Source organism: Meriones unguiculatus, chromosome 1, assembly GCF_030254825.1.
Source record: "Meriones unguiculatus strain TT.TT164.6M chromosome 1, Bangor_MerUng_6.1, whole genome shotgun sequence".
In the NCBI taxonomy this organism is placed as follows: Eukaryota; Metazoa; Chordata; class Mammalia; order Rodentia; family Muridae; genus Meriones; species Meriones unguiculatus.
The window spans coordinates 149,400,953-149,529,681 of NC_083349.1; the positions used below are offsets into that span (position 1 = coordinate 149,400,953).

A 128,729-nucleotide genomic window follows, 5' to 3' on the forward strand; every position below is an offset into this window, starting at 1 on the left:
AAGAGGTTTCAGCCTCTGGCCACCCGCCTCCCAGGATCCAAGCCTCCAGTCCATGGCTCTACCTGTCTCCTTGAGGAGTCCAGCCAGCTGGAGCTCAATGACTGTGAACGAGCAAGTGGCAGGGCTGCTGACTCCAGAAGTTCTCCAGAGAGAGGAGGGCTCCTGGGTTCCTGAGGAGACCTGTCTGTCCTCAGGATCATACAGGCTAGATACCCCAACTCCAATCCCTTTCCTGTGGGTCTACCTGGGACATACACCTGAGGAGAACTGCATTCTATTCCCTGAGATCCAGCAGCCAGTTCATAACCATACCTACCATCCCAAGGAGGGCTGCTCCAGGAACATCCAGCCTCCTACCAAGGTTCTTCCCGCACCCTTGAGAAATCCAGCAGGCACTAGGAACAATCACTCAATGCCAGAGACAACCAGAGGGCTAAAGGCCAGTATAAGAATGTGCTCAACAAAAGCCAGGGTAATATGGTACCACATGAATCCAGTCATCCCACTGTAAGCAGCCCTGGATACCCTAACACAACTGAAACACAAGAAAATGACCTTAAATCTATGTGTATGAAGATGATAGAGGCCTTTAAAAAGAAAACAAACAAATATTTTAAAGAAATACAGGAAAGTACAATCAAACACACAGAAGCTTTTAAAGGGGTAATGAATAAATCACTTAAAGAAATGGAGGAAAATACAATAAAACAGATGAAGGAAATGAATAAAATTGCAAAAGGCATGAAAATGGAAATAGAATCAGTAAAGAAAACACAAACTAAGGAAATACTGGAGAGGGAAAACAGGGAAGAAAACAGGAACTACAGAGGTAAGGATCAGCAACAGAACACATGAGATGGAAGAATGAATTCAGGTGAAGATGTATTTGTCAAAGAAAATGTTAAATCTAAAGAGTTCCTGACACAAAATATCCAAGAAATCAAGAACACCATGAAAAGACAAAACCTAAGAATAGTAGGAATAGGAGAAAGAAAAGATTCCGGGCTCCAAAGACCAGAAATATTCCCAACAAAATCATAGAAGAAAATTTCCCCAACCTAAAGAAAGACATGCCTATAAACATACAAGAGGCCTACAGAACACCAAATAGATTAGACCAGAAGAGAAAATCCACCTGCCACATAATAATCAAAATACTAAATGTACAGAGCAAAAAGAAAATATTAAAAGATTCAAGGGAAAAAGGCCAAGTAACATGTAAGGGCAAATCTATCAGAGTCACACCTGAGTTTTCAACAGAAACTCTAAAATCCAGAAGGGCTTGGACAGATATCTTAAAAACTCTAAGCGACTATAGATAACAGCCAGACTACTATAGCCAGCAAAACCTTTAATCATCATTGATGGAGAAAACAGGATATTCTGCGCTAAAACCAAATTTTAAAAATATCTATGTACAAATCCAGCCCTACAGAAGATACTAGAAAGAAAATTACAACTGGAAGAAGTTAACTACACCCAAGAAAACACAGGAAATAACTCCATTGCAGCAAAGCCAAAAGAAGAAAATGACACACACACACACACACACACACACACACACACACCCCACATGCAGAAACAGTACAGCACCAACATCAAAATAACAGGAACTAGCAATCATTGTTCATTAATATCTCTCAACAGACTTAATTCCTCTAATTCATCAATACAAAGACACAGGCTAACAGAACAGGTGTGAAAATAGTACCCATCATTCAGTTGCATACAGGAAACACACCTAAGCAACAAAGATAGATGCTACCTCAGAATAAAGGGCTGAAAAAAGGATTTCCAAGGAAACAGACCCAAGAAACAAGCTTCAGTAGCCATTCTAATATCTAATAAAATAGAATTTCAATCTAAATTAATCAAAAGAGATGAGGAAGGACACTTCATAATCATCAAAGGAAAAATCCACCAGGATGACATCTCAATTCTGACCATCTATGCCCCCAATACAAGAGCACCAACATTTGTAAAAGAAACATTAATAAAGCTTAAAAGACACATCAGTCCCCAGACATTAACAGAGGAAGACTTCAGCACCCTACTCTGACCATATGACAGGTCACCAAGACAGAAACTAAAGGAAGAAAAGGAAACTAACAGATGTCATGAATTAAATGAACCTAATAGATATCTACAGAACTTTTCACCCAAACACAAAAGAATATGCCGTTTTCTCAGCACCTCACACAATCTTCTCCAAAATTGACCTTAGAGTTGGTCACAAAGCAAGCCTCAACTGATAAAAGAAGACTGAAATAAACTCTTGTATTTTATCAGATCACTCCAGATTAAAGCTGGGCTTCAACAACAAAAGAATCAACGGAAAGCCTACACACTCGTGGAAACTGAACAGTTCTCTACTTAATGACCACTGAGTCAGGGAATTAATAAAGAAAGAAATTAAAGACTTTCTAGAATTCAATGAAAAGGAAGGGACAGCACACTCAAACTTACAGGACGCAGGGAAAGCAGTGCTAAGAGGAAAGTTCACAGCACTAAGTGCCTTCATAAAGAAACTGGAGAGGTCTCACACCAGCAACTTAAAGCATACCTGCAAGTCCTAGGGGGGAAAAAAGAAGCAAACACACCCAAGAAGAGCAGACAGCCAGAAATAATCAAACTCGGGTGAAATGAGCAAAACCGAATCAGGACTTTATGTGTATATTTGACACCTTTGCAACACTGCAAATTACATCTGCTACCACTTAAAAGAGGCGAGATCTATTTTGGTGATAATTTTGGAGGTTGTTGTGCGTGGTTTCTTGGTCTCATGTGCTTGGGCAGAGCATTACCGAAGCGGAAGCATGTGGCGGAGCCCAGCTGTGGGTATCACCACGGGCGAGAACTGGTGGGAAATAACCAAGCCCCCAGCCAGGCTCTACCTTCATTTCCACAGTGCTCCCAAATGATGCCACCATCTGCAGAATAAGCCTGCAGGACAAGAGACTGAGTGATTTGTCACATAAACCACAGTCGATGTTTTCAAATTGGATTAAGCAACGGTATTTAAAGAGAGCCCATGTACTGGTGCCAGATCTATCTGGCCATAGGTCAGATATTAATATTTCATTTTACTTATGTCATAATTTTGGAATCCATATATCCATTCTTCCTTAGCAACTTCTAAGGGTTTTTCCTCCACGTCTGCCCTCATCTTACATTCTTACCATAAAAAAAGCTTGAGGTTATAAGTAAAGAGATCATGGAAAATAAATGGAGCCATAAATATCACTCTTATCTAAGCACATTAAAGCCATAAATAGAATGCCACATTATTCTAAAATAATGTTTTATATTACACATGAAGACATTTACCAAGTGTTGTTAGGTTAAAAGTGAGATGCAGATCAGTGTATAGTATATAAGTTCACTACTTTCTCAAAATGTTATTTTTTAAAATTTGACACACATTCTCATATATCTCATTCTGACCTTAAACTCACTATTTGGCTAAGTGTGACTTTGAACTTCTGATATTCCTGCCTCCATCTTCTAAGTCCTGGAACTACAGGTGTGCACTGTAGCAGCTAGTTTATGTGGTTCTGGAGATCAAACCTCCCCAGTAAACACTACATAACATTTTTTAAAAAGAAGAATATATGTCAACTGCTACCCATTTTGGAATGGCATGATTGCGATTTCTCCTCCTTTTTTTTTAAAATTTAGTGTTGTTTTTTACCTGTATTAGTGTAAAAGCATAACCAGAAACATAAATTGGGAACTACCATGACCCTCATCAGAATTAGAAAACGTTGTGGGGGTTTCGACAGACTAGCTCAGATTTCCAGGTGTGTTTCTTTCAGATTTGATGACGTTAGCCTGTGCTGTATGCACGCTTACACATCAGAACGTTTCTCCCTTTGTAGAGCTTTGTATGTTCTGTCACTCTGTGTCCCCATGAAAAGAAGGCAGATGAGTATCTACTGATCTGACATTACACTGACCACTGGGAGATGAAGAGATGGATGGATGTATTTTCTATATTTTGTGGGGAAAAAAAAACTTATTTTTTTTTCTGATTTCTGAAATCTACTGAGATTTTTGGGATAAAAATAATGAATGCAAACCCGTGAATAAAGAAGTTAGTAAGAAGGCTTTGAGTCTAGACGCTATTCAAAGAGGGATAAAAATTTGAGGGCTACGTCTCAGACAGGGAAAATTGACTTCTACCCGGAAAGAGGCAGCCTCCTCTCTCCATGTCTTTCTCCAAGTTTTTGTTCCAGTTGTGTGGAGTTCCTTGTACTGGAATCAACACAACTCTAACTCCTAGGAGGGCGGATGTTGTGGTATCAGCTCCAGTACCAGAGCTGAGTGGCCCCTGAGCCGTCCAACTCCACGCTGTTTTGTACTTGTTGTCATCATAGGTGTGCACTGGTGCAGTCACCCTTCTTCCAGGGCAGGAGGCAGAACAGGCTCCTTGGAACTGATGCCATAAAAATGACACCTCACCATCCTCACTCTCTCCCAGCAATGCCAAAGAGTAAGCAAAAATACAAATGTTTTTTTAAAAGAAGCTATTGGCTAAGCAGAGCTGGAATAAAAACAACAAAGTATTTGGTCAGACAGAATGTCCAAGCATTTACCCCAAGTGGGTCCAACCAGGTGTGTGGGTGTGTGTAACTTACCTGTTTGATTTACTCACAGAGCTGATGCCCTGGCGTGTCTCCCTAGCATGGCCTGCAGGAAGAACCAGCAGGCACCCTGGAGAAAATGCCATGTCATACGAGTAAACCTTCCACTTTCCTAGTTTCTTTTTGATTGACAGAAACAACGTTATCTTTAGAGTAAGACTATTCTAAATGTATTTCAAGACTATCCCAGTATCATTAAGCTGGGAAAAGAGCAGATTTTTTTTCTATCCACATTTCCCTCTAATTCTCAAGGGCCTACTAGGACAGAATCACAGACTAAAAATAGCTTAGACTAACTTAAGCTCAGTTAGGCAGGCCATTTCTCCTGTTATACATAGCTTGTTTTCCTTTTCAAAAATCTAGTTATTCCATTAATGCCATGAAAGCATCTCTGTGGTATGAACAAAGCCAACAAGGCTACTGGATGCATTGAGTCTCCTCTCTGCAGGCCATTCTCTGAATTCAGCATTTGTCAGGCACATAATCTTTTTCTCTCTAATCACATGGTCATACATGCAGTTACCATTAAGTCCTTTGTCGTCTGCCTGGCTATTGATGATGTAGTCACCTTTACAAATAACTGCTTCTTCAACATCTAAATATTTTGGCCATAATAAAGATTTGGGCTGTAAAATGTTTTCTTTTGCTTGGTTTCTAGTTTTCATATCTCACTTTACGTTGAACATTTCCATGCTCGTTTAATGGTACACATTTGAATCTTGTGGTTTTATTTTCAGATACATGTTTTTCACACTAGTCGTGAGATTTTCTTCATTATCACCACCACACATGGCCATTAGTCCTTTATCTGTGGCCAGGCTTCTTATTCACTGAACCTTTGAAGTCCTTTCTTCAAAGTTCCTTCAGTTTCTCCCAAATACGTATCCACCTTTAATATTTGCTGTCACTTTTTCTAAAACAAATGGAGACTCGGTGTGTGCATCTCAGAGTGTGCAAGGCAGAGAGCTGTCACCTTTAATATATGCTACTGAGCTAACCATTCAGCAAGTTTCAACTTCCCCTTCATTGCTTACGCCTCTCCCTCTTTCCCATGTGCCTTGGGTTCTGTGCGTGTTAGTCACTAAATGAAAAAAGTGCAGAGTAATTGAACCAGCAAGGTCCAAGGAATGAGTTTGAAATGGCAAAGAACCATTGAATATTATTTAGGTATTAGATAATACTCCAGGCACTGAACATTCAGTGACGGACTGGAAAAGGCCCGTCATTCATGGATCTCATAGCCAATCAGGAGAGACAGCCAGTGAACAAGTTCTGTCTCTAACTTCTTTTTTAAGCGAACATAATTTATCTTGGATACTTAGGAAAGCCATCTGTGATGGTTAGTCCAAAGCACTGACTCGCTTCAACCTGGTATCAGTTGAGAAGAGATCTTCAGTTGAGTAATTGCCAAAATTAAGTTGGCCTATGAGCAGGTCTGTGGGGGTTGTTTTGATTATTAACTGATGTAGAAAGACTCAGACCGCTCTGGGTGTTTTGTGAGCTGGATGAGCTCTCTAGGGCATGAAAAAAGTAGATGTAGCATAAGCAGCAGCAGACAGCAGACAGCACGGGTGTATTCACTTCTCTCTGCTCGTGACGAAGGATGTGATGCAACCAGCAGCTTGAATTCCTGCCTGCACATCCCATCAATAACGGCCAGTAACCTGGAACTCTAAGCTGAATCAGGCTCCCCTTTCCCCAACATTCCTTTTGGTCAAGGCATTTTTTATCACAGCAACAGAGATTAAACAAAAACAGTAAAGTGGTGGGTTACCACATACACAGGGACACATTCTAGGACAAAGAGCACAACGGATGTCAGCCAGAGAATCTCTCCAGACTGAAGATCAGGAAAAATAAAGGTCCTGGAGCAGAACTCCCCTGTAGCGTTTGAGAAGCAGTAAGAGGGGTCATGGGGATTTATGGTCACAGCTTTCTCCAACTCACTTAAAGAGCGTGTTGAAACAGTTCTGAAATCAGCAAAAAGAGAGGCTTCTTGCATTTGTATATGGTTACTCGACATTGTTACAATGTCAGTTTTCAATTGTGATCACTGTAAAAATGATAACAAAAGTTTGTACGAAAAAAATAAACACATAAGAATAACTGGAAAATGAGAAAGAAATACTATGCATGAAACTTGTGTCATGAATATATTAAAAGAATATTGCTCAATAACCAAAAGTACAGGACTCACAGAAGAATAATCACATCATTTAAGTAAAACAGCATATTTAGATATAGACTTGTGAATGTTTTGAATTTAACAAATGATAACGTTGGTACCTAAAATCATTGAGATATGAGTGTAGTTTTTATGAAAATTTCTAGATAAATGAACAGCTACTTAAAAAACAGAAAATTAAATCCACAATTCGCACCAAACCATTACTTAACTCCCAAAAGAACCACATATGTAGATATAAAAATTGAAGTCATAGCTGGGCATGGTGGTGCATTCCTGTTATCCCAGCACATGAAGAGGCAGAGGAAGTCAGATCTCTGTGAGTTCAAGCCAGCCTGGCCTTAAAGTGAGACCAGGACAGCCAAGGCAACACAGAGAAACCCTGTCTTGAAAAATCAAAAAACAAAACAACAACCACAATAAAAGATGTCATGTCCATACTAGGAAGTGTAACTTCACCTGACCCAGGAAGAAAAAAGTAATGATTCAATACTGGGGCATGGTAAGATTTAATTACGTTATGCCATTGTCTCTTGGCCATCCAAGGAGCAATCATTGGGTAATTCACTAGTGTGATTTAAATAAGTTACACACTGTCTCTTGGCCTTGTTGGGTAATTGACTAGAAAGATTTAAATAATTTATACCATTGTCTCTTGGCAAACCGCAGGGTAATTGCCCAGGGTTTCCATCCATGTGCATTATATGTCTGGTTTCATGAGCTCTTCGAGATCATGTACTTCTTGTCTTTGCTTTCCACAGTTAACTAAGACGTGTCTGCAGCTACAAGGCAAACAGATTTGCATACAACTTGTCCTATATAACAGCTCTGAACTCTGGGAAATTTTCACAGTGGTTATTTGAGCATGAATGAAAATAGGCTCAGCCTTGAGCACATGGAGTAAGCTTATCTTTTTATATAAATCTCACCAGGGGACAGTGGAGGGTGTAAGTCTCTAGCAGAAATCCATCATCTTTATGGATTGTTGGTGACTAGGCAGAATTCAGGGAAGTCCGAGAGGAGATTATTAGAGCGAGATGACTCCCAAATTCCGTGAACAACCTCTGACAAGTCTCTGGTATGTACTATGCCTGAATGGGGTAGACCCAAGTAGCAGTGCCAAATATTGAAAGATAGAACTGAATTTTGAGTTGCCATTCAAGGGAAAAAAATGGTTTGCGACTTAAGTTCAACCAAATTCATTGCATTGTAAACAAAAGTGCTGGAATTTTCTCTAAGACAGTAAAAGATAATTAATGAATAAAGAGCAAGGAAGTTATGATTTACTTTTAAGGGGAAAAAGTCCAGTGCTGGTGGGGTGGAGACAGGCATGCGATTTGGGGCTGCTGACAGTTGGGGTAAATTGAAGGACCCTGCTTCCAAAACGAAAATAGAGGGTGATTGAGGGAGACAGCTGATGTCAGCCTATGGCACACACGTCTGCAAACTCACGTACATTCTTACACTCAGATGCATACAACACACACACTCACACACGTAGACACCAAGATTAAGCAGTGTTTTTTCTTTTATTTTCTTTATTGTAAAAAGTGTCCCATACTTATCTCCACTTCTTCCACACAGTTCTCTCCTTTGTGTCTTCCCCCACACAGAAACTCCCTTTGTGTCTTTTAAATGTTCATGTCATATGTGACCTTTTGCCCACGCCCCAGTTCTTAATAACTGGTCTCCTAGCTAACTCACAACCCCTTACTTACACAGAAACATTTGGAGCTGCATATGAGAGAGAAGATAAGATCAATGTGTTTCTGAGAGTGGATCACTTCACTTACTGTATCATTTTCCTGTTCTATCCATTTTATTGCGCTTATCAGCATTTTATTTTCTTAGCACTAAATAAAATTACATTGCTTATTTTGCCATATTTCCATTGCCTATTGGTTTGCATCTTATCTCAGATGAATCTCTTTCCTGGCTGTTGTGATTTAAAAACAAAACAAGACAAAACATGGATGTGCAACCATCTCTCCGTAGTATAGAGACCCCATTGGGTGTATGCCTAAGAGAGTCATAGCTGGGTCTTATGGTAGGTTCTATTTTTCACTTTCTGAGCAACATCTGAGAGTGATTTCTATAGCAGTTACACTACTTGACGATCCTCACCATTAGTGGGGGAAGAGGACAAACAAATGACAACAGATTTTGCTTGAAAAACGTCATAATGAAGCCTAACCCTTTGAAAATAAAATTTAAAAATTAACAGGTATTCAGAGGAAACTATAGATGTAGTAGAACAGTGACAAAGTTGACAATGCTATTGAGAAGTCACTACAGTGACACTGGGCTGTCAGATCAAGGCACAGAACTTATGCATAGGCCAAAGAGAAAATGTTCACTCTGAAAAGCAGAAATGGTTTAAAGTAATTATAGTATCAAGACACTTCTTGGTAGAATAATAGGTATGTGTTTGGATTTGAACAAGTGATAAGAGGATGGGTTGAAAAAAGGTTTAGACACGCAACTGGCAAATTTTGTCCAAATTTAAAAAGGCATAGGAGTTTCAGACTTAAGAAACTGTACCTGCACCAAATCTGTCAGTCTTACTCCTAGGAATTCACTCCAAAGATGTGAAACTATCTGCCCACAAGGCTATTGGTCCACTATTAATTAATTACTGGCATTATTAATAAGTCAAATCTAATGTATATACCTTTAATATCAATACACTGGATATTGTTTTACAAATGTAACTAATATTTTACCCAGAGACAGCAAACTTCTCTTAAAGGACCATGGGCATTCTGGCCCACAGAGCTGCTATTGCAACTATTTAACTTCGTGGTTGTACCCACAAAATCATGCAGAAGAGACATGAAAACAAATGTGCATGGCCATGTGGCAGTAAAATTTTATCTTAAAAAATGGATGATGGGTCAAAATTGCAGGTTATAGTTTGCTAACTCCCTCATTTACTGAGTGGAAAACTATATATTAGAAAATTGGAGTAGGATCTCAATTAACATAGAGTGTTTTTGTGAAGCAGATCAAAAGTGTCAAATCTAGTACCATTTGAGCATCAAAGTGGATAATTATGATAGTGGATATTTTCCTGAAAAAGATACATATATTCATGAAGTCATAGATGACTGAATAAATGAATAAATGGTAAGAAAAGGTGAGCTTCTATGACAATAGGTTACCAACAAGTGAACAGAGAAAAAAAGTAATGATTTTAGAAACATCACTTTTTTCCATGTCTTAGCTGTTATGAGCAGGACATATGCCAAATCAGAAAAGATTCAGACAGTGTTCCATGTTAATCAAGTGACCAATACTAATGCTATTTAAAAACAGACCAACTGATATCCTGTACTTCCTGACACGAGTTCTGTGTTATCTCTATCTGGAATGCAAAACCTCTACCTACTGATAAAATTCAAACATACTCCACTGAAGGGATCTATAAAACAGTTGACCTGAACCCTTCAAAAGGCGAATGTTGTTATGAAGTAAAATGGGAAACTTCCAGGTCAAAGAGACGTAGAAGTAAATTATACGCCTGGGTTAGTAGTACTGGATCAAAGATTAAGGTAGTTGAGAAGGACATTACTAGAACAGTTTGCAATTGGACAGATGCCTGCAAATGAGAAAATATAGTGTCTTAGCTTTGGTAGTTATACCTAATTATTATTTGTAAAATTTTTAATTGTTTATTTTATTTAATTGTTCTGTCTGCATGTGTGTATGTGTACTATATGAACATCTGGTACCCAAGAGTTTGGGAAAGGGTGGAGGATCTCCTGAACTGGAGTTACAGACAGCTGTGAGCCTACACGTGGGTGCTGGGAACCAAACCCAGGTCCTCTGCAAGAGTAGCAAGTGTGCTTAATGCCAAGCCATCTCCCTGGCTCCATTCTTATTCTTAGGCAATTAACATTTAAGTTTTTCAGGGATAAAGACTGAAAACTTTCAGTTTATTATAAAATGATTTGGAAAATATCTAATGCAATTTTTGTAGAGAGGCGATGCTTTATTGTTTATGGAATACGACATAAACAATAGAGAAATTTAGATGAACAGTATGAGGTTTTCCTTTTTTTAGATACTTCGGTATATTTGTCTTTGAAATTGCTTCAGAATAGAAATTGGAAAAGAACTAACATATCAAACACCTCCTACCCCTGTCACAGCAGGAGGTGCTTTGAGAACCTGCCCACTCCTCAAAGACAAATCTGCTTGTGATTCTTGATGCCCTTATGCCAGTTGTATTTGAAACTGGAACATAGCAGTCAGTCTTAGACATTTCAGAGTGAAAAGGTCACTGCTAATTTTACTTATGATGATGATCTCTGGTTCTACTCATTGCCCTGCAGACAACATGGCTTTTTCTTCTTAAAAGCTAATGCCTTAGTCACTGTTCTGCTGTTGGGAAGAGAAACCGTGACCAAGGCAAATTATAAAAGAAAGCGTTTAGTTTGGGGATCGTGGTTCTAAAGAGTGGTAGAGCGCATGACCATCATGGTGGGGATCAAGGCAGCAGGGCAGCAGGTATGCTGCTAGAGCGGTAGCTGAGAAGCTCACGGGTTGAGGCAATAACCACAAGGCAGAGCCAGAGCCAGCTGGAGTGGTGTGGGCACCTCCTCCTAGAAGAGCACACATCCTACTTTCCACCTACTGGGGAACAAGCATTAAGACATATGGGGGCCGCTGTCATTCAAACTAACGCAGCTAGGTGTATACAACTACTTACTAATACCACATTTCAAAAGTTCATGTACTTCATGACTTGGCTGGTGTGATAGTGCCACAATGAACAGGGTACGTGAATCTCTATAGTATATGGCCTTCAGTGCACCCAAAAGTGGTATGGGTGGATGGTGTAATAACTTGTCTCTTAGTCTCTCAGAGACTTTCATGCTGATTTCCGTGGACGACCTTAAATTGCTGTCAACGGCATACCAGGGTTCCCCTTCTCTGTTCTTCAGCAGCAGCAGCTGCCTGTTTTCTTGATGACAGTCTTTACCGCAGAGATGAAACAGAATGTCAGTGCAATTCTGATCCATGATTCCCTGATGTTGCTAAGGATGCTACATATTTTCTTTATGTACCTATTGGCCATTTGTATTTCTGCATCACAAAATTGTTCAGTTCAATTGCCTGGATTATTTGTTTTTATATGTTTATCTTTTTGAGATCTTTATATAGTTTGGATATTAATCTCCTGATAGATAAATAGTTGGAAAAGATATTTTCTTATTCTGTAGACTGTCTCTTCACTGTTGGTTGTTTCTTTTGCTGTGCAGAAATGTTTTAATATGATACAACACTCTTTGCCAACTATTTATTATTTTCTGTGCTATTGGAGACTATACAGAAAGACTTACACCTATGTCATGAAAATTTTCTCTTACATTTTTCTTTAGTAGTTTCAAAGTTTCAGGTCTTATAGTAAAATCTTTGTGTAGTAATTTTTTTCTTAGTTTCTGAGAGATAGTGTATGTAAATGACCTCAAAAATTCCACCAGAGAACTCCAACAGCTGATGAACAACTTCAGCAAAGTGGCTGGATACAAGATTAATTAAAAAAAAATCAGTAGCCCTCCTGTACACAAAGGACAAATGGGCTGAGATAGAAATTAAGGAAACTACACCCTTCACAATAGCCACAAATAATATAAAGTGTCTTGGTGTGACTCTAACAAAGCAGGTGAATGACCTGTATGACAAGAACTTCAAGTCTCTGATGAAAGAAATGGAAGAAAATATCAGAAGATGGAAAGATGTTCCATGCTTGTGGACCAGTAAGATTAACGTAGTAAATATGGCCATTTACCAAAGGCAATCTACAAATTCAGTGCAATCCCCATCAAAATACCAACACAGTTCTTTACAGACCTTGAAAGAACAATTCTCAACTTCATGTGAAAATAAAAAAAAAAAAACCCAGAATAGCTGAAACAATCTTATACAGTAAAAGAACTTCTGAAGGTGTCTCCATCCCTCACTTCAAGCTATACTACAGAGCAATAGTCATAAAAACTGCATGGGACTGGCATAGAAATAGACCAGTTAATGAATGGAATCTAATCTAAGAGTCAGAAATAAACCCACATACCTATGGTTACTTGATTTTTGACAAAGGAAGCAAAACCATACAACTTAGTCAACAAATGGTGCTCTTCTAACTGGAAGTCTATATGTAGAAAAATGCAAATAAATCCATATTTATCTTCCTGCATAACACTCAAGTGTATCAATGACCTCAATATAACACCAGATATACAAAATCTATTAGAAAAGAAAGTGGGGAAGAGGCTTGAAGTCATTGGCATAGGAGATAACTTCCTGAACAGAATAGCTCAGGCTCTAAGATCAACAATTAGTAAATGGGACCTCTTGAAACTGAAAAACTATTGTAAGGCAAAGGGCACTGTCAGTGGAACAAAAAGACAATTTACAGATTGGGGAAAGATCTTCACCAATCCTACATCCAACAAAGGGCTAATATCCAAAATATATAATGAACTCTAAAATTCAAACACCAATAAACAAAATAACCCAATTTAAAAATGAGGCACAGAACTAAAAAGAATTCTCAACAGAGGAATCTTTAATGACCAAGAAGCACTTAAAGAAATGCTCGATTTCCTTAGTCATCAGGGAAATGCAAATCAAAATGACTCTGAGATTCCATCTCACACCAGTCAGAATGGCTATGATCAAAATCCCAAGTGACAGAGCATGCTGGCAAGGGTGTGGATAAAGGGGAACATTCTTCCATTGCTGGTAGGAGTGCAAACTTGTACAACCACTTTAGAAATCAATCTGGCCCTTTCTTCAAAAGTTGGGAATAACTTTACCTCAAGACGCAGCTATACTTTTCCTGGGTATATACCTGAAAGATACTTTGCCATACCACAGGGACGCTTGCTCAACTGTGTTCATAGCAGCTTTATTCGTAATAGCCAGAATCTGGAAACAACGCGGATGTCCCTCAGTTGAGAAATGGATACAGAAATTGTGGTACATTTACACAATGGAACACTACTCAGCTGTCAAAAACAAAGGAATCATGAAATTTGCAGGCAAATGGATGGAACTAGAAAAGATCATTCTGAGTGAGGTAACCCAAACCCAGAAAAATGCACATGGTATATACTCACTTATAAGTGGATTTTAGCCATATAGCACAAGACAAGCATACTACAAGACATAGACCCAAAGGAGATAAGTAATAAGGAAGACCCAAGTGAGGATGCATAAATCTCACTCAGAAGGTGTCATAGAATAGACAGAGGTAATGGCTAAAGAGAGGGAACAAGGTAGTAGAAGGGGTACAGAGAGTTAAGAGGGTGGATGGAGATCAGACCTGAAGAGAGTACAGGTGAGAGGACAGAGGCTTGTAGAAAAAAGAGAAACTGAGGGTGGGGGCATCTCTGTGACAAGCTGGAGACCTAAGTCAGGGTAGGCTCCGGGAAGGATATGAGGGGGATTCTACTGCTAGTAGCGGAGACCATAGAGAGTGAAGAGGACATCCACTAACTAGACCAGTCTCCTTGTAAAGGGTGGGGAACACTAACCCACCCACAAAAACTTTGACCTAAAATTTACCCTAAGAGATGTGCAGAGATAAAGGTAGAGTAAATAGAGCAGAGATTGAGGGAATGCCCAACCAATGCCTGACCCAACCAAAGACCCACCCTTTGGGAGAGTGCCAGCCCCTGACATTATGAATGATACTCTGCTAAGCTTACAGACAGGAGCCTGTTAGAGTTGTCCTCTGAGAGGCTCTATCCAGCAGCACCTCAGAACAGATGCAGAGACTCACAGCCAAACATTGGTCGATGCATAGGGAGTCTTGGGGAATAGTGGGAGGAAAGAGAAAAGGACTTGGAAGTGACAGGAGCTCTACAAGAAAAAACAACAGGACCAACTAACCAGAAGGGTTTGCTGAGACTGAAGCATCAACCAAGGACTGTTCATGAACTGGACCCAGGCCCCCTACAAAGATGTAGCAGATGGGCATCTCAGGCTTCAAGTGGGTCCTCTAGTAAGGAAGTGGGGACTGCATTGGACATGGGCTCACTTGCTGGTTTTTAGATAGCTTCCCCCTGGCAGGACTGCCTTGACAGGCCACCAGGAAAGAGAGCATGTTCAGTCCTGAGCAGGGATGGATGGCAAAGGGAGATCCCCTTTTCTGAGGAAAACACATGGGGAGTGAGGGAAGGGAGAAAGGGTGGGACTTGGAGGGGAGGAGGCAAGGGGCTACAAGGATGTAAAATGAACAAAATAAATAAATGAGAAAAATTTAAAATTAAAATGTCTTTTTGAGAACTGTATGCTTGTTCTTCTCTTGTCTGGCAACTTTTAATCTTGACTGCTGTTTCTGTTCCCAACTTTCCCCTTCTTCCAGATCTGCTCAGTTTTCCACACCTGATTCAGGAGCATTTCGTGGGGAAGATATCCTCTCTTGTTCTTTACTGACGTAACTAGGAAAGCGCTACTACATTCATGACTACAGAATGTAGGACATTAGCAACAGAGTTCCCCTCAGAAATCACAAGTCCTTGCAGACTAACAACCCTTGAGATGGAGACATCAAACGGTGTCTGATACCACCCAGTTCAGTGAGCCTTCAGAATGTCCACGGTGTTCAGTATTCCCAGCACTAATGTCACTGTGGCAGGAGAATTGTGACTCTGAGCGCACATCCCTCATCTCCCTGCCCCCACGCCCCACACAAATAAATTTGAGCTCTGTACTTTTTATCTGCTTGTCTGTGTCAGTCACACTTTGTGTTGCTGGTATGAAACACTCAAACAACTAGTGGGGAAGAAGGCTTTATTTCCGTCCACATCTCTGTTGGTTTTGATCTGTCTGTCAGGGCTGTCTCTGTTTCCATGCCCGTGATGAGGCAGAGTGTCACAGCCATGATAGTTCTTGGCAAAGAAAAAGAGCAGGCAGTCAGGAACATGGTTGGAGAATACACAGATCCCCAAAGACTCGCAGTGACCTGCTTCCCCCCAACCAGGCTCCTTCTCTGACAGTTCAGTTTTCCCAATAATGCCATACAGTTTGAGTCCACTGAGGAATTGATATACTGAGTAGAGCAGGGATGCAAGGGTGCAGTCACGTCCCCCACCCCCCACCCCCAGCACATCAGCTCGAACCCAAGATCCCAATATATAAGCCTCCTGGGACATCTCATACTCAAACACTATGGTCTTTTATTTCATCATAGAAACCTCTCAGAATCCTGGATTCCTTTGTATACCCATGTCCTCCTACCACAGAACTGCCCTTATATTGGTTTAATGATGACTATATTTCAAATGATATCTTGTTCTACCAAATGAAAAATTAATGTCACAGTATAAATGTAATAACTTTGTTCAGTGTGAAGGTTGTTATGTGTGAATGAAAAACAGTGTTGAGAAAAGGTACAAACAGCTCAGCCAACTGAAACAAAACAAATCACAAATTCCCTGGACATTCTTTTAAAGCAGAAACCTAACACTTCCACTACCAACATGGATTTTTCTAACTTTACTTCAGCTTACAGAGTTTGAGTTTGACTTGAATGCTACATTACCAATTCCACTGTTTCCTGTATTTGGTCTTTCCAAAAACCTTACCTGACCTGGGTTGGTGGTAGAGTGGTAAGCATAGCTGCCTTCCAAAAACATTACCTGGGCATTGTTTAAATTAATTAATTGAAGTATCAAAGCTGCTGAGCACATAGAGATAACATGACCACTGCGTTGCTTAGTTTTTGTCAACTTGACATAAGCTAGAGTCACTTGGGCAGAGGAAACCTGGGGTGAAGAGTTGGCTCCAGCTCCTGCCTCCAGGTCCCTACCTGAGCTCCTTGCCTGACTTACCTCGTTGGAGGTCTGATGTAGAACTGACCCCAAACTGACAGACTTCAAGCAGAATATTTTTGTTGGGTATAATCACCACGAAGAAGTAAGAATTTTAAATCATGATTTCACATATTCAGAGCTTAAAAGAAAGCTATTAGAAGCAACCAGCTTCCACCCTTAGTTTCTCAGGGTAAACACGATTTTTGTGGGGGCAGAATCTTTTATGTCTCTTTACTCCACCCACAAGCCTGCTTGCTACATCTCTGAGGCGTTAGTCACACTAACAAAATGCTGGAGAGCAACAACTCAATGGCGCACAGACTTACTTTAGCTCCTATCTCAGAGGGGTCCCCTGCTCCTTTGGCTCCATGTTGCTCAGCCTAAAGTGAGGAGAAACAGGTAGGGGAGAGGGAGGAGTGAGCCAAGCGATGTACTCTCAGTGGCATGCCTCCCATGCATCACTTCTTTAACTCCACTCTACCCACAATGCACACACACACACACACACACACACACACACACACACACCAGTTTAGGGCCTCATGATCCAATCACATCCCAAAGGCCAACCTGTGAAAATTGTGTTATCAAGCCTTGAAAAAAAAACCATTTGTGTGTGTTGTGCATTTATGCTTGTACATCACCCATAGAAGCCAGAAGAAGGCATTGAAGCCCCTGGGGCTAGAGTTAGAGGCAGTTGTGAGCAGCCTAATGTGGTGCTGGGAACTGAACTCTGGTCCTCCTGAAGAAGAGCAAGTGCTCTTAACCACTGAGTCATCTCTCCAACTCCAGGTACCATGAGCCTCCTAGGGACGATGTTTACATCCAAAGGGCGTTTGCCAAACACAAAGCTAGGTCCTCGGGATCTGTTCCTTTTCTCCACCTCCCCTCAGTGTTTGGCAAAGTCAGTGCCTATTGATTCTTAATCCCTTCCGGCCCCCTCTGCCTTTCAAGGTGGTTGACATTGCTGTCATTCTCAACACCCGTTTTATTGTCTACATGTTCTGGGAAGCAGAATTTGTTCTTCAATTCAGGCCCAATTCACATCTGCTGTTTTCATGACAGGCTCCTTGCCATTTGTGTCTTAGACCAATTAGCAGCTTCTTGGAGAACCATTTTGTTGGGACCACCACATCAGCCTGACTTATTTCTGTGAATTTTATTTGCTTTTTAATATACATATTATATATATATATATATATATATATATATATATATATATATATATATGGGAGGCAGAGTGTAACTCTGTAGTCCAGGCTGGATTGGAACTCATATACAGTCAAGGTTAGATTTGAACTCTTTCCAATCTTCTGCCTCAGGCTTCTAAGTGCAGGCTTTAGAGGTGAAAGCTATGTACATTCTTCTTGTTTAACCACCATTTCTCTTTCCCAAGGGCACTGTGAGGGTAGAAAATTCTTTCACTGTTTGTTTGCCCCTGAATCCTAAAATAGTGGTTGGTAATATACCCTTGGCATTCATTAAATATTGCTGAATGAATGAATGGGTTCTTAATTAACTTCCTTTAAATGAACTACTATAAATATTGAATAAATATTGATTCACCGTGTGTGTGTGTGTGTGTGTGTGTGTGTAAGCGTGCGCACTCACGGAACCACAGGATGGGGGATTTGAATGTCCATGTGGAGTCAGCTATCAATTTAAGTTGTGTTTCTCCGTCGACTCTCTGAGACAGGGCTCACTGCGAGTGGAGCTAGAATAGCTGTCCAGTCTACCTCAGAGAGCCTGTTACTGCTGTGCTGGAGTTAGACATGCCCTTCGCTATCTATGGAGGACTCTTACAGGAACGCAGGAGACCCCAGTTCATGCGCCCATACTTTTGTGGTAAACGCTTTAACCACGGAGAGGATTTCCACACGATCGTATTGAGAAGGGTTTAATTTGGTTAGGTGTATGCCAATTAATAAAAAAAAAAAAAACACGTTTCAAAAACAGGACGTTGGAGAAAACACACCAGGCAGAGCAACAGTTCCGGCGGCATCGGAATGAATTAGGGAGGATTTTCCCTAAAGCAAGCAGGCATCGTCGGAAAATGCCCGTTTTCTTTTTGGTTTTCTCGGGAACAAGTAGCATTCCGTGGTGAGAACGCAGCAGACAGTTCTTCATTTTAAAGCGGAGCCCAAGGAGTTTGAGAACGGGAGAGAAAACATCCCAAGAAAACGCAGGCGGTGTGGAAGAAGGAGAGGATCCTGACTTCTGAGTGTTACTTAAAAGAAACTTCCTAGAAAGCCCTCCCCTGACGCTCCTTCACAGACCTGCTTTGGAAGCAGTCAGCCCTCCCAATCCCAAATAAAGGGCGTGCCTGGCTCCCCTGCTTCAGGTTTGTTCTTGCTCTGCAAGTTGTGCGTCCAGACAGGGGTCGGCGGATTTCTGGACGGTCCCTTCGATCCCTTTAAAGGTGGGGATCGTGACGGAGGATGTGGGGGAAGAAGGCGGGAGGCGAGGGCTGGAGAGTCGCGGTTGACATAGTAACTCTTCGGCTGCTCTCCCTGGCGGCTGCCACCGAGGCCCCGCCTGTGCCCTCTGCCTGGGAGCGCGGGGCCGCCTGTCTGCGAGGTCCAGATGTGCTCAGGTCAAGGTTCCCTCGGCGGTTGTCTCCCACCCCCTTAAGTAGTGACTTCCACCCTGGCGGGCAGAAAAGCCACTGGCATACCCCGGCCAGCCAGGCGTCTGCCTCTCTTCCCTCATCTTCCTCTCCCGGGCATCGCTCTGCTCTGGGCCAGTTCGGTAGGTGACGCGGCCCCTTCTTCCCAGGTCCCCATCCACCGGAGCTGGGGTGCAGGCCTGCCGGAGGCTGTACCATGAGCCAGAGCCCTGGCTTCGGGACCCGGAGGGGCGGCTCTCCGCTGGCTGCCCCTGGAGCCGGCGCGCGGCGCAACGAGAGCCAGGACTATCTGCTGATGGACGAGCTGGGAGACGACGGCTGCCCGCAGCTCCCGCTGCCGCCATACGGCTACTACCCCAGCTTGTAAGTACGGGCGCGGGCAGCACGGGTTAGAGGAGTGGGCGCCGCGCGCGTCCCACCGGCGGTGTCTCTCCAGGCACCCAGGCAAGCCGGGGGTGCGAGCGCGCTTGGGAGCGGGCTGCGTGCTGGTGGACACGCGAGGGGTGCGCTCGCCCTCGGAGCGAGCCCGCGTAGTTCTCTTTCCACCACAGGGGGTGGGCTGGCACGTCACCACAGGGGACCCTGTGCGGGGTCAGTTTTTACAGCCGCTGCCGCCCCGTGGCACTGCTCAACAGGCACGACCTGAAGTCGGAGCGGGGTCCAGTTTTCGCTCCGGTGTGAGTCAGTCCCCGTGGGGGAGCCAGCAGAACTCTCGGGGTCTTGGAAGGCACTTTGGAGCAGGGACCCACCACAGTGCCCTCTCCAGCTCGGCCATGGTCCTGTCGTCTTGCGAAAAGATTGCTTGGGGAGAGAAGGGACAACCTCCTTCTCACCCCGGAGCTGAGGTTAGGACGGGAAAACAGACCCATTCAGGTTTTTGTAGCAGGACAGAAAAAAAGGGAGCCGGCTCCTTACTAACGGCCTCGGAATCACGAGGAGCCCTTGTTTATAACAACAACCCCGAATACGAGGTTGGTGACAGTGGTGGTGAGGAGGGACAGACACAAGGTAATAGAACGGAGAAACAGAGTCTCCCGTCCTCCCGTGCCCCACCCCCACCCCCCTCAGGTGGTGACCACTTGTGCAGCAGGCAGATAGTATTTCCGGCTCTTTACACCTTTGGTTAATCTTTGCTTGACTGAGTGCCCAGGTTTCCTGGCCTGTCACAGCCATCTGAAAGCTGTTCCCTAGGAAAAACCTTTCTCGGTTCTGTTAGCTCTTCCAGAAAGGAGGGAGGCCCCGGGGGATGGGGCGCACCTGGCAGGCCCTCATGACTTAGGTCAGCTTTGGGGGCAGTCATCAAGGCTGAGAGAGTCAAAGCCTGCTGTGGTTTATTTTCCTGGTGAGAACTGAGCCCCCAGGAAATGGGGCATCTACATTTTTCTTCTCGATGAAAAACAAACAAACAAAAAAAGTTGGAAGTGGTTCCATTCATCTGAGCTGGGCAGGCCTGAGCAAATCTACTATAATCTATCTTTTCAAATCTGGAAAATTAAAATACAATTCAGACAACATAAAATTCAGCTCTTAAGTTGTATAGTACAGCATTGCACATGCAATAGTCATTACATTTTGTAACCACCATCAATAGCTAATTTCTGGACATTTTTGTCAATGTTATGTTTGCTGTCCGGTTAGAAGTCTCCCTGTCCTTCTGCCCCGCTCCCTCTGCTGTGCAGGGTGGCATGCGCTGTGTCGATATGTTTGCCCAAGCATTGCGGGGTAGAAGCCAGAGATGGGAACAAGATAACTTCCTCTACAGCTCTCCACATTACTTCTTTGAGGGACAGGATCTCACTGATGGGGAGTTCAATATTTTACTTGGACTGGCAGGTGTAAGTCCTTGAAGCAGGTTTTACCTGGGTGCTGGGGTCTGAACTTGGGTCCTCATGCTTGTCCAATAAGCGTTTTTACCTACTGAGCCATCTCCCTGCCCTAAAAAGTTCTGTCTCGTAGGGGCAAACCCACGCTTCTCAAGCTTTGATGAGCATGAGCATAGGACCACCTGGAGGTTTTGCTAAGACTCCAGTTCCTTAAGCATTAGCTGTATTTGGGGAGTCTGCATTTTTAACAGTCTCTAGTGAAGTATTATTTGCTTGTTGACAGAGTACACACTAAAGACAAGAAGATGCATGGCAAGAAAAAATAATTATAGACAAATGAATTGATTCTGCCATCCTGAACATAGCTATTCCCAACTTTGCTGAGAAACCAGGCCAGGTGGTGGACTTCTGTGGTCTTAGCTTTGTGGGAGCTTCCTGGGCATGGTAGGGAAACCTGCCTTTGCACCGAGATTCACCAAGCCTCTCATGCTGTTTGCTAACACTACCTATTGGCTAAATTAAGCGACTTAATAACTACATGCCTTCACAAAAAATTAGACATTAACAGAACATTTTTAATCCTACAGTCTCCTCTATTCATTTCTTTGTCCTTAGGAAAATGATTTGCTTTTAATACTTGCTTTAAATATTATCAGCAGTGAGATTAAATATAGTAAAAATTCCAAGTTGTCTGAACACATTTCATCATGAATTTCTTTAAATTACTATTACACATAATAGTAATTATGTATAATATATTTAATAATTATATACTAAAAGAAGCTCTCTATATATACTACTTAGAGAAAAAAGTACTCTTCTCCTTCAGTTCAGGAACCTCAGACCACTCTTTGTGAGGGCAGATAAGAAGCAGGAAGATATTGTAATGGGCTTCAGTTCATGATGGGCGCTGCTCATGAAGTCATGTTGAGAGTAGATCCCACACTGGAATTAAAGCCTTTCTCCTCCAAATTGATTATTTCTCAAACAGGTCAAGGTTATGTTTTCATCCACTGTGTTCTCTGACAAGGATTAGACTTTACAGTAGAATGAAAATATACCTGGAGAAGTTTAAGCAGTAGACACTAGAGTTAAGATGCAGGGGCACGTGCTAAGAAAAATGACCTTCCTTGGGTAGAGAGTACAAATGAACACTTCCTAGGCTTTGAAGGTTTTGAAGGTGTGTGTGTGTGTTTTCAGAGTGGGATGTGTGTACTGGTAGAATTGTGGCAATCACTGGTGCCCCTCAGGTACAGCGTAGCTGTCTCAAATCATTGAGACATTCCTGTGATATGAATTCACCCACTCTCACTAAAAAAATTTCCTTTCACATTCTCTTCTTAAAAAGAATGTTTTATGTGTAATTTTGGAGCTTTACTACTGAGGCTTGTAGGAAGTTATCTTGTGGAAGAACAATTGTTGCGCTCTCTCAGGCCTTGGTAAGTGAAGTGTTAATGTTTTAAAGATGGTGCTTTTGAGAGAAAGAGTCTCAGTTGTTTTTTTTTTTTTTTTTTTTTCTGTAACTTCCAATTAGAAAGAAGATGCTACATTCTATTCAATCAGCCTTGAATCATGAATAACAATGAAGTCTCACATCTTGCCAAGACCCCAGGAGTTTCTTTATGTACATATGTACCTCTGGTCTATGACTCTGAACATGAGAGTCTCAGACACACACACACACACACATACACACACACAGTTGTTAAGAGTTTCCAAAGCAGCAGAGATTAGTTGATTTAGTCCAGTCGGTCACTGAGCATAAACTATTGAGTTGTCCCTTATCACTGTTCGGATTGTGACTGATGACCGGGTAGGAAAACCTTGCCAAAGCACAGGCGTGCAGTGGCTCAGTGGTAAGGGTGCTTGTCACCTGCTCGGCTTGATCCCTGGGATCTGCATTGTGGAAGCGGAGAGTTGGCTCTGGAGAAACACCCTCCGGCTTCTGCACGTGTGCTGTGCAGTATGTGCACCACCAATAAATAAATGTAAAAACATTTTAAAAATCTTTTAAAACATTCCTAATTTGGCAGGCTTGGGGATAGATATAGCTCCATGATAAGACACTTGTTAACATAGGCAAGGTCCTAGATTTGATCAAAAGTACCACAAAATGGAACAAGAACATTACTTGAATTGTTAAAAAAATTATAAGGGACTGCTTATGTGTAAGGAACAAAGATGCTAGAGAGAATATGAAATGGGAAAGGTCTGAGCTGCAGATGAAGCAGAGGGCTAGAACTGATGTGTCTGGAGTGACACCAGAACTCTCATAATACTGAGATGTCAGGCTAGGAATGATGGCCACCAGCACAACGTCAGGACGGATACAAGGAAGAAGTACTCCAGCCCTGGGGATGTCAGCTTAGGGACCTACATGCCACGTGAGGCTTGATTCTTTTATACTGAGTGAGAGACCCTCAAGCTTTAGGCTTAGTGTAGCAACCCTAACCCTAAACAATGAAGAAGGAATAGTTCCGTCCATGTTAACTGCTCACAAGATTCATCCAAGAGCAAGCTAAAAATAGGCTCACTACGGCCAGTGATCAACCACATGAGGAGACAGTTCTCGAGAAGAGAGTGAGCTAACAGCAAGCAGATAACAACAGTGTGAGAGCCTTAGGAGCTTAGGATAACAGTATAACCAGAGGAAAGGCGAACAGTTCACACATATAAAATGTCACAATAAAAAACATAAAACCTTAAGGGAAGAATGAGACTCAGAAAAGCAACAGATGGAACATCTACAAAAGAAAAGAATGCAGTTCTGTATTTAAAAGAGTTTGTTTTTTTAATCAAAATTATTGATCTACTATGTGTATGCATATGTGTTTGAGGATGCAGCCATAAAAGATAATGCAATTCTCCTTTAAAAGTTGATTATAAGTGTGAGTGAGTGTGTGTGTGTGTGTGTGTGTGTGTGTGTGTGTATGCATGGTGACTGCACATGATTGCAGATTTGTGCCCTGTTGGTACATGTGGAGGACAGGGCAAGATTTTGAGGTCTTTTTCTATGGTTCTTTGTCTTACTGTCTCTTACAGTGAGACAGGCCCTCTCACTGACCTACATGTTTATCTTTCAGCTAGCCTGGTTGGCTAGGGAGTGTCTGGGATCAGACTGTCTCTACCTCCTGATGCTGGGCTTACAGGTTCACACACCAATACCTACTTTTTTCCACATGGGCTCTGAGGATTTGAACTTACAGCCTCATGTCTGCAGAACAAGCATTCTCGTCTCACAATCCCCAAAGAGATTTTAAATTCCATTTTCTATTTCCTGTTACAGAAACAAAAATATATAGACAGTGGTTTGAATTCAGTGAGAATCATAATCTGTTGTGTCCTTTGAGATACTATCAGTAACACTAATGACAGTTCCTGAACTTTAGTTAAAGCAGGAAAATAGACCATCTACTCGAGAAAATGTAAATTTTATTTTTATTTTTGAGACAGAGTTTCACTAGGTTGTCCAGGCTAACACTGAAATCACAATGTAGTGTAGGTTGAACCCCTCCTTGCTTCAACCTGCCGGAGTACTGAAAATATGGGTGTATACCACCATACCTGGCTGGAAATACAATTCTTGGAGAAAAAACTCAGTGGAACAATTAAAAATACAATTTGGATATGGAATAACTGATGACATTCCAAATGCAGAGATATAAAGAATTACTTATGAATATCAACCATTATTTAATGGTGAAAAATACACATTCTGAAGCTGTATTTCAGGGGGAAAGCAGGTGTGAAAATCGCTGTTGGTTTCGGTTTGGTTTCCCAGCATCATTTAGGATTCATTACCTCCTTCAGCCATTTACAGTACAGGAGGATCTCACCCTTGGCCTCATGATAGTGCTTTTCGGAACAGACACACCTGTTTAATTCAAAATTATCCATGACTTAACGTAATCAGTAAACACCATGCATGTCTTTATCTATCTATCTATCTATCTATCTATCTATCTATCTATCTATCTATCTATCTATTTTTTTACAATATATTCATTTCCTCCTGGTCCCACCCTTCCATCCTCTTCCCCCCCATCCCCTTCCCCTAGTCCACTGAAAGGGGGAGTTCTCCTTCCCTGCAATCTGACTCCAGCCTATCAATTCTCATCAGGACTGTCTGCATCCTCTTCCTCTGTGGCCTGGCAAGGCTGCATCTCTAGGGTGAAATGATCAAAGAGCAGGCAACTGAGATGAGATCACGTAAGAGACAGACCCTGCTCCCCTTACTTGGAAACTCACATGGAAACTGAGTTGCCTATGGGCTACGTCTGAGCAGGGGGGTCTAAGTCCTCCTCTCCATACATGGATCTTGGTTTGTGCATCAGTCTCTGCAGACCCTCGTGGGCCCAGAGTTTTTGGCTTTGTTGGTGTCCTTGTGGAGCTCCTGTCCCTTCTGGGTCCTTCAATCTCCTGCTTCTTCCATAAAGGCTCCTTGAGCTCTGCTCAATGGTTGTGAGTCTCTGCTTCAATCATCTGTTGGGTGGAGCCTTTCCGAGGAATTCTATGGTAGGCTCAGGTCCTGTTTCCTCTCTTCCACTACTTTTTGTGTCTATCCTGTTTGCCATTCTGAATGAGATTTAAGCATCTTCCTTAGGATCTTCCTTGTTTCTTCTTTAGGTTGTAGTTTTTTTGTTTGTTTGTTTGTTTGTTTGTTTTGCTAGACTGAGGTCACTTTATTTCCTTCTTTTTCTTTTTCTTTTTTTAATTTTATTTTTCTTATTAGTTACATTTTGTTAACTCTGTGTCCCAGCTGTATCCCACTCCCACATTTCCTCCCCAACCCCACACTTCCTCCCTGGTCTCCTCCCTGCCCCTTTCCAAGTCCACTGATAGGGGAGGACCTCCTCCCCTTTCATTTGACCCTGTTTTATCAGGTATCTTCAGGGCTGGCTGCAAAGTCCTCCTCTATGGCCTAACAGGACTGCTCCTCCCCTGGGGGGGGGGTTGGGGAGGTCAAAGAGCCTGCCCTTGAGATCCTGTTAGAAATGGTCCTTGTTCCCCTTACTTTGGGAAACTACTTGGTTACTGAGCTACCACGGGCCACATCTGAGCAGAAGTTCTAGGTTATATCTAAAGATGGTCCTTGGTTGAGTGTCAGTCTCAGAAAAGACCCTGTGCCCGGATATATTTGGTCCTTGTAGAGTTCCTATCCTTTCCATATCATACTAACTCCCCTTCTTTCATATGATTCCCTGCACTCTGCCTAGGGTTTGGTTATGAGTCTCAGTGTCTGCTTTGAAACACTGCTAGGTAAAGTCTTTCAGATGCCTTCTGTGGTAGACTCCTGTCATACGTTCAACGCACATCCCATTTGTCTTTCTAAATGAGGATTGTTCATCTTCGCCTGTGTCCGCTTTCTTGATTATCTTCTTTAGGTGTGTAGATTTCGTTATGTTTATCATATCTTGTAGGTCTATATAAGCGAGTAAATGCCATGTTTGTCTTTCTCCTTCTGGGATACTTCACTCAGAATGATCTTTTCCACCATTTGCCTGCAAATTTCATGATTTCCTCCTTTTCGATTGCTGAGTAGTATTCCATTGTGTAAAAATACCACAATTTCTGTATCCATTCCTCCGCTGATGGACATCTGGGTTATTTCCAGGTTCTGGCTATTACAAATAAAGCTGCTACAAACATGGTTGAACAAATGCCCTTGTTGTGTACTTGAGCAAATTTTGGGTATATACCTAGGAGTGGTATAGCTGGGTCTTGAGGTAGCACTACTCCTAATTGTCTGAGAAAGTGCCAGATTGACTTCCAATAGGTCGTAGATTTTTAGTATGATTATCCTATATTATTATAAGATTATCATATAGTGGGTATATGGCTAATACCCGCTTATAAGTAAGTAGATACCATGCATGTTTTTCTGGCTCTGGGATATCTCACTCAGGATGACCTTTTCTAGTTCCATCCAAATTTCACGATTTCCTTGTTTTTAATAGCTGAGTAGTATTATTCCATTGTGTAAATGTGCCACAATTTTTGTATCCATTCTTTCATTGAGGGACATCTAAGGTGTTTCCAGATTCTGGCTATTACTAATAAAGCTGCTATAAACATAGTGAGCAAATGTCCTTGTTGAATGGTGGAGCATCTTTCTTCACAGACCTTGAAAGAAAAACTCTCAACTTTATATAGAAAAACAAACAAACAAAAAACAGAATAGGTAAAATAATCAAGTACAGTAAAAGTTCTTCTGGAGGTATCTCAATTCCTGATCTCAAGCTGTATTATAGACCAACAGTAATAAAACTGCATAGTACTGGTACAGACACAGACTGGTAGATCAATGGAATTGAACTGAAGATCCAGAAATGAATGCCCATGCGTACAGACACTGGATTTTTGACAAAGATACCAAAACCATTCAATGGAAAAAAGACAGCATCTTCAACAAGTGGTGCTGGTCTAACTGGATGTCTACATATAGAAAAATGCCAATAGATCCATATCTATCACCCTGCACAAGATTAAAGTCCAAGTGAATCAAAGACTTCCATATAAAAACCAGACACATTAAATCTGTTGGAAGAAAAAGGTGAGGAAGAGCCTTGAACTCATTGGTACAGTAGACAACTTGCTGAACAGAACACCAACAGTTCAGTCTCTAACACTCAACAATCAATAAATGACACCTCATAAAACTGAAAAGCTTCTGTAAAGGAAAGGACACTGTCATCAGAACAAGATGACAGCATACAGACTGGGAAAGGATCTTCACCAACCCTATATGTGACAAAGAGCTAATATCCAAAATACATAAAGAACTCAAGAAGTTAAAAAGCAACAAATCAAGTAATCCAATTTAAAAATGAAGTACAGAGCTAAACAGAGAATTCTCAGCACAGGAATATTGAATGGCAAAGAAACACTTAAAGAAATGCTCACCGTACTTAGTAATCAGGGAAATGCAAATCAAAATGATTCTAAGATTCCATCTTACAACCCATCAGAATGGGTAAGAATCAAAAACTCAAGTGACAATACATGCTGGAGAGGATGTGGAGAAAGAGGAACGCTCTTCCATTGCTGGTGGGAATGTAAACTTATACAACCACTTTGGAAATCAATCTGGTGCTTTCTCAGGAAATTGGGAATAATGCTACCCCAGGAGCCAACTATACCACTCCTGGGCATATAACAGAAAGATGACGCATGTGTTTAGGGTGCTAGCATGGTGAGACAAATGCTCCTCAGATGTACTCAAACATCCATATCCATTCTTTTTTCAGTGCCGTTTGCTTCTAAGGAGCAGGGCATCATTTTTCTCCACACAACTATGTTCTCTAGGTTGTTAAAAGTAACTTTCTTTGGCCATGTATGTATTAGGGAGTAAAAATCATAAAAGAACATTTTGTTGAGTCCACTCTTTTTCCCCCTTCTGTTTCATTAAAACACTGGATGTAATTGGAGACAGTGAATAAAATTACCACTTGTGATTGCTCTTTGTTTAGGTGTGTTCTGCTGGCTTTAATGTAAGGGGACATCTTCACTTATACACCATGTTTCAATTAAGCTACGGCACTTAAAATTTGGTATGCTTCTCAAGACTCCAAGCCACTGGAGTTGACTGAAACACAGTTTTTACACAAACAAGTATTAGAGCTATCCTATGGCACATGGCTGTGATAGAAATGGCCTCCAGTTCAGCTAACTGAGGCTTCAGGAAGAGAAGAAAAAAATACTAAGAAAAATTATATACAACGCAATGTAAGTTTCTGTTTCTACAGACAACTTATCCAAAATATTTACATATATCTGGGGGATCTAACATTTTTGGGATACCTGCTCTGTAGTATGTCTTTTTCTAGTTGTACAAATGTGCTTGAGTCTTGAAAGCAGCCACTTGGCTATTTTAATGTTTGTTTTACAAATAATGCTGCAGAAATTTACAGATGTTAAGGCACGAGCAGGAAGTTGCAAAGCTGGTAAGTTTTCACGAAAGCCTATCCCAGTACATCTCATGGATGTGTAACGCATGCTGCTCTCTCAGCATCCCACATAGTCATGCTTGTACCCACACAGAGGGCTTGGCACATTATCTCTCCCTTCTGCTTCCTTCCTCTTGCCATAGATAATTTGGAGAGTCACATGCTAGCTCTGATATAGTAAGTTAAGATCTTTGTGCCATGCTAATTATACACAAAAGACAGACAAAACATATCAATAAACTGCATGGCACTGGGTGTCTTTGACTATGGCTTTTTCTTTCTATTAAAGTGTTCTCTGTCTTTGAAGGTCAGGGTCAACCTGGATATTTCAGTCCTTTGATTGACTTCTGAATCTATTTACTCATCTCTGTTAGCCTGACATGATTACATCTAGTAAGGAGAATTTACAAGTTTATTTTGGACTTTTCTATGCGTAATAGATATTAAGCCATTTGAACTGAATAAAAGCTGTGAGGTGTGAGCATTCAAAATTCTTATTTTACTGATAAGGAAAAAAGTGCACATACAAGAGGTTGATGGATGTGTCTAATGTTGTTACACAGCTTGCAGGCTGCAGGAATGGGGATAAAGGAAGGAACCAAAGACTCTTTCATCAATTCCATCTATAGTGATGAAGGTTTGAAAGATTCCCAGCCTTTTTCATCAAAGAAGAATGTACCAAAACAAGTGTTTTTTTTTTTTTTAGACAGCTTGTAGATTTAACCAAAGATCTACAAACTGATGATGATTTTTTTTTTAAAGATTATAGGTACTGTGCACAAACACACATATATATTATAAAGAAAATTATCCCGTCTGGGCTCACAACATTCCCTCCAAGAGCCAAAGGCCTCCTAACAATTACGTCTCAAAACCAGGCCTGACAAGTCCTCTTTTGAGTCAGGGTTGTTGAAGAAATTCCCAAATCACATAGGATATGTGTGTTACCATTGCCCTTATCTGCCACTCCCGCCCCAGGTAGAAGGTAAGTTCCTATTGCTGAAGACACAAGTACTACAGACACAGGGCCCAGAGGCTCCTGAGATGAAACTGACCCAAATGCCTCCTCCCCGAGGGCTAGCTCTCATAGTACCAGAAGTTGCCATGCAAGCTTCCAAAGGAAAGATGCAAGCAACCATCCTACCTGGCTATGATGCCAAGAACCTCTACATTGAAGAGCATGACATGATAACCCTAACTGTGCAATAGTGCCTTTCTGACCTTGGAGGTGATCAACAGCCTTCTAATTGAACTTGAGACGTATTCAATAAGGGCATTGTGCCTGGTACTGGAAAAGCCAATTACCCATTTTCGAAGTCATGGATCTTGGATGAGAACCTACTACAACCACTTTAGTAAGCCAGCATAATCCCTAACTATTCTCTAATTATTTCTCCTTATACTCACAGATAAATGTAGTCCTCATCCTCTTCAAGAAAATTTCTCTTTGCAGCAGATGGAGACCATTACAAACAAAACAAAACAAACAAATGATGATTTTTTTTAAAGATTATAGATACTGTGCACAAACACACATATATATTATAACCCCCCCCCCCACCTATAAAATTGCAGAGTTGTGAAGTCTAAGTCCAATGGATAAATCTACAAAACACTGCTATATAAGGTTCAGGAAACTTTGCATAAAAAAAAAATCAAGGAGTTCTCTGAGAGACCGTGTCTCTAGTAATCTCAGAAACTACAGCCATCAAGTCTCACCAAACATGAACTGAAAAAGGACAACAACGATAGACATGCCAAAGCAGACTGGGAAAGGCCACAAGACCTCAACCCTGCATAAAGAACTGCAGGCACATGGAGACGGACCAAGATTGGAGAAATAGTCTTCCTCAGGGAAGAGCACACCGATTAGTCATCCAACACCAAATGCATATATGTGCATATGCATGCACACAATGACAATGAATGAAAAAAGAGGCTATAAATTTGAAAGAGAGCAAAGTTGTGTCTATGGGAGGGTTTGTGAGGAAGAAATGGGAAGGGAGCAATCAAGTATTTATAGTATAACGTTAGAAATAAAAGAAAAAATAAAAAAGAGATGATGGGCATAAAGTGCTCTTTTTCTAAAATAAAATGCATGCAATTGCTCCCATGGCACCACACAGTTTGTATTAGAGAAACTGGCTTGAATGACAGGGTGAGGTGCTGGGGAGATGTTGAGAGCTCACACCACTCTTGAGAGGACCAGAGTTTGGTTCCAGCCTCTACAAGCTCAAGCTTCGGGGGATCTGTTGCCTTCTTTGACCTTCATGGGCTCCTACACCACATGGCTACATACCTGACCCCTGAAAATTAATAGCAAAATGAATATTAAAAAGAAAAAAAACAAAATAAAACAAACAAATGAAAACCCAAACCAGCATGAGACTAGAGTTCATGGTAGTATTTGCATACTTAATTTTTAAACTTTTATTTAAGTTTTTCATACAATACATTTTGGTCATATATATATATATATATATATATATATATATAGTCCCAACTCCTACCAGTTTCTCTCTCCCCCAACTTCATTTCTTTTCTCTTGCTCACAAAACAAAACAAAACAAAACAAAACAAAACAGGACAAACAACAAAAATAAACTAAAAAAAATCAGGAGACAAAAACAAAACAAACATACAAACAAGAAAACAAGCAAACAACTTAAACTGGATTTGCTTGCTCTAAAAAGCATTTGTGTAGTGTTTACCCTGCAGTATGTGCTGCAGAACATCAATTGAGCTGATGGTCATGTTGAGATTGATTGCCTATTCAGGGCAGGCTTCACGTTTCCATTATAGAAGCTCTGATTTGAGCGCAAGGAGCATCTCGTCCTGACATGATCAGTACAAACAAACCCCTCATGCTAAACTAGGAGAGGCTCTTCTTGGGACTTGCTAACAAGATGAACTGTTAAATCACCAAAATTACCATAAAATTTGGAAATGAGGTGATTACAAAGAGGGGTTTAAAATTCTCTCGGGGGAGTGAAACTGCTACTGTTATTGCCATGTTAGCATTCTTAAAGCAGAAATTGGCAGGAAGATTGAAGAGCAGCAGGGCAGCTGTGCAGGCCTAGTCTCTGGTGGTGTGAAAACTGTCACACTTCACAGTGCTGCGACATCTCCCCCAGGAACCGCCCACCCCCTGGCATGCGTTCAGAGCTGGCCACTACTCCAAGAGGAAATCTTCGCTAATTCATTTTAATAGCGGTTTACGTTTTTAGATTCATCAGGCACTGCCTTTGAAAATTACAAACACCACATCTCATTAAGTCTAAGTAGTTGTAATTTGTAGCCTCAAGAAACCAGTTTAGGTTTTATTTCATATTTGTTGAAATGGTTTTCGTGCCAAAATTTATATAGACATGGCTTATGTATAACTTAGAAATGCATAAAAAGAGTAGATACAAAAAGTAAACTTTTTTTTAAACCAGATTATGAACATTCCACATTCAAGAAGTAAATCCCCTGAGTCTATTTTAACTAAGAATCTTCAATACAGCACAGTGCTTGCTGTCCTACCTGGCACACACAATACTAGTATAGCAGTTTAAGATTTATTTATTTACTTATTGTTATTAGTATTTGAGTGCGTGCATGTGTGCATGCATGTGTGTGTGTGCAAATGCCCCCGAAGACCGTGAGGTCCCAGATTCCCTGGAGCTGGAGTTGCAGGCTGTTGTGAGTCACCCTAAGTGGGCCCTGGGAACCAAACTCATGTCCTCTACAAGAGCAGCAAGTACTCTCACCCCTGAGCCATCTCTCCAGTTCCTAGAATACTTTTTTAAAAGAATTAAAATAATGCAATCGATTGGTGCTATGCAATTAAACTGACTTCATAATTACATGTTTCCAGAATACTGCTTAATGAACCTGATTCACTGCTGTTCCTTATAAACTCCCTACAGCCCCTGACATACACACAGACACATATTTGTATATTTCTTATGCTTGAAGAGAACATCTCACACTGTTTCTAGGATTTATTTTTGAACTACGATCCCCCATGCTGAACCCTTGGAGAACGTTGCCTTTACTGCTTCTACATTCACTGCTGATTAAAAAACCACGTCATGGCAATGACTGACACCCAGCAGAGCTATAGCACAAAGACTTACAATAGGAGACGTGCACTTTTAAGGCTGTTAAAATAGGAGAAACAAGGGACTCATTAGTGGGAGAAACCAGCTCTGCTGGCAGCCAGTAGCTTCCTAGTTCTCAGTCAGGGCACAGGACGCCATGGTGCTCCCCCTCCACATTCGCGTGTCCACAGATGTTCTTCTGGTCTTGTTTATGTAGCTCTTTCTAGGAGAGACTGTCTCACAGCACACTTCTCTGTATTTCGGCTCTTCTACTGTTTCCTCTTCCATGATGTTCCTTGAACCACAGATGTGGGAGTTGTGACACAGATGTTTCCATTGGTGATGGGCACCCCAAAATCTGTTGATCTTTGATTATGTTCAGTTGTGGTTTTCTGTAATGGCCTCCATTTGCTGTAAGGAGATACTTTTTTGATGATGGGTGACAGCTACATTTATCTGTGGGTAGTAACGGATTATGCTGGCCCTAGCTAAACAGGGATTCTTTCTAAGGTCCATGACCTCGCTTACTCTGTGAAGCTGGGAGGGAAGGACTTCCCTCCTGTTGAATGGATCTTATGACGAATTAGAGAGCTGCTGGTTGCCACTGACACATGGCTGCCACTTAGTGCACCTCTGTGCATATCTTGCCACGCTCGTTGTAGTTGTGATTCACAGGTGTCTGCCTCCTTTAGCAGCTAGCATGGTATTTTCTAGTGCTACGAAATCTAAACGGCAGGAAGAAGGCTTTCAGCTTAGATCTTGCCTGAATCAGGCAGGTCCTGTATCCTAAGCATGGGATGTCTTCAGCGCTAGGGGTTTAGCCTCAACATCTAGGCGTCAACCACAGGCTACAGCAATGGTCTATACTGTTGTGAGTCACTTGTTGGGCTCCCCATTTGGACCAACCATTTGAAAGGAGATTTCTCAGACCTGTTACTGGGCTGTTGCTGTTGTGGTGATGGTTGTTAGTCTGTGGTTCTTTGGGGAAGCAATGCCATATGCGTGTGTGTGCGTGTGTGTGCGCGTGTGTGTGTGTGTGTGTGTGTGTGTGTACCTATATATATGTATTGTGTATAATCTCTACTAAATACAAAATAATATGGTTCCTTGTGGCTTTGTCAAACATTGCTGTTATTTACCCCATTTCCTCCCTTCTTCTGTTTTGATCTCTCTCCTCTCTAGTTGGAGCCTTCCCCTACTTTTCCATTTCTCATTTTATATCACCTATATCTTGTTGTTTTCCTTCCAAGAGAGCCCTCTCCACCTGACTGTGGTCCTTTTATACTTTACTGATTTCCACGGTTAGGCCATGCTGTATATTCATATTTGAAGACTTGGAGTAGAAACCAATGTGAGAGAGAACATGTGCCATTTGATCTGGGTCTGGGTTACCTTACCCAATGTGATCTTTTCTAGGTCTGTCCATTTACCTGCAAATTTCATGATTTCAATTTTTTTTACAGCTAAATAGTATTCAATTATGTATATGTACCACATTACCGTTATCCATTCTTCACTTGTTGTTCAGGGTAGTGGAATCATATGTAACAAAACAGGCTCAGTGTGTTGGACTCATGTTTGTGCCTCTATGTGTCTGTGTGCATGTCACAGTGATGATCAAAGAGAAAGAGGCTATCTTTAAGAGTTGTGGGGCATAGGAAAGGATGGGAGGAAGCAAACATGGAAAGGGTTAGATGGAGGAAAGAGAAGGGGAAAATGATGTAATTTTATTGTAATTAAAATGTATTTTAAAATAGGAGAAAACAAATATCTTGGATTAATGAACTATGATGCCCAGTGTGCTAGAGCTTTAAGAAGACATGATAAATTATAGGGCAACACCATTTTTTACAGTCTGTGCCAAATTTTAGGAGCTTACACTTACACTTTATATTTTCTAGCTGATTTAAAAACATTATTGGTTCTTTTGCCTTATTTACATTAACTTGTTTTGTCCTTGCAGAAAACTCAACAGTGAGAAATATTATTTTTCCACTTGTAAGTGAGGAAAGGGACATTCCAAATGGTCCAAAGATCTTCTTTAGCACATCTTACTGCTTTTTACACAGTTTATTATCACACATCTTTTCTTTAAATTTTCACAAAAAAGCTTACATAAAATTTAAAAATTAGAATTATTTTTAAACATTAGATTTATTTGTTTTACTTTATGCATATGGATGTTTGATTGCATGTACCACATGCATTCCTGCTGCCTGTAAAGGTCCAAAGATGGTGTTGGATTCTTTGGAACTGATGGGTTGTTGTGAGCCACCATGTGGGTCCTGAGACTTGAACCCAGGTCCTCGGTAATAGCAACATGTGCTCTGCTCTTAGCCAGTTATTTTGACGTGATTTCTTATAATTAATAATGGCAACAGAAGGGGGATGGAGAGATGGCTCAGTGGTTAAGAGCACTGACTGTTCTTCCAGAGGACCTGGGTTCAATTCCCAGCACCCAAATAGCAGCTCATAACTGTCTGTAACTCCAAGATCTGACACACACATGTAAGCAGGCAAAACACCAATGCACATAAAATAAAAATAAATAAATTAAAAAAATAATGGCAACAGAAATAACAGCAGCTAACACTTAGCGTTTCTTCTGTGCCTCGTATGGTTCTAAGCAGTTTACATATAGGAGTTTATTCAGTGCTCCCAGCATTTCTTCAAGAAATTTTATTACCACCTGCATTTTGAAATGAAGATCTGATGTGTATGGAAATTAAAGAACTTGCTAAAGATTTTAAGTAGCTGGTAATGCTGATCTTGTGTAGGATAACCTCATCACTAATATGACCCAATATATTTGATCAATAATAGTTTATTTCATTGTTTAATGATTGTTGGAAATGTGTCTTATGAAAAGATGGATGGGAAACTTTTGCTGCCTTGGTTAAACTTTTTAGTCTTAGTTTGAGCTGTGAGACGTTTAATGTTTGAGAGACTTCTGCACTTTAGACCAATGCTAGAGATAGGGAACAAGTTTCATTGGTAAAGTGACAGCAGTGAGATTGTGAAATGGAAAGTGGGAATGGAGAGTCAGTGTGGCAGTTTGACTGAAATAACATTAGGGAAGAAATTTTAGGAGAAAATGTAGTTATTGTATCTTTTGCACAAACTTCACATACCCCACAAGAGCCTACACCACAAGTAAAGACCTTTTGTCCTGGGTGGGGTCTCTTAAGGCATGATCTAATCTTCCCTTAGGAACTGCCTGGAAATCTTGATCACCAGATCCTGCCCTACCTCTCCTAAGTCAGAACCTTCGAGGGATTCATGTGTCAACTGCCCCAGAGTGAATTACACACAGCCTCTGAACAGCTGCTTCTCATCACAGCCCTGTCCTCACTCCTATCTTGTGGGTCTTTGCTGTCACATCTATGGTTTTTGGCCATTGCTAACACAACACTGTTAAGAGTGCCCTCTGCTGCCTTGGTTTGGAATTCCCTAGTAAGGGGAACAAGGGCTGTCTCCGATATGAACTCAATGGCTGGCTCATTGATCACTTTTCCCTGGGGGTGGGGGGAGTACCCTTACCATACCACAGAAGAAGACAATACAACCAATCCTGATGAGACCTGCTAGAATAGGATCAGATGGAAGGGGAGGAGGACCTCCCCTATCAGTAGGCTGGGGGAGGGGCATGGGAGAAGAAGAGGGAAGGAGGGCAGGATTAAGAAGGAATGAGAAAGGGGGCTACAGCTGGGATACAAAGTAAATAAATTATAATAAATAAAAAAATAAAAAAGCACAAATACCAAACAATTTAAAAAAATGAGTGCCCTCTGCAATGGTGGAGAGGTTTTGTGTCTGCTCTGTCCCAGATAGGGAGGACTTGAAATATGACAGTAAAATTTGTAGCCTTACTTAATCTTCATTAATTTACATTGTTTTATGTGGTTGAGATTATCATATAGGACAGCCCACTGGTTAGTTTCTTGAAGCCCTGGAGGAGGAAACATGACTAAAGGATGCATTGTGTCCCAGGCATTAGCTTCAGCATATTGTACATACAAACTCTTTAATAGGCCACAGCAACCCTGTGAAGTTGGCTTATTGTTTCTCTCCATGTTACTGATTCTCCAAAAGTCAGGAATTTAATTAGCAGAGCTGGGAATAAAACAAGTACTTTGATGCCATATCCACAATGCCTCTCTCCACTCTTGGGTAAAGAAGGTGATTTTTACACTACCGTTCAAATTCATATTCCAAAAGGGGACAGGGACAAGGACAAAGGTCATTTTCCCTTTATGTTTTAATTTATGATGAATTTCTAAAATTGTAAGTTTTTTTTTTTTATTACAGAAACAGGCACTTTATATGGTACAATAATTTAAAAAATCAAGAGAAAAAGTTGCATGGTTTGCAAAGGTATTTGCTCTGGGAAAAATTTTGGAATTTAGGATGAGGTCATAGCTAGCTCTTTTGACGGAGGGAACTTCCCCGATGAACACTAAGCACATAATGCTCATTCTGCTTCCTACAAGTCCGGCTAACCTCAGTCACTTCCTGTACTACTACTTCTTCTTCTTCTCTTCTTCCTCCTCCTCCTCCTTCGTCTTCTTCTTCTAAATCCCATCCTTTACATCTCTCTCTCTCTTTAGTTGTATATTTTATTTTTACATTTTCTGTTTCTTTTATGAGATTTTCTTAAAAATCAATTTTCAGGAGAATTAGAGGAAGAAGATACACAAGCATTAGAAATTGTCATGACCAAAGTCACCTTGAGGTTTTAGTATTTCAGGACACTCCTTACCTCAAGCTCTCTTTGTTCACCCAGGCAGTCAGTTCCATTCTTCTGTATGATATGACATGGTTCTGGCCTTTGGGAGGTATGTCCCAGGTAACAAACTAATAAGAATTACATAAACTCTTAAAATTTTACTTTAAAAAAAGTTTTCATGAATATTTCTTAACATATTTATGTGTATATAAACATTAAATGTACATAAAATGATGTAGATTTATACTTTTTATATTTTTCTATTAATATATTATCTATATTCTAAACAAGATGATAACATGCCCAACTGTTTTTCCATTTAACATTATTATTATTATTATAAATTTTAAGGTACTTAAGTTTAACCTTAGCACTTTCTGAAAATGGCAGTTTTCTTATATTAAAAGAGAGAGAAATGGGGCTATATATATAGCCCAGCTAATACCACATATATGAATGGCAGGCCCTTTTCTCCCTTTAAGCTTTGGCCATATCTTATAGTATACAAAGATTGAAAAACAAGAATCACTCCTCTTGAATGTACTTAAGTTTGCATGGACATTTAAAATAAAGGTGTTATTTATATGTGTGGTTTTTATTTAATTAAAACCCTTGCAAAGGAGCTCATGTACAGAATTTATAAGCGCCCATATCAACCTAAACCAAAGATTTATCTTATCTAGTCTCATAAACTTTGTCCTGTACCTTTAGACTGTAGTACAACAGAAACAACAAATGGGAAGGGATGACCCTTAGGACTTTGTAATTTTCATTGCTATCAATTTGTCTAACAGGCTTATGTAAAAGATGAGCTACTCAAACAGAAAGTTATACTGTAGAAGAAAATGTCCCATAATTGCCAAGCCCACTTAAAATCTTGATATTTTATTGGCAGCAAGGTATCATGATTGACATTTATAATGGTACCCTGCAGTCATCAAACTTGATCATCGTGAGCACGATTTATCGAAGGGGAGATGTACACAATGCGCTTAAAGAGATTTTGAAATCCAATTTCTTAAGTTAATAAAAATGTTCACGCATTGGCACATGATAATAGAATAGAACATTCCTTTTTGTAGACTGACTCATGGGCACAATCAAATCGATGAGATGCTCCAAGGGGAACAAGCTCAGTCTACTGGCTCCTGCCAACTGACGGCTGTCTTAATTTCCAACATTAGTTCTGTTTGCTTCTCCAGTCTTTGATTTTACCAACAAATGACAGCTGCTCCTGCTGCTGTAGCTCTTCTACTCTTCCCTGGCATGGGCTATGCTTGCCTTGTTTCTACCAGGGAATCCCTGAGAGAATCCTTTCTTCAGCTCTCTCAGAACTCCACATTGCTTCTCCTTAGAACTCCCATAATGTTCTGGGGAGACTGACTGGGAATTCTTAGACACTGCAGCACGAGGTCTCTCTGTTTGAGATGCCCGGATATTGAGGGCAGAGTGTATGACTTAGTACTTTGATGGTGAGTTTTAGAACAATGTTATATCTAAAACATGCCTGATACATGGTAGGTGGTGGAATGAATCAGTCTAGTCAACTCAAATTTGTACGCCAATAGTAAAAAATGAGTAAAAATGTTTGATGTTAAGACAGAAGGGTAGGGGACATATTTACTATGAAGCTGCCCTTTATGACAATGATGATCTCTGTTTGGCTTTGATCAGTAACTGCTACAAAGCACTAGGGCCTTGTGTTCCTAAATTTTGTCATTGTTAAAAGAGAGACCAGAAATAAGATCTCATATGGGGAATGTTTTGATTTGTCAAACACTGAATGGTCCAAAAGGACAATAGAGCAGATATATAACTCCTAGCCTATAATTTTTAAAGACCTAGAATGAGCAATAGGTCAGTTTCCATGAGACTGTAATTCAAGGTTGAGTAAATTCTGTTCTCTCAAAGGCTAACATAATGAAATCTGAGATTCTGTCGCTTTGAAGCAAAACGCACACATCATTCTCGGTGTTCTACAGGTTTCATTTTATTTCTGAAGCTGGGCAGACAGCTGTTCCTTTTTCACAAGGTGGCTAGCCATCACTTTTAAAATGAACTGTTAAGAAAAAGATACATTGAATTAAATGTAGATACTCATAAGTTTATGGAGAAATAAGTCACTTTGATAAAACTCTTGCATATCACTAAGAAATTCTCCAAGTTCCCTGGAAAAACGTCCAGGAAGTGTCCACAGCAGGCCATAATTATTAAGACTTACAGTCTATAGTCATAATTCACAGAAAACCATTCCAGAGGGATTTGCTGAGGTAGAGAATGTTGGAGTTTACAAATAAAAATTTATTTATTTAAAATTCTTAATGTTTTATGTCCCCCCACTGCAGAATAAAAATTACTTGCTCTCATAGAAATCTGGTACAGCCTGCTATAAGCACAAATATTTCTTGATGTTTGTTTTATATTAAGAGTTTACATCTGATTCCACAATGTTCCCATGTTAACTTCTCCCAGAGAGATGTGATGTGTTTGTGATAACTCTGTGTGTCATTCGCTGTACCATAAGCTCAGGGGTATTCATTCTAAAATAGGAAAAGACTGTGACTCACACTGATGACCAAAAAAATAAAAAATAAAAAAATAAAAAAAAAGAAAAAAGAAAACATTAACTTAACTGCTCTCCGATCTCAGACCACAAGCAAACATATAGCCCATGAGACCCTTCCCAGACAGGAAAAGGAAGTTATGGGAGCTAAGAGGAAGCCTTTAAAAGATAGAGGAAAGCAGAGAAGGCCAGTGCTGCCTGGTGAAAGAGTAGGAAGCCATGTCACAGCATTGAAAAGGAAGATATTTTTGAGTGGAAGGAATAATACAGAGCCACCATATGGTCCATGACCAACTGACCCCAAGAGCATCCTGCCTTTGAAGAGTAGGGGAGAAAAGCTTATTTCACCAAAAGGGGGTTAGTTACATAATCGCCTACTCATATAATAGTCACATGACAGAACGGTCTCCAAAATCTGTAGTTCCTCTGTTGCTGGCTATGTCCTCATGGCCTAGCACAGTGTGGGCTCTGAGTTCTGTGCGGCCTGTGACAGGAGAAACGCCAATCCGACCTGGAAAAACCCCAAGCTGTAGAGGTGCCACAATGGCTGTTTGCAGATTTTGAAGCAGAGAAGAAAAATGTAGGAAAGGCAGGAAAAGAAGGAGTCCAAAGGGAAGCCTGACAAGCCCTTGGTGCTTAGCAGAAGGTCAGAACACAGCCAGGTACAAGCTGAGGGGCTTCTAGCTCTGTAAGGCCAATGGCTGCTCATTTCAAGCCAGGGTTTAGAGACCATTTGTCATTACCCCTTAGTTAGGAAAGAAACCTTGCTATGCTGTTTTTCGTGTTGTTCTTTTGCTCCCTTCCCGACTCTTCATGTGAGAGTCCTGATTTGTTCCCTGTCATTGCCAACTGAAACAGGATAGGCTAGGAGGGGACTGCAGCGGTTACCACTGTGCCCCACCATTGCCAGGGAAACCCACCCACCATGTCCCAGTCCTTATGGGTGTTTTACCCGCATTCCTGCAGGTCTGGGAAATGATAAAGAGCAAGCTGCTGTTCCTTCCTTAACAGCTTCAGTTTCGGTGTTGCTCAACTTTGGGATAACCACAAGTTCCCAGTTAATGCAACAAGTATGACATCAATGCAAATGAGGGCTTTATAAAGGACTGCATGCAAATATAAAACTTTCAATTTTTGTTCCAACGTCAATGCAGTTTGCACTTAATGAAAAGGCAGCAGCGGAAAGAGATAGCTTCCCCCTCCAGCTCTTCCTGATGAAACCAAACCACACAGGATGCAGTGCGCTGTCTCACGCGTCCACTGTGCTGCGCACTTGGGTCCCTCTGCCTGGAATGCTGATTTCTGCTTATTTATAGAACCAATTGCATCGGTCCCGTGTAGTTTAGACTTCACCCTTCTCTAAATTCAGCACGGACTCCAGTGTTTCTTTATCCTTTATTCTGTTTACAGTACACATAAATATTCTCCCAACATTTCCCCACTCAGGAATACTTGCAACAGTGTCTGGAGCTAAGCAGGCACTTAGAAAACAATCCCATCCCATTGTCTCCTGACCGCAGCATGATACTTCTTAGGTGTGTTTCTGTGGCTTGAGTGATCCCTGAGTATTCTGACTCCTCTGATGCTAAGTGGAGCCAACAGGGGTGAACAGAAGGCCTTTTAGACAGGTTCAGGGTATTGGCTATTTCTTAGTAGTATGGTAACTGAGGCATCCCAGTTTAATTGGGGTTTCTTGTCTAAGCATGAAAGGAAGTTATTTACTAGAACATGGGTAACTTACCAGTGGCTACACCAGCAGAGAAAAATGACACCCCTTCCCCAGCAACTATTAATTGCTAGTGGTTCCTAAGGTAGGGGTGGGGTCTCATGGTACCCTCACCAATCCATCGTAAAATGTTGAAGGGCCTAATCTTGTTCAGACAGCCACAGGAAATTTTTAGGAGCACAGTCTAGATGGGTCCTAGAGTATTTTCCTGTAGGCTAATGTTCCAAGCATGAGATGGTATTACTATTTTAGGCTTAAATGGTGTCAAAAGAGGCTGATCTGATGTCCTGATGTCCAAGGCAACAGAATCTAGTGTGAAGTTAAAAGTTTGTACCCAGCCTATGATGGCATCTGTCTGTTTTTGTTCATTCAGCTATTGGCTATGAATAGATTCAGGAGAAGGATGAGAAGGATGAGTGTGGAGGAAACAAAATCAACATTTAAAACAAATATATTAGGGTCAGCATAAAGGGCATAAGCCAACTGCCTTGCAGGCTGGAGCAACTATGGTTACTCAGGCCAGCTCAGGTCTATCATTGTGACTAAATGGGGGTAGAAGGAGATGGACAGTGTCCCCTTCTGGCTCTGCATTATCCCACGGTCCTTACTTGACTTCCTATTAGAACCAACTTGCAGAATTTCTGCAAACCAAGACATAAAGAGAGCTTCTTTTTCATATAAATAGAGTAAAACATTTTCCAGTATCTAAAAAAAGTTCCTTGGTTCTGATATTTTTACTTTACACCTGCCATTTGAGACAGAAAAGCCACTCTGGATAAGTCCGATGAGGTTCATCATTGCCTGTCGTAAACATATTCTGTCAGGTTCACGTGTCATTCTCAGCTCTCCCCAGAACCCAGAACTAGACCGGATGCTTTTCCACTGGGGTAAAATGTCTTCTCTGTATCCATAGAAAAGAGCAATGCAGAAGTTTTAAACAAGATGCAGAGTTTGAGACATTTACTCAATCTGTTGTGGAGAATTAACTTTTTCTTTCTTTCTTTTTCCTTTCTTAAATCTGGGCAATGAATAAACAAATGTAAAAATGAGGAGGAAAAGACAAGACTTAGACACCTTAGTTGTTTGGTACAAATCTTTCCCAGAGCAATTTTTTTTTCTCTCTCTTGACATACAAACTGCTGTGACAGAAGGTGACAGACACATTGAGAGCCAAGTCATTCCATGGTTATGAAAGCCTGCCTCCTGCGGCTGTGACATGATTTTTTCAAATATAGGTCATCATGCAATTCAAACATGGGCAATGTTGCTTTTCTCACTCCATCATCTCTCTCACTTATTTCTGTCATCTAGAAGTGACCCAGACTTTGACTTTGTTAATTTTGGTTTTGTTAGGTTAAAGAAAGCAGTAGCTTTCTGGGTCCTAAAAATAAAGAATGGATATAAAGTCTGCTGTGTTGGTGGTGCCAATCATGATGAAGGGCCTAGGATTTCCAGTTGCATATTTACAAGATGGCATGTTATAGTTTCATTGGCATTGGGGAAAGACACTAATTTAAGTCTTGGTCTCAAGTAAACAGGTTTCTGTTCTAGGAATGGCAGCACCCAATGAGTTTTCAGTTTTGAATTGATTCCCCGTGCTCTGATTTCCTCAACAGAAACAAAAGGATGAGATGGTACCCATTCCTCTAGAGAGGTGTGTGATAGAAAAGTTCTGTGCTTAGTTTATTGCAAAAAGCAAGAATTTTGAGAGATCCTCTCAGAAGAGGGACATTCCTTCTTGGAAGACTGCTTGGCTATACCATTCTGGAAAACAAAGTCTGGGCAAATGGTATAACATTGCCTCCCAGCATAATGTGAGGGACTCTAGCCACAGCTGGAGGCAAATTAACCCTTAGGAATCTCTTTGAGTTGCTAATTGGTAGGGTTGTTTTATTGTGAGAAAAAGCTGGGATTACCTGCACAAGATCGAGCTGACTGAAATTCTGGAAGATTGTTTCCAGGCCATATTCTACTGAAGCAACAGAGAAGGAGGGTCCTTCCAGGGATAGAACTGGTATTCTCCAGCAACAACAAAAAAATAAATCCAGGAAATCTGGAGCACAGTAGAAGAGGGTGATCAGTGAGCCAAGGCGTAAGCTACCTCTTTGACTTTCCTCTTGATAAACCTTGTAAAAAGATTTTTATACAAACAGATTGTAGCAGAAAATGATTAGATATTCTTTATCTTTTTACTGAGGCAAGTGACAGTCTGACTTTATGTTTAAAGAAAAGCAGACTTCTGGGTAGGAGATAAGGATAGACACTGTAGACCGGTTGGGGATCCTAATGTTGAAGAACATTAGTAGTGGTGGTACTATTTCATAAGCAGATATATTGCTAAATGATTGGACTTCAGATATATGCAGGACCACTGCAAGCTTGTTGTATAGATGTTAGCTCTAAGGAAAAGAAAAAGAGATTGAGACTGATCCAAAGCAGACGTGGTGATCATCTGCTGAGTGAAAGCCAACCGAGGAACCGGAGAAAATGGAATCTGAGTGCCACACTGGACATTTAAATTGCAAATGCTTTTTAGATTTCCATATAAGCTCAGAGTAGAAGAGTCAGCAGGACATAGTGAAATGGACTTATTATTTAAAGTCAAATATTAAATGGATTTTTGGAGGCATGAGTCAAAGTAGACTAGACAGGATATCATTTGTGGGACAACAGTCAAAACAGGAACAAATAAACTGGCCATTGAATTTTCAGTATGAAAGTCAATAATAACTTTGATCAAGAGTGTTCAGTGGCATAAACATGCATCTCTGATAAAATAACTTGAAGAAAATTTGGGTGGAGAGAATGGAGACAGTAGAGCTATTCAACAGTTTTGAAAATTTTTGCTATGTAGACTCTGCCTGCCCCTTTCCTCCAACATGTGTCAGTTAACAGTTAACATCCATAGACAACTGTTAGACTGATGCCTTCTATTTATGAGCATTGGTTGATAACAGTTAAGCTGAAAGTGTTGGCTGGAACATAGAACTATGAAAAATGATTGCCCCCAGGTTAATATATTAAGTTAGAACATAATTAAAACCATAACTACCATAACTTAAGATGGATTTACTAATGTTTTGATGTAATGTCAGTCAGTATTTTTCCTTGAGCTTTCTGTAAACCTGGTGTTGGTATGTGATGTATTTTTTTTAATCTGACTCTCACCAGCCACACTCAATTGTACCATCTTTGATTTACACAATCAACCTTTTGATTGTGTAAAATTTTGAGTCTTCTTGATTGTGTAATGAGATATTAGACTGTAGAATGAGAAATTAAAAACTCCCCTAAGCACCTCAAGTGTAGAAATATTCCAAGTTTTGATTTTTTCTATCTTTTATAGCTCTGCCTATCCTACTTATATAATAATACTTTTCTTTGTAGACTTTTTCTTGTTATCTTCCCCAAATTTACAAATGACTTTTCATAGATTCAGTGACTCTCATTTTATATTTAAATTCCATTAATAAGCACACACAGCTGAGAGAGAAGTATATAGCCACAGTAAAATGCCAGTGAGTGTGCTCTTCTTGGGGACATTTAGACTGCGCAAGGGCTACCTAACTCACATCCTTCTAGCACTACCCCCATAGTGTCACAGTGATGTCTTTAGTTCCAGCCACTTGCTGCTTGGGCTGGGCAAGAGCTTAGTTTTTCACTTGTCTTTTTCTTCATTCCTTTCTATAAAAGGAGAACATGGGTTCTATAAAAGGAGAACATGGGTTCTATAAAAGTGCTCTATAAAAGGAGAACATGGGTTAACTTGGAATACTTCTCTTATTGATCCTGTGGGCTGGACTTTTAAACTGAGGAACTCAGACATAGGAAAGAAGGTAAGGATTTAATTTCTACTGAAAATCGATGACTAATTTCCTATACGTAGATCTTATGCATTTGAAAGAAAAGTGATGTTAATTACTTAACCATAATAAATGCCTTAGAGTAACAATTAAATCTACATTTTTGTTCTCATTTTTATTGTGAGACAGCATACTCACACATTAGTAATAAACTCTCTGATAGAGGGCTAATATTCAAAATATAAAGAACTAAAAACTAGATATCAAGAAAACAAGTAACCCAATTAAAAACTGGTATGCAGATATAATTCTCAAGAGGGGAAACAAAAAATTGCTGAGAAACAAAGACATGTTCAACATCCTTAGCCATTAGGGAAATGCAAATCTTTGGTTGTTTTTTTTTTTTTTTTTTTTTTTTTTAGATTTCCTTTTACACCCATCTGAATGTCTAAGATCAATAATACAAGTGACAGCTTATGCTGGCAAGATGTGGAATAAGGGGAGCACTCATTCATTGCTGGTGAGAGTTCAGACTTCAGACTTGTGTAGCCACTATGGAAATCAGTATGGCCTTTCCTAAGGAAGATGCTAATGGATCAACTTCAAGACCCAGCTAAAGCACTCCTGGGCATATACTCAAAGGATGTTTCATCCCACTGCCAGGATATGTGCTCACCCATGTTCATTGCTGCTCTAGAAATAATAACAAGAAGTTGGAAACAATCTATATGTCCAGCAACAGATACATGGATGAAGAAAATGTGGTACATTTACTCAATGGAATATTACTTGGTCTTTAAAGAATGAAATCATGAGATACACCTGTAAATGGATGGAACTAGAAAAAAATTATCCTAACTGAGGTATCCTGGACCCAAAAAAGGAAAGTATATTATCTATCCACTTACATGTAGTTATTAACTGTTAAGTCTAATAATAGCCAAACTGCAATCTGTGGAATCGTAGAAGTTAGGTATAAAGTAAGGGACAAGGTGGGACAAATAGAGCTTGTCAGAAAAGGGAAATAGAAAAGATATTTATGGATAAATTGGAGGCACTGGAAAGGAAAGATCAAGTCAGAAGGGAGTGAGAAGAGGGAGACTGGGGAGAGAATTCAAAGAGAGACAGATAAAATTAAGGGTCATTTGAGAGTTGGTCTGGAAACTTAAAACAGAAGTTTTATAAAATATGTTCACAAGTGAAGGTGATCTAAATGAAATCACCAAATAATCATGGAGCAGAGGTCAAATTGGGTATCAATGACCAAATGAAGCTTCCATACTGGAACTGGTTTGGTTATATCTAATTGAGCTGTTGACCAAAGGGGTCCTATGAAAATTCCCAAACACACCAGGCTGTTGCCAAGGCTATACAGGTTGTTCTCCACAATTGATGGCAAGGCTACATTGCTGAAGGCAACACCTACACAATTCACTGGACATAAAGAAGCCAAACTAGCACCTACAGAGAAACTTCACCCTTACCTGCCAGCGTCTTTGGTACAGAAATGCACTCTGCTTGCTACTAAGAAAGAAACCGTACACCTTTTGATCTACAGTGGTGTCCTGCCTGCAAGATATGCTAATGTGATGGTGACACAAAACTTGTGAATGTAAGCAACCAAGATCTAATTTGACTGAAGGCCAACTCCATGAGATGGAATCTACACCAGACACTGCTTTGGTGACCAAGAACCTGAGACTAGAACGCCCAGAGACCCAGGGCATTCTAGTAGACCAAATGCTACTGTTTTAAAAACAAATGACAAACAAAAACAAACAGCAAAAGAAGCAATAAAATGACTCCTACTGACATTCTACTGTACTTTTAGATCAGTGTCTTGCTCAGCCATCATCAGAGAAGCTTCCTCCTGTAGTAGGTAGGAACAAATGCAGAGACCCACAGTCACGCATTATACAGACAGCAAAAGACCTTGGAGCACTCATCTCTAAATGTGATGTCTCCTTCAACCTTTCTTCCCCACCTTAGGCCTCAGAGAACCATACAGAAGAGGCAGAAAGAATGTAGAGCTACAGTAGATGGAAGACACACACATCACACACACACAAAACAAAACAAAACAAAACAAAACAAAACAAAACAAAACAAAACAAAACAGTTCTCTCTAAATCAACATGATAAAAGCTCATATGGACCCACAGAGACCAAGGCACAGGGCCCGCATGGGTCTACACCAGGTTCTCTTCTATTACGGCTTTCAGTTTAGTGTTTCTATGGGATATCTTTTTAAATTATTTATTTATTCACTTTACATCATGATTGTAGCTGCTCCTCTTCTCCTCCTCTCCTCCCAACCTCTCCATCCCACTCCTCTTCCCTGATTCTCCCCTCTCCTTCTCAGAGAACAGGGAGATCTCCCGTGGGTACCTGACACTTTAAGTCGCTGCAGAACTAGGCATGTCATCTCCCACTGAGGCCAGACAAGGCAGCCCAATTAGGGGGACAGGATCTAAATGGGGGGACATCAGAATCAGAGAAGACTCTCTGCTCCAGTTGTTGGGTGATCCACATGAAGGCCAAGCTATTCATCTCCTACATATGTGCAGAGTGCCTGGGACCAGTCCATGCATGCTCTTTAGTTGGTGGTTCAGTCTCTGTAAGTGCCCATGAGCCCAGGTTTGTTGGCTCTGTAGGTCTTCTTGTGGAGTCCTTGACCCCTCCAGCTCCCTCAATCATTCCCCCCGTTTTTCCATAGGACTTCCCGAGCTCTGTCTATTGTCTGGCTGTAGGTCTCTGCATCTGTTTCCATTAGATGCTAGGTGAAGTCTCTCAGAGGAGTTATGCTAGGCTCCTGTCTATAAGTGTAGCAGAGCAATATTATTAGTATCAGAGATTGGTTCTTTCCTGTGGGATGGGTCTCAAATAGGGCCAATCTTTGGTTGGCTGGTCCCTCAATCTTTGCTCCATCCTTCTCCCTACACATCTTGTTGGCTGGACAGAGTTTGGATCAATGGTTTTGTGGGTGGGTTGCTGTCTTTATCCTTCCACTGCCTAGCTACAGGAGGTGGCCACTTTAAGGCTCCATTTTCTCTGCTGCTAGGAGTCTCAGCTAGGTTGAACCCCATAGACTTCCTGGTGCCTCCTGTATCCCAGGTCTCTGGCAAATCCCAGAGATGTCCCCTCCTCTGACTTTCATTCTTCCCCCCCCCCAGACTCCTAATCTCCACCCCTGCTTGCCTCCCCATTCCCTCCCTTACCAAGTTCCCTTCCTCCACCCACCTTCAACACCACTTTTATTTCCCTTTCTGAGTGAGAGTCAAGCATCCCTTGGTCCTCATTTTAATGTAGCTTCTTTGGGTCTGTGGATTGTAATTACTTTATAGCTAATATCCACTTATAAGTCAGTGCATATCATGGGATTGTGTTTCCTCACTAAGGATATTTTTTTTCTAGTTCCATCCGTTTTCCTGCAAATTTCAAGATGTCCTTGTTTTTAAAAGCTGAATAGTATTCCATTGTGTAATGTATCATAGTTTCTTTATCCCTTTTTTGGTTGAGGGACGTGTAGGTTGTTTACCATTTCTGGCTATTATGAATAAAGCTGCTGTGAAAATAGTTGAGCAAGTGTCCTTGTGGTATGGTGGAAAGTCTTTTGGGTATATGCCCAGAACTGCTATAGCTGGGTCTTGAGGTAGAACTATTCCCAATTTTCTGAGAAACTGCCAGACTGATTTCCACAGTGGTTGTACAAATTTGCATTCCCATCAGCAATGAAGGGTGTTCCCTTTTCTCCACAACCTCATCAGCAGATGTTGTCATTTGAGTTTTGATCATAGCCATCCTGACAGGCATTAAGTTGGAATCTCAGGGTCATTTTGATTTGCATTTCCCTGATGACTAAGGATGTCATCAGTTTTAGTGGCTAAACTGAGTTTCGAAGAAGTTTTCCAGTTTATCTTCTACCCAACAGGATCTGAGCATCTGCCTTCACCAACATTTGAACAAAGCTTGGCTCAGACAGTGTATTCGTCTGTGAGTGCCACTAAACCAAAGAATCCAAAACTGGGTGCCTTCTCTTATCTTCCATTTCTGGAAGCTACAATGCTGGTATTGAGAAGCTTGTAACCTTTGTTTTCTCCTCAGGGCTATCTTCCCTGTGTAGGTTTCTCTAAGTTCAAACCTCGTTAATTTTTAGAGTACCTTTCCTGATGGATTAGCACCCATTCTAGTAACCTCAGTTGATGACTTCTGTTAAGATTCTGTGACTCTGGTTTAGGACTTCATTGTGTGAATTTTGAGGATGAGCAACACAAGTCAAACCATTACAGATATTTTAAAATATGTGTTTATATTTTCAAATTTCACAAAAATGTCATGCTACGTAATCATAATTTTAATTTTATTTGCTAAAGAACTTGATGATGTGTTCTATATACTTGTCCATTTGTTAATATTCAAATAAAACAAAGCAAAATACTGGCTCAGACTGGCAAGATAGCTCAGCCTGTTAAGGGTTCTTGCCACCAAGCCTGATGACCTGAGTTCCATCCAGGGTACACACAATTGTCTTTGACATCCATACACATATTGTGTCACATGTCAAAACACAGCACAAATAAAATACATACCTACACATACTCATATATGTGCATAAAAAATAAAAATAAAATAAAAAAAACCATTGGCTGATCTAAGTTTTTACTCTCCTCTCCCCATACCTGTCCCCATACCTTGGCCCCTATCCTCAGGCTTTGTCTCCGCTTGATCTTTCAATCTTGTTTGGATTTTTTTTTTTACATTATGAATTTTGTTTAGTTTGTGTTGTAATTATGGCCTCCAAATCTGTAGCTTACTTATTTAAAACTAAATTTCCTTTAACCCCAGAACTTACAATGCCCAGACAACTGGATCTCTCTGAGTCTGAAGTCAGCCTGATCAAGACAGAGAACTTTGGGCCAGCCAGAGAGACACATTTTTTTTGTTGTTGTTGTTTGTTTTGTTTTGTGTTTGTTTTTTGTTTTATAAAACCCACAGAAATGCAAATATGTTTTTAAATGTTACCCACCTAACTTCATGAACACCTCCTTTGTGGCAAATATTTTTTGTGTCTTGTTGAAAGATTCTTCCCTGTTCAGGGGTATGGACCATTTTCTCTGTATTGTATTGGTGGTTTTGTTTTTCTCATTTAGGCAGTTTTTATATACCTGGATTTCTGGGGGGGTGTGTGGAGTGTAAAAGTTTGCTTTTTATTTTTTTCCAAAAAAAGAAAACCAATTTTCTCAGCAGCGTTTATTAAAAATTCTATTCTTTATCTAAAGGCCTGTAGCGATATTCTCATTTCACATAAAGTGTGCTTGAGTGGGTTTGATGTGCCTTGCTCTGCCCTGTTGTCTGCTTTGCTGTGTGTACTTGAACATTACTCCTCTTCCCACTAATGCTCCATTGTAAGTCTTACCAGTAGGACGAGTCTGACTAACATATCCTTTTATTTTAAGAATTTCCCAGTTTCTATTGGTCCATTGCATTTCCTAATTTTCAATAGTTCTTTTTATCAGAATAAGTTCCTCTATTCTTAGATGGGAAAAGACTTATTTTTGAAATACTCTGTTAGAAGCTGAATCATATCAAAAGTTTTCCCACAGCCATACTAACCTATTTTTCAGAGTCTTCTGCTTCCCCAAGAACATGATGGGTGCTTTGGATGCATCTTGTCTGAGTCAGGTCAGTTTTACAAATGGGTGTTATATTATCTTCAACTTGTCCACCAAGAGTCCATGAGCCACAAAGGCAAAGGACCAGGCCTGCATCTCCAAATGGAGAATCCCAACCAAGTGGAGAAGTTGGGATCCAAACTTAGATATTTGGGTCAATTCAAAGCTCGATCACATTTATTTATTTAATACATCACTAGTGAGAAATCTCCATGTTTTCTTAAAATGAAAAATGGAAATATGTTACAGAAAAAGGAAGGGAAAATGATAAAATCCTCATAATTTGCCTAGAGCTGATGTTAAGCAGTGGGGCAAAACATCTGGCCACCATGTGCTAAGGCTGAAGATGAATGAACTTTTATGAAATGGTTAGTTCCATCAGGAGACTTCATCATATGGTTAGCTGAGCATTGGATTGCAAGTTAAAAGCCTCAAGCATACAAAAAGATTCAAGGAATATAGCTTAAAGCAGGTCCATGTAGCCCACAAACAAATGCTTCCCGTGTTTCAATTATTATGGACATGTATATACCATGTAAAGACAAACAGGGAACTCATTTGGAGACTGATTTATGATTCCTGGATGTGTAGGTGGTCCTTACTAATTGAATGAATTTCCAAGAGACCATTTCACAGAACTGAACCAGTAACTGCTGTTCCTGACAAGTTTCTGGAAACGTAAAACACACACACACACACACACACACACACACCAACAGACAAAAAAAAATCCTACCAACTAACATGAATTTTATTAGACAAACATGCTTTTATGTCCCTTGGTGTGAGATAGGTCAAAGAATGCACTTAGGTCAAAGGGTACATGTAGTTCAAAGGATACATGTGTATCTAAATTGATGAAAAATTATAAGTGTACTTTCCAAAGTGGCTAGACAATTTTGCATCTCGCTAGCATAAGTGAGCTCCAGGTAGTCCACAATTTCATCAGATTGTTATAGTAAGAACTTTAATTAGCCTCTTCATGACTAACTATGTTGAGGATCTTTCCATGTATTTATGGGGAATTTTAATATTTATTTATTTGTTTTCAGAGATTTTTTTCCTCATTTTTATTTTTTCTGATTTTCATAACTGTTCTTTTCGCATTGTTATTAAGTTTATTTATTTTACATCCTAAGCCCCTTCTCTCCTCCCAGTCCCCCTCCCTCTCCTTGCTTCTTCCCCTCTCCCTTTGTACCCAGAAAAGGGGAGCTTCCCCATATCAACCCTCCCCAGCACATTGTCACATCAGAACTGAGCATATCCTCATCCACTAAGGCCAGGTAAGGTAGACCAGCCAGTGGGAAGTGATCCAAAAGTAGACAATAGGGTCCATGTTAGAAACAACCCCCGCTCATGTCCATTTGCCAGGCAATTCACATGAAGACCAAACCACCCATTGGTCACATATGTGCAGGAGGCCTAGGTTCAGACCATGCAGGCTCTTTAGTTGATGTCTCAGTCCCTGTAAGCCCCTGTGGGTCTGGGTTAGTTATGTCTGTTGGTCTTGTGGGGTTCCTGGCCCCGTTAGGTCCTTCTGTATTTTCTCCAACACTTCCACAAGGCCAGTGGAGCTCTGCCCCATGCTTGGCCGCAAGTCTCAGCATCTGTCTCCATCCACTGCTGGGTGAAGCCTCCCAGATGGCAGACATATTAGGCTCCTGTCTGCAAGCATAGCAGAGCTATGCTGGCTCTCTACCTACCATGGGGTGGGTGTACAAAGGCATCACCAACAGAATACAAGAGATGGAAGAAATTGACACATCTGTCAAAGAAAATGTTAAATATATAAAGTTTGTGGCACAAAACATGCAAGAAACCTGGGACAATATGAAGAGACCAAACCTAAGAATAATAGGTATAGAAGAAGGAGAATACTCCAAGCTCCAAGAACCAGAAAATATTTTCAACAAAATCATAGAAGAAAACTTTCCCAACCTAAAGAAAAAAATGTCTATAAATATACAAGAAGCCTATAGAACCCCAAATAGATTGAACCAGAAAAAAAATTCTCCTGTCACATAACAATCAAGATACTAACTGTACAAAATAAAGAATATTAAAAGCTGCAAGAGGAAAAGGCCAAGTCACATAGAAAGGCAGAGCTATCAGGATTCTACCTGACTTCTCATCAGAAACTCTAAAAGCCAGAAGAGCCTGGGCCGATATCTTACAGACACTAAAAGACCACAAATGTCAGCCCTCACTACTAAACCCAGCAAAACTTTTAATTACCATAGAGGGAGAAAACAAGATATTCCAGGACAAAAACAAGTTCAAACAACACCTATCGACAAACCTAGCTCTACAGAAGATGCCAGAGGAAAAACTCCGACCCCAGGAGGCTAATCACACCGAGGGAAACACAGGAAATAAAAACAACCCCACAGCAGCAAAACCAAGAAGGCAGGCACACGGGCCACACACACCATTTATTTTTATCTTACGTGTGTGGTGTGTGAGTGTTTGCCTACATTTATGTGTGGGCACCATGTGTGTGCCTCATGCTCATGGAGGCCAGCAGAGGGTGTCAGGTTCCCTAGACCTGGAGTGAAAGATGGTTGTGAACCACCCTGTGCTGGGAATGGAACCTGGGTCCTTTGGAAGAGGCCCAGCGCCCTTAACTGTTGAGCCAGCCCTGTATATTTATTTTAGAATATTTTACTATATATTATGCTCTGTGTGTTATTGGGATCTGAAGAGAAGCTGCCTGTCAGGTAAACATTTTGTAAACATTTTCTCTGTAGTGTTTTTTTTCTTTGTTTTTGTTTCTGTATTTTATTTTATTTTATTTATTTTATTTTTATTTTTTTTTGCTTTTCACTCTTGAATGTTTGTCAAAGAGCAGAAGGTTCTAATTTTTGCTTTGTTTGAGTTTTTTGGAGGCAGGGTCTATAGTAGCTCAGGGTGGCTTCCAATGGACAGAGATTGATCAGCGCCTGCCTTCTTAGTGCTGGGAACAGAAAAGAGCACCACCATACTTGGCAAGAAGGTTCTATCTTTAATGAAATGAAATTTGTCAATTTTGAAATGATTCATACTTTTCAAATCCTATCAAAATCTTTGTGTAACCAAAGATCACAAAATTATCTTGTGCTTCCTCTGAAGTTTTATTTCTTATGTTGAAAACTCAAGTCTTTTCATAACTTTATGCTTACTTTTCATTTTCCTTTTCATCACTTATACTTGTATATATAAAACATTCATTAGTCATAAAGATAGCTTATATATGAAGAGCTGTAAAGAAATTCAACATTTATCTTTTGGCTTTTACAGTAGGAGAATATTTCTATTCCATTCTAAGTTAATTTTCTTCTCTTTTTAGATATTTTTTCAATAAGGCATTTTTTTTAAGTTTCACAATACAGGCTTTTCTATTTTAGATAATTTAAACTCCCATACTAGTTTACCTTGCTTTTGGATGAGCCTGCACAGGACAAATAATTTTAAGATATCATGTGTACCAGAGAGCTGTGTTGATGGACCACTCAGTCCATCCCCAAGCTCTTATCAAGGCTACTTAATTCACTTAACTGCAGCATCTATCAGTTCCCTTAGGAGAGGGCTCTGAGGGCAGCCTTTTCCCACCAGGATGCTACCTTGGTGTTTGTACTAGACAATGCTTCCTCTACGTGTATTCATCCTTCCTTGAGAACAGATGCTCTATCCCATGCTCATCCTCCGCAGTTGGTATCAGGCAGTGCACTCCTTAGTCTCTTCTGATTGTCCTAAGCTTTTACGGAAGCCTGAAGCTCTTCCTAACCTTTGATCTGAGAGTACACCAGCACTCTTCAGAAAAGTACTGGTTAGTCCTTACTTTCAGCTGATGTTTAGCCCATTAATTGTTAAAAGAAGAAAAAGACACTTGTCCATCACTCATACTCCTGCCTACTAAAGTGACTGCGTACACATTAGTTGAACTTTCCCAGAGTATATAATTTCATGGAATCATTAATATTTCATAGTTCTAGATGGCCAGTGGTTTATAATGTTTTTTTAAGAGAAATTATATCTTTGTATGTAAGAACTTTTTAGTTTTGGGGCTTGCAAGATGGCTCAGTAAGTAAAAGCACCTGTCAAGCCTGAAGACCGGAGTTTGATCACTAGGAGCTTTTTGGTACAAATAGAGAACTAACATGCACGAGATGTCCTCTGACTCTCACATGTGTGCCATAAAACATGTGCACCCATGCACACACATATACATGCAAAATAAATACATACAATATTTAAGAATTAAATCTTACAGTTAGTCAAAAATTCTATTCGAGTCAAAGAGTCTTTACTGACATGATTACTTATGAGTTAATGCTACAGCGATAATAAGATGATAGCTGCACTTTGACTGCAAGTAGTAATTTCTTTCCTCTTTTAGGATGACAGATTACTCGCTGGTAATACCTACATTTTAAAGATAAAATTTAGCTTACATCTTTCATAAGAAGATCATATATCATTTACTACCAATTGATTACTTCCTTTTTGCAGTCCACATACAGTAGACATATTTCAATGTCAGAATCTCAAGATCTTATCTTGACATTCTTGTGTGTACTTTAAGATAATAAAGAATATGTAAATTTCAAATCGTTACACGTAGAGTTATACATCAGCTAAAGATACATACATACATACAGACAAAGATATTCAGAAAAAATTTATACTGTCATGAATTTGAACAGAACTGAAAAGAAAGCCTAAGAGCAACAATTATTTAGTTATTTTAGTAAAATTTCTATTGGCAAATAAATCATTTAATGTAGTTTGTCAGTGAATTTTAAAAATGCACACCCTTGCGCTTTTAACCCAAACAGAATGCCTCTGAAAAGAATAATAGCTACCCATACACATATGACACTTGCCAGAGTTGTGAAGTTTCCTGCGTAGCTAGCAAATGGAGCATGCTCTGGGCAGCAACAGATTGGCCAAGAGCACACTGCACACCGCAGTGGGGTCCTGTGCAATTACAGTGGAGCTGCAAAAATTCCTGTCTCCTCCTGACACAACAGCCAATGGCAACATCATACACCGTATTACTCGCATATTCGGGGAGATGCTGGAAAACAGTCCCACCTCCCTGCCAGTCCTACAAAACTACAGCAAGGTTGTCTGTGTAGCACCTCACACTCCATAATGATTGTGAAGCTCGATGTCATTGGTTTCTGTATTTATTTTACTTTGTATTCTTTTAGCGTGTACTCCTACTTACATGAGAGTCGATGATACAGTTAGACTGGAAAAATAAGTCCTGCTAGTCTGTAGCACAGTAGGGCTGAACATATTGTATATCTCAAAATAGAAGCGAGGCCTCAGGGAAGAGACCAGTCCTGATGTGACTTGATGAGTCTGGGTGGGTGGGGGGGGGAGGAGCTCCTCTTATCTGAGGAATAGGGGAGGAGGGATGTGAGAATGGGGAGGGAGAGTGGGAATGGGAGGAGAGGAGGGAGGGGGTAAGGTTGGGATGTGAAATGAATAAATAAATTAAAAAAATAGAAGGGAGAATTTGGAGTGTGTGTTGCAGAAATAAACACTAAGTGGCTACGGTGATGTCTCTGAGGGCAAGAGTATATCTCGGTGAGCAACAAGGAATCAAGTTTTACCCTCCAGCACTTGTCCAACAACATCAGGCTTTGCTATGTGTGTCTGTAACCTCAGCATCAAGGAGTGGAGAAAGGCAGCTCCCCAAAGCTCTCCAGCTTACCAGCCTTTCCAAAACAGTGAGAGTCCAGTTCAGTGAGAAAGCCTATCTCAAGGCGAAAGGGTGAGCATGATAGATGAAGACACATCCAACTCTGGCCTCCACTTGTGCACACACACACACACACACACACACACACACACAGAAATGATATAAGTTTTTGGAGATTCATGTATTAACCACTCTAAATCGATCAGTATCCAGCTTATACATGACCCAGAATATAACACTGTACCTCTTAAACATATACAAATATTACATATTTTTGTCAATCAAAAATAAAATTGTGCATCCAGCTACACACACAGCAGCCACAGTTGTTCCATGTTTACTGTCTTGTTTTGACTGTATCAAGAGGTCAAGTTGGGTGATTGATTTGTAGCACGGATGTTTGTACAAGAAACTGATGTGTGCACAGGGACAAAATCATATTTTATTGCACTTTCAGTGAGTACCCTGGTGTCATGTGACAGGTGACCATGGAATTCTGTCATCAGGACAGGAATATGAAGGTTCATATTTGCTCAGATTGCACAGGGACACTTGTTTGTTGAAGCCCATAATTAAGGGCATGGGGCAATATAGCCAAATCTTTGCTTCAGAAATTTTTTAATTGTCATAGAGGCATGAATTACAATAGAAGATTGCATCTTCTAATACTGTTCTTCAGACTTGATAGTAACTGGTGAAAGCCTATTAGACCGGAAGGCTGCAATTTAAGCGGACTTTGCAAAACTGAGAAACCACAGTTGACATTTCAGGCAAAGCATAAATTTCAGTAGGAAATAAATTCGTTAGAGTAAAAGACAAAATTGGTTTTCCTTCTAACAGTTAAAAAAACTCATACATTGGTATATTCTCCAGTGTGAGTCCTTTCAGAGCACCACAGAGCTTTGCACCTCTCTGGCTGCTCCTGTATGGATGTGCCGTTCACATCTGTGCCCCTTCTCACCCATTCAGCGTCCATGTACACAGTGAAGAATAGCGTTCTCATCAGTTGTGGTTTTCTAACACAGTCTCTACGCGTTAGGAGCACAGCGTGCTCAGTTAACTACCTTCTGATATCCAGGACATATTGGAATTTTGGGATGGAACCATGGCTCAGCTGTTAATAGTATGTACTGTTTCTGCAGAAGAGCTGAGTTTGGTTCCAAGGTTCCACGTCAGGCTGCTCACAACCACCTGTAACTCCAGCTCCAGAAGATCCATCGCTCTCTCTGCTCTCTGTGGGCAACTGCATTCATGTGCACAGAGCCACATTAAGATACACATAGGCACACATTTATGCATACACACATGCGTGCATGCACACGCACACACACACACACATTAAAACATCTCAAAAAGGACGGTCTGGAATTTATACAAAGGACCATACAATTTGGCAATTTACACTCCCCCTCCCCAAAACACACTTGGTTTAAAATGACTCTAGCTGCTTTTCACTTTAAAGGGGGAAAGAACAATTTAAATTCACTGGAGTTTATCTTCTTTGAAAGTCCAAAAATGTATCTTATGTATGAGTTTCATGGACAAAAATGACACCGTATTCAATTACTGTTCAATGTTTATTGCAAGTCTATCTATCTACCTGCATAGGAAAGCAGCACAGATAGTCTTTGTGAGATTAAGACTGTGCTATGCTAGCACCTACAAGTGTCCACACGTCCCCAGGAATTGTTAAACGGACAGTCACAAAGGAGGTCAGAGAGGCAGACGCATAAGCTTCATCTGTTAAATGTTCTCCGTGTGCCAGAGGCTGAGTGGAGAAGTGCAAACAGGCTGGGGCTCCCGCATTTTGAAATGCACCCTACTGTGTGTCAGTGTGATAAGCACTCAGTATGGGAGTTGTGACATAGCAGTTACCCCCTCTCTGTGGGTTCCTGTTGTGTGTCTCAATTCCCACTGTCGCTCCCAAATTCAGACCACCACTGTACCAAATCAAGCTTTGACTTTCAACTCCTAGCCAGTCATTTTGCCTCCTGCCTCTTGTTCCTTGTAACTGTTGATTAGATTAATAGCTTTCAGTGCCTACCTATCATCCTAGGACAAAGCCTAAACACTGCACCCTCATAAAAAATTCCATTTATAACCGCCCAGCTTTTCTCTCCATCTGTTTTCTAGGCATTCTGTCCCATCAAACCATTCTAACCTACCCTGAGTTCTGAGAATATATCCCTTGTCTTACCCTCAGGCTTTTGATCTTGCATTCCTTCTTTCCAGAGTATTCATTCGCTTCACTTTACTAAGCCTCTACCTGACTCGTTCATACACATCTTGCAGTTTCCATCTTATTCTATCCATCTACACTAGAAATGGGTCACTCTTGTGCCTTCCCTTCATCACCTCCTCTCCACCCCTTCTATCGCCACATCCTGAAAATTCAAGACCAGGTGTCTTTGGACTATTTTACTCTTAGTTATTAAAACAAACCTGCAACGCTGGTGATCTTATTACTCTTTCACAGGTGCTGAAATTGAAGCCGAAAGTACTTTAGTTGCCTACTTAAAAAAAAATCATATACTTAGTAAGCCACAAAGCTGAAACTGAAGCCGAGTTCCATGCCTTTTTCCCAGGTGAGGAGTATGTTAACAAGTACACATGCATGTTCAAAGTGACAGTACCCTTAGGAGACCAGACGCACGCAGGGTGGTATGGAAGAAGACTCAAAGTTACACCACTTTAAGATGTCCATTCAGATTTATTTTGTTTTATAGCTTCTTCCACAGCTATAATAAAAATCAGTGACTGCCATAATTGGCACTAGGCATTTAAACATTTTCATCTCTTCAACAATTACTCTAAGATTTCTACTTAAATCAATGACTACTAGGGGTGAGGCAGTTTCATTTATTGCTAAGGCACAAGATTTGAGGAATAACTGGAAAGTAAATGAAGCAATGTATCATTAAAAAATACTGTTTTTAACACTCCATTAATTGTCTGAGAATGTCGTACGTATAATTATCTTAGAATTTTTATCATATTCATCTTGTTCTCCCAACTCCTATCAGATCCACTTCCTAGCCCTTATTTACCCTTGAAAGAAAGAAAGAAAGAAAGAAAGGAAGGAAGGAAGGAAGAAAGAAAGAAAGAAAGAAAGAAAGAAAGAAAGAAAGAAAGAAAGAGCATATCCAGTCTATTTGTGCTGGTCATGTATTAGGTGCGCAGGCATCTTGCAGTGTGATTTATCCTCCAGGGGTCATACTCTTAAGGAAAACTGACTCTCCCTTCTTCAGCAGCTATCCATTGCCAATACCTCCTCAGCTAAGGAGGGCCTTCAAGTCTGCCTCCTACCTCCATCTGGGATTTTTCCTGGCTTGACCTGGGAGTCTTATGCATACTGTCCCACCTGGGGTGAGTTCATGTGTGCAACTGCCTTGCTGTGGCCCAAAAAACAGTGTCCATGTAGTTGCCTACCATTTCCGGTTCTTACACTCTAAGAAACTGTACGTTTTTCTTACAGGTGTATATTGGATGTTGAAAGTATCTTCCTAATCCTCCCATTTCCTGTCTTTTTCATCCCTTTCTTTCACACCAATCCCCCTTCGTTCCCATAGACAATTTCACTTCTATTTTCATTTAAGATATACATGGATAAAAATCTAGAAACCACCAACAAGGAAAAAACATACGGTGCTATTTTTTTTTTCTGAGAGTTTCTTAAATTAGCTCAATGTGATCTCCAGTTGCACCAATTTTCCTGTAAATTACACAATTGTATTTCCCTTTCTGACTCAGAGTTTTTATTATACATATAATTACATATTACATGTACCACTTTGTCTATTCCTCTATGTTTGGGCATCTACATTGGAACCATAACTTGGCTATTATGACTTGAAAGTATTTCTGTGGTATGCTGACTTAGAGTTCTTCAGATACTCCAGGAAGGAAATAGCTGGGCTGTGCATCATCTTAGATCAGGAAAAATATTTTATTTAAAAGTATTGTAATTAATCTGTAGAAAATACACAAGATAGTGGCAAAAGAGCGGCATGGTGGGGACCTTATAATGATGCTATCTATAGTAACCATTTTCTAATTTTCATGTCACCCTTTATAGATAAAGAATGTGTGAGTAACTCTGTATACATACATATATATATATATATATATATATATATATATATATCACGCAGGTGGTTAGTATTTTGAGAAATGGATGTATTGATAGACCCAGTCTTGAAATTGAAACTCTTGGATAATGGTAGAATTATGTTGTAATGTTGTTTATCTACACTATGGCTTAGTGGATAAAAAGGACCATCAGAGCTAAGGATCCTGTCTTTTTCCATAAATTGGGAAACTCACCTGAGTGGCCATCATGGTCCCCGTGACCAGTTAGTAAAGGGAACACTGTTGTGAAGCTAGGAGCATGAATGATGGCCCACTTTTAGATCCCAAGAGCGCTGATTAACCAACCAGACACGCAGCGGGCCAAGCTTATTTGCCAAGGACATTTCCTTTAAGAAAAATGTTTCTCAAGTCAGCAGCCTTTATAGTTTAAGAACTGCAACAGATACAGAATAACAGGTAGGAATAACAGAGAGACATACTTCCCCAAAAGTTGTTAGAGAAAGGAGTAGAATTTTTCATAGAATGATAATATCCATTTTGGATTATTTTCTACAGTCATTGAAAACTTTAGATGTATTTATTTACTACTTTCTTCCACAAACTTTCCTTAGATGATCATGGTCAGTACAACAGAATATTTGGGTAGATACTAAATACATTTTTAGAACCACTGAAATTGTTTAGTCTTTTAAAATATTTTTCTATTGCACTTCATCCAATAGTGACTATCTGTGAAATGAACCATTATCTAATTTAAGGAAAAATATAGATTTTTCTTTTTTCTTTTTATTCTCTACTGTGGATTGATGTTTGCATCAAAAAGTTAGACTCTGGTGTTTAATGGAATTTGCCTTGTTGGCTCTTTTTATTTTAAGTTTTACTGCAATTGATTTTGAATATTTTACAAGAAAGACAAAAGAACAGAAAGTTCTAGACGTTGAAGATGTTATTACATACTACATCCATTCTGTAATGCATTTTGGAAATGATGCCAAACAGCAAAGAAGTGAAGGTCCAGAGGAAGGGTGCCATTATGAAAGACTGGGACTTCCAAATAGCAGAAACATGATCCTTCTTTCAGACACCCTGTCAGATGCCACATTTCTCTGTCATCCTCCCAACTTTCCCCTCTACCCTGAAAGAAAAAAAAAATCACAGGGAACGAAAAAGGGGAGGGGAGCCCAAACCAACCAACCAACCAACCAACCAACCAACCAAACAATACACAAAGTCAATGGCATTTGGTTCTTATAAAATCACTTCCAGGAGAATAAGGTGATCTTAAACCTAGAAAAGATTATAACAGGTACCCGGGTAGACTAGAACATGAATTATAGAGGTAATTAAAAAGCATGCATCATCTAAATGGTTTAAATTCTTTAAAAGGTATAACATCTGGTTCAAAAGGGTAAAATGATTTTCTTTAAATGTGTTTAGTTTTCAGCTAGTGAAAGAGAAAAGGGAAAAGGACACACGTCTCTGACCCCTCTGATGACATCAGACAGTTAACTTTGTGTCAGCCTGATTGAGCCAAAGGGTAACCAAGGACCTGATTCAATTTGAGACTGTGTCTGCAAGGGTGTCTCCAGAGAAAACATTTTCACTGGTGGACTAAGGAGTGAGAACGTCCTCCTTCGTGAGCTTGCAGCGTCACCCCACCTGTGGAGAGTCCAAAACAAGAAAGGCTAACACAGAGAGACCCTGGAACTCCCGTCTTCCGCTTTCTTGGGTGTCCTTTCGCCTCAGGCCTGAATGACACCATCAGTTTCTTGTTCTGTGGTGTGCACACAGTGGGCCTTCTCAGCTCACTTAATTTAAAGGTTATTTCTGTACAGCACATCCCCTTGGTTCTGTTTCTCTGGGTCTTTCTAACAAATACAACAGATAAAAGAGCGTGTAACCCCCCCCTTTCCCCACCAGAACAGCTCAGAGGCCACCAGAATGCTGAACTTTGCAGTACTGACAGAAGAGGGTGCCATTGAACTGGGAATCTTACTCCATGCAGCAAGGCCAAGGGATCCAGCTCCCAACTGCCCAGTCATCCAGGATGCTGCCATCACTCTCCTCACCTCCAGACATCCCAATGAGTCTGAAGAGGTTCTAGTTTGTGTCTCTTAAAGGACTGATATGAGTTATCCTTATATGCCTTCATGAAGGATCTGCTAAATGCATTCATTTTAAAGAGAAGGGAGAAGAACATGCCAAGCTGCCAGCCCAGCAAGGCTGATGACCTGAGCTCCATCCCTGTAGCCAACCTAAAATGAAGGAAGAGAGCTGACCTTGCAAGGCTGCTCTTTGATCTCCACATGCCTGTCCACTCACGTGCATCATGCACACACATGTGCGTGTACACACTCACACCACAAAGCCATAAATCAAAGACGTTTAAATTGAACTCTCTTTCATTAGGGTTTTCTTTACCTCTATTTAATTTTTATGGTGTTGGGGATTGAATGTAGGGGCTTTAGCATGGTAGACAGCTCTCTCCCACTGAGCTGCACCCGCAGTCCTTGCCATCTTAATTGAAGTCTTATTTTTGTGTTTTGAGTCTTTCTTTATTCTTTCTATATGCCTCTCACCAGGTGTGTTATGTGCATGTGTCTTCTCCCAGGCCCTGGATTAGCTCCTGACTCTCTCGGTGTCTTTCACAGACCCTGTTTTCTGTGTTAAGTGATCTGTGGCCTGGTACACTTTTAAACATGCAGAGGCTCTGTAAGAATATCGACTCACTCATTTCTGGTATTTGTAATTCGAGTTTTGTGGTGGTTTTGTGAGGGAGGTTGTTTGTTTGTTGTTTTATTTGTTTCTAATAATCCTGACAGAGACTTACAAATATCGTCCACCTTTCTGAAGAACTCTGTGAAAATGTTTAAGTTAAGTCTGAGCCTCATGTTTCTTTTTGGGCATCAATCCGCATGACATCTATGCAAGTGTGCATTCATTCAGTGGACCTCATCAGGAATGTCCTAGGTGTAGAGTGTCCTAGGCACTGAGAATGTATCTTTGAGGGAGAGGACCCGTCCCTTCAAAACCAGAAGACTGAAGAAGGGAAAGAGTTCCTTCCTTCTTTTTTTGTTGAACTAGCATGAAACAGTCTGGCCTACTTGGCGTGCTGCCCGTAACAAAGGAAACAGCATCTTGTAGACACAGCAGGGCCGACACACATATGAACTCATAGAGACTGTGGCAGCAGGCATGGGGCCTGCACGGATCAAACCAGACAAACTCCCAGGACTGAGAGGGGGAAGTGGACACAAGCTTGTAACTGAGATAGTTGTAATCACTGCTTGATGAGAAAGAGAAAATCAGTTTTCTTCAAAGGAGCGACACTGGGTATCTCAACCACACTCCTGGGCAACTGCGCAGGAGCAGTCGGCTCTTGCTGTGTGGTGGTGTGTGGGTGTGAGTGTGTGTTTGTGTGTGTGTGTGTTTGTGTGTGTACTTTGTTTTGACATTTTTTTCTTATTGGGTTATGGGGTTTTTTGTTTTCTTTCCCCTTTGGGGAGATAGACAGACAGAGAGAGAGAGAGAGAGAGAGAGAGAGAGAGATCACAAAAAACATAGGGGAGAAGCTGGGAGCAGCTGGGGGAGGGGAAAATTGGATCAAAATGTGTTATGTAAAAAAATGTAAATAAATTTTTAAAACAAAAGGAACTGATGACAAATTGACCAACCAACTAACAAAAACCACGCAGAAGTCCCACTAGCAGACGCATTTGCGGTTTATGTCACTACTCTGATCTTAGTTAAAGGCTGAGAAACATGAGCTTAGACATCTTGTGACCTGAGACAACTCTGCTTTTACCTGGCTGCAATGTAAACAAGGGGGAGGGGTCAATATCAACTGCAGGATTATGGGAAAATACGCTGTTTAAATTTGATCTTTGCCCTAAGAAAATGACTCTTAATAAAACAAGAAATGAATTTACTTGAAAAAAACAATTGGTTTTGGATGATAGCACCCTGAAGCAAAATAAGTCAACAGTTCTGGATTACAAGCATCCATTTGACACTCGGCAAGTTACTTTGGGCTCCAGGTTTCTCATGTGGAAAGTTTCCTCTTCTAATTAACGTCTCCCCTCTAGGAAAACGCAAGACAGATATTTGACAAGGTTGAAAGAGATAATTTCCAAGTCATGCTGGCACTTAAGTTTGTGATTCCCAAATGACTGCAACTCTATTTCCAAGGGAAACAACACCCTTGTTTGTTTGGTGGGCAGAGAAGTGGTGTGGAAATGCGTTCAATGCAGGCAAACACTGAAGTGGCTGACACCCATGACCAATGGCACTAATAAAGAATGGCAGAGTTGAATGCCTCGAGGAAGCAGGGACCTTGGGCAGAGTTCTGTTTGAAACCTAGCAGCATAGCAATGTGATGCAGCTAATAAAAGTGGTGTGAGCGTTTTTGTAGGGACCGAAGTTCAGTTTTTGTCATAAAGAGTGTAAGATAGTAATAACTTCTCTACAGCAAGAACATCTATCTGTTTGTTTTTTTTTTTTTTTAAAGCCTGGATGGGTGTTCTTTTTTTTTTTTTAACACATATCTTTTGGTTTTATCAACCTCCACCTTCCTTTCCAGTTCCTCCCAGTTCTTTACCTCCTCACATCCCTCTTACAGCTTCAGGGTGTATTGACCCCAGTCAATGCTGTTCTTAGCCTCTGCTGAGCCTCACAGCCTCCAGGACTGGCTCATGCTGTGCTGCTACCTGATGATGTTTTTTAGGGAAGCTGGTTCTACACAAGTCAAAGACTGCTCCATATGTCAGGAGCCACCCCCCAAGTGTGCCACAGTGGCAGTGTTTCTTCTTGTTTTGCTGTTTGTCTATGTAGTTTTGCCTTTTAACTATAATATAAAGAGGATTTTAACATAGAAGCCAAATACTGGCAACTTGTCTGTGTTTGGGTGAAAGCGCATAAGGCCTCAAAAAAAAAAGTCACTGATGTAATTCTTAGGTGGGGAAGGGACCTAAAGGTTGTCAAATCCATCGTTGCTTTAAAAACTGTAGTTTCTTTAACCCATTTCTGTCACAGCAAGGAAAAAAAAATTAAATGGTGAAATATGACGCTGAAAACCTGAGATTGCAACCCTCCATTTCTGCTTGTTGTTCATGAGCTACCATCCTCGTTAAATTTGTGTTATGCTGAAGATGTAAGTGAAAATTTCCAAATAAACGCCACACACACACACACACACACACACACACACACACACACACAGAGCTCTCATACCACTCCTGTGAGAAGACCACTGTAATTCTCATTTTTCAGGAAGCCAGACAGTCAACAAATGGCAAAGCTGGAATAAAAAGCCATGTGTGCACACACTGCTGTCTGCGCTTTCAGTAGTCAGAATCTGGAATGTTTGCTAAAGATTGAGCATAGGACGAGGGTGTAAAAGAAAAGAATAAATAAATGTATTTGCCAACAGAGGAGATAGTCAGTAAACTGCCTGCTGTGTGTACTGTCAGGATTCTATAGAGCAACGGAACTTTTAGAATGAATCTCTATGTATATAAAGGAGATTTATTGGAGTGGCTTACAGGCTGCAGTCCAGCTAATCCAACACTGGCTATCTGTGAATGAAAGTCCAAGAATCCAGTAGTCACTCAGCCCACAAGGCCGGATGTCTCAGGTAGTCTTCACTATATGCTGGAATTCTGAAGAAGTAGGCTTTTTAACAAGTGAAATGATGGACTTGCTGGCAAGGTGAGGGAAAGCAGGAAAAGAGCAAAAGCTTCTCATCTTCCATTTCCTTATATAGGCTTCTAGGAGGTGTGGCCCAGATTAGATGTGGGTCTGTCCAGCTCAGACAATGTGGATTAAAGATGTGTCTTTCTGCCTCAAGATCCAGGTTAAAGGCATGTTTACCCCAGATCAAAAGATCTGGATCAGAGGTGGATCTTCCTACTTCAAATTAAACAAAAGTCCCTCACAAGCATGACCTCCATTTTCAGATTTTAGTAAATTCCAGATGTAGTCAAGTTGACAACCAAGAACAGCCACCACACTGAAGAAGCATGAGGATCAGTGTTCAGATTCCTAGCATGCATGTAAAAGTGGTATGACATCTAGAAGGTGAAGAGAAAAAGAGCCCAGGCTCGTGGACCAGCCAGACTAGAAGAAACAGGGAGCTTCAGGCTTATTTAGACACCTTGTTTCAAAAGAAGTGAATGAACAGGACAGTTGACATGAGCCTCTGGCCTCCACAGCCCCCATTGGCCTGCATAGTCCCCACACATATACTTACATCTGTACTACACACACACACACACACACACACACACACACACACACACACTGACAACAGTCAGAAACAATGAAAGAAACACACTTTCTCTCACACACATACTCTCTCTCTCTCCCTCTCTCACACACACAATGCCTTGAGTCTTACTTCATGATACTAAGAATATCATAAGGACAAACTTATAGAATATGGACCCATTTTGAAATTCCTTGGGGTCTATTTACTGTTTATAATGCTTCTTAAAACTTTGCCCTATATGTCTCAGACATTAGCCAATTTAAAAGACAGAAATGTGCATTTCAGAAAGATCTTAGTTGTCCCAAGAGAGTGCGTAAAGATTCAGAAATTTAGCCTTGTGACAACTCTTATAGCTAGATGTAAAATATACTTTCACAGACTGTGATTTAAAACCTGATGTGTGATTAGCAAGGTTGTGCTCTGTTGATAAGGGAAATCTTAAATGGATAGTAATTCATATGCATTAAACTAAACATGGTTACAGAATGGAATGACCTCTCTCCCCTTCCCCCTCCTGAGACTTCATCATGCAAAAATATCTGGAAGATTCACAGTTTCACACCTTCTTCATGTCAATTAAAATTATCCCTCATATAGAACTGAAGGCTTGTGGAGTATGAATATTATCTATTTAGCTATTAAAGACAAATCAGGTTATCACTAGATGATCACTTTTAAGACTTGTTGATGTGGAATAATGAAAGCATTTCCAAAAGCCTTCTAGAGATTGAACCCAGAGCCATGCACATGCTAAGCAAGCATGTGGCTTGCTGTGTTCCAGCTCCCTGGACGGCCCAGTTTTATTTTTATAGCTTCTATTTGCTTATTATTCCATGGATTCATTAGTTTGTGCGTCACCCCTGAGCTTGGCTCTGGAATCCAAAGAAGAGTTCAGGGTTTCACAGAACATATGCTAAGAAGAGAAGGGAAAATGTATAATGAAGATCAAAGCTAAAATAATGGAATGCACCTTAAGAACATGTCTTCAAGGCCAAAGCACAGATATGATGAAATAAGTAATAAAAACAAAGCACTGAAGATGCTATGTTGGTCATGATGACTGTTCTCATAAAACAAGCTCATTGGTGAATAGTGGCATACGTGTATGGGAGTAACTGACCACTTTCTGATTGAATCCAAGACCCACTCCATGAGTTGGAATGGGTCTTATATTTGGCACTGTTTAAGGTGCCAAGAACATGTGGCTAAATTGGCCACATAGGACCTAGGGGGGAACCCAATACTTTTAGTCTACTAAATTGACATAGTATTAAAACACATTTTAATTACTGAGTAGTATTCCATTGTGTAAAAGTACCACAATTTCTGTATCCATTTCTCTGATGAGGGCTATCTGGGTTGTTTCCAGGTTCTGGATATTACGAATAAAGCTGCTACAAACATGGTTGAGCAAATGTCCTTGTTGTGTACTTGAGCATCTTTTGCATATATGCCTAGGAGTGGTATAGCTGGATCTTGAGGAAGTGCTATTCCTAATTGTCTGAGAAAGTGCCAGATTGATTTCCACAGTACTTGTACAAGTTGACATTCACACCAGCAGTGGAGGAGGGTTTCCAGTTCTCCACAACCTCTCCAGCATGTGTTGTCACTTGAGTTTTTAACCTTTGCCATTCTGACAGGTGTAAGGTGGAATCACAGGGTCATTTTGATTTGCATCTCTCTGATGGCTAAGGACGTTGAGCATAGCTTTGGGTGTTTCTCTGCCATTCTATATTCCTCTACAGAGAGAATACTACTCAGCAGTTAAAAACAAGGAAATCACCAAATTTGCAGGCAAATGGTGGGATCAAGAAAAGATCATCCTGAGTGAGTTATCCCAGGAGCAGAAAGATACACATGGTATATACTCACTTATATAGTCTTATAAGATAGGATAAATATACTAAAATATGTACACCTAAAGAAGATAAAAAAGAAAGAGGACCCGCGGTAAGATAATCAATCCTCACTAGAAAGACAGATGGGATGGACATGGGAAGTAGGAGAAAACAAGAAACAGGACAGGAGCCTACCACAGAGGGCCACTGAAAGACTCTACCTAGCAGTGTATCAAAGTAGATGCTGAGACTCATAACCAAACCTTAGGCAGAGTGCAGGGAATCATATGATAAAAGGGGAAGTTAATATTATCAGCAGAGGACAGGAGCTCCACAAGGATAAAATATATCAGGGCATAGGGGTCCTCTATGAGACTGTTTCTCCAACCAAAGACCATGTTTGGATATAACCTAGAACCCCTGGTTGGATGTAGCCCATGTTAGCTCAGTATCCAAGTGGGTTCCCTAGTAAGGGGAACAGGAACTATTTCTGACATGAACTCAAGGACTGGCTCCTTTACCTCCCCTTCCTCCCTGGGGGAAGAACAGCCTTGCTAGGCTACGGAGGAGGACATTGCAGCCAGTACTGAAGATACCTGATAAGCTAGGTCAGTCAGATGGAAGGGGTGAAGGATCTCCCCTAGCAGTGAACTTAGAAAGGGACAGGGAGGAGATGAGGGAGGGAGGGTGGAATTGGGAGGGAATGGGGGAGGGGGTTATGGCTGGGACACAAAGTAAATAACCTGTGATGAATATTAAAGAAAAACAAAAATTAAAAAAAAAAACACATTTTAGTTTTAGTTGACAAATAATTATTTTCAGACACGCATATGGGTTCTGTTATACAATTTGTAATCAGCTTATTAATCAGCTTACAATTGGAATCAGCTTATCTGTCACCTTAATTATTTACTGTTGCTCTGTAGTGAGAAGATTCAAAATTCTCTTCTAACGATTGCGCAGGTTAGGTCATTGTTAGCTGTGGCCGTGTTACCTGCTCTTCCACCCCAGCTATAGCACTGCACCCATTCATCAGAGCTTCCTTTCTCCCCCACCTTCCCTGGTTCTTGCAACCACTCTTATACATGCTACATGTATGAGATAAACATTTTCATCACCCACATATGAGCAAGAACTCCTATGTGCTATTGTCCTGGACATGGCTCACTTCACTCAATATAATGCCCTGCAGGCCCATCCATGTTGTTACAGGATTTTGATATTTATGGTTGAATAATATTCCATCGTGTATATGTACCACATTTTCTTTATGTACTCAAGCCGGTGAGTATTTTAGATTGATATCATTTATTGACTGTTATAGATAATGTTGCCATACTGTGAGAAACTGCGTGATACATATATTTCTTTTCCTTTGTGAATATGCTGAGGAGTAGGATCACTAGATCACACTGTAGCTATATGTTTGATTATCTGAGAAATATTATTAATTCATTCTCAACCAACAATGCATGTTATATTTTCCTGAATCTCAACGGTGCTTTTTATCCTATTCTTTTTTTTTTTTTAAAATCATAACCATTATGACTGAAGTAAGGCAAATTCCAATTGTGCTTCTGAAATGAAATTCTCTGATGTTGAGCTTTTTTTTTATGTATGTGTTGTCCTTCTTTGAAAAATATCTGTCCAGCATTATTTATCTGACATTGGTCTTGAACAGTCACAATCAAGAAGCTTTGCAGTCCACAGCAGACAAAGCAGAATTCATTAAGTTGAATTCCACAAATCATCAACTTCATAATAACCCTAAATGCGGTGTTAGCCCCTTACCCCATTAAGTGATATGAGGCTTAGCAGATTACTGGCCCGGTAACCTGCAGGGACTGCTAGAGGAGGATCCCACACTCTTCTCATTGTTTGGCTGGATTCCCCTAAGTGTCACCAAGTCCAGACCCCAAAGGCTCAAAACTCAGCCACAGTGAGTTCTTCTTGGGTGATTCTTAGCTTAGGAATTAGAATCTCAAGAGCCCCAAGTGACTGAGAACAGTACTTGTTGGGCTGGATAATAAAGGCATTATGCAATTTTGGTTTTAATAAATGAAAACCATGTACTGCATAGTTTAACATTCTCATTCTTTGTACCTGTATTTGTTGATACACATAGGCTCCTGCAAACTGAAGCTGCAGCAGTGGCTTCCCTGGGGATAGAAGAAAGAGTGTAAGAAATGATTCTGGAATCTTAAAAAATTACCACCAAAACCTTTCATGCAAAAAAAAAAAAAGATTACTTTATAAGGTATATAGCCATGCTGAGTGAAGCAGGAGAGCATCCTAATATGTGCAGTGTGTATGGGTGCGTGGTGGGAGTTAATAATAAAAACCTACCATGCTTTTCCTAATGCAAGAGATCTCAGGTTTGCCCTTGAGTGATCAGAGCTCCGGCTCCCATTCTTACAAGATTGCTTAATTTAACAAAAAGCATTTTTTTTTCTTAGCAGAGTATGGGACCTCGCACACATATTTTGACTTCAAGAAGTGATAACACTGGAGAAATTAGAATTTCTACCAAGCAGCTTGTTCAGTTTTTCTTTTCAAATTTTGTCTTATGTAACCCTTTGACACATAGGCCAGAACACTTAACATGCCTACAGGAGTTAGCTCCGGAAATGACATTCATGGCTGTCTCCATGAACCAGCATCTTCAACATAGGTTCTTCACTATCATTTTTGACAAATCGAGACATCATGCCACCTTTCTCAACTTTAGAGTCTGAGTTGTTCACCCAAAGGCTTATGGAATCATGAGCAGGAGCTTAAAACCCAGAGGGATTGATTTCCTTAGAGACATAACGTTTTAAAAAGATAACAGACTGGCCTGAACTTGAATGTGGGTGTCTTCCTGAGAAAGCTTAGAGAGGTAAGAATGATGATACACCAGTGACTCACAGTAAAGGTTCCTTGGCATCTTCTCCCACGTGTTTCCACTGGTCATTTCTTACCATGGCTAAGCTAAGCTCACGATGGTGCTTGGGCCAGCTATTGTCGGCTTGTTCCATCCTGGTACTCTGTCCACTGGTTGGGGGGTCATCAGTGCAGATGGTTATATCACTGGGCTCATTTATTTCCTAACACTGGCCTGGATTCAACCTATGGAAAGAACTTAAGAGTTCCAGAGAACAGGAAAATGAGCTCTGGGTCTCTGGCTCATTCCTCAAGGGTGGGTGTTACCTGTCAAAGGGCAGAACCTCTGTTAAGTTGTTTTTCCTTTATAGTGGCTTTGCTTCACTTCTGATAAGTTTAAAAAATATTTCTTCTGTTTCTCTCTCACACATCCTTTCTCTCCTCGTGTTTGTCTGTGTATGCAAGTGCACATGTGCAGGTCCTAGAGAATCTAAAAGAGGGTGTCTGAATCCCGGGACCAGAGTTATAGGTGGTTGTGAGCCATGTAACACAAGTGATGGGAACTGATTTCCTGTTCTCTGCAAGAGCACTGAACACTCTTATCTGAAGCCCATTTCTGCATCCCGCACTTGTGATAACTGACCATTCTCTTATATCACTGTATATTTGTACCTTCATTGTCCTAGTGTGGGCACTGCTTGGAATTGTATTGGAATTCTGCACACTACCTTCATTAAGCACAATTTATCCAGTGCATTTATGCAAATGCACTCTTGCTTTCTGTCTTGGAATCTGCCTTATTTAGATGTTATTTGTGGAATGGGAAAGGATCCATGTAAAATTCACAGGACCAGTCATTGATAATAGAAGCAAAAGGTTTAATGTTCTTCCTTTGACATAATTGGGAGCCTATTTTGCTTACATTATACACAAAGATTTTCGTAGTCCCAAGAGCACTCATCAAAATTAATAAAATCAAATGCCTGTCCCCAGAACTCTACCAAAGAACATTTCAAAGAAAGAAGACATGGCAATGAAGTTAACTAAAGTCAAATTGGAAGCCGAGAAGACAGGGAAAAAGCATATGCGTGTGAGTTGTAGTTTCTATAACTTCTGGGACCTACTTGTGCTTTTCCCCTTATAGTTTGGGATCGAAGTAGTTCAAAAAAGACAATAATTGATGATTAAAACCAAAACATGCAATCCAAAAGGAAGAGTTTTTTTCAGTCACACTCTGTCTATCTCCGACAAACATCTCAGGCTCCCTTTTGTCTAGGGAACATAAAGGCAGGCAGTGCTGGAGTGTGACTGATCAAGTGGAAAGGTAGGTTTGATGAGATGAAATAAGTTCACAGGAAGACGGAAGCCAATTGAATGAAAGCAGAATAAAGCATTGCAGCCTAGAACATGATCTGGAGTTCAGCAGGGTCTGGTGATGATGCATGGGAAGAGGGCTGGCCGCAGACTTTGTGCAATGTCAAGTTCAGGCAGAAAGAGCAGAGTACCTGGGAGGCTGTTAGTTCAGTCTTTAAGGGTAGAAAACTCTCCATGGTTGGCATTAAAAGCACACCGTTTGACTTCCATTATTCCTGATTGGGTTTGTTGGTTAGCTGAAGGGTGTGAAATACCGTATTTGCACAGCAAGCCACACTGCGGCTCAGCCTGTACGTTTTGTCTTTCTTTGCTTCATTGCACAGTGTGATTGTTTGCTGTGCGGTTAATGCAGAGTGTAAAGGCTGCGAACCTGATCCCTTTGGCAGACAGGAGTCACTCAGAGCAGTACCCTTCCAAGTGTGCGATTTCAGTGATGAATAAAGTGAATTAGTTTCTGCCCCCACAGGATCAAGGCAAACATCACACTAATATTTATTGCTTCCTCAACCCCAGAGAAGAGCCTGGAATATGTAGAGAGAGATTAAATAGACAGGGTCAAAACAGATGTCGTATTATGTAATTATAATAAAATGACTTCTCTCATTCATCCTGAACAATGACTGCAAACTAACCACTAGTATTGATCAACAGTCTCTAAATAACCAATTTTAATTCTTCTTGGGAATAATTGTTCATGTAATGAAATACAGATTCCTAAATATCTTTTACTTCCATTTTCCTAGGCTGAATCTATAAAGTCTTTTGTGGTCCCTAACATTTACTTTAGTAAATACATTTGTGCTTGAATTTACATATTCACAAGGCTTTTACCAGAAAAAAAGAGAAAACAAACAACAAACAAACAAGTGAAAGTAAACACAAAACAACAGCAAAAATGCAAGCTAAGCAAGGCACTTACCTCAGTTTGTGCAGGAGCACTCTCATTTGATAAAAGCACACTATCCTGGAACAGGAAGTGGAGAAAATTACCACACATGATCCTGCCCCAGCACGCAGTCCATTCTGTTCAGCAGCTACTTTGCATTGCTGGCTTTTTCAACTGAGATGGATTATTCCATCGTTCGCTATCTGGGGCAACAGGCACTATTTTTCCAGAGACACGAATCAGGGAAATGAGGTACGTACGTAAAAACCTGCTTTTCATGACCGACTTGACAGCTGAGCATCATGAGAGTTGGTGGTTAATCTGAATTATTCCCTAGAACTGTTATCTATGTTTTGTGATGCAGCAAAATTAAAAAATATAGAGATGAAAATGTAGTTTGTTAAACTTTTAGCCATGCTAAATACAGCTGAATAGAGAGAATTGTGTGTGTGTGTGCGTGTGTGCATCCTTGAAGCAGAAGACCTGCTTCTGTAAATTGTCTTGTTGCTGAAATCAAAATCCCTCCTGTTGACCCAGTGCTTTGGACTGAAAGAGTTGTTCTTCTCAGTAGGTAGGTGATTGTTTGGTATGTTTTCTTTTAAGATCCAATTCTATAAGGCAGCTTTTAATGGAGCATTTTCAGAGAGGTAATGTGGTCTATTAACAGCTCTTATATTTCCTGAAAGGGCTGAAGTGTCTCCTATCGTAAAAGTTACTTTACCTACTTTGTATTCACAGTTGAAAGTCAGGGATGAGACAACTCCATAAACCAAATACAAAACCAAACCTAAGGCCAGACCCTCCTATTGCTTCCTTACGCTGTGGCTTGGAGTGAGCAAGGGCTCTGTAGGAGCCTCTCGCTACCACGCGCCAGGGGAAACCAATGTCTCCATGCATGCAGTTATGGTTGTGCTAAGGCAGTAGAAAACGTATTTGTAAATGTTCTCTTCTCCATTTTCCTATTGCAACAACATAAAAGATAAAATGAAAAGCCAGGTTTTTTTTTTAAATGAAAAAGTGTCTGAAATTAATGCCACTGTTTTTCACATATATTTATGGCACAGCCATTTGGACAGGACAGGGTGGCTTCTCCTTGGGAAAAAAAGCTTTCTTTGCCCATGGGAATGTCTTTGTTTCAAGAGGGAAGTCTGAGTGTGAAAGGAAGAGCTGAGAAGGGAAAAGGGTGTGTCTCAGGGTTAGTGGCTTGCCAAAATAGAACTTAACTTTTTTTTCTTTTATCACAAATACTCAGATAATAAATGTTTATTTGTAAATTTTAGAATAAGCCTGTCGCTACTAAGGCATTCCGGTCCAATATACACTTAAACCTACTGGATGTGCAAATACAACTGTGGGAGCTGAGTTAAAAAGGTAGCTGTTAATGGAGTCACTGATGAGACGCTTTCTTTCTTTGGAAAAGCAAAAGCCACTTGCGTTAATCATCATCATATTCTGGGCTTTGTTGGGGTCTTCTATTTGAATTAAGTGGAAAACGGCGAAGTCCAAGTGCCCTCGCTCTTTTAACTGCCTATCCATGAAGATGTAAATGAATGCAATCGGAATCTAAGTGCTTTCCAAATCTTAACTTTAACAGCCTCCTAAAGTAATACTTTGAAACAAATTGAAAGAGTTGTTTGTTCCAATTTTAATGGATAAAGAACAAATATGAGGGCTAGAGAGTGACTCAGTGGCTAAGATGCTTGCTACTCCTCCAGGGGACCCTAGCTCAGTTCCAGCCCCCACATTGGCTTACAAGCACCTGTAACTCCAGTTGCAGGGGATTCAATTCCTTCTTCTGGGCTGTAGAAGTACCTGCACTCAGGTGGCACAGGCACTTGCAGATATAGGCACATAGGGAAAAATAGCTAAGTATTTAAAATGGTACTATTTTATGCCTCTTTCCCATTACTGTTGTTGCTGCAATAGCACAAGAGCTTTTCTTGCAAGCTCTCACAGTGCTTCCATCTCATCTTTTTAAGTCTCCAGACCCTAGCTCATTTCTTACTTAATTTCACGTGCTTGTCTTTTTAAAACCATACTGCGCCTTTGGCTGTCACCATTTCCTTTCCTTGTCTCTCAACTTCCTCGCCTACAACAGGAATGATGGAAGATGGCAGATACAGAACACAGTAGGTGAAAGCCCACCAAGAGGATCAGAAGCCAGAAAAATGACAGGGAGGGAGGAGGGCCAGGAATTTCAGAGGGAAGATGATGGATGGCTACTCTGTAATATAACTCAGTGACTCCCTGTCTTCTCACTCATCCATCTTGTTAACTTGGAAATAATGCCTCTCCCAGAAACTCCCATTAGACTCAGGACAACCTGCTTTATTAAACCAACATTAGTCTAGTCCTCTCAAGGGGAGGTTGTACTCTCTTAGCACATCAGGAGTACTTCAGAGAGTAGGAAAGTGGATCCACCAAGCATTACTTTCTATGTGTGGGAAAGTGGATGTGAAATACAAAAAGCAAAGCAAATAGAAGTGAGCAACTCCAGAGTAAATCCTGTGAACTACAATCTGCACAGCCTATGTTCCTAATATCCCCAGAGGGATATGAAAAGATACTGAAAAAAGAGTTATAAAAGAAACATTAGAGCCACATGATGGTTCAGTGCAGAAAGGTCCTGGCCACACAAGCCTGAAGACCTCAGCTATGTTCCTGGAATTCATGGTGGAAGAAGAGAACAGATTCCCAAAGACTGTCCTCTGATCTTTACACATAAGTTCCCACATCACACTTTTAGTAGTCGTAGTAATGATAAATGATAATAAGCAACAATAAAAGTATAATGGTGGGGGGGGGCAGCCTTACCAGGCCACAGAGGAAGACAATGCAGCCACTCCTGATGAGACTTGATAGGCTAGGGTCAGATGGAAGGGGAGGAGGACCTCCCCTATCAGTGGACTGGGGAAGGGGCATAGGAGAAGAAGAGGGAGGGAAGGAGGGGATGAGGGAGGGATACAAAGTGAATAAATTGTAATAAATAAAAAAATTAAAACATTTGTGAAAAAGATCTTGAAAATTAAAAATTTAGTGGTAGAAAAAAAAACCCTCATTTGCTATATCATGGGACAAAAATTAAAGAAATCTCCCAGAATATGATGCATACAGATGAGTAATTGGAAATTAGGGGAAATGGTAACAAGATTAAAGAGCAATTACAAAATGCTCAACATTCCAAATACAAGGAGCTCAAAATAGAATGTTAAAGTAGGAAATAAGGCTGTCTAGCCCTATGACCGGAGTGTTCCCGGAGCTGAACAGCAAAAAGGACTCCCTACGTGAACCCATCTCTCACTCTTAGTAGACGAGAGACAAAGAAAGGACCCCAGATTCACAGCACATCATGCTTCTCAACAGGTGCTTCAAAACCCAGAATCTAAGAGGGTCAGGACTTGAGGATTTCTGTCAACCTAGAGCTCTCCAATCAGACACACCACATTTGGTGATAGGATTAAGTCATTTCAGACATCATTCAACTACAAAACTTTTACTTCCATGTACCTGTGAACCATTTTTTCTCAACAGTTGGATAATAAATATTCCATCATGGAAATGTACCACACGGTAAAATAATCTTTTTACTTTTTGAAATGATAATTACATTATTCTCCCCTTCCTATTTCTCCTTCCAACCCCTCCCATGCACCCCTTGCACTTTTACATTCATGGCTCCTTTTGCCTTGATTTTTTTTTACATATACACAGATATGTTTATATACATACATACATGCATGCATGCATACATATTACTAAATACATAGATGAAACTTGCGCAGTCTATAATGTTACCTGTATATGTATGATCTCAAGGCTGACCACCTAGTATTTGTCCTAGTTACTGCTATGGCTGTGAAGCAATACTGTGACCAAAGGAACCCTTATAAAGACAGCACTTACTGGGGGCTTGGCCACAGCTTCACAGGCTTAGTTCATCATCATCATGGTGGAAACATGGTGGCAGGCAGATGGACAGACAGAAATGCATGGTGCTGGAGAAGTAGCTGAGAGCTGCATCTTGATACACAGGCAAGAGGCAGAGAGAGAGGGCGAGTGTGTGAGAAAGAGAGAGAGAACTGGTTTTGGCATGGGCTTTGGCAACCTCAAAGTCCTCCCCAATGACATACTTTCTTCAACAAGGACATACCTAGTCTAATAAGGACACACCTACTACAACATGGAGTCATCTCCTAATCTTTCCCAAACAATTTATCAACTGGGGAGTAACCATGAGAACATATGAGTCTTGGGGGATATTTTCCTTCCAACTGCCACATTTTGAGCTAACCACCTGAGGGGTTTTCCATGGGGAATAGAGTTTCTCCTGTTCTCAGCGCTCTCCAGATGTTGTGGTTCTTTGTCTAGAATGAGGCCTCACACAGGAGCATGCCCACTTCTGTGTTACCCTGTCTGTCTGTGTCCTACTTCTCATTCTTCTTTAGGTAGCCATGTTGATGAGAACTCATCATTTGTTAGACATGTAGACTGTTTCTCTGGCTGCTGAGCATCACAGAAATGGGCATGGAGAGCAAGTATCTCTATAGTAGGGTATAGAGTCCTTGGGCTGTATGCCCACTAGAGCTATAGTTGGATCAGATGGGAGATCTGTTGCTAGCTTTTTGCGGAACCTCCACATGGATTTCATAGTGGCTGCACCTGTTTGCACTCTCACTAGTAATGAGTAAGTGTTCACCTTCCCACATCCAGATCCTGCTTAGGCTAAGGTCCACTGTCTTCGAAGGTTTTCTCATTGAAATAAGATCTGTTTTGATGATATCCATCCAATCACACAGAAAAGGCATCTACCACCTCACCTGGAAGTACTTACTGACAAGTTGTATCCTTAGCCAAGCATAATTTTGTTTTGTTTTAAAATGCCTTGGATAGCAGCTCAGCCTCCAAGTGGGTTCCCTAGTAAGGAGAACAGAGGATGTCTCTGACATGAATGCAGTGGCTGGCTCTTTGATCACCTCCCCCTCGGGGGGATGGGGAGCAGCCTTACCAGGCCACAGAGGAAGACAATACAGCCAGTCCTGATGAGACCTGATAGGCTAGGGTTAGATGGAAGGGGAGGAGAACCTCCCCTATCAGTGAACTGGGGGAGGGGCATGGAAAGAGAAAAGAGGGGCAGGGTGGATTTGGGAAGGGATGAGGAAGGAGCTATAGCTGGGATACAAAGTGAATAAATTGTAATAATAAAAAAATAAGTAAAAAATAATTTAAAAAGAGACTTAAACCTTTCAATTAAATGAGAGCCCTTAAGCCTCCAGGAGACCTTCTGACACCACAGTAAAGGATAGATTTACACCATAAAGGAAAGATTTCTTCTTATAGCATTTAGATCAAGACAAAGATTATGTAAGTTTCCTATTATAGGCTTCAGTGGAGGCTTCTTTGGCATGTCCCTCACTATGAAGGTTTGCCTTCTTTCTGGGTTCTTGATGATGGCTTCTTTGAGTTTTGGTGATTTTTGCAGGCTGAGAAAGTCCAAATGTTCCTTTTCCCAGCTTGCAAAGTTCTCCCTCAGCACATGACCGACCCCTCTGCTGAAGAAAGCTCCCATTTACTCACACCTCAAGCCCAAGCTCCCAAATTTACACTCCTCTAACTAGTCATGCTTCTGTTTTAGGCATGCCATTTTCTCCCAGCATCGAGGCTAGATGTTATAGGCTCATCACAACAGCTAAGCAGCCGATAAAACGGCAATATGCTGATTTCCACTTTTAGATGATAATTATTTAAAGGAATAAAGATTATATTTTCACTATCAATTTTCCTGGAGTATTGCACATAGGAATGACTCAGTTAATACTGAAGAGCTGAATAAATTTACTATTCTGTTTGCCATTTAATTTTTTTTTATGTTCTCTATTGTAGATTTATTTCTGTTGGTGGCACAAATCAATGGATTTGTGCCACAACTTATGGAATAAATGGTTTATTTGGCTTATGATTCCAGGTTACAGTCAATCACTGGTGGGAAGTCGCAGGGACAGGTCCTCGGACAGCTGGTCACAGCACAGCCACAGACAAGAGCAGAGAGGAACAGATGCACCCGTGATGCCTAATTGCTTGCTACTCTGCTAATTCTCTTTACTCTTATACAACCTAGGGCTCTAAGACAGGGAATGGCGCTGTCCCTAGTGAACTGAGTCAATTTATAACCAAGACAATACCCCATAGTCACGACACAGGCTAATCAGATCTAGATAATTCCTCACTAAGACGCTCCTTCCAAGTGATGGTAGGTTGTAGAAAGTTGACATTTAAAACTAACCTTCCTACTCAGCAATCAAAAAGGAGGAAATCATGAAATTTGCAGGCAAATGGTGGGATCTAGAAAAGATCATTCTGAGTGAAATATCCCAGAAGGAAAAAGACAAACATGGGATATACTCACTTATATAGACCTATAAGATATGATAAACATAATGAAATCTATACACCTAAAAAAGATAATCAATTGAGGGGACATGGGGTAAGATGATCAATCCTCATTTAGAAAGACAGATGGGATGTGCATTGAACGTATGACAGGAGTCTACTGAGCGCATCTGAAAGACTCTAACCAGCAGTGTTTTCAAAGCAAAGACTCATGACCAGACCTTTGGTAGAGTACAGGGAATCATAAGAAAGAAGGGGAGTTAGTCTGATGGGGAAAGGATAGGAGCTCCACAAGGACCAAATATATCTGGGCACAGGGTCTTTTCTGAGACTGACATTCAACCAAGGACCATGTATGGATATAACCTAGAACCTCCACTCAGATGTAGCCTGTGGTAGCTCAGTAACCAATTGGTTTCCCAAAGTGAGGGGAACAGGGACTATTTCTAACAGGAACTCAATGACTGGCTCTTTGGTCTCCCCACCCCCGAAGGGAGGAACAGTCCTGTTAGGCCACAGGGGAGGACTTTGCAGCCAGTCCTGGAGATACCTGATAAAACAGGATCAGATGAATGGGGAGGAGGTCCCCCCTATCAGTGGACTTGGAAAGGGGCACGGTGGAGATGAGGGAGGGAGGGAGGGACTGGGAGGGAATGAGGGATCGGGACATGGCTGGGATACAGAGTTAATAAAATGTAACTGATAAAAAAAATAAAAAATAAAAAAATAAAAAAAAGAATAAAACTAACCTTCACACTTTTCTCAGTATTTACCATCTGCAGTTCACAAACACTCACTCATATCTTTCAGTGAATCACACACGCACACACACACACACACACACACACACACACACAAACTGATGACAATCACCATGGTTTCTGCTCCAAACTAGAATGTTAAGCTCTAAAAAGTACTTATCTTTCTTAAATAAGAAGTTCTTGGAATTCATTAGCAAATAAATTAATCTTCATCTTATCAGCTAGTGGATCCAGAGATGCTGCGGCAACATCTAATATATTTGAGGATTGCATTAGATGAATGACAGGTCATTTTGCCATATGAAAATGCTCTTAATATGATTACTTCACCAATCTCTCTGTCTTACTGCAGCCGGGGTAATGAAAACAGACTGACTCACCGGCGGCAGACGGTTCTCCGTGAGAAGGGAAGGAGGTTGGCTAATCGAGGCCCAGCATACATGTTTAATGATCACTCGACAAGCCTGTCTATTGAGGAGGAGCGCTTTCTAGATGCAGCAGAATATGGCAACATCCCAGTGGTGCGGAAGATGCTGGAAGAGTGTCTCTCGCTCAATGTTAACTGTGTGGATTACATGGGCCAGAATGCCCTGCAATTGGCAGTGGCCAATGAGCACCTGGAAATTACAGAGCTGTTGCTCAAGAAGGAAAACTTGTCTCGAGTTGGTGATGCTTTACTCTTAGCTATCAGCAAAGGTTACGTACGGATCGTGGAGGCAATCCTCAACCACCCAGCTTTTGCTGAGGGCAAGAGGTTAGCGACAAGCCCCAGTCAATCTGAACTCCAGCAGGATGACTTTTATGCCTACGATGAAGATGGAACACGGTTTTCCCATGATGTGACACCAATCATCCTGGCTGCCCATTGCCAGGAGTATGAAATTGTGCACACACTCCTGAGGAAGGGTGCCCGGATTGAAAGGCCTCATGATTACTTCTGCAAGTGTGCAGAATGCAGCCAGAAACAAAAGCATGACTCATTCAGCCACTCCAGATCCAGGATCAATGCTTACAAGGGCCTGGCAAGTCCAGCGTACTTGTCACTTTCCAGCGAAGATCCAGTCATGACGGCTTTAGAACTTAGCAATGAGCTGGCAGTGCTTGCCAACATTGAGAAAGAGTTCAAGGTAGGTCGCTGACAGCAGCAGCGCCACAAAGTTCAAGTACTAAGTAGATCTGTAAGCAGCTGTAAAATAGCACAGCACGGAGCATTTCATTGAATACCTACCAGGTTTCAGCAAAGTTCTGTAGAAGCTGTCATTTCAGCTCTGTGTGGAAGAATCGCCTAGAATTTGGAAGGTTCAGAGTGAGGGAAAGTAGGATGCTGGCAAGGTCAAAGCCATGATGTATCAATAACTGTACATGTTGGAATTTTATGGAGGTGTGTGAAGTGTGTGTGTGTGCTTATGTTAACGTGGTGTGTACAAGTAGGTGCATATAAAGGCCAACAGCTCACATTGGGTGTCTTCCTTGACCCCTCTCCACCTTATTTTTTGAGACAGGATCTCTCACCGAAGCTGGAGCTCATTAACTCAGCTAAATGTCTGGGAAATGAGCTCCAGCTATCCAGTCTCTGAACCTGGTGCTGGGGTTACAGACATGTGTCAGTGTGTTCTGTGTTTTATTTCTAAACAGAAAAGCTCTGGGATTCTCAGTTAAAGTCCAAATTCTTGTACAGCAGGACTTGATTGACTGAGATGTTTCCACAGTCCCAATTTTATGTTTCAGTCAACGAGTATAATTATTGCTGTAATGATCTACTCTCTGTCAGATGTTTTGTGTTTATTATAGCCCTGAGTAGGTATTTTTTCTATGCTTCACGAGGACTGGGGGATAAGAAGGTTTAGTAAATAACAGAGCTGGGATTGGAATACAGGTTTCCTCTAATTTTCAGCTACTCTCACTTAAAAAATACTGTATTTGTGTGTAGGACACAATGACAGATGTCACTGGGCTAGAGAGATGAACAAATCAGAGCTTGAGAGGCAGTGCATATATGAATAAACGTGATGTAAAATAAGGCTGCTTATTTGGCACTTATGTTGGTGCCGAGATTCAACTTCGATCCCCAGTGTGATGCAAAAACTATGGCTGGAGCTGCCTCCCCACCCACCAGCAGCTCATCATTGTTCACTTTACTAAATTATGCAGCTTTGGATAAAGTCATTTCATCAAACTCAGTGTTTCATATAAGTGCAACATAACATAATCTCCTCTATTGCACATGCCCTGAGAGGCAGGTCTCTACACTGCACGTCTTTGGAGGTCTCGGTATGGTCTCTGCTGGGTAGTTCCTTGGTGTCACTACAATTGAACACAGGACATGGGAGAGATGAAAGAATGCATCAGACTCCCAGCAAATGCATACAATTTAAGACTTAGGCATTGTTTATTTCCAGAAAATTTCTGCCCATTTAGTATTTTCTGACTACTATTGAACATTAGAACCTGAAATGTCAGAAGGCAGACGCCCTGGAGGAGGACAGAGGTACTGCATTCTGTGGTCCTTGTTGATACCTTACTTCCCTCATGCTTGTTGGCCTCAAGATATGTGTATTCTTGCAATGGTGGAGAACGAAGAGGCAAAGCACATTAAAAATGACCCTGACTCACTGCTACACTTGATGGTACCTGTGAACTGGTAGCATTTTCCTAAGTTTTTATTGGTTCTTGTGAACTTATGCACATCCTTCAGGCATCAACATGTCCCCGGGCAGTGGCCCTGACCAGGGACATCTAGCTGGCCTTTGGTGATAACAGACCACTTCTTCTACAGGGCCACACCATGGGCCCAGATGTGGGTCCCTAGCGGCAGCAGAGGCCAGGACCTTACTATGGTCTTAGGTGGCATCACCGGCTACTCACATCAGCCAGTTCCTCACTAGCCTCGGGTCTCCCCTTTTCATTGTGGATACATCCTTCTGCTTCTCTTTCTCTTCCATTTCTCCACCATTTACTTGCTCCTCTTCCTGTCTCCCAGGGGTTCGGAGTGTCTGGGGTTGTCTCAGGAATGGTCTCAGGAGTGCATGGTGCATTATGGTGCTGGGCAGGGCTCATCTCAGGCAAGGTTTGTCTTCTCAGACCTGCACAGTGCTGGACCGGTGGTCATCGTGGCTAGCTCCCTGTCCAAGCTCCATGGCTCTAGTCTGGTGGTCATCTTGGGCATGCGAGGGTTGTCTGTTTCAGCCCGTGGTTTCAGGTGGGGTTCTTCTAGTCTATGGCTTGCTTCCCATCCTGGGAGCCTGTCTGGGCCTGTCTGGCACCTTCCTGGTGGTCCTCTCAGGCTTGTCCTTTTCAAGTAATGTCAGGCTACTTAGCATTCAGCCATTCCTAGGTCACAGGTTACAGGTCCTCTCTGTCACCTACTGACTCACAGGTGGCACAGCAGCCACACCTGAAAAACCTCAGGGGCAGGCTAACTGGTAGCATTTTACCGCTAGCTTGCAGGCCTCTATCAGGGAGTCTCATCTTTAGCAGACAGGTGAGGTGTGGGGACACACCGGGCGGCCACCAGAGTTTATCGTAATATCATTAGAGGAAGATTTCTCAGTACTTGATACACATTATATTTTGTAAAGGAATGGAATAGATTATCTCAAGAATATAGGCTTTACAGAATAATGTGAGATCTTCACTATTGTAAGCTTGTCTGAGTTAAGCCTTGGCTGCAGACGTAAAAAAAAATAATGAACAAACAAACAAGCAAAAATAGAAGCCCAGGACTTTTGTTTTAATACTATAGAAGAACAGATTTTTTTTTTTTTCTGGCCCAACTCTAAGAGAAATAAGATACAGTGCCTGTCTAGAAAGTTGTTCAAATTAACAATAACAAAAGTAGCCTTTCTCTATATACTAATGAATAACATGCTAAGAAGTAGATCATGCATTCATAATAGCCTCAAAACACAAATCTAGGAATAAAACTAACCAAGGAGGTTAGTGAGGAACCACTCAAATCAGGAGTGAGAAACTTAAGGGCGAGATTGGTACAGGATGGCTTGTCAACAAAAACCTGTCTCCAAGGTCCCAGATTCCTTCAGTTTCCCAATGCTTCTGTGAGTTGTCTATATAAATTCTTTTCTGAGCCCTCTACCTCTTAGGTTTCTTGTAGTAACACAGTGATTCATTTTAAGGCCCTTCAGTCCCCATGCCCTTCCACCATGCTGTAAGGGTTGTCAGCACGCTTGCAATTCCTAAGAGAAATTGGGCAGGGCCGAGAGATGGGGCTACAGATGGGAAACAAAATGAATAAATTGTAATTAATAAAAAATAAATTCACAACAAAATAAAAATAAAGTAAAACGGTAAAAAGAAAACAAAGAGAAAGATTTTCTGAAGCGTTTCCAGCTCCATTATGTCTCCCTAGAGGTCTGTGCACTGACACACACATGGCCCTACAGCTGCCTCTGCTGCGGAGGGGGAACTGGAGTGGCAGAGAGACTACTGCTGTGCCTATTTTTAAATCATTGCTATGGTCTGCTGGATAATGTTTAAAAATGTCTGGCTTTGCCTGCTTGGAAGATAAGCATCTTCCAAGAACCTGGCCGAGTTGAGAAATAGTATTTGTTAGTATGAAGGTGTTGTGCCTGTTATCAGACCTTATAGGGCAACAAAATGTGTCACTTACTTGAGAGAGCCTGCTAGGGGGAGTCACATACCAGGGACACAGAGCTGAGGTCTCCTGACCAAACAGAAAGGAGAAAATGTATTCTTGTTGAGATTGCACTCACTAGGATCCTAGACAATGAGCTACCACTTTCTATCTCACATACCTATTAAGGAGCAAGGAATTCAGATAGAACTATGCTTTATCTCTTTCCATATTCCTTTCTTTACGTTGACCAGCAAAATTTGCTGAGTGCATATTGTATGCCTCATACTATGCCAACTCATGTAGACTCAAAAGAGAAATAAGTAAGATACAGCACTTGTCTGAAAAGATCCTCGGATTAACTCTCTCTCTCTCTCTCTCTCTCTCTCTCTCTCTCTCTCTCTCTCACACACACACACACACACAACAACAACAAACAAGTAGCCTTTCTATACACCAATGAATAACATGCTGAGAAGTAGGCCATGCACACTCTCCCATTCACAATAGTCTCAAAATACATATCTAGGAATAAAACTAACCAAGAAGGTGAAAGATCTCTACAAAGAAAACTTTAACTATCTGAAGAAAGAGGTTGAGTAAAACACTAGAAAATGAAACCTATCATGCTCATGGATTGGGGGAATCCATAACGGAAAAATAACCATTCTACCAAAAGCAACTCTCAGATTAACAACAGTGGAGAGAAGGCCCAGGGATGAGCCCCCTGATAAGTTATTCAACACAAAATCTTTAGCCCTAGAAACATACACATGTAGGCAGAGTAGAGCTGATTCACCAGGCTCTATTTGTGTTTTTATTTATTTAAGATACATAACAGCAATGACTAATGTCTCATGAATTTGGGATGGAGCATAAAGGGTAAGTGGGAAGGGTATCAAAAATAAGAGGGCTGGAACATTTATGTAATTATATTTTAATTAAATAAAAATTGGGAAAGCTGTGAGTCTGCTGAGAGTAAGATGCACACACTAATGCAGCAAATTCTGTGTGTGTGCGTGTGTGTGTGTGTGTGTGCTTGAGCAGGTATTTTTCCTTTGCATTTCCTGCTCAAGTGTGAAATGAATAGGTAAAGAGGGTCTCTTTCCAAAAGACTGCAGGTCTATGACAGTTCACAGTTAGAGGAAGGTTTATCAGAACAGTCTGCCTCGGGGGTCTGTCACACTCAAAATCTCTTGTGTGTCTGTCTTCTTCCTTGCTCCTTCAACATCACTCCACTTGTGGAGCCTGGAAGAATAAAGGCTGATCATCAAACGTTGCATGAAGTGAACAGGGAAGTTAGTCACATCGGAAGTCTCTTGGGAAATGTCTTAATTCTAATTTGAAATTTTATCTAATTCACTTTTACATTTTCCATAGGGTAGTGTCTGCTTATCTTCTGTGTTTCTTATATCAGCTATGGCAGAGCTGTGATGACTGTGTCTCTTAGTGACTATTATCCTAAAGATCAGGGAAGTCCCTGACTGAAATTTGTTTCTATAGCATGATTGGGCATGTCTTATTATCTAGAGAATAATATTCTGCCTAATCCTGATCAGCATACACCACAGGTACCATCCCCACACCCCTGCATGTACCCATCAAATTATACCACAGATACCATCTCCACACACCTGCAGGTACCCTTCTCTCACACAGCCGGCTAAACTTTTTCTTCTCCAAAGAGAATCTCAGTTTTCAGAATCTACACATAGATCCTATATTTTGACCCTGTGCTAGACTCATAATGTAAGAAATAGCAGCTCATTAAAAAGATAATGGATAAGTCAGACATGGTGGTACACATGAGTATCCTTGGCACTTGAGAAGTGATGGTAGAAGGATCAGGAGTTTAAAGCCATCGTGAGGTATTTGAGAATCAGTCTCAAAAAGAAAAAAAAAGAAAGAAGAAAGGAAGGAAGGGAGGAAAGAAGGAAAGAAGGAAAGAAAGAAAGAAAGAAAGAAAGAAAGAATAATAAAGGAAGGAAGGTAATTGTTAAACGCTTGTTTGCTTTTTATGGCACCTTTCTAAAAGTCTTCTGACATTCTATCAAGTACATATATTATGCCTTGATGGTGAAATTACACCATATAGGACAGGATCTATGCAGAGCATGGTAGTCATGTCCTGTAGAAAGCTGGTTCTGTTTTATTTCTCCCAGATCAGTTGGTGAGTTTAACACAGCAAAATCTTTAAAAATAACTTCAGTAATTCTTTGGGCAGATATGATTATTTTAGAGTCTTGATACAATTTTTCCATGGTGATAAAATATTCCAGAGGGCCAACAGCAGAACGGGACCTAAATGTATTTAAAATAAAATACAGTGACACTAAGCTGGGCATGGCTGCTCATCCTAACCCCAGCGCTCTGGAAACTAAAAGCTGGAAGACTGCTGTAAATTTGACACCAGTAAGTTTTACGTTAGCGTAGGCTATGGTGCGAGGCCCCTTGTCTCAAGGCAAAGACGAAACCAAACCACTCAGGTAGAGCAAAACTAAAATTTGATTTTTCCTCTTGAAATGTGCAATCCCTCAGTTATCTGAAAAATTCTGCCAAGCGTGGAATACGAGCCAGCTCTTTCTTGTTTTGACCGCACTTCTCTTTCCTAGAACGACTACCGGAAGCTGTCCATGCAGTGCAAAGACTTCGTAGTTGGCCTCCTGGATCTCTGCAGGAACACGGAGGAGGTGGAGGCCATCCTCAATGGTGACGCAGAGACTCGGCAGCCCGGGGACCTCGGCCGTCCGAATCTCAGCCGTTTAAAACTTGCCATTAAATATGAAGTAAAAAAAGTAAGGTCAGGCGTGAGGCCCCTTCCTTACTTCAGTCTGTTTGTGTGGGTATGCAAATAAGCACGGAGGCTTGGCTGGATAGAACAGGGGATACAACTAGGTGGGATCTCAAGGACTCCATCTAGGGAAGCACAAAACCCACAGGGTTGGTCATTGGGACAGGGGGAAGAGGGAGGGAGGACGGAGCTGGGAGGAGTTGAGGGAGGGAGCTTCAATCGGGATATATGATGAATAAATTATAAAAAACTATATATATATAGTTTTATTATAATATATAGGTTTCATATTACCTATATATTATATAAAACCTATATATTATATAAAACATATATATATATATATATATATATATATATATATATATATATAGTATATAATAAAACCTAGGCCCCTTGATGCAGAACATCAGGGTCGCGGCCATTTTGCCCCTCTCAGGTAATTCTGACAATGGCTCCACACATGGAAACCCATGTAGGGCGTTTTCTGTACAAAGGGGACAGAGTTATAGTATTTTGGAATCCACTGTTTTCCTATCTGTTGCTAGTCTTCAATTTGGAACAGTGGCTTCAGTTTCTTTTGGGTTTGAATCCTTCCAGGGTCTTTGTAGAATACTTTCCAGATGTTTCTTTAGACAGCAACCCCTACTTCTCTGACAGCTTTCCTAGGGCATGAAGACTTTTTTTTTGTTTTTATTTATTTATTGTCTGTATACATGCTCTATGCAACCAGAGGTGGTGTTGGATTCCCTGGAGCTGGAATTTTGGGTGCTTGAGTATGATGTAGGTGCTGCGAACTGAACCCTGTTCTTCTGGGGGACAGACAAATAAAAAGAGCAGAAAGTGCCCTTAAGCATAGTCATATCTCCAGCTACAGATACGTTTCCAAACATTAGTACACACACACACACACACACACACACACACACACACACACACACGCATGCACACACACACACAGTAGACATTTTAAAATGACATGTTTTAAGTGTACAAAGAATTCTTCCGTGTGAAATTAATATGCTAGAATTTTACTTTATATGTTACTTTTTATTTTATTTCAGACTATTCGGTAAGATTCCCTCCAAAAAGAGATGCATCCGTTTCCCAGTTCCCACAGAGTGCAGACAGGGCCTCACCCCTCCCCTGAGTGTGCAGACAGGACCTCACCCCTCCCCTCAGTGTGCAGACAGGGCCTCACCCCTCCCCTCAGTGGTGTGCAGACAGGGCCTCACCCCTCCCACCGCCGCTGTTCTCAAGCTTTGTTTTTCTCAGCAGACTATGCTCTGCTTTCATTGTCTTTGGGGTGAACCATCTTCAAGACTCACCTGGAGGTTTCATGTGTTTGTTTGTTCGTTGTTTTTGTTTTTTTTAACATTACCTGATATTTTCCTTTTGAAATTTTATTTTAGATGATTGCTTCATGTATACAGACTAATGTTAAACTCTCTTATAGAAAACATAAATATGAGGAAAAACACATTATTCATATTAAATATGAGAGAAAAAAAAGAGCTGTAGGGAAAACTGTAGTTGAAAGATTTAAGAAGACAGCAAGGTCCCCAGTGGAGCTGGATGGGTAGAACTGACAAAGAGGCTATTTTAATGTGATTCCTGAAGGAAGCATGCCTTTCCAGACCAGGGAAGGGAAAGAGGGCTTTGTTTTGAAACAGATTTGGGACTGGAGATATGGGTCAGCAGTTAAGGACACACACTGTTTGTACAGACTAACCACACTCATTTTCTAGCTCCCTCATCAGAAGGCTTACGGGAGGGACTTCCCGTAACTCCAGCCTCAGGGGGTTGTGATGCCCTCCCTCTTCTGGCTTCTGAAGGCTTGTGGACTCATGTGAACACACACATACACTCAGTACACATGCACTCACACTCACCCACACTCACACAATACACACACACACACACACACAATCAAAAGCAAATCTTCATAAACAAACCACATTTTCACCTCTAAGCCAGGATGACCTCAATCTTGGCCTTTCTTGCTTAAAAGAAAAAAAATACATACATATATATATATATATATATATATATAAAATTCATAAAAATACTTGTGCAAAATACACATCTTTTTACCAAGTAAAAGACCCGAGTGTTTTCTGTGTTTAGAAGGCGAGCTACCAGTCACAGGGAGAGCTGATCGGCAGGACTGTCTGAATTTGTAGGCCGTAGAACAGATGTAGAGCTGTTTTGCTTGATGTCTGTTCCTTGGATGCCTTGCTTGTTCTCTGGCTCTCACTGCATTTCTCATGGGAAAGCGTATAAGGGAGAATTAGAATGCCGGAGGATACCCAGTGCCAAATGTGTCCTTACTCAAACTGTTCCGTGTGCCATCTTGCCACCAGTTTGTAGCCCACCCGAACTGCCAGCAACAGCTCCTCTCCATTTGGTACGAGAACCTCTCCGGCTTACGGCAGCAGACCATGGCAGTCAAGTTTCTCGTGGTCCTCGCGGTGGCCATTGGACTGCCCTTCCTGGCTCTCATATACTGGTGTGCTCCGTGCAGCAAGGTATGTCTGTGGGGCCTGCAGCCCATCTGTCGTTGAACTCTGCCCAATCAGCCAAGTTTTAGCCCCGAAATGAAAATCTGATGGAGGTACCCGGGTTTAAATCTTTCTGTTTGTCTGAGAATTTCATACACACGTCATGTATTTGGACAAATCTACCCCCCATTTCTTCCCAATATACACGACCACTGTGTCCTCCCAACTTGACGTACTCTTAAAAAAAACCACTGAGTTCATTTAGTGCTACCATCATGTGCCTGGGTGTAGGCTGCCTGCATCTCTCAAGAAAATGCGCTGCCCAGCTCCAGGCAGCCATCAGTTGCCAAGAGCTCTACAGCTGGGGGATGGAACTTCGCGACATTCTCCCCCTGACCACATGCTGAGGTTTTGTCTGGGTTGATCTGAGCATGTCTTGTGAAAACCGCACAGCCACTTTCAGCTCCGTGCACAATGACCTTGTCACATCCAGAAGGCGCTGGCTCTAGCCATTTACCGCCGATGACTCTTAAACTCTTTCCTCCCTTTCTGTCAGGTTGATTCTTGAGCCTCGGGAGGTGCTGGTACAACATGGATGTCTTATTTAGGGCTAAGCGCTCAACAGTCTCCTATTCTTTTAATATTTTTAAAAAATTGCTTATTTACAATGGGAAACAGGAAAACCCTGAAAATTCACCTGAGACAAAATACTGTCACCATTTATACATGAAATAATATCAGTCTATTACGTTATTCTTTATTTTTTCTCTAAGCATATGGATACACATACTTTTGTGCATTTAAACAGACATACTTTTATTGAGCTCATAAATCAAAGGGGTCCTCAAATGTGATCATCTTTCCTTTCTTTGTTTCTCCTGCAATAGTATTTGAAACATAATCTGTTTGCCCAGGCTTTGGTGGAAACCAGGCCTTGCTCTTCCGGTGAAATTTCAAACAGACGAAGGATTATTTTTCAGGACTGAGTGTTGAATTCAGGACCTTGGACATGTTAGGCAAGCACTCTACCATCAAGCTCCATCTATACTTCTCTTTGAACTGTTTATTTTGAAGCAGGCTCTCATCAAGTTGCCCATTTGGGCCTTGAGCTTGTGATCCTATGGTAAGACTTGCCCTGTAGCTGAGCCTTCAGGTCCAGTACACTAGGCCTGAGGAACATTGACCTTCCATTCTGCTAACAGGCATATGAGTTCGGAGGCTGCATGGCTAACAATATTTCCTTTGCATTTTTGAAGCCACCTTTCTAATTCTGCGTAAGTCTCAAATCTGGGAGGTTGGCTAAAATAATTCAAAGATAAACCATGCTCTGAGCCATCCGTTTCGTGTGCTGGGTAGATACAGCAGGTGATAGTGCAGTTTCTAGGCACAGGCAGGACCGATTTCAGGCACTTGTTATGTGGGGGAGAACACACACCAGCAATTCCAGCATGTGGCCTTACGACCCAGGCACACTGCCAGCATTTTAGGCACCGAGGGATGCATCCTGGTCTGTGCCAGGATGCTGGCACAAGGTCTCCCACACAGCGGGAACTTCCTGGCTACTTACAGCAATGATGTTAAAGACAACGCATTTCCTCAGGAGAGTAAAATCCACCACCATGGAATTTCCCCCTTATTATAACACATAAGACTAAAACTTGACAATATATAAAGTATGCATTCACAAACAGATTTATTAGAGATGGTATTTACAGTGCAGTTTTTCTTATGGAAAGTTGTATTCTAATGCCAAATAAATTAACTGAAAAACATTTATTATTTTTCCTTTCTCTCACACACATATGTGTGTGTGTGAATGTATGTGTGTGTGTGTGTGTGTGTGTGTGTTTGTGTGTGTTTGTGTGAATGTGTGCCATAGAATGCTTGGAGCAGCTTTATGGAGGTTTTTTTTTTTTTTCTTTCACGTTTATGTGCATTTCGGGAATTGAGCTGAGGTTGGCAGGTTAGAACAACAAGAACCCGAGAACCTAAGAACCTTTGCCCTCTGAGCCAGTCCTATTTTCATAAAAATGGCCAATCTTTTTAAATTTCAGCTTTTGTTTGGCCGTTTTACTTCTTGATATGACGGGCCTCGGTCACTCTTACCCCGTGCCCCTCCCCATCTTCATATATTTGAAAGCTCTGTGTTACTTCCAACATCTGTTTGTCTCTCTTTCTTAGTTACAGTTTCTTGCCTGCACGTGTTCTAACTAGCCCTCTCCTGGGCATGGGCTGCACCCATGTCTGCTGCCTCCTCTGCCTTATTTTCTAAGCCTTCGGGAGTCGGAAGGGAGTAAAGTATCCGAATCATCCTTGCTCTCATTCGGCGGCCATGTGTTCTAAAGCGGACAATGTTCTTTTCTTGTGGGAATGGAAATCACGAAGCCTTCCCGAGCTCCTCCTTCTTTCCCCTAGGCCATTTGTAGTTTGCCTCAGATTTACACATTTCTCAAATTTTAATTGAACCTTAACTGATCTGATCCCCTTCACCATTTCTTCTGATCTGGTCATGGCTCTTCCGGACATCTGCTTTCAATCCTATTGTATAAGCACTGGGGCAACCAACCAGTTTAAATGGGCATTATCAAAGTATTTTTTATGTCTAAAATTTATTTTATTGGCTATTATTTATTAGAATCATGATGATAAGTCTATAGATTTTTCATTAGCAATGAACTAAATGTTTTAACTGGGCCAAAGAACTGATTTATTTTAATAATGGTATCTTTGGCTAAAATGATGCTTTTATTTAAAATATTTCCACAAAAATATGGATAAAATTTTAGGAATATATAGCTAAACAGAGTCCTTGCTTCTCTTTCAGTTGCTTATAGATAAGAAATATAGAGTATGATAAACAATACTTAAAGGAAACACTTCTTTTAAATTATAAAATACATAATTTTTCTCTTGCTAAAGTATGCTTTTAGTTGAAATAGCATTGTATTAATTTCCCCCATCCTTCTCTCTTTCCAAACACACTTCCCTGAACTCCCATGATCCCACATTTCTCAAATTGGTAGACTCTTTTTCTTTGATTATTATTGTTACATACACTTATATGTGTGTTTGGGTGTATGTGTATGTACTCACCAAGTTTGCTTTGGTGGTAGTGCTGTGTGTTTGGCTTTATGGCTAACCACTGAGCATTTAGACAACCAATAAAAGGCCTCTACCTTGAGAGAGGTTAATTTTCCCAGAAGTCAATAGTTGCCAGTAGTTCTTTGTTCATTGCTGTTGTTTTCATGTTTTTTTCATCCATTTCTAGCAGAGACTGTTTCACAGTAAACTTTCTGATATTCCAAGTTTTACAAAACTTCTTCCTGTCTTGCATGAAGTTCCCTGAGCCATGCAGGAGCTCTGGTGTAGATCTATCTGTTAGGTTGGGCTCCCCATGACTGATCTCTTGATTTCTGTGTTGTGTCCAGTAGTGGTTTTCTGTGATGGTCTCCATTTGCTGTAATGAAAGGCTTCTTTCATGAGGGATGGTAGCTACACTTAAGTGTTGGTATAGAGAAAAAAAATTAGAATGTAGTAAGGAATCATGATTGTCTAATAAATCGGGAGCAGTATTTCTGGCTTTCAGAGTTTCTGATGGGAAGTCAGGTGTTATTCTGATAGGTCTGTCTTTATTGTGACTTGGCCTTTTTCCCTTGCAGCTTTCAATATTCTTTCTTCTGTACATTGAATGTTTTGATTATTACATGGTACGAGGGTTCTTTTTCTGATCAAATCTATTCGGTATTCTGTATGCTTCTTGTATGTTTATAGGTATCTCTTTCTTTAGGTTGGGGAAGTTTTCTTCTATGGTTTTGTGGAAAATATTTTTTGGGCTTTGATGCTGGGAGTCTTCTTCTTCTATTCCTAGTATGTGTAGGTTTGGTCTTTTCATATTGTCCCAGATTTCTTGGATGTATTGTGTCAGGAACATTTTAGATTTAACATTTTCTTTGACTAATGTATTAACTTCTTCAATCGTATCTTTTACACCTAAGATTATCTCTTCTATCTCTTGTATTCTGTTGGTAATACTTGTGCTTGTTCCTGTTCTTTTCCATAAGTTTTCTATTCCCAGGAATAGATTGTGTTTTCTTTAATGCTTCTATTTCCATTTGTAGCTCTTGAACAGCTTTATTCATTTCTTTCTCTCATTTGACTGTATTTTCCTAGAGATGGGGTTACAGATAGTCATGAACCACCCAGTGTGGGTGTTTGGATGTGAATTTGAGTCTGCACTGGAACAGCAGCAAGTGCTTATCACTCTTAGGCCATCTCTCCAGCCCAAGAATGTAAATATTCTTGATAGAAAAGTTAGTTTTTAATTATTAGAAATATAAGCAAGTAGGAGAACATAGCTAAAATTTTATAACAGCATAAAAATGATTGTTCTTTAACTAATCATGTAAATATGACTATTTTAGGAGAGTATTGAAATATGCAAGTATGTGTGTGTGTGTGAGAGAGAGAGAGAAAGAGAGACAGAGACAGAGACAGAGACAGATAGAGACACACAGAGAGACAGGAAGAGAACAAAACTTAGATATTTCTGTTGATGTGTGTTGTGGCAGATGGGGAAGATATTGCGAGGACCATTCATGAAGTTTGTAGCGCACGCAGCTTCCTTCACCATTTTCCTGGGCCTGCTCGTCATGAATGCAGCTGACAGATTTGAAGGCACCAAGCTCCTCCCTAACGAAACCAGCACAGATAATGCCAGACAGCTGTTCAGGATGAAAACATCCTGCTTCTCATGGATGGAAATGCTCATTATATCCTGGGTAATAGGTAAAGACTGATTTCCTGTCTTGTTCCTTTCTGCAGCCTTAGCAATTGGACTGAATCATGCTGATTCTTCCACAGATCAGTTATACAAACGCATGCAGCAGGGAACCGTGTTCCAGGCTCTGGGACTTTGTGATCTTACACAGTTGCTATGGTTGCCTTATTCCCAATGTCACAGTGTCTTCATATGTCATGTGATAATTGCATTTCCACCCCAGCTCCCCAAGGAAGAAAGCCAGCAAGATACTATTAATCAAACCCACCATCAATAAGCAAAACCTTCCATGTGCAGTTTGGGAGAGCTTTGATTTTAAGCTTGAAAATAACCATGTTTCTTTATGTTGAGATTTAAGAGAAATGAAGCTAGTAGCTATTCATTTTTATTGAAAATCTATTATGTACCAGGAATTGTTCAAAGTTCTTGATATACATTAAGCCACACAGATTTTCTGCACCTCAGATTTCCAATTTGTTATATATAACAGCATGTATTTTATTGAATTATGTAAGCATGAAGTAGCTCACTTCCTCAGGTGGCTTGTGGAAAAGCTGCAGCTCAGTCTGAAGCAGTACAAGATTTGACTTGTTGTTAGAATACACTTAACATGTGGATTGTCACTAATTACAGAGCAAGTAAGAAAAAAGTCTCATGGATGTTTGTGAATAAATACATTCAAAAACTATTGAGTGCCATTGGGTAATAAGGACACTAAGTTGAATGGTATGAAGTCTTTCCATTCAAAGAAGTAATCTGGGAAAGAAATTAATAGGTCAACAATTATATCTCATTTGTGGAGAATGCTACAGTTGGGGAACTATTAAGATGCTACCTAAGTACAGATTGCGCATTTAAATCTGAGTGAGGTGGGAAGCAGAAGGTGCAGGGAAATCCTCCCTAAAAGCCAATGGTATCTTTAAGTTAAGGATTGACAGATAAGAAACGTTAACCAGACTAAGAATTTGGCAGATAAGGACACAGAAGGCACAGGAGCATTAAGTGAGGAGATGTGGCACTATGACAAGACTGGATCACTTGAGATAGTATAAGCTTGTCCTAGTTGGTATCTGGGTGCTTCCTGGATGTGGGTAGTTAAACGGTCATGGGTAATTACCAGTGGTTAGTGATGAGCTCAGAGCATGTTTCAGAAATGTCGTTTATGGTTTTGAGGTAGAGGGAAGCCAGAAGGAGAGGCGAACTCAGAAGCTGAGACTTTCAGGAAAGTAACCTGCATTCAGCATGTGTGGGAGAGGACCTGAGAAAGGCTTAAAGGTTAAATTGTGGAGAACCTGGTAATTGTTATGTATCTATAGGTGTGTGTGTGTGTGTGTGTGTGTGTGTGTGTGTGTGTGTGTGTGTATTAGAAATTGGTTACTGTCTTCTAAGGGAAGAATAGAGCTGGTCATGCTTAGCATGAAAACTGCTTATTAAATCTGTGATTTACTCTGAAATGTCCTAGCATTTCCAGAGAGAAATGCCAACTAAGTCATAAGAAGTATGACTACTGGAAAAAGCCTGGGCATAGGCAAATTTCCAAAAGTTCTTTATTCTCACATGACTCTTGAGGCCCTGACTACAAGAAATTCTTTAGTGGAACTATGTGGAGTGTAAACAGAAGACTCAAGAAGTCTTCATACAGAACTACCTATAAGGTCTCCTCCATCAACTACCCATCTTAGTCACTCAGAGAAATACAAGAAGTCAATGTCATGTCACTTCCAGGATGTTCATGTCTTCTTCATACTGAAGCCCAATGAATGAGCAATCGAAATATCAGGAAGTAGCACAACAATTGCAGTGTGATTATTTTTAACTCTGTAAGGCAATTCAATAGCTACCGTTCTTCAATACTTTTAAACCATTTCATTTCATAGATATATTGCAAGCAAAAACACTTTTGCCTTGGTTTAACTAAAATAGGGGTAAATCCTGGACATGTGGCAAGACTTGAATTTTTCTTTAACTATTTCTTCTCTACTTTAATTGACAAAACTGGAAGAGATATTTTTTTCTCTGTTCTGTGACTTAAGAGTAAATACTATTGTATAGCCTTTATATTATTTCATTAAGAGCTATGAGCTCTTTTTAATATATTAGTCTAAGTAAAATGTATAATACAGAGATTGGAACACAGGACAGGGTCAATGAATTTCAGATAACTACAATAATTATTACGCTTTTCACTGGGTATTATCTGGTTTTTCTGTATATGGTGAGCATTTCCTATTAGAAAAGAGATTTCTCTTTTAGTTCAAAACATCATTTTGAGAAAAAAAAGAACTTTTATTGAATTAGAAATAATTGAATGATGCTCATTTCATTCTTTACCAAAATTCATTCTTCCAGTAATATAATTTTTAGTGTAGACTTAGCTTTTTTTTTCATTAAGAAACTGAAGCTGAGAATATTAAATTATCCTTTAGTGTTATGTACAAAAGCATTTCTCATGGAACAACTGCTCTTTAACCTTTGTTTTACTTCAGAAATCATTTTACAATGTTTATTTGAAGAGAAAACAAAAGCAAAGCAGACAGCTATGCACATGTTGAATATTGGAGCCTCTTTGTTCACTTTCTAACACTAGTATTTATTTTCTTGAATTTTTGTTCTTGTAAGAAAGTCACAGCGCCTTCTACAAATATTAATGAGAAATAGCCTATGTAGGTCACAGGCTGGCTGTCTTACACTGGTTGGTGGAAAAAAAAAAAACACCTCATTTTTTTAAATAGAAAGCAAATCCATGTGATTTTCATTTGATGAAAAATTGAAAAGCCAAAGACTAGAACTGATATTCTAAGAGATTGTGGCAACACAGAATAATTGCAAACCCATGTCTGTGTAAGGTTTAACAGAAACTCAGGACAAAGGCTGTGCCTGAGGGTACTTACTCTTCAGAAGTCATTTGTCACCCACAGTGAGCTGCTGGGAAAGCAAAGCAACCCTGGGTCGAAGCCAACAGAGTAAGACCTCAGTCAGGGCTGCCATTGCCTTCCTGGGGAGTCCAAGGCTGTATGGTTGACAATGGAGGGCCCTTACAACTGAAGAGTGAGTGACAGTGACCCCACAGAGTGATCCTCAGAGGATAAGAAAACTGTAGAGTGAGTGGCTCTACAGTGTGTTCCTTGGAGGATTTGAGGCATTTACTTTTCATCACTAAAGGCGATAGGAAAAAAAAGGGATTCAATATTGTAACTTGAAACTTATTCCATCGATGGTGGTGGGACTCAGTTAAAGGAAAAGAATATGAAATATACCTGGATGGAGGGGAGCAAGCAGGGCACATTGAAGCTCAGGTTGCTTTTGTTTCACAGGTAAGCATGGCTCTGGGAGTCTTCAGAGAAATTCAAATGCAGAGATTGTTAGCATACCCCTGCTCTAGAGTGCAGAAATAGAACCGGCATATTCTCTTTGAAGAGGTAGTCCTCACAATGTGGGAACAGGGCAAGCCTCCCTCAGAAGTAGTGAGTCACTCAACCAGTGCTGCTTAAGCAGTGTGGTCCCTGTGGAGAACTCTCCTGAACTGGGGGGAAGCCAGCCTAGACATGGGCAGTTTCAAAAGTCCTCAAGCAACAGCCCGGAGGGTGTGGATGGCAGAGTGGGAAGCAGATAGGCATGCTTTTCGGCAGGCTGAATACCTCTGCTGGAGTTTGTCAGCTGCAGCAAGATGCCGTTTGTACCATCAAAAAGATGGAGGACTAGAGTGCCTGAGTTCCGATGGATATTCCCTTGGTCCCCATGTATCACTGGACTACGTGAGTGCTGATGTTCTGTACTCCCGGTGCATCACTCTGAATCATTGCAGTCTTTGTTGAGGTTGGGAGAAATCTGGGAATCACCACAAGAGCTTAAATGACTTCAGGGTTTTTCATGTTGTTCAGGGTTTTGGTGTGAATATGAGCCTTGCATTATTTCTTGTTACAAATTTGCAACAGTTCTTAGAAAGCCAGTGCTAATGCTCCCTTAACCTGAAATCAGCTAACAGGAGCCATGAAATTGTCTGCTCTGACTCTTTGTGCTGTACTGAGAAAAGCACTTGATGTGTTCTTGGCTAGCAAAGATCACGGCATTTTCTTCATCTCCACAGGGCTCCTCAGCCATTGGATTGGCATGTTCTGTGAGGTGTTTGTGAGAACTGGGGCAGAGGTTGCTGAAGGTTAGGAGAGAAACCTGTGTCTAAGTTAGGAAGTCATTTGTTAGAGAAGGCTTGCATCAGAGGGTGAACTATGTTTCCCCACAGGGCTCTAGGAGGAGATGGGATGTCAGACATGAGAGCATTTTTAACTGATTTTAACCAAGTAATATTGTTCAAGTTAAGAAAGGGGATATGTGGAAATTATGAGTAACTCAAAGAAACAAGGACTCAAAGATGTTTGTCATAGTTTCTTCACAAATGCCAGCACTGTACTCTACATTTTCCACATACTGCTTATTTTGTACATGAGGTCTTGCAAAGTAGGCACAAGTTGCATCCTCGTTTTGCAAGCTGAATTCTAGAAAGCTTAAGCCCATCACCAATTACTGCAGCCAGTTATCGGAGAAGTAAAAGTCACAACCGATGCTCCCAAACAGTGCATTAAGTAAGTTTTGTAAAACCAGGAAATATTATTAATTGCATCAAAAAGTCAACTGCTATTAGTACAGTGATACTAGTTAGCTACTGTAATTTCTTCTAGTCTTTCAAGGTGCTCATTTTAAATTTGTTCACAGATTGCATGTCATTAAAATTTTTAAATTTAATTTTATGGTGTGTTCTGGTCCCTCAAGATACACATAGGAATACTAAATAAACAATATATACACTGAAAGAAGTGCAGTTTTATTAAGGAGAACTTTTTGTGAGGAAAAAAAATGTGAAGGGAGGCAGAAGGCAAGACCGGTGAAACCAGGTGTGTATAAAGCCCTACGGGTTGGAGAAGGAGGGAAACAGCTTTGGTTCCATGTGTTCAAACTTTCAGTCAGACTAAGAGAAATATGACAAGGCCATTAATCTTGGAATCAAAGTCCCCCTCATAGGAGTCCTATGTGTTCCTCAGTCTTTGGCTCGAGTATCACACAGTAGAAAAAGTAAAAGTGGGTTTCAGAAGGCAGTAGCCAAAGCTCCTGGTCAAGAAAGATTCTGTAGCTGGAGGTCAGCAGGCTATTTACATGACCTGTAATTCACAACAATTTAAAAGACATCATATCCAATGTCTGCATAACTCCGTTGTGAAAGTGTGGCACTTCCCTTTTGAGTGTGTGTGCATGTTGTGTTTGGGTTACTGTAATGAACATCTGTAATGGAACATAGTTTTCCATTACTAGGAACAAAAAAAAAAAAAACACACAAAAAAAAAAAAAAACAAACCAATGTGGTGCTTTTCACTTGAGATTCTTGATCAATATTACTTGATTGTTTTCAGTAGCTCGGTGACTTGATATTGTTGGACTAGTGTTTCTGGGGGTGGGGAAGGAAGGCTAAGGACAAGTTTACAGGGCTGTGACTATCAAGTGAGACCTTTTCATTGTTTTTTTTTTTTTTTCTTCATGGAAGAGCTAAAGTTAGAATGAAATTGATATGATATTCATCCTTTGCTGATACAGGCATGATATGGGCTGAATGTAAAGAAATCTGGACTCAAGGCCCCAAAGAGTACTTATTTGAGTTGTGGAATATGCTCGATTTTGGGATGCTGGCAATCTTTGCAGCATCATTCATTGCAAGATTTATGGCCTTCTGGCATGCATCCAAAGCTCAGAGCATCATTGATGCAAATGACACTTTGAAGGACTTGACAAAAGTCACACTGGGAGACAACGTCAAATACTACAATCTGGGTGAGTTTATATTACTGTGGAAACTAGTGAAGATAAACTATTTTCCTGTGAAAGAAACATAGTAGTAGTAGTTGTTTTTCTCCCAATTCACATAAAATTTTTATGGCATCTGAAGAATAACATATTTATGTGAAGAATTGTGCTTTCTGTTTCTCCCTTTGATTAATTTTCTGACTGGAATCCTCTATTAATCATAAGAACCATCTCTTATTATCTTTGGATCAACTGGTTAGCTACCAAATCTACTGAGAATCCCTATATCATGCCTTATGTTTATGTATTTTTCTGTTTTCTCTTTTCTTATGTGTCTTTATGTGTGTTTCCTATATAAAACCAAATGTCCAAAGAGTCAAAAAGAAGTTGTTAGAGCTGCTGAAGCTAGACTTACAGGTGACCGAGCTGTTCAGCATGGGTACTGGGAACCGAACCTGCGACCTTTGCAAGAGTATCAAACACTCTTAACCACTGAGCCCTGTCTGCAGATCCATATTCTTTCCTAATCTATTTAGATAGTTCACATTAGACAGTGATCCAAAAAATCTAGAGTAGGATGTCTGTTTTCTAGCCATCATGTCTTCCATGTCATAAAAGAATCCTTTTCCTTCTAAAGCCCCTAGCAGAGTCTCTTATTTTGGCTTCACTGCTGTCTGTAACTATAAGAAAGCAGAGATCTCCTTGTGGGTCCCTCTCCCTTGTCTATTTCATTAACCTGTAGACTCTTATGCTTTTTAAACTCACTTGGCTGTTCACCTGTAGACCTGCACAAACAGCTTGAGTAGGAATGGTGGGTCAAATATGGCTGCTGCTTCTCCTCCTCTTCCTTCTCCTCCTCCTCTTCAATCCTCATCCTTGTCTCCCTCATCCTTCTCCTCCTCCTGTTCCTGCTCCTTCCCTTTCTCCTCCTCTTCCTCCTCCTCCTTTTTCCTCTTCTTTTGAGACAGGGTTTCCCTGTGTAGTCCTGGCTGTCCTGGAACTCATTTTGTTGACTAGGTTGGTCATGAACTCACAGAGATCTTCCTTCCTATGCCTCCCAAGTGCTGGGATTAAAGGTGAGCGCCACTACACCTGGCCAAATATGCCTTCTTAATGCAGTCTTTGTGTGAGCATTTGACAGGATGACATGTTGATGTCAGGAGTTCACTGGGCATTTGTCTAATTGAACATGTTCAATAACTGTGACATGCTGAGAAAGAAAAGTTCACATACGAGCTAGGTACACATGATGCAATGATACTTGGCTTTAAATAAGAAAGGAGATAATTATTGCAAAAACCATGATCAACATCATGCTATGTGAAACAGGACTGGCATGGGAAAACCTCATGATCTCACTTACATGTGTGATTTCGTAAGAGTAGAGCATAATGATGGTTGGCAGGAATGGAGTTGTATGGGTCAGAGAGAATAAAATACTGTAGTCAGACACAAGCCACAAACACTGGTGTTCTGCTGGAAAGCGTGGCGGCTGTAGTTATCTACAATGTAAATTACATGGGAAAATTGCTAGACAGTAAATTTTAAATGTTCTTACAGTACAGAAAAAAGTATGTGCTGCAATTGATATGTTAATTTTAGTAATTCAATCGGCATGGCATGTCAATATATGTGTCATTCAACCCATCCACATACACATCAGTTTAAAAAGTTATATTTGAATGTTTTTTGTTTTTTTTTTCTCTCAAGGCATGTAAACTGTTTCAAAGCAAAAGACTTTTTGAAGTCTCCAGGAGGGCTCTCAGTTAGTAGTAGTGGCACTGCTTACAACCAGGCATTGGATGAGCCGAGAGCTAAAACAAATGAAGGAGTGAGTGACTATGGAGCGGAGTGCCAGTCCTCATCCCGAGACCTGAAGGCGGGGGAGACGTCATAAGTCTGAGCCAGACTGAGTCTCACAATTTGCAAGAACTATCATCCAGTTTTCAGCAAGCAGTGGGCTAGGGCTGTGTCTCGATGAGGGCTGGCATGGTGACGGCAGTAAATGTTCGATTTTGAGGGATGCCTCTGTGGGGACCAGAGAAGTCCCGTGAGAGAGATGGTGATGCCAGTCACATGATCAAGGTAGACTTTGTTAACATTTCAGATTAACAAACCAGGTGAATCATTTATTTCCTCAGGAGAAAGTGATTAAGGAATGGAAATAAGTTTCAATATTTGCCAAAGGAAAATCATTCCATAGAAACTTGGCTTGGGGGAAAATACAGCCCTTTTGAATATTTATTGCAAACTCTCTAGTAAGAAATCTATTAACATTCAACTGGAACCTTTTTGGGTTTACTGTATGTATCACTAAAGTCTCCTCATTATGGGTTCTTAGTATTTATTTCAATCCTGTTTTTATGTAAGGAGTTTCAAAATATATTAAAAATATCTATTTATAGGTAATACTCAAACACTATAAAAAGAAACCATATTTGTAAGTTGTGTGTTATTCTTTCCTAATTCCAATTCTCTGAAAATAAGCAAATGCAAATTTCTAATTATATTTTCCTGCTTCTTACACACTGTTTTGCATTTTTCTTTATAATGATTTCTTAAGTGGATTTTGATGACTTGATGTAATAATGCCAGAAGAAATTATTAATGAATTATAAAAAAATTGTAGCAAAAATAGACTTGTTTATTGACCAAAAAAAAAACTATTTCTAGTAAATTTAAATAACAAGACATCTATGCCTCAAATGACATCATTCTGTAGTTATAGTTCAAGACTGAATGATAAAATGCTACAGTAGAGTAGGTGGCAGCTGTTTTTAAGCACTGTCTGCATGTGAACTTCCCGACTTTCAAAGGCAAATGAAAGCTACAGGAGCAGAGGGAGAAATAAACCTAACAGAGTGATTTGCACACATTCTTTCAGTTGCATATGTAGCCATCAATAGAATCAGTTGCTCAACTGGTCTACAGGGAGGCTCACAGATTAGGAACCATATGCTTTTGAGAATCCATAACAAACCACCTCAATCCAGTCAGAATGTATTGCAGACACTTGAGAAATTCTTCAGAACAGAGACTTTTACTTGTGAAATGTCATTATACATTTATTTTGTTCAGAAAAGAATTTGCCTATCTAAACAACTCATGGGAACTCACCATATCTCTTGTCTCTGATTTTTTTTTTTCCAGCCAGGATAAAGTGGGACCCTTCTGATCCTCAAATCATCTCTGAAGGTCTTTATGCGATTGCTGTGGTCTTAAGTTTTTCCAGAATAGCTTACATTTTACCAGCCAATGAAAGCTTTGGACCTCTGCAGATTTCACTTGGAAGAACAGTAAAGGATATCTTCAAATTCATGGTCATATTCATCATGGTGTTTGTGGCCTTTATGATTGGAATGTTCAACCTCTACTCCTACTACATTGGTGCAAAACAGAATGAAGCCTTCACAACGTATGTGGTGCCAGGTGCCCCGGTGGTAGAGACAGCAGAATAGAAGGGGATTTGCTCCATAGCACTATGTTCTCAGGGCCACGTTCTGAGGCAGACCTCTTCTCGCTAGGTCTGCTTCAGCAAAACGAGGAGATCTTAAAGTGGATTTCAAGAAGACTAGCATGTAGAAACCTTCCTAACGTAATGTAATGATAACTGATGTTTTTAGAGCCAGATTATATGGTAAATACCTCACACACATACCTTTATTAACTACGGTCCCCCCTAAAAGAAACCAAAACTCAGAATAGCTAAACAATGTTCTGCAGGTTGCATAAGTGCTGACATTGTTTGCCAAGTAGCACCCACTGTCCCAAGTCCAGTGTCTTTCTCTTTAGTGAAGACTCCCGGGACACTGGGGATGAGGACAGCTGATCTCCCCGTTCAGTTTCCCGGAACCTATCATTAAACAGATGAAAAGCAGCAATAGCTATGAAATTATGACTTATATTCACCACACACACACACACACACACACACACACACACACACACGTGCACACTCGTGGGCGTGGAATAAATTGTGTTGGAACAGATGCCTTAAAAGTCAGGAGTCCATGCCACATGACAAACAGCATCTGAAGAGGAGCCTACTGTTTTTCATATTCTTCTAACATACATTTTCTTTTTCAGGGAAAAATTAAGCATATGGGTTAAACATATGGGCTTAACTCTGGACAAATGATTATGCCCAAAGCATCACAAGTCTTCAGAGGGATGCCAGGAATTTTGCTGCCATTGTCTATATTTATACTGTTGTATTTCCTGTTATATATTACTATTTCCTATTTATTTAGTGCGAATGGGAGTACAGATGAAACAGACTCTGAAATCAGTCTAACAAGTTGTATTTTTAAAGTAATTCAGTTAACTTTCCATTTCCAAATCCGTCTATCACTTAAATAGCAGTGCTGTTAGTTATGAAGTTATCTGATAGCCTTATCGTCCATTCAATCGTAAAGCCTCAAGCTACATGCTTTTCATGTGCAATATCTCACCTTTGCAATGAACCTAGAACTGCTGTTTTGCCCGTCCTACAGAGGAAAACTAAAAATTCAGACTAGCAGTTTTCTCATGTGTATCTAGTAGCTTGAAAGCACATTGAAACAACCCAGATTTATGATGACAATATTATTCGTATCTTTTTTCACATTCCTCTTTCTGATTTCTGTTTTCCCAGAGTTGAGGAAAGTTTTAAGACATTGTTCTGGGCTATCTTTGGGCTTTCTGAAGTGAAGTCGGTGGTCATCAACTACAATCACAAATTCATTGAAAACATTGGCTATGTTCTATATGGAGTATATAATGTCACAATGGTCATTGTTTTGCTAAATATGTTAATTGCCATGATCAACAGTTCATTCCAAGAAATTGAGGTATGAATTCCATATGTTCTTATAGTACGTGTTGACATGTTTCAAGCATTGTAAGGGTCGAGTAGTCAACGGAATGAAGCATGCTCTCATGCTTTGGTATTTCTCAGCTTTCCATGCTTGTTTGATCAATGTTGGCCTAGGAACACAGAAAAGTTTGATTTTGCTTTTAAGCACAATATTAATGGGAAATGCTGAGGCAGCAAAGTATAAAGGATCACCATGTCTAATTTATTACCGTTTCTTAAAATTTTCAATGCTATATAAAGTTGAATTTATATTTTGTGGATTTTTGTTTGTTTGTTTTACTTTTGTTTGTGATAGAATCCCATGCAGTTTAAGCTAGCCTAGAACTTGTTACATAGCAGGGTAGGGCCTTGAGCTCCTCATCCTTCCTAGTCTGTGCTGCTGTGCCTACTGATGAACTCTTGTTTAGTCAATAATTATTGCCAACGGCCAGGCATGGTAGCCTAAGCCTGTAATCCAAACATTTGTAAGATTGAGCAGATGGACCAACAGGAGTTTTAGACCTGCCTGAGCTACACAATAAGACTGTTTAAAAATAACAACAACAGAAAAGAAAAACACTGTTTACAAATAATACTACTGTTGCAAGTCTTTTTTTTGAGATATGCTCTGAATTAGTCCTTTCTGAAATTGGGGGTGACTGTGTGAGTTTGTATCCCAAGAGTATCTTGAATGAGTAAGTGATTGAATGAAGAATCCTCTTCCACAGAGGGTTTTTTTTTTAAGAACGTAAGAAAGTGCACATGATATCTTTCAGAATGTTTATAAACACACATGAATTTTAAGATCAATAGTCCTAAACACCTAGTAAAATCCTAAATAGACTTCAGGAAAAAAATGTGAGTTCAACATACCTCAGAGCTTTCAGTCTTGAGAATCCTAGTGAATCTGTAGCCGTTGCCTCTTCTATCTGGTCACATTGTGTTAGAAGAACCTGACAATTCTGTCTTTCCATGCTGAAGAGTCATGTCCATTTGTACAGGACGATGCTGACGTGGAGTGGAAGTTTGCAAGGGCCAAACTGTGGTTCTCCTACTTTGAGGAAGGAAGAACGCTTCCTGTCCCCTTCAATCTCGTGCCAAGTCCAAAGTCCCTGCTTTATCTTCTACTGAAGTTTAAGAAATGGATGTCTGAACTGGTCCACGGTCACAAGAAAGTCTTCCAAGAAGACTCAGAGATGAACAAGGTGATTGGCTTGATCATTTATCTCTGTGGTCATAATTGTTCTCATCGCAGTAACCACTGGCCATACCCTTTTAAAGAAACTGTCCTCCAATGCTTCTCCCTCCTAGTAACTGCATATGTTATGGTCCTTGATCTGGTGACTAACAAGAGCACACTGGACATTTTCTACCTAAAAGAGTGTAAAAAAAATTGTGAAATGTAACTAAATTAATGTATTGTCTGGCATAGATGCTGAAAGTGAGAGCATTTGGGACCTTGTTGTGCTGTTGATGCCCCAGTTTTCTCACTTCCCTGTTAGTGGAGTATCAGCAGTTATGAATAGCTGATCGGAGCCTGGGTGACTCTGACATGACATCTGCATTGCCAACTTCAGGACTGATTGCCCACACACAATGTGGGAGGCCAGTGTGGGCAGTAGGCAAGCTGATCTGGAGAAAGCACAGATCAGAAGCAGTGCTCAACTGATGGGGTAGGAGGCCTGCAGTACGTTAGGGTAGATTTCAGACACATAAACAAGGCTGTGCATTCCTCCCTACCCCAGCACACAAGGCTCCTTCATTATGCTGAGCAACACACCAACGACCAATGTCAAGTTACCAGCCACCTTCGGTGGGGGAGGGTCGGGGTAGGGGCAGGTATGCGTGGAGTGTTTCGAATAATTAAAGGAGCTGTCAGTCTCTTCTAAAAAGGGAATTTGAAGGGAACTAGAATATTTTTAGAACACTCAATTTTGGTTAGAGATTACAGGCATTTTTTTTTTTATTTCTTCAAAAATGAGAAGAAAGGCGATGAACAGAAGTTATAGACAGTTCAATTTTAATTTCATGAAGGAACAAGCTTATAATGATGAGATCCGCCCAGTAGAGCGATGGACAACCTTAGGAAGTAGAGTTGTCTGTAACTGTAGCCAATCAGAAAACCGAATGTCTGATATTAGGAACTCAGAGACCCTTTCCCCTGACTGGGTGGACCACTGGATAAAATGATTTGAAATTTGTTAATGTTGAGATTCTGTCATTGGTGGAAGAAAGATGAATTTTTTGGCACCAGTTGTGCAGAGCTCTAAGTCAGGAACAAGCTCATGGGTTCCAGTGTCCTAGCCAGCAATCGGAACCTGAAGTCCATCTCTGTTGCAGAAATAAAACAAAAATAAATATCTAAAGTGCTTTTAAAATTGAAATGATTGCATATAGAAATCTGGGGGAAACATGCTCTTCCTCAGATATCTGATTTATAGGAATCAGTGGGTTAAGCAGAAAAAAAAAATTCCCTTTACTCCATGTAATGAAATATAGAGTTGTGAGGTTTGATTAGAATTGTGATAAGAGAAATATTAGTATTTAGATAAATGCCCAAGAACTTGCCAAAATGAAAACTCAAAGAGAAAATGTCATTAAAACTTGCTGGGGAATTGGAGAAGGTAGATTTTGGAATACGGAATGAAGAATTAAAAATTGGCCACGTTACTAGACTTATTTTAATATCTGTCTTTAAAAGAGAAACGAAGAAAAGAAATTTGGAATTTTGGGAAGTCATGAAGACCTTTCAAACCTTTCACTTGACAAAAATCAGGTAAGATGACACCTGGAAACAGGAAGCCACACCTAGGTTGCCCAGAATTCGAGTTACCTTGTCAAAGAAGAGGAGCAGTGCTTGGAAGCAACGTTCAGGGATGGGCAACAGGGGCTGGAGAGGTGGCTCAGTGGTTAAGAGCATAGGCTGTTCTTTCAGAGGACCCAGGTTCAATTCTCGGCACCCACATGGTGGCTCACAACCATTCCCAGGTAAACTGAGGCCACCGTCTTGCTTCCACAGGCAGTAGTTGTGCACAGACGTGCATGCAGGAAAAACACCAATGAACATTTAAAAAGGTAAAAGGAAACAGATATCAGACACATTAACACTATCAACAAGTATTGTAATAGCTTTCGAAGACTTTGTGAGAAGTGAGAATGTACCTATGTTCTTTTGCCAAAGAAAATTCATCTATGTGTGAGCAACGTATTAACCATAACTTTGGGGGTACTGATGGGTAGTGAGGTACAAGGTCAGTGAGAGAAAGGAGGCAACAGTAAGTGTTAATGATACTGAAGCTTGGGCAGCAAGCACACACAGCTAGTGATGTCTGTCAGGCAGCAAGAAGCTGTTTGCAAAGGTACTTGTGAGGATTCAACAAATGCTGTGGCCTGTACAGTTCATAATGAGCACGGTCTCTTGAGATACAGCAGCCTCCTAAATTGGAGACACAAAATCCTCAGTGATGAGGTTGTTTACTCCCTTCCTTGTTAGTTACAGGTCCCAGGGTTTCAACAGACATTAATGATAAACTCAAAAAACGAACATGGAGAAAGCGTTCAGTTGCACGTGACAAAAAACCCAGAATCTGATGGGTGAAGCATGGCAGTTGTTTTCTCTTTTTCTCCTCTCATTTAACCTGGTCCAGTGAGACAGTGGGGAGGGCTTGTTGTGGGTGAGCGGCTTGTGATTCTGTTGGCGATTTCTCGTCATGGACACAAGTTGACAGCTTTACCTCCCGTCATTGTGCTCCCTGTTGAGGCATGAAAGAGGGATGTGTACAAAGACTCGCGGCTGGTGAGCTGAATCCCAGAAGCACCGCTTTACAGCTTCTGTTCTGCGTGGCCGTAAATGCGTTGTGCAGGTGCCCAAGGATAGCAAAGGCCAAGAGGGAGGCCACTGAGGACATATTTTATGTCCCACACCAAAACGTGTAGCGTGTTCTCCAAGTCTGTGGATCATGATATTCAGCCTCCCAGGTTCCTTTCTTTTACCATCTTAGCTATGAGTCTGTCAACCGTTTTCTACTTTAAACCTGGACCTGATGGACAGATACAGAAGCAGAGGACTCAAAAGGATTCCTCCAGTTAGAAATTTCATGGGGAAATATTATCACGGAACAGGACCCTAAGCAACAGGAGTGGCAGGAAGAAGGCATGCGCGTGTGGCACACCCAGAAACCCATGAGGTCTACTGCAGCTTGGGGTTCCCTGGGAAGGAGAACACCTGCAGCTCCCAGGCAGTCACCCCTCAGGGTTGGAGGGAATTGTCCAGGTCTTGCTATTCAGAGCGTGGTTTCTCTTCCCACTGAGATACCAGGCGTTTTAAAATGGTACAGATAGGGGAGGGATAGAGGGAAACCAATAAAGTTTTCAGGAGAGCAACAGTCTCATTTTCTCTGCGGAGAGGCTGGTGTGTCGGTTAGGGGCCCGGTGGAGGGAACTCACAAACTGCTCTGCTCAGGTGTGCTTGCTCTTCAGCGTGTTTTTCTTCAGACTGGTAGAGTTCATGGTGCGTGTGTGTGTGTGTGCGCACGCGCGCATGTTGACATTTTAAGGAATTATAGATAAACAAGGGGAGAACGTGGCAGAAATAGTATGTGGCTCACAATGCCAAGGAGTGACTATCTGTTCATGGCAGAAGCTTCCTGCCCCCGGGCTTGTGGTGACGGTATGACAAGAACATTTTGAAAATACAGAGCACATTTGAATTTTTATAAGGGATTTCTTCATGGTGGTGAACGGCTGTCTGAGTTCTGCTGAGAAACACTACCTTGACAGCTCCTTCCCCATCTGTAGAACGTAGGCAGCAAACACACTGGTATCCCAGAGCACTCAACGTCAAATCAGTTAGCACAGATAAAGTGCTTAGGACAATATCTGAGCTGGAGCAGAATAGAGTAGCTCTTATTAATTTTATTATCATTGCAAGATCAGGAAGAGCAAACACAAGCATTCATGTGATAGTCATGTGGGGACTCAGGAAAAGGACTAGGCCTAAAACTCCTAGAGAAAGGGTATGAAGAGAAAATAAATGCAGTCCAGCTGAATAATGCAAATGGGGATATCTAGAAAAATAATTGGAAAGAAGTGAATTAGTAAGTGGAAAAACCAGTAATGATAATAGAAAATCATCATGCCATTTGGAAGGCAGCATACATTAATTACAAAATGGCAGCAGCATTAATATTACGTTGGTTATGCTTGGCAGTACACACCACATTCACGTGAGTGCACGCGTGCGCACACACACACATCATTATATTCATTTTCCTGTTACACTCCAGGTAAGATTTTGCAGAAATTGCATGAGTCTCTCAGGCTGGTTCCTTACTTGCAGTTACTGCAAGGAAGACTAAAAGAAAGAAATACCATATGAAGCAAGGAAGGCATGTGGTGAGAAGAATGCTTTGCTATTTCCGTGTTAGTGCCCCCTTTTCATTCCTATTTCTTGGTGAAGCCATACTAGTCATGGTATGATAACCAATTCCCATGTCCAGAAGAGTGTGAATGTCGAGGCAGCATAGGACGTGTCTTATTGATCCAGTGGAGTTTGAGGTGAGATGTCGATTCTGACATCAATTTAACTCTGATACCTTTTTGTGTGGTTGTATTCTATTGCAGCCACAGAGATGTGGCTGTTGTGTCTTTCTTCACGAGAGAGTCTGCTCACTTTGTGGTCATCTAGAAGCCTCCAGCTGTAGAACCTTTGGGCTCTTGCTATGCTTGTGTTCGTTAGGTCCCAGGTGTTCCTGTCCCCCACTGAACATCCACCCCTCCCCGTGGAATCTAGACGCTGGGGTTGGCCTTGTTGTCTCTGCTAGGCCATCTTAGTTCCTTTCCCTCTTTCATAGGCAAGCTAACCCTCAGTGTTGAGATGAGCAGTGTGAGGAGGGAGAGTGAGCAAGGATAATGGGGGACAGAATGAGCAGAGCACATGAAACACATGTTTAAGGGTTGCAATTAGGCCAGTATTTCACATGTGATATGTTTATACATGTAGTTCTGGATATGAACCAAACTTCTGGCACTGTCTTTGTCCTGGATGCTCAAATTAACATAAATACCCATTTTTCTTACCACCTGAGATTCTGATTTCAAATTATTTTAATCAGCCACTTATCTTGAGAACAACCTTTTCCCATTGTTGATGAGGGAAGTTCCTCTGGGAACATGCCTTTCTCCTATAGGTACATATTCAAACTTTGATGATTCAGTCTTCAATAGCTTCCCCCACTCTTTTCATAAAGTCTAAGATGACAGTTTGTGTTTCACTCAAGGTCTCTCTCTGACTGCTTTAAGGTTACAGTGTTTAATTAGTTTTGGAAATGCTGTCTTCTCGTTTACTCTAGGCATACCATAAAATCGAGAGGATGGGCCAGGTAAAAGTTTTTCTCAAAACTAACTGGACAAGCCTTTTCATTCTCTTCTGCCACAGGCTTTGTTTCCAGTGCCAACTGGCTTCGATGGAGGATAGCATTAGCTTTTTAGACACGTAGTGCAAAAGAAGAGCATAATTGAAAATCAGTTTCTGCCATTCATCATTACACACGTAAACCTGCTAATGCAGAGTGATGTCTTAAATTCATGCTCCACTCCTCTTTCAGAACAGGTCACTGTCAGTTTGCTGATGTCAAAGTGGGTTTCATGCCTTGAGGGAGTTTGCTCTGCCCTGGATTCAGTGAGAATGTTGTTATTGTTGTTTTTAAACTGGTTATATACCCAGGAATTGTGGTTTTAGCCACCACTTAGGGCAGGAGCTACTGAAAAATAAATCGTCTTGAAGAAGCAAGCCGATAAAATGCTGCCCTACCTTTCTACATTACCTTGTGAGAATTCTCAATCTGATTTCCTTTATTCATTAAAAGATGACAGAGGGTTCTGGGAATGTGTGGATTCACTAAGCTCTGGGGAAGCTGGGTGCGGTAGCTCATGCTTCTAGTTCCGGTGTTCAGGCAGCAGAGGAAGGTGGGTGGGTTGCTGCTCGAGGCCAACCTGGTCTACGGGGTGAGTCTAGGTCACCCAGGGCTGTGTGCTAAGAACTTGTCTAAAAGAAAAGAAGGTCAAGACTTTAGGAAATAATGGGGGAACCACACTGTGTAATTCTCAAAATGTCTTAGTCATGGGCTTGGGCGCATCAACCAAAAGTAATGCTTGCAGAGCATTCCCAACCGGAGCAGAACCATGTATGAACAGACTTCATACATTACACACTCATGCCTCTGTATAATAATAACAGCAACAGATATTGGTGACGCCCACCATTCCAAGCTGCAGAATCCACACAGCCTTTCTTTTGCAATATTATTTTCTTCATCCTGTACCCGAGGTCTCTGAGCTCAGAGAGATGAAATGCTTTGCTAAATTTCAGCCTTAGACAAGTGACAGTTCAAATCTAAGTCCACAGCCACTTACTTCTCAGACAGGAGGCTTATGACAGTGCAAACTGTCTCACACCCGCATTTGGTGAGGCCTGAGTACATCACCTCCACCTTCTTACTCCCTTACTTTTGTCCTAGCTGCTGGCAATTTAATCCTTACAAGGACAAGAAGACTTCCAGAACTCTGTGGTATGCTCAGGAAGGCAAGATATTTCAAGCACATAAGCTTACTTCCTTCTCCAAATGAGTAACACATTTTTTATTTAATGTTTGTCACACAGATTCTATGGTCTGTAGGATTAAAAAATGCGAATATCAAACAGGAAATGAAGAAAAGGCATAAAGAATGGACAAATGGACATGGGGTGTAATTTATGGAACAGCACCTCACCTAGCGGGTGCAGCCTCGTGACTTTGATCCCAGTGTCTACCAAAAATTCACAAAATGTAATTAAGGTTTTTAAAGAGCAGTCCCTGCTTTGTTCTGAATTGGAGAGAGTGAATCTTTACAGACAGTGAGAAAAAAGCTTGTAGTCAGTCCCTTGTGCCTCTATTGGGCATATATCTCTAAACTTTAAATATTCTTCATATTGGCAATTGAATTTCCTCGTATGAACTAAAGGGCAAACATGTCCCTAGACTCCAGACTCTAAGCCAGCTAGGCAGCTGGCAGCGAGGCCAGATGATAAACTGGTATTTTGTGCCACCAAGTGGTGACAATGCTCCTTTGCACTTTGGGTACCTTAAATAATTATTTGATGAGTTGCTTTAATGCATTGGAAAATTATAGTGTTACTTCTTGTGAAATGACATATTTGTCTCACACCTAATACTTCAAAGCAGAAGTAGCCACAAAACGACTGGCATGAATTAATATCTGCCTGCCCATGAGCCATTCAGCCTGTTGGAGTGATTTTGCCATTGGCCCTCCACAAGGATGTGTTTGATTTGAAGATATTTGGACTGTTGCACCGAGGCAGGGAGCTGCTATCAATGTGTATGGCTTAGGTACCAGGCATGCTGCTCAACATTACACAATACATAGGACTCCATACACACTGAGGACTTTTCCAGACCAAGATGTTGATTTTGATGCTGTCATTACCAAGAACTCAAGGCCCTGTCCACTGGACATGTACTTGAGAGGAAGCAAGGAAACATCCCGTGGTCCCAGACCTTAGGATCAGTACCTTAGAAAGCCACCCACAAACAGGGTGTCATTTTTGCCTGTCCTGGAACTGTTACCATCACCGTGCTGTCCCGTCTGCAAGACATCTGCTAAGCCTCAGAACTACTCCCTGTGTTTCACATACATGCTTACCATGAAGCTGAGCTACCAGTAACTGGCTAAGATCTCACATTGGACATGTCGAACCTAACAAAATCTCCACAAACCCAGTGTATTCCATGAGTGATGGAAAAGCACCCATCACATCGTTCTTTACACAAATCAGCAATGTTCGAGCACCTGCTATGTAATAGCACAAGGAACCCTGGAGGAAGTGGCTGCCAAGACCAGAAACATAGAGACGATGCCATGCAATCAAGCTGGTGTGAAAAATCATTGCCTGCCCTGCCTAACAGGCACTACAAAGAAAACAAAGGCCTGGCCCGTTCAGGATTTGTGTTCTCATGAGGTGGGCAGAGGAAGCTTTTCTAAAGAGCTTATGCCTTAAGCCAAAATCCCAATGATATGACTGAGCAGTCAGCCAGCACAAGGAAGGAAAGATTTTAGGGGCTGGAATGGCAAACACAATGCCCTTAGATTTGGAAAGCAAGCGAAAGATGACCCTGTGACACTCACAAAATATTAGGTTAAAAGAAAAGATTGTCTCTTTGGGCCTGCTGTGCTGAGAAACTGATTTCACAGAGAGGTTTGACATGTCAGATTATGAAGACCACAGACTCCCATTCTCAAGGGTTTCTGTTCGCAAACATTTCACTTTGCTATTTCATTTCCGCCGATCTGCCCGCTGTCCTGGGTCTACAACAGGAAGAATGGTGACATTAAGCTCAGTAAGCAGTCGGTAAACCAAGGCCATGAATCATAAAGGCTTTCCTAATCTAGGTTTTTTCCCTTGTAGTACGAGCCCTTCCTGACCCATGCTGTCTCATAACTTGAGTGGTAGGAGGTGGGTGTAGCTGGAACCCAAGCTCCCCATACAATGTTTCCCATTGTGTCCTAAAATGATAGAGATGTGGTGCTGAGGCTTCCTGCCATCTTGTGACTTCATAAATTTGGGAGGGACTGGACATCAAGTAGACCACACCCTTCATTATCAGAAGGCCTGGTAGCAAGACTCAGCATCCTGCCTGGGGCTCTATAGCAAATCGGGGTGGGTGACAGAGCCACATCAGAATCTGCCTGCAGGTTCCCACCAGGCCTTCTCAGTTACCCTTACTGATCGTTCTTGCTCACTTTGGTAAACTGTAGCACTAGGTTCTCATGATTCTGAAAGTCAACGTAAATCAACATATGGGTATTTTGCTGAAATTTTCAAAAGAAAAAGAGAAAATTCTGCCTTTGAATCTACATATTATTGGCATGATTCTCACCAGTGTTGCAGTGCTCATCTGCCTATTTATTGATGACATTTTTCTGGACCATGGTGATTTATGGTTGTTGTTTTTTTTTTTTTTCAGTATCTGCAGTGTGACACAACTCCCTCCATGCAAAGGACCCTTAGTGCATGTTTGTCCCATGGATAAATGTGTGGTCATGTTACTTAACAGGGCACATGAGTCCAAATGGCTGCATACGTACAGATATACTCATTTGCATACTCATTTGGCTCTTAGGTCACACATGTAACCAATACTCTCACACATTATTGACACACAAATTAGGTAATACTTTATATGCTGTTTTAATAGCACAAATTGTAGAATCATTACACGGAAGTTAAAGCATAGAACTTTCCCAATGGGCACTGACACTTCGTTAGAGAATGTAAACCATGAATGACTTCACAGACACTTAGGAGGGGTTTTACTCCATTGGAGGACAGTCTGTCCCCATGGTATGCAAGTTTAGAAGTTTTCCATTTTGCTCACTTCTTCACAATTATTTGTAAAAATCAGTTTCTCTTCTAGAAAAAGGTACATTGAAGAGTTCTCAGCCTCTCAGCATGCCTATGTGGTTGGTTACCACATTTATTGTGTATCACCAAAATTCATTTTCCTTCTTGAAAGGTGCTGCCACAGTAGAATTTTAGAGAAGAGTACAAGTGACATTGTCCAGATCCTCAAATCGAAATGGGTTATTAGAGCTTCCAGGCCCCCTGAATTCTGTTTGGCGAGGCCCCTGGTGTTCTGGTGAGATTCTAGGACAGGTGTAGGTTTGGCTGTCAGACAGTGGCTGTCTTCTCACCAGCAGACTGTTGATGCCATCTCCACAAAGCCCCCAGCGTATTTGCCTCCCCTTGCACCACACATCTACTTGCTGGAAGATGATGTAGGAATGAGTCAGGAGACCATTAGGAGAACCATGACTGGGGCTGGAAAGATGGCTCAGAGGTTAAGAGCATTGGCTGCTCTTCTAGAGGTCCTGAGTTCAATTCCCAGCACCCACATGATAATGAGATGTGGTGCCCTCTTCTGGTGTATGAGCACACATGCAGGTAGATCATTGTATACATAATAAATCTTAAAAAAAAAAAGGAGAACCATGACTTCTACGAGGCTCCACCCACCATCTTCAGTAGCAGCCGAGTGGTTGCCCCTACTTGCAGAACCACTTCTTACTCTTTATAAGAGAATATTATGCAATTCAGAAAATGGTTTTGTACATGTAGATGTGCTCATTTGAATGCCCCAGCCTATTAGCCCACACATGTAATGAGTAATCTCTCACACATTACTCAACAGTACAAATTAAACAAGAGTTTCTCATTCTTTTTGTAGTTGGCACACAAGAAACAATCAAGCATAAGGAGCTCGGAAGATTTCCATTTAAATAGCTTCAGCAACCCTCCACGGCAATATCAGGTAAGCACACCTTAGGTTTTCAAGCTCTGGACATCGTTAGATTAAGATGAAACATCAGGATTTTTTATCTAACATCAAAGGTCACATCCACTTAACCTGTGATTGCGGAGTAATTTTCATATGCCTGATACTTTCTGGGTGAGGAATATGTAACTAGATAATCATATAGCTTAGAGCCCAAGTTCTTTGTAAAAGGCTAACCTTACAAAAGAAGAAGGATGACTCAACTTAAGAGCACATACCGGTCTTACAGGCGATCCAAGTTCAGTTCTTATCACCCGCATGGCAGCTCCCAACTGCCTTCAGCGCCAGGGCATCAGACCCTGATGTTTGACCTCCAAAGGCACCTGCACTCTTGTGCACACACCTTTACACAGATGCACATACACATGCAGGATTCCGAAATAAAAACCTTTAAAAATCAAACCAAAGAGCAAACTTTACCTCACATTTTCCCACTGTGAAATGAAGATGGCTTACTCGTGGGTGCTCTATCTGCTGGCTCTATATGCATGAGCACAACTTTATACATGCTAAGGTTCTGTAACATACGCAGCATGTTACACATGAATTAATAGTAGGTTGTGTAATAGTTCTATCGTGTGTGTTTTTACTCTGTGACATACATTCTTGTGACTATCCAAGAGTGTTTTATATTTTTTATATAAGTAAATGATACTATAGTAAAAAAAATTCACTATTGAATTCAGGTTTCCTTTCTTGCTTTTGTAAGTAACTTTATTAAAAACATGTATCTCCAAGCCAAACTACATCCTTATGTAAACTTTTTGTTTTAAGGATAGAACTATATTGATTACCTTTTAATTTGGGTTTTATGCACTAAGATTTGATTTAGTAATGTAAGAACTTTCTGTACAATTGTCTGTGTTAATCTTTATTTTATATTAATAGTTATACACAAACCAAGGAACTAGAGAAACTTGATTGCACTGAAACTGGTGGTTCTTAAAGCAAATATAGGATCAAAAGTGTCTACCATTCTGGGTAGCATGGGGGACTGGATATTGTTTAATTCCATACTTCCTCAAAGAGTTCTGCAAAATCTTCTGGTCTGACCTATCTGACCAGAATTTTGTGACCTGATTTTAGATAGTACAAGAGGAGGCAATAAAGAATTAAATGTTTTCTCTATGGTCTTCCTTTTGAGAAGTAACTTTTGAGTCATTAGCTCAAATAATGTGACAGTTGCTCTCATAAGAGAAATAAGATATGGAGCTACACACCGGCTGTGAGCTAAGTCTTGCCTGAGCTTTGATAGCTATCATGTCTCAAAACGGGTAGACCAGCAACCTATTTCAGGTGAGGAGTGTGTATGAGCTTAATGCTGAAATGGATTTCTCCTTTTCTTGTTTAGAAAATCATGAAGAGACTCATTAAAAGATATGTCTTGCAGGCCCAAATTGATAAGGAGAGTGATGAAGTGAACGAAGGTGAGTTAAGTTTAAGGACAAAGCTCTTCTCTGTGTGCTGTGGCTGTGTCTTGGTGTGGAGGTAAGACAGAGGGGGCTGGGCGTGTTGGATGAGGCTCAGGAGGGTATATAGAATAAGCCCTCCCCTCCTGTATTAGCAGCTTTTCCCCTACTGTGACAACATTCCAGACAATGCCATTTAAGGAAGGGAAGGTTTTATTCTGTTTCACTGTTTGAGGGGACCAATGGCGGGAGGGAGGGGAGGCAGCTGTTACACTAAGTCTGCCGTCCTGTCAGGAAGCAGTAAGAGGTGGGCGGCTGTGCTCAGCTCACCCTCTCCTTTTTATTCCGCTGGAACTCTCGCCTGGGAATGGTGCTGCCCACAGTTCAGCTGCATCTTCCCATGTCACTTTCCCCAGTCCCTCCCAGGTCATAGTCCAGATGCTAGTCATTCCTCAAGGTGATTTGATTCTAGATCTTGTCAAGTCAATATTAGCTGCGATTACAACCACCAAAGGCACAAAACAGCAGGGAACAAGCTTTGTCCACAGATGGCCTAGACTAGATAAACATTTTCATTTCATGAACAGGGTCTTGGTGGAGGTGCCTGGGAAAGGTGAAGGGCAGCTACCCCAACTCTGCAATAGTCTCCAGATAATTACATTATCTTTCTTACCTGAGAAAATAGAAACTTTCTTTGATTGGAAGTTATTTCCTTTAAAAAGATTCAGAATACAGTTAGCGTTGTCCTTATTTTAACTTCAAATTGCTGGTTTGCGTTTTGTATTCATAGTTAACTTCTTTTCATTCTGCCTCTTCACAGGGGAACTGAAGGAAATTAAGCAAGACATCTCGAGTCTTCGTTACGAACTCCTGGAAGAAAAATCGCAGAACACAGAAGACCTAGCGGAACTTATCAGAAAACTCGGGGAGAGACTGTCTTTAGAACCGAAACAGGAGGAAAGCCAGAGATAATGCAGGGCCCCTCAGAAATGCATATTTATTTCTGCACTTGAAGCCATATTATTTTCTGATTTATTTTTTTAAGTGCCAATGATAAAAAAAAAAGTATGTTAACTGATAACTTGGATCATCTGGAGTCCAAATATCAACTTTTTTTGGTGATTAAATTGCATTGTTGAGGCTAAAGACTGCAGATATATTGAAAAGCCTTCTCACTTCCTTGGAGCTTGTTTTTGGGATAGCTTTCGTGGGCAGGGAAAGGGTGCAGGAGGGGTGAGGGTGACCGGTGCTGGTGCGAATGTCTGCTTATGTCTGTGTGTGAGTGGCCTCGGAAGGCAGAGGGCATGTTTATTTCGCTCCTGTGGGACTCCCGTGACAATGTGAGTTCAGTTGTCTTCTTTCCCCTGTTAGGGACTTCCAACCCTGGAATATGGAAGAAAATTACTTAAAGAGTGCTATAACCACCATCTAGCTACTTAATAGAATTGAAACTGCTGGTTCCAAAATTGTTTAGAGCCCTGTGTGGTGGCAAATTCATTGACATCATCAGCATTTGGTGGAATGAGGAAGGTTTGGAATTTAAGGTCAGCCTTTGCTACATAGTGAAATTTTTCTGGGCTACATGAGACCCAAGTCTAAAAAATCAAAACAAAAATAAGCTTATGCCTGTATTCAATTTTCTGCCTCACCTGTTTAAAAACATTATACTTAACAACAAAAATGTGTTTTCTCCGCTAGGACACATGGTCCATTTGTGTGTGTGTGTGTGTGTGTGTGTGCATACACATCTATGTGAACTTATGTGTTCATGAACATGTACATGCTGATTGTCTTTCGTAGCTAATGTGAACTTAAAAGCTCTTTTTTATGACTTTTTAAATTGTGACTAAAAGTTAATATTCAATAAGAACTTTTCTATTACAGTAGTGTCAAAGTCCAAAATACTGTAATTCTTTGGTTCAGTGACAGAACAATTCTGTGCCATTTCTGAGGGCATTTAAAGACAAATTCCCACTGTCAGTCTTTGACTATAAGCAGCCATGTGGGAATCTGCACACACTCACTTCTTATCTTCAGTGTGTTCTACTCTGTTCCCCAAATATGTAAACAAGATTTGTGTGTTCAATTACATTCGTTTAAGTGGTTGTTATTATATGTATTGATGCTGTGATCCAGTATCTTAAATAACTAGAAAACAGCAATGAAGGTCATCATTTTACCCAAAGACTCAATCTTCAGATAATGCCTGCCATTAACTGAAAGGCTGTTTTGAGTTCAGCAGAAGCATATCTTGAATTTCCCTTAAAGGTGGAGGGAACAGAAAATCTGTTTAGCACCAAATATGGCTGAATCTAAGAACATCTATAAAAACAGCTTAGAAAACAGCTGAAAATTTATATTCATTGATTTCTGTACTTGTGGTTGTTTCTGATAGATAAAATGACACTGATAGTGGAGGTCCATCTTCAAATTATGTGTGACAATATTTAATGAGCAGTTGTGAAAACCAAAAACCAAAAAACAACCTCATATCAACTGCCATATCTGCAAGTTAAGAAATACCGAATCTAGACTTTGTGTGTCAGGCTGTGTGGAAGGTTGGCTTCTGTGCCAAGGACCATGGGACAATGACTGGGCTTGACTGCAGAAAAGAGAGGGGTGGCATGGCTGTGGGTCCTCAGGAGGAGGGCGGCATGACTGTGGGTTCTCCGGAGGAGGGTGGTAAGGATATGTGTCTCCAGGAAGAAGGCAGCATAGATGTAAGTCCACAGGAGGAAGACACACAATGTAGGTAGCAAGGAGACACCTGCCAGCGTGAGATTCCTGCCACAGTGGAATTACACTCCCTCAAGCCAGGAGCTGAAATAAATCCTTTCTCCATGCTTCTTGTCAGAGGCTACTTGTCAGCAACAAGTAACTAGCTCATGCACTAGGCATGCGGAACAAATTATCAACATCTGCCATTTGTATCTGAACTTAAATGGTGAACTGAGATGTCAAACATGAAGGAGAAATGTGTACTGAGCACGTTACCTTGTGCCAGGCTCTAACACTTTTTTTTTTTAAACCTAACTTTCATTGTTGTTGCTGTGAAAAAAAAAAGCAACCCCACAGAAAACAACTTACAGGAGGATTACAGGGTTTATTTTCACTGACAATATCCACCATAGCAGAAAAGTCAGTGCTACAGGAATATAAAACAGCTGCTCATGTCACATCCGCAGTCAAGAGCAGAAATACGTGAAAGCACGCATGCTTCTTACTCATGCACAGAAACACGAGTGCATGTGTGCTTCTTACTCATCCACAGTCAAGAACAGAATCACATGAATGCATGTGTGCTTCCTTCTCTGCTTGGCTTCTCTAAGCATACAGTCTAGAACCCCTACCCAGGGCATGGTGCCATCCACAGCAGGCTGATTAAATAAACATAAGAAAGATAATCTAGGCAATTTCTCTCTAAGACTCTATCCCAAGATGACTCAAGATTTTATCCATTTGACAATTTTACCGTAATACCCATAATCTAATTTACTCCAACTTCTTGCTTATAAAAACTATATTCTTATTTTAGAAATGAGAAATTTATTAATTACAGTTTATTCACTTTGTATCCCTCCTGTAGCTCCCTCCCCTCCCAATCTCACCCTCCCTCCCTCTTCCCCACATGTGCCCCTCCCCCAGTCCACTGATAGGGGAGGTCCTCCTCTCCTTCCTTCTAATCCTAGTCAATCAGGTCTCAGCAGGAGTGGCTGCCTTGTCTTCCTCTGTGGCCTGGTAAGGCTGATCCCCACTCAGGGGGCGGTGATCAAAGATCAGGTCAATGAGTTCATGTCAGAGACAGTCTCTGTTCCCATTACTATGGAACCCATATGGAACTGCTGTGGGCTACATCTGTGCAGGGGTATTAGGTTATCTCCATGAATGGTCCTTGTTTGGAGTAGCAGTCTCACAACAGACCCTTGTGCCCAGATTTTTTGGTTCTGTTGCTGTCCTTGTGGAGCTCTTGTCCTCTCCAGGTCTTACTATTTCCCACTTCTTTCATAAGATTCCCTGCACTCTGCCTAAAATTTGGCTATAAGTCTCATCATCTGCTTTGATACCCTGCAGAGCAGAGCCTTTCAGAGGCCCTCTGTGGTAGGCGCCTGTCCTGTTCCCTGTTTTCTCCCTCTTCCGACGTCCAGGAGGACTCTGGTTAAGATGCTCACTCCCCATTCAGAAAGGCAAAGAGAACAAGCTCTTAGAGTATAAATAGCTTGCAATCAGAAGTGGCAGGGTTGGAGTACACCCTCCTCACCTTTATAGGTCGTCTCCATTGGCTGGAGGTGTGGTCTCATACTATGTTTAATCTCTTGATTCTAGTGATAAAGAACTGTGGGCTGTACCCAGCACTTGAGGTCCCTTTGGTGAGCTCAGACTAGAAGCAGACAACAGCCTCCGACAAGAAAGGTTATGACTAGCAGAAGATCTGATTTCAAGTGGCTATAGGTACAGGGGAATAGGTTATCTTTTTGTTACTCATACCTGTTCCTTACTGAATCTCCTTTAACAAAACAGGCAAACAAGAAATCAATGTACAGTTTTATGCAATATGAACGTCCTGTGATGTTTGGGCCTTCAGAAATAAAGACTCAAAGAATAACTGGACTTACATATTTTACTGTAAGCCTGATGAAAAGCAGACGCTCATGAACAAATGTAGATAGACGGTTAACAAGATTCAGAGCCAGAGTGCTTACCTTCACTTGTGGTGTGCTCAGCTGATGTTCTGGGAACTCTGACAAACTGAGAATAAGACAAGTGCATCGTGTGTGTGTGTGTGTGTGTGTGATCAGTCAAGTGATTGCTTGGCTTTTCTCCTTTATCCCATGTATGTACCTGTAGAACTTTCCAGAGATCATTTTTCAGATCTTTCAAGCTTATATTTAAGTTTAGTGATTTGCAGACTGATTTTAGATTTTGTTACAGACAGCAACGTCCAGGGACTGTGAACAATCCTCAAAAGCATTAACTCACTGCATTCCAGTACAGCTATATCAACTTTATCATCTTCAACTACACATTTTATCTAAAACCTTTTAGTTTCTGATCCCAGAAGAGCCAACTTTGAAGAGCCATATGCATGTTCTCTGGATGAGGTTGGTCATAGTAACTGTAAAACTGTTGCTTATGTTGGAATCAACTTTTATAGAGAGATTTCTGTTTAACTAAGTTTATACTATCCAACAGTGTGATTATTCCTTTTAAATATTATGCCATTTCTCATAGATAATTACAGAGAGTGGGTGACAGGGATGGCGATTCATATTTTTCAAATTATTTTGAAGACTACATTTTGGAGGGCATCTTTTTTATGGTAAAGAAAGGAGATAAAATATTAACATTAGTACATCAAAATTACTTTTTTCAAAATTACTTTTTATAGTAAAGAAAGGAGATCAAATATTAACATAAGTATATCAAAATTAATTATAATGTTGAATGGGATGCTAAAGGAAGACAGGAGAAGTGGGTGTCTTAGTTTGCTTGAGCTGCTATTATGTAGCCAATGGGCAGCTCAGTCTCTGTGTGGAATCCTGAGTAAGGGGAGCAGGTGCTGTCTCTAACATAGAGTCTGTTGACTGCTCTTTGATAATTTCACTCTGTCAGGCTGGCCTTGCCACGCCACAGAGGAAGAAATGCAAGCAGTTCTAATGAAACTTGATAGGCTGGGATCAGATGGTAGGGGAGGAGGTCTCCCCTTCTGTGAGAAATAGGGGAGGGGAATGGGGGGAGATGAGGGGGAGGGTGAAACCCGGAGGGAACAAGGAACGGGGTTACAGTTGAGATACAAAGTGAATAAATTGTAAAGAAATTTAAAATTAAAAAAAAAGGGTCATTAAAGTGAGCAGCTTGTAAATAGCAGATGTGTTTTCCGCATCTGGATAGGAGTAAGTGTGGGAACCCACCCACTATGTCCTCACACGGTAGGTGGGGCTGTGCAGTTCTTTTTCAAAAACTCCGTAACCCCATTCACGAGGCACCAACCTTATGCACTAACGCCTCACAAAAACTTTGGTTTCCTTTCTCTTCTTGATGCTCCGACGAACACAAGATGCAAGGGGTGTCTGTGCTCACTGTCTCACGAGATGAAAGTCAGTGCTCTGCTCACTTTGCTGTTTTTAGTCTAGGAGCCCAACACACGAAACGACCCACACTTAATGTGGGCCCTTTTACCTAAGTCAGTCCAATCATGAGACTCCAGCACAGCTCTGCCCAGTGTTGTGTCTTAGAGGATCCAAGAATTGATGAAGTTAATAATCCACATAGATCATCACAACGACTTCCTCCGAAACCTCTGCCTTGTGGTTTGGATTTTAAGGCAGACACAAACATTCAGACCACATTCAAGGGTATACAGAATCGCTTTGTTCTCATGTCCACGTGGCAGCAAGGGCTATTCTTGCCTGTTGACAAACTGTAGGGAGAATGTACAGAGGTGGGCAGGCAGACGTGCCCTTTAGGAAACATAAGAACATCATGGCTGTCTTTTCTAAATCCCCGGAGAAAACCTTGATGCTGACATTCAGGAAGCGAATCTTGAACTTCACCACCTGGTATTTTGCTCCTCATTGTTGTCCATGAAAACAGATTCTCATATCGTCGCAATAAAATTTTTAATCAGAATAAATTAAGTTCCTTATTACCATGTCTTGGGCTGAAGCAGCGTGGAGATGCTTTGCTGTGCCTTAACCTTTTCAGCAGTCTGTGATTTGCTGACTGACATTTACCCTCCTCTTCTCTTCAGAAGGTGGACTTCCACTAGAATAATTGGAAAAGGTCAAATTTTAGAGTGTTTCCTTGTATCTCAAAAGAGGCTCACTTGTGCCCACTTTTGATATAATTTGTTAACATGTGGAAGAGTATACACACACACATCTACATAATCTGTCATGGTATGTAATAAATATCAGTACTACCCACCTATACATAAATGTGCATTTCATCAAAGACATTTTTTTAAAAAATTTAATTAAATTTTATTTTTATATTAATTATAGTTTATTCACTTTGTATCCCAGCTGTAGCCCCCTCCCTTATTCCCTCTCAATCCCACTCTCCTCCCTCATCTTCTCCCATTCTCCAAGTCCATTGATGGGGAGGTCCTCGTCCCCTTCCATCTGACCCTAGCTTATCCAGTCTCATCAGGACTGGCAGCATTGTCTTCTTCTGTGGCTTGGCAAGGTTGCTCCCATCTCAGGGGGAGGTGATCAAAGAGCCAGCCACTGAGTTCATGTCAGAGACAGTCCTTGTTTCCCTTACTAGGGAACCCACTTGGAGACTGAGCTGCCCATGGGCTACATCTGAGCAGAGCTTCTAGGTTATATCCATGAATGACCTTTCTAAATCAAAGCTAGAGAAACATCATATGTATTTTCTTTCTCTTCTCCTTTGTCCTCTCACTTTAGTTTTTTTTTAATTTTAATAATTTTATTCCCTTTTCTAGTCTTTGTTATCTGCCTCTTCTATGATCCTCTCTGCCTAACAGTTCATAACATAGATGATACAAAAAGACAGAATGTGTGGGTTCAAATCCCAGTTCTGGAAATTTCTAGCTGTGCATTCTTCACAATTTTCCTACATTTTCCCCTACAACATCCCGCTTACATGGATGGAAAATTAATAGCATCTTCTGCACTGAGTTATGTTGAGGACAAATTAAGTTTGGACATTTTAGACTCAGATCATAGTTCTTGGAACACAGTAAGCCTTCAGTTAGTGGTAGCAATTCTACAAACATGATGTGGCTCAAAACTTTCTTTCTGGGGCTGGGGGGGAGTGGCTCAATTGGTAGACTGCTCCCTAATGTGCGTGAGGCTCTGGGTTTGAACCTCAGTGTCACATGGCTGGGTTCATGGTGCATGCCTGTCATCTCAGAATCTGGAGGTATAAGCAGGAGTGTCAGAAGTCGAAGGTCATCCTTGGCTAGCTTGAGCAGTAAGTTCAAGGCCAGCCTGGTTCACATGAGACCCTCCCTCAAAAATGAATACAGGATGGACAGACTCTCCTTTCCACTCTGTCTTATCCTATTCCATCTCAAGGCTTGCAAAACGAAGTGCCATTCAGATTTTTGACCTAATTTTTCTGGATTAACTGCTAGAGCACACCTGGAGCCCTAAGTTAAGAAGCCTGAGGCCCCAGCTGGAATTACGGAGAAGAATGACAGCAGAGTTACGTATGTCAAGGACATAAGTGGCTTTCAGGCCACATGCCTGTCATGCTTAAAAAATATATGACTCTCATTTGAACAGTATTTGGGAAAATCTCAAGGTGCTTTTATTATTTTGCACCCTAATAATGTATTCTTTTAAACAATAGCATCCAAAGGTTATTTGGGATGAGGACTATGTTAGATGTAGCTCATAAAACTTTTATTGGCAGCTTGTGACATTAATAGGAATGTTCTGCTTTCAAGAGCAGCACTGAGAGAAAATGTAAGTAGGTTCTCAGTAACGGACCTAAGGGCTGCCAGTGAGGCACAAGGGTTCCTGTCATCTTAGGAAGCTGTGAATGCTCAGGGGGTTCTTCTACATCCTCAGTGGAGAAGGAAATCTGGACAGATTCTGTTAAGTTCAGGTTTCCTGCGACAGTCTGTGGTTTCTTCTTTCTTAGAAGACACAGTGGACATGGTGCAGATGCCAGCGGGTTGACTCCGGGAACGTTTTCAAGTCCCCCTTTGAAGCATCTGGTTGCTTCAGCAACACAGTCCAGTCTCCATGGTTATCACCAGTGGAAGGGGCCACACCTTGCCTCTTCTGCATGTTGCCTACCTGAGCAAGTCACGTCTGCTGGATGCTGTTTGTTCTGGGACCTCACTATGTTTCTCACACATCTTCAATGTAGTCAGATGTGACCAGATTTAATCTTCTACT

At 40.9% G+C, this 128,729-nt stretch overlaps 1 protein-coding gene and 1 pseudogene across 2 annotated transcripts; one reads left to right on the forward strand and one right to left on the reverse strand.

The window, feature by feature from the left end:
- Nucleotides 1–18,963: 18,963 nt before the first annotated feature.
- Trpc6 (transient receptor potential cation channel subfamily C member 6) lies at nt 18,964–121,002 on the forward strand. 2 transcript variants are annotated; one of them, XM_060369249.1, is made up of 14 exons: nt 18,964–19,071; nt 19,428–19,641; nt 82,126–82,900; nt 88,977–89,159; nt 91,519–91,683; nt 96,225–96,441; nt 102,017–102,250; nt 105,374–105,638; nt 106,857–107,052; nt 108,059–108,262; nt 109,759–109,833; nt 118,340–118,423; nt 119,799–119,874; nt 120,677–121,002. In XM_060369249.1, exons 2-14 carry the CDS (start codon nt 19,475–19,477, stop codon nt 120,826–120,828), a joined length of 2,793 nt encoding a protein of 930 aa, XP_060225232.1. In that variant the 5' UTR covers nt 18,964–19,071; nt 19,428–19,474; the 3' UTR covers nt 120,829–121,002. The 2 variants fall into 2 exon arrangements, with proteins under 2 accessions (XP_060225232.1, XP_060225228.1); XM_060369245.1 differs by lacking the exon at nt 18,964–19,071 and adding an exon at nt 19,080–19,245.
- LOC132652008 (small nucleolar RNA SNORA17) lies at nt 85,074–85,188 on the reverse strand (annotated as a pseudogene).
- Nucleotides 121,003–128,729: the final 7,727 nt, after the last annotated feature.

Excerpts from the sequence above, each read along its gene's own strand:
- Trpc6 (XM_060369245.1), top strand. Across the intron at positions 19,642-82,125 it reads TACGGCTACTACCCCAGCTT|CCGGGGTAATGAAAACAGAC; the intron begins GTAAGTACGGGC and ends GTCTTACTGCAG. Across the intron at positions 82,901-88,976 it reads ACATTGAGAAAGAGTTCAAG|AACGACTACCGGAAGCTGTC; the intron begins GTAGGTCGCTGA and ends TCTCTTTCCTAG.